The 144,179-nt window shown below is 43.5% G+C and overlaps 1 protein-coding gene across 7 annotated transcripts; it reads right to left on the bottom strand.

Annotated features, from left to right (window-relative positions):
• Positions 1-31,851: 31,851 nt before the first annotated feature.
• On the bottom strand, positions 31,852-143,750 carry CLIC5 (chloride intracellular channel 5). Of its 7 annotated transcripts, none has more exons than XR_005597138.1 (7): positions 143,196-143,750; positions 65,883-65,992; positions 65,437-65,562; positions 63,878-63,984; positions 39,312-39,493; positions 34,294-34,544; positions 31,852-32,333 (listed from the first exon to the last, which is right to left on the bottom strand). XR_005597138.1 is itself a non-coding variant. In XM_039532876.1 (7 exons), exons 1-7 carry the CDS (start codon positions 143,748-143,750, stop codon positions 34,377-34,379), a joined length of 1,188 nt encoding a protein of 395 aa, XP_039388810.1. In that variant the 3' UTR covers positions 31,852-34,376. The 7 variants fall into 7 exon arrangements, 6 of the variants coding, with proteins under 6 accessions (XP_039388810.1, XP_039388809.1, XP_039388813.1 ...); XM_039532876.1 differs by having other exon boundaries at positions 31,852-34,544; positions 143,196-143,612; positions 143,673-143,750; XM_039532875.1 differs by having other exon boundaries at positions 31,852-34,544.
• Positions 143,751-144,179: the final 429 nt, after the last annotated feature.

The raw sequence follows: 144,179 nt of genomic DNA, 5'->3' as shown, positions 1-144,179 counted from the left end.
GCACCAGATGCTTCAAATGAAGGTGCAAATACCTGAAGTGGACAACTGTGGTATAAAATACCCATAGGGGAAGGTTCTTCCTAACCCACTCAGTGCTGCTAAATGTTCTCCACAGAATATTGGATGGAGGAAGGGACCTCAACCTTTGTTATACATGAAGTCAGATGAAATGGTCTAATGGTCCTTCTGCCCTTAAAATCTATTAATCTCATCATCAACTAGCACTAAAGGGTAGGTTGGTGGGCCACTGGGTAACTTCAGATTTCAAAGTAAGAAATAAGCAGAGAGAAGAACTGAAGGAAAGCACTTGTAGGATAGGGAGAATGTCACTTGCTGTAGAATACAAGTAATCAAAGCTCTGTATATTTATACATACACCAAGTCCACATCATAGACTCATAGAAATGTGGGCTGAAAGGGACCTGAAGAGGTCAGTATATTTTATTCATATAACTTGTGCTATATGTGCCTGGACAGTTTTGTCTGCTTATGCACTAGATTATAGGTGCCTTTAGTAAGAAAAATATCTTTATCTTTGAGCCCATTGCTGGTTCTCAAAAACGTCACAATAATGATGCATGGTTTGTTTCACTGTTCACAAGTGGTAGATTTTTTTTTTTATAATTCACAAGTGACTCAGCCCTTCATTGGCTAGTATATATAAAACCAGCTCTTCTTTATTTTATTTATTTAATTAAAATAGTTCTGACTGGCAGAAGCTCTGTCTAGCCACAAAACTCTTACAACAGAGTCAACCTATCCTTATCCTGGCTTACCCATGTGCCTCAATTCTATCCTTTGGGCTAATAAGGTATATTCTCCCTATTCAATCCATAGCCTCTCTTCTAAGTCTGACAACTAATTTGTGGTGGTGATTTTATTCTGTAGAGCCATCTTGAAGGAAACAGTCTTGCATTAGGTACAAAGAGAGTCAATGTGCAACTACAGAACAACAGAACTTAAGGCACAGAAAGCAATGACCCAAAATGGCAGCAGAAGTCAGTTCCTAATTATCCAGGTAATTTTTCCCTATAGTAATTGGGCTAGGAATGAAAGAGGTGGGTAACTCCTTCCCTTTTATAAATTAGTATTATCCCCAAATTCTCTCTTACAAATTGCCTGGGCCTGATTCTCTATTGCCTTGCAGCTGGTGTAGTCATTTACTCCTGAGCTGAGTGGGTGGCACCATTCTGATTGGGTAGCATTCTTACACTCACTTTTCACAGGTGTAAGTGATCGAGCCTGGTGCAAGGGAGTGGAGAATCACTCTCCTTTGTGCCTATTTCCAGTGACTTCGCTTTCAAATCAGAACAACATAATTAGTCCCATCAACCCCCTCCCAGAACCTGGAAAAACAGACTTTCCCTTTAACTCAAGCCTCTCTAAGCACATTTCCCTCAGAGAGGCAGGAAGATGCCCTTGAAGGAACTGCTGACAGCAACTGGTGCTATGTTCAATTGAATGAGAGCTTCCAATGTGACACTGTGGCCAAAAGAGCTAGTGAGATCCTAGGATGCATAAACAGGGGAATCTTGAGTAAGAAGATAGATTATTTTACCTCTGTATTTGGCATTGGAATAACCACTCTGGAATACTGTGTCCTGTTCTGGTGCCCACGATTCAAGAAGGATGCTGATAAATTGGAGAGGGTTCAGCATGAGCCACAAGAATGATTAGAAAACATGCCTTGTCGTGGTAGACTCCAGGAGCTCAATCTATTTAGCTTAACAAAGAGAAGGTTAAGAGGTGACTTGATGACAGTCTGTGCGTAACTACTCGAGGAACAAATATTTCATAATGAGGTCTTCAATCTAGCAGACAAAGGTAGATTGTCTACACAATCCAGTGGCTGGAAGCTGAAGCTAGATAAATTCAGACTGAAATAAGGCATAAATTTGACAGTGAGGGTAATTAATCATTGGAACAATTTACCAAGGGTCATGGTAGATTTTCCATCACTGACAATTTTCAAATCAAGATTAGATGTTTTTCTAAAAGATCTGCTCTAGGAATTATTTTGGGGATGTTCTCAGGCCTGTATTGTACAGGATGTTGCACTAGATGATCATAATGATCCCTTCTGGCTTTGGAATCTATGATGACCATGCCAGACAGAGACTCCTTTACTTGTATAATAAACATGTTAAAGATTGGAAAGCACTTGAAATCATATATGGATGGAAGATTTTAAAGACACAAGTGAAATAGAGGAGTTTTAACACAGAAAATGTTTCTGCCTCCTCCCAAGCTAACAAGCTCCTAGCTTCCAAACAAGCTGGAAGAGTGGCTAACCCACCCCAGACAGACAGATAAGAAACAAGCTATTTCAAGGGTAATGGGCAAGGCTGCATCATCTCTACCTAGCACAGGCTGGATTTGAAAGGAAAGTCCTCTCTTAGTCATGTTATGAGTGGTACATTCAACAGAGGAGTGGAGACACTGAAAGCACTCAGACTTCCTTTGGAGGCTCCACTGTGTATTAGCTATTAACAGCAGTTTATTTCACATAGACTGAATGAATAACCAGTCTATAGTGAATGCCAGTCATTAGAGAGCTGGGTTAGAATTAGAACTATGATCCAGAAGAGAAAGGCTTTGAATGCCATTATGCACACCCGAGACATCCACTTCCATGCACCTCCCCTTCCTGTTACAGTGTTAGTACTCGGTTTGCACTAATACCCAAGGGGAAAGGCTTAATTTCCCTCCTTCAGGAAAGTGAATCTAGAATAATGTCAACATCAGAGCTGGTTAAAATGTTCTACATTTAGGGAGGCAGGAAGAGATCAATTTTTCACTAACATTTTTGCAAAAATTGTTCTTCCTTTTTTGACCACATCTAGTCAACATCCATAACTGGAACTGAAATGCAAATTCTAAGGTGACATGATACATTCCATTGAGCCAGGGCTATGCACAGTTATTCCAGTTGAAAGAAAGTCATGATGTTTAACCAATTTAATGAAACTGGTGCAACTTTAGGTATGGATACTCTGACATTGGTTTAGTTTGGCCTCAAGCTAAACCAATGTTAACTGGGGGTTTAAACTAATGTAAGACTGCCTGTCATAAACATACAGCTAAGGGTAGCATAAAATCCCTCTTTACCCTGTAAACGGTTAATTCCTCTTTTATCTGTAAAAGGTTAAGAAGCTCAGATAACCTGGGTGGCTCCTGACCAAAAGGACTAATAAGGGGAGAAGATACTTTCAAATCTGTGGGGGAAGGTTTTTTGTCTGTGTCTCCCAGAGTCAACAAGGAAACAGGGCAGGGAAAATACATCTCCCTAAGCCATATCTGAACTAAGCATCTAGTCTTGCAAAAATAGTAAGTAATAGCAAAGAAATGCGTTAGATTACCTTTTTTTTTAAGCTTATGAATTTTCCCTGTGCTAAGAGGGAGGTTTATCCCTGTTTTTGTAACTTTAAAGTTTTGCCTAGAGGGGAAATCCTCTGTGTTTTTGAGTCTTTTGTTATTCTGTAAAGTACTTACCATCCTGATTTTACAGAGGTGATTCTTTTACCTTTTCTTTAATTACAATTATTCTTTTAAGAACCCTATTGATTTTTCATTGTTGTTAAGATCCAAGGGTTTGGGTCTATGTTCACCTGTACCAATTGGTGAGGATATTATTCTCAAGCCATCCCCAGGAAAGGGGGGTGTAAGGCTTGGGGGATTAGAACTCCAAATGGTCCTTTCCCTGATTCTTTGTCTAAATCACTTGGTGGTGGCAGCAAACTGTTCAAGGCAAGGTGAAATTTGTGCCTTGGGAAAATTTTTAACCTAAGCTGGTAAAAATAAGCTTAGGGGGTCTTTCATGCGGGTACCCACATCTATACCCCAGAGTTCAGAGTGGGGAAGGAACCCTGACACTGCCCATGCACAAAGTTGCATCAGTTAAACTAAACAGGTGCAAATTACGTGTTTAGACAAGCTCTTAGCCAAGCTTGTCTAAAACATAACACATGAAGATCACACTACTGATGATTTTATATCTCTTTCCGTGCATACCGTGTGCCTCTTAATGATCTCAATGTATTAAGCAATTCAGCATTGTCCAGTGGCTAGGCATCATGGGTTCGATTCCTTGCCCTACTGTGTCACTTAACCTTTTTCTGTTCCTCAGTCTCCTTAGGTTTCAAACAGGGATACAGATACCTCCCTTTTGAAATGTTGAAGATGGATTAATGAAAAGTGTTACACAGGAACTAGATATTAATTATATACTGTGCCTAGAGATTTAAAAAAAAACATTATAAATAATATAGGTAAATATCTGTTTAGTTTTAGTGTAACTAAGAGAAAAGTAAGAGATAAGTTAAGTCCATGGCCCATTCACTGGTTGGACTCTGCTGGAACAGCTACCAAAGGAAACTACCTCCTCCCTTTCCCTTTGGATTTTGAATAATCTCTTCCCCTAGTTTTCATATTTTTCTGTTCAGTTTCCTGTGTTTCATTGTTGTTGTTTTTCCACTGGATAAAGTCCATGTGAGGTTTTTTTTCTGTCCTGTTAACACCTTTCGGTTGAATTGGCAGCTCGTCATGGAATCCTGGAATCAGAAATCTCAGGAGCTGACAATTCTCTATCCTTACTCTGATAAGAGACAGCTACAAAACTATTGCAAACAGGAATCTTATCTCCCCCTCTCTTTTCTTAGCATGTTGGAACAGAAAACAGTCTCTTAAAACAGCAAGGAGGTGCCCTCAGAACAGATATCCTGCAACATATTGTAAGTTGGCTTCTTAACGTGGGCTGGTTGGAGGCTGTCATAATGAATTAAATGTTCCCTGTGTTCAAAGGTTTTGAACATCCACTGCCAAATATTAGGAGTTACTATTAATAATAAACTTTTGTGCTGCTCCTTCTCTAATATGTGATGATGTTTCCAATACAAAAAGGGCTCATCCCAGCAGGAGCAACACATGTACATGATTTTCATGTTCATGAAATATGTATGCATTCCCCGTCAAAGCACAGAGCAGGAAACAGAAGAGAAGAGAGGAGATGGGAATATTTTATGGGAAGTGAAAGGAAAGAGAAAAGGAGATACACAAAAAGAGAATAAAATACAAAGAGAAAAAGTGTACCATTATAGGTCTTGATTCAGCAAAGTACTTAAGTACATGTCTAACTTTAAACATGTGAGTACTTCCATTGACCTCAGTGGGATTATTTATGAGCCAGATTCAAAGCCGATAGAAGTCAATGGAGACACTTTCCATTGACTTGACTGGGATTTTTAAAGGAACTTAGGTTCCTGAAGCTGCAGATAAGTGCCTAGTGGGGTTTTCAGAACAGTTTAGGTACCTAACTCCCATTGATTTAAATGCCTTCAAATATCTGCAGCTAGATACACAAAGATACTTAGGCATTGCAATGCTCTGTGTTGCAATACCTAATTCCGAGGCGCCTGGCTGCATAATGGAATTTTCAGCCCTGAGTTAGGTGCCCAGGCTCCCCGTTCGATGCATGGGGAGAGTTAAGCAGCACAGAAAGGGCTTTTGAGAATCCAGCAAAGCTAACTGAGAGTGAAATACAGGGGAAAGGGGTGGGACTTAGGCACCTAGCTTGCATTGACCTGGACCTCTAGATGTTTGAATGACAGGCTGGAGAAAGGAGTAGTCTCAGCTGTGAACCCTCTGCTGGAGCTATGTGCCTAAGCCAGATCCATCCTTTTTTACAAAGAGAGAGAGAGAGAGATGCTGTAGTCCAATGGCTAGCTCCCTCCCTGGGTATTCTAGGATGGGTGTCTCAATCTCTCCTGTTGAAGCTGTTCCACTCTGTATAAATAAGTAAATATTCAGTGGGTCAGAGAAAGATGAGGGATTGGCTCTATAGCATGGTGATGAAGGCACTCATCTGGGATTTGGGTTCAAGTCCCTGTTCCAAATCATGCTGAGCAAGGATTTGAATCTAGTTCTCCTACATCCCAGGTGAGTGCCCTAACCAATATGTTACGGGTTATGCAGTGGTGGGTGTCTCATCTCTCTCTGTTTTTTCATGAGCAAACTCTGGGTTTCATCTGGGAGGGCAAAGGCTGACCTGACTTAGATGCCTAACTCAGGAGAGGGCTCATGGCTGAGAATCTTGAGTGGAGATAGGCACTTTCTTCTGTCCTGTCAGTCAGGTGCCTAGAGGCCAAGACCAATGGGAATTAGGTACCCAAATACCTTTGTGGATCTGGCACCTAAGCCTTGCCACTATCCTCTGCATTTCACTCTTGGCTAACTTAGGCAGCTCCTTTCTCTGCTTGCTGGCTTCAGAGGATCCCTTCCTTAGGCACCTAAGTCTCCCTATGCATTGTACAGGGAGCCTGGGTGCCCCACTTGGGGATGTGGATTCCACTAAGTGGTAGGGTACCTAGGGGTTAGTCAGGGCAATGCTCAGCATTACAACACCTAAGTACCTTTGTGGAGTTAGCCCCTAGCACCTCTAGCGAAAAACCAAACATCAAACATAGTTCTACTGGAACAGTCCAAACCACTATAGTCTTCCCAAGACACTACTCTGCTCATTGACTTCTCTCTTCGGTGCTCACTCCTAATATGACACCCACAAGGAATGAGTCAGCCAAACATTTATTTATTTTTCTAAATGTATCCTTGGGTTGCGTCTTCTTTTTTTTTTAGCTTCTCCATTCTGTGCCCAAGTCTTTGCTGAGTAACTGGTCATTTCATTGCTTCTGTAACCTCCCTGTCCTTCCTCTTCCTCTACCCAGAGTTTTGCTATCCCTTTTTGTTGGGTCATGTCTGAAATTAGGACCCAATCCTATAAACACTTATGCACGTGATTACTCCCAAGTGTTGGCAGCATCTGGCCCTTACACTGTAGGTCTTCAAAGCAGGAGCCATGACTTCTTGCTTGTACTCTAAAGTGACTAGCATGGAGGTGGCGGAGCTGTAAAGCAATGAATACTAGTAGGGACCAAAATCCAGATGGACTCCACTAGTGCCAGTGAAAGCAGAGTTTTGTCTTGCGCCCTACAGCAGGGTTCCTGCTGAGTTCTGGCATATTAGGGCCAAGTCCCACCCAGTGCACCTTACTGACCTGCAAAATTCTTAGCCAAAGTCTGCTCTCACTTACAACTTGATCCAGAGCCCAGTGAAGTCAATGGGCGTTTTCCCATTGACTGGAATGGGCTATGGACCAGTCCCTCCAACAGGTGCAATTCCTACCGGGCACACTGTGCTATCAATTGGATGGGTGCATCTGGCACTCAAGGGCCAACCACTGCTCTCAGTTACACCGCTGCATTTGCTGACACACTCCACTTAGGGTGACCAGATGTCCCGATTTTATAAGGACAGTCCCGATATTTGGGGTTTTGTCTTATATAGGCGCCTATTACCCCCACCCCCTGTCTTGCTGTCTGGTCACCCTAACTCCACGGCAGTCAATGGAGTCATTTTGTGTTTATATCTGGGCAGAATTTGGCCCTCTGACTTCAGGGTGGTTCCCTGGATGTAATTGCAGGCAGCATTTGGAGCCTGGTACTGCAAGGTGCTGACTACTCTGGCCCCGCCCACAAAAAGCACGTAAGCCCATGCTTAACTTTAAATGTATATATAGTCCCACTGACTTCAGTGTGACTACACTGAAAGTTACATCCATGCTTGAGTGCTCTTTTGGGTCAAACCATGATCCTTGGCACCTTGCATGGTTGAGCCATTGTTCCTTAGTGTATAATACTGTAATAAATTGTGAAGACAGTAATAATGCATAGTCCACATAGACATCAATGTAAACAGGATTGAGCCTTTGGAGCAGATTTAAAAAAAAAAAAAAACACATAGTCCCAGCTTCCCTTAAGGCCTGAGACCAAGTGTCCAGATTTTCAAAAGGGTTCAACATGTTGAGAGCAGAGCTTTTTTGAAGAGCTGGCCATAAGTGACACAAGGGGAGCTGCTGGCTGCAAGGAACTTGTTAAAACATTTGGCTCTCATTTAGGTGCCTAATCGGGAGCTTAGCTCTTTTGGAAATCTGGCCCCAGTTGTGGGTGGTTAGCATTTGAAAATCCAACCCTGAGCTCTTTTGAAAATCATGTCCTATGTAATACAAGAAAGAGGAAGAAACAGAATTATGGAAGTGCAAAAGGAATGACAATGGGCCTGCTTCCCACAACAATTTAAAGCCACTCCTTTGCACTACCCTGAATGATACAAAGGAGCCTTAGTGCAGATCAGAAGCAGGCTATGTATTGTGTGTAAGGCAGCTAAAGTACTGAACAAATAAACAAAAATGAGGAGAAAATATCATCCCTGCCATTGCCCACAACTATGTTTGCACAAATATATCAGGGCTATCAAGAATTTTATAATGATACTCCATCACCCGTGGTTCTAGTTAAAACCACTGTAATAAACAAAACATACAGAGCACATCACTGGCATCAGAGTCTATAATTTTCTCTGAGCAGAAATAGTGGAGAAAAAAAGGGCAGGATTTCATCCAATCTAAAAAGAAACCTATGTAGATCTTTCCTTTCATTAAATCTTCTCAACCGTTATTAAAGGAAAGTCAGTAGCCAAAATTCTTTGATGATGACATTGAATAATTTGATTACATGAATGTTCTGTGTATTTTGAGAAAAGCTGTGAATGCAGCTCCTTGGTAAAAGCTTGAGGCCCAAGGAAGACTTAACTTTCACAAGTTGCAATCCTTTCCTTTTTTAAGGGGAAATTCCAAACTCCCTCCATGGAAAAATAAATGTACATTTCCCATTTAATGCTTCTTTTTTGCAGTCACAAAAGAAATGGTAAAAAATGTGCCATTGTTTACTAAACTTCTTGGTGATTTTGGATAAAAGCAAATAGAATCAAGGCAATGGGCCAGAAAATCTGGTGTCTCAGAATATAAAAACATGCAATGCACAGGCACACTGATAATTAAGGTATTTATTTTCCTGTCCCACTGCTTAGGCAAATACATTCAATGATGAGGACCCTGTAAGCACCCAGACAAATTATTAGTTGACAATACATTACAACACAGTAGTTAACCCAGTTAACCCATCCCCAAATCCCCAATGATCTGGCCACATTTTTCAAAAGTGACTTACGACTTGGGGTGCTTTGGTTTTTGGGTGTCTAGCTAGGGATGCCTTAAAGGGGCCTGCGACACTGGCAAACAAGGTTCCAGATCATGCCAAAGCCCTTTGGTCTCAACTAAACACTGACAAATTCATAGCTGAAACCAGGCTGGCTCACCTCTGGGTTACTACGGTAAAAAGATTTATAAGAATGTATTTAGACTTTATGAAATGCTTGTAAATTTCTGCATGCATTAATCTCACATATAATATCTGCATCCTCTGTTATAAGGAAATGGGCGGTGGAGCAGGTGCCCAGTTTTTGACTGGAAAGTCCATTCAAAAAGGGGACCTGACAATGTCCGGTCAGATCTACTGACCAGACACCAAAAGTCCAATTACTGCAGGCAGGGGAAGCAGGGAGGCACTGGATCAGCACCCATGCCAGCCCCTACTCAGCCAGGGCCACCTCCTACCTGTGTCGGGTGGCTGCAGCTTCCAGCCCCAGCTCTGCAGGCAAGTCCCTCCTGATCCGGGTGGGTGTGGGACAGGGGAAAGAAGGGAAGAACAGCAAGTGATGGTTGAAGGGGGAAAGACAAGCGAACAGGGGCAGGAACTCGGTGGGAAGGGATGGGGCAGGACCTCAGGGGAAGAGGTGGGGCCTCAGGGGACGTTCCTGCTGGAGTGTCCGTTTTTTAAATATTACAAAATTGGCAACCCTATAAGGTAATATTTAATTGTGTGCATTGTAATCCTCTAACTGTGCAAATCACCAGACAGGAAAGAGACATGAATTAGTGCAGGGGTAGACAACCTATGGCACGGGTGCCGAAGGCGGCATGCACGCTGATTTTCAGTGGCACTCACACTGCCCGGGTCCTGGCCACTGGTCCGGGGAGCTCTGCATTTTAATTTAATGTTAAATGAAACTTCTTAAACATTTTAAAAATCTTATTTACTTTACATACAACAATAGTTTAGTTATATATTATAGACTTGTAGAAAGACATTTTAACATTTTTAGAAGGTATGACTGGCACACGAAACCTTAAATTAGAGTGAATGAATGAAGACTTGGCACAGCACTTCTGAAAGGTTGCCGACCCCTGAATTAGTGTAAAATGCTGCCTTCCAACAGAAGGTGTTAGTTCCTGCCCATTGACACCAGACAAACTATTGCGGAACATCAGAGGACAAAAGATTTTGGTGATTACTCTTTCCACCCCCACCCCATGAAGAGGAGACATGCAAGTGAATTCATCCGAACAATGGAGCTCAGAGAAGGGGGAAAGGGAATAAAAATCTCTGACAAGGAGAATCTGTATCTCTATGCTGCTTGGACTCTGGGAGGGCATTTTTTTTAGGCATAAGCAAGAGATCCCCAGCATTTAGCCTGGGTTAGCACTAAGGGATATATAGAGTTTGCTTATTATAAAACTTCTATTACATTTTCAAATGCAAGTCTGTATCTCATTTGTGTTGTTTACCTGCTTTAACCATGTAAACAACTCATTTCCTTTTTCTAGATAATAAATCTTTAGATAGTTTATTATAACATTGGCTACAAGTCTTGTCTTTGGAATGAGATCTGAGGGGCAATTGACCTGGGTAAGTGACTAGTCATTTGGGACTGGGAGTAACCTGAATATTATTGTGATTTGTGGTGCAAGGAACCATCTATCACCAAGGCAAACTTACCTGGATGGCGAGATTTATTAGAGTACCCCAGGGGACTGTCTGTGACTCTGTGGTTTGGCTGTTCTAATGCTGAGGCATTTACACTTAACACACTATATATAGTTAAGGATGGGCCTAAGTGCGTTACAGAGTCAGGGCCTAAGACTGGCAAAAAAGGTGTCAATTAGTGCCACACACTGAAGCATCTGGATTTGATCACCTGTTGCTATTTTCTCTGAAGGCCCTGGCAGCTCTGATTACCGCATCAATGCTGCAATTTTCCCCTTCTGTGCTTTTTTCCCTTCTCCTCCTCCCTTTAGCTGGAATCATCTCGGTTGCTTTCTGATCACAGCCATTGATACACACTTGTTATAAATCATGTGCAGTTTTGTAAAGTTCAATGTTATTTCTATTACGTTATGACTGAAAGAGTCACCAAAAAAGAAAGAAATCCTGAAGTCCTTTCTCCTAAAGATTCTTGGGGAATTTATGCCCAGAACTTCCATTAATATTAGTAGGGATTCCATAGAGAAATCCTGTGTGCCTCAATGAAATAACAGACGCTTTGATCTCTACCGGTGGGAATACACTAATCCAATACAATATTTCACATTTGTACTTTTCATTATTTTACCTGTTTCCTGACAGTGACATGTAGGTGGAACCCATTCTTAATCTTTTTTTGCCCCTTTTAAAGTGCAATTGTACACTGAACAGTGACTATATGAACATGGCTTCTTTTTCTTCTTATTTGCATCGTGGTTGCATCAAGAGGCGCCAGTTAAGGACCAGTCTAGTGTTCTAAGTGTTTTACACAAACACACTGAAAAGATAGATTGTAAACACATCGGGGTAGGGACTAAGCATAAGAGGAGGACAGCAGATATCTAAAACCGACACACAGAGGAGCATAAGGTTACAGGGACAATTATGATTACTGCTGTTCGAAAAACAATTTTCATTTTGCAATTACTCTTCATTCCAAATTGAACCAGAAGTTAAAATATCCCTTTTTTTGGCCAAACAATATATTTCTAAAAATTTCAAATTGAAAATGTCAAAATGAAAAAAAGTCTACATTTTTAATCAAAACATTTCAACATGCCAAACTTTTCCTTTCAAATAAACATCTTTAATTCAAAGAATTGTTTCATTTCTGAATGTGGATTCAACGTAAAAATTTCCTTTCGATTCCCCTGATTGGCCTTTCCCTGTCACCACCACCCACCCACACCAATTTCCCATGGCAAATTTCAATTTCAATGAAACTTCATTTTCCAACAGGGAAATTTTGGGGTGATAAATTTGAACTAGCTGTAATTATAATTACTTGGAGTAGCCCACTGGTTAGTCATGCTCACCAGACCCCCTCAGTACTCAGCAACCTTACTCTCCTCAGAGTCACATCTACTGATTGCGGTGACAAAAATAAGTGTCTAGGACTTTGCATCCTGGTTAGCCCTGCAGAGCTAAAACAGCTGAACAAGAGGACATTGCATTCTATTCCTTCTTGTGCATCATTGACTGATCTGCTGACTAAGCTCCAGAGACAGGGCTTATCAGGGGCACCTGCACAAAGCCAGTGAGGGTAATGAGATCGCATTAGTGTTATATGGGGAATAATTTGAAGACAATGGATTTTTACAGGTATCACTGAAGGAAGAAATTGGTCAGCATAATCTTTATTATGCTGTCAGGACATGAGAAGCAAAGAGACCAGCTTGATTTTCAGAACTCAGGCTGCGTTTGCTGTGCTGGCAGTTCTGTGAAAAGAGCCTTTTGTTTATAACTATTAGAAACACTGTAGGGCCTAACAGTCCCAGTCAGGACCCCGTTGTGCTAAGCACTGTACATAGGATGAAAAGAGCGTTCCTGTTCCCAAGAGCTTGCAGTCTAAGAATGAGAGGAGACAGCAGGTGAATACAACAGACAGACGTAGCGAATAAGGGAATAGTGAGATAATTATGGTTAGCAAAATCTTAGTGCTCTCAGCACAGCAGCCAGTGTCAATTTTTCCCCTCAGATTATCTCAGTTATCCTCTGTAATCCTATAACTGACAAAAAGACGAGGCCTGAAGAGCTCAAAGAGTAATTTTTATGCAATATTCTTGCTGGTAATTTCTGACAAACCCACCAGATGGCAAAAGGGTCAAGAAGAAAGATTCATGTCGGTTCACTTTCCCTTTCTGTGTCTTGTTCCAGCATCCAGTGACACACAGCCCCTCCACTGAACCGGTGTCCCATGTCCCATCCGTCTAGCACTGTAAGCCATTTGGAGCAGGAAATGCGTCTTGCTCTATGTTTCTCAAGCACCGTGTCACGTTACTGTGCGATAAAAGTGGTTTTTGATGACGCTACAATGAATAGGAGGTTTGGCTGCCTGAGGAGTAGCAGAATCAGGCCTGTCCTCAAGTGAAGTGATTGTGTTGTTGCCCTGGAACAAACACACCAGCACCACAATAGTGTTTATCTGGTATTTCCATTCTCCTCTGATTAGCCTAGCTGAGCGAGGTCTTCATGTGGTAATTACAGCACAGCTCATTTGTGTGTGTTTTACAATGGTGTTGATATAATCCCACTAGAGCACCCCGAGCATATGCAAGGAGTTCCCACCAGAAATCTAAATAACGCCCCGGCCCTGCTGACAGCTTAATAACGTGACAAAGTTCAGTCTCGTTCAATGTCAGGGACAGGAATGCAGCTCAGGCTGCTCAGACCTAGGGCTTTCAAAACAGCGCACAGTTAAAACTGAGCATTTGACAAATAATCTTTTCTTTGCCTGCTCGAATCCATCAGACATAACCAGGTGCCACGGAGAGGCCAGATGCCACTGTTAAAATGTTAAATTGAGTGGCATGGCCATCGAAAGCTCTGGAGAGGGACATTTATCTTTATTATTGTTGTTATTAATAATGCAGATATTGCTTTGCGTTGCATTCCAAGGTATTTTTGCAGCACTAAATCACCCGGGTGCACATCAGCGGCCCTGATAAATCACGCAATAAACCAAAATTCAATGCAGCTGTCAGGCCAGACCCCAAGCGAATGTGCAGTGAGCTTAATTAAAGCTCAGCAAACTTGAAATAGAAAGAATAGCGGAGTGCCAGTGACATTTTAGGCCCCAGGCCCAGGCCAACAGCTTGAAAGTAGGCCAACCGAGTAGAATTAGCCCTCAATCTTGTTTCACCTCAGATGTGGTGTTACCATGAGCACCAAGGTAGAAATGACTGGTCATAGTAAAGCTCTGTTCTTCCCTACCTCTTCTTTCTCTCCATCTTTCTTCCTCCATTTCTCTTTTTGTATTTGCTATCCCTCTTTCTCTTCCCTCTGTCCCTCATCTCAGTCCTGCTTCTATTTTGGTCTTTTTTCCCCATTCTTTTTCCTCTCCCAGTCTCTCTTCCCCCTCCCCCCGCTTGTTCCTCTCTCATTCCTCTTTTCACTCTTTCTGCCCTCTTACTATCCCTCTCCCCCCCCCCCCTCACTTCCCCCCACCACGAAAGAAATCTTTCACCCAAAGGAAGAACAAGAATTGAATCAGAGCCAACTAACTGGGCCAAGAGGCTACATATGGAACCAGCAAATCATAGAGCCATGAAGGATGTTAGTGATTTAAAGTTATGTATGTTGAAGTCTGAATCTTAAAATGAATCCATAATGGTAAAGGTAACTAATGGAAAGACTTAACTGACAGCAAATGGTGTTTTTTTTCTTTAACATTATGTTCTCACATACTCCTTTTCTATGGTTCCCCACACTTTCCCAGCTCCCCTTTCTGATTAGTTCAATGTCCACGCTGACATTGAAAAGCACAAGCTGCTGGCCTTATGAACAAAGATTTAAACCCATATGCCATAAATACAAGTGCTACTCCACACAAACACACAGTAATACAGCCATTGCCTTGCCAGTGAAAAAAAATTATCTTGTAGTCTGATTCTTTTGTGGGACGAACCCCCGGGAATCATGTCCCCCTCAATAAGGGGTATTGAATTCTCCTGTCCATACAGGATCATGAGAACTGAACTTTCACCTCGGTACATTAAATAACATCTTGCTAGAAACGAAGGCTTCAGAAATCAGCTGAGAATGGAAAAGCTGATGTGTCCCCTGAGGACTCATCTACCAAATGCTCCAGTTCCTATGTGATCAACATGACTGTCCAGAAACATGATGCCACTCTAAATGAAGGGTGCGGAAGTTCTCCACCATTATACAGTGGAACCTCAGAGTTACGAACACCTTGGCTGTTCTTTCAAAAGTTTACAACTGAACATTGACTTAATATAGCTTTGAAACTTTACTATGCAGAAGAAAAATGCTGCTTTTCTTTTATCATAGTTTATGTTTAGCACAGTACTGTACTTTTTTTTTTTTTTTTTGTGTGGCTCTGCTGCTGCCTGACTTCGTACTTCCAGTTCCAAAATAGGTCTATGGTTCACTGGTCAGTTCCTAACTCTGGTGTTTGTAACTCTGAGGTTCTACTGTTTTTCTCTCTCTCTCTGACACACACAGTCACAGAGTCCCCGGGCTATGCTCTGGAACTGCTCCCCACAAAGCCAGTCAGGACTTTGGGGAGCCTCCTCTTCCTTGGAGCAGACTGTCTTCAGGGCAAGCAGCTCACACGGCTTCACCTTCCTGGGTCTGACCTTACAGCATTCAGCATATGCCCCTCCGTGCGCTTCCTACAGCAAGTCCACCCAGGCGGGGCCCTGGGGAAGCCACCGGGTCCTGCACCCCCACTTCGCAGTCAGACATGACTCTCAGCCAGCCAGTAAAACAGAGGTTTATTAGATGACAGGAACACAGTCTAAAACAGAGCTTGTAGGTACAGAGAACGGGACCCCTCAGCTGGGTCCATTCTGGGGCCCAGTGAGCCAGACAACCCCATCTGCACTAACCCCTCGTCCCCAGCTAGCTCCAAACTGAAACCCCCTCCAGCCCCTCCTTTCTGGCCTTTGTCTTTTTCCCAGGCCAGGAGGTCACTTGATCTCTTTGTTCACCTTTAGTTATTCCCTTGCAGGGGGAAGGGCCCCAGCCATTTGTTGCCAGGATACAGAGCGTCAGCCATTTAGGCACACCGGAGACTTAAAAAATGCATAGGGGAAACTGAGGCACCCACACAGTATTCAGAGGAAACATTAAGAACAGTCCCACTTCGTCACATACACACATTAAAAGACCATCATTAAGGTGCAAAGCCAAGCACTCAAAAATGAGGAAATACCAGAATTAAGGCTGCATGTGCAATCTTCAGTCAGCTCTCCTGTTCCTTGCATTTTTTGACACAGTGTTTAATTACACGATCACATTTTCCACAGGAGGAACTTGCTGTAGGGATGAATCAAGGATGTGTAGTAAAGGAGGCTGCTGTCTGTAAGACCCCTCACCTCATTTGTCACACAAGACATCTATAGGAGGAGAGGTTGAAAAAGTTGGGACTGCGTTGTTCACAGAAGAGGAATAAAAGGGGACATGATAGAGGCATAGGAAATAACGAATGGTACAGAGACGGTAAGTCAGCCTTTCTCTTAATTCAAGAATGAGAAGACATGCCAAACCAGCTTGATTTCCTTCTTTGACAGGTAACTGGTTTGGTGGGTAGGGGGAAAATCAGATATTTTATGTCTACCGTGATTTCAGCAAGGTTTTTGACACAGGTCCACGTGACATTCTTGTAGGTAAGCTGGAGAAATGTGGGCCTGGCAGAACTACCATTCAGTGGATACTCTTTGTGGTTGTTTAACCATTTATGTAACTATTAATGGAATGATGTCAGGTTAGAGAGAGGTCTCAAGTGGGGTTCCACAGGAATCTGTTCTGGGTCCAGTGTCGTTAAATGTCTTTATGAATGACTTGGATGTAGGAATAGAGAGAAGACTGATCAAATTTGCAGATGACACAAAGCAGGGGCGGGAGTGGGGGGGAAAGAGAGTGGCCAACACTGTGGAGGATAGAGCTAAAATTCAAAGGCATCTTGATAAATTGGAGAACTGGACTATTGACAATAAAATGAAATTCAACAAAGACAAATGTAAGGTGACAGGTTTCAGAGTGGTAGCCGTGTCAGTCTGTATCAGCAAAAACAACGAGGAGTCCCTGTGGCACCTTAGAGACTAACAAATTTATTTGGGCATAAGCTTTCGTGGGCTAGAGCCCACTTCATCAGATTCATGGAGTGGAAAATACAGGAGCAGGTATAAATACATGAAAGGATGAGAGTTGCCTTACCAAGTGTGCGGTCAGTCTAACGAGACAAATCAATTAACAGCAGGATACCAAGGGAGGAAAAATAACTTCTGAAGTGGTAATGAGAGTGGCCTATTTCAGACAGTTGACAAGAAGGTGTGAGTAACAGCAGGGGGAAATTAGTACTGGGGAAATTAGGTTTAGGTTTTCTTACACTTAGGGAAGAAAAACCAAATGCACAGATACAAAATGGGGGATAACTGGCTTGGCAGCTGCACTGCTGAGAAGAATCTGGGAGTTGTGGTGGATCACAACCTCAATATAAGTCCACAATGCAATGTTGTTCCAAAAAAAGCAAATGCAATTTTAGGTTGCATTAACAGAGGAATAGCATGCAAGTCATAGGAGGTGACAGTACCGCTCAACTCAGCACTGGTTAGGTCTCAGCTGGAGTACTGTGTACAGTTTTGGTCACCCTATATAGAAAGGACGTAGAAAAACTGGAAAGGATCCAGAGGCGAGTGACAAAAATGATCAAAGGGATGGAATGCAAGCCATGTGAGCAAAGGCTGCAGGAACTGGGTATGGTTAGTTTGGAAAGAGGAGATTAAGGGGCGACATGATAGGAGTCTTCAAATACTTGAAAGGCTGCCTTATAAAAAATAGAGAAAAATTGTTCTCTCTTGCCAGAGAGAGCAGGATAAGGGAGAGTGGGTTCAAACTACAGCAGAGCAGATTAAATCTCAGGAAAAATGTCCTAATTGTAAGAACAACACGACAATGGAGCAGGCTGCCCAGGGAGGCTATGGAAGCTCCTTCACCGAAGGTTTTCAAAAGAACATAAGAACGGCCCTACTGGGTCAGACCAAAGGTCCATCTAGCCCAGTATCCTGTCTACCGACAGTAGCCAGTGCCAGGTGCCCGAGAGGGAGCGAACAGTAAGGTAATCATCAAGTGATCCATCCCCTGTCGCTCATTCCCAGCTTCTGGCAAACAGAGGCTAGGGACACCATTCCTGCCATCCTGGCTAATAGCCATTGATATCCTCCATGAATCTATCTAGTTCTTTTTTGAACCTTGTTATGGTCTTGGCTTTCACAACATCCTCTGGCAAGGAATTCCACAGGTTGACTGTGCATTGTGTGAAGAAGAACTTCCTTTTATTTGTTTTAAACCTGCTGCCTATTAATTTCATTTGGTGACCCCTAGATCTTGTGTTATGAGAAGTAGTAAACAACACTTCCTTATCTACTTTCTCTACACCCGTCATGATTTTATAGACCTCAATCATATCTCCCCTTAGCCATCTCTTTTCCAAGCTGAAAAGTCTCACTCTTTTTAATCTATCCTCACATGGAAGCTGTTCAATACCCCTAATCATTTGTGTTGCCCTTTTCTGAATCTTTTCCAATTCCAATACATCTTTTTTGAGATGAGACGACCACATCTGGACACTGTATTCAAGATGTGGGCGTACCAGGGATTCATATAGAGGCAACATGATATTTTCTGTCCTATTTTCTATCCCTTTCTTAATTATTCCCAGCATTCTGTTCGCTTTTTTGACTGCCGCTGCACTTGAGTGGATGTTTTCAGAGAACTATCCACAATGACTCCAAGATCTCTTTCTTGAGTGGCAACAGCTAATTTAGACCCCATCATTTTATATGTATAGCTGGGATTATGCTTTCCAATGTGCATTACTTTGCATTTATCAACATTAAATTTCATCTGCCATTTTGTTGCCCAGTCACCCAGTTTTGAGAGATCCTTTTATAGCTCTTCACAGTCTGCCTAGGTCTTAACTATCTTTAGTTATTTTGTATCATCTGCAAATTTTGCAGCCTCACTGTTTACCCCTTTTTCCAGATCACTTACGAATATGTTGAATAGGACTGGTCCCAGAACAGACCCCTAGGGGACACCACTATTTACCTGCCTCCATTCTGGAAACTGACCATTTATACCTACTCTTTGTTTCCTGTCTTTTAACCAGTTACCAATCCATAAGAGCACCTTCCCTCTTATCCCGTGGCAGCTCACTCTGCATAAGAGCCTTTGCTGAGGGATCTTGTCAAAGGCTTCCTGAAAATCTAAGTACACTAGCTCCACTGAATCCCCTTGGCCCACATGCTTGTTGACCCCCTCAAAGAATTCTAGTAGATTGGTGAGGCATGATTTCCCTTTGCTAAAACCATGTTGACTCAACAAATTATGTTAATATATGTCTGACTATATGGTTTTTTATTATCGTTTCAACCACTTTGCCCCGTACTGAAGTCAGGCTTACAGTCCTGTAATTGCTGTGATCACCTCTGGAGCCCTTTTTAAAAATTGGCGTCACATTAGCTATCCTCCAGTCATCCATCCAGAACCTGATTTAAATGATAGGTTACAGACTACAGTTAGTAGTTCTGCAATTTCACATTTGAGTTCCTTCAGAACTCTTGGGTGAATACCATCAGGTCCTGTTGACTTATTGCTGTTTAATTTATCAGTTTGTTCCAAAACCTCCTCTAATGATACCTCAGTCTGGGGCAGTTCCTCAGATCTGTCACCTAAAAAGACTGGCTTAGGTTTGGGAATCTCCCTCACATCCTCAGCCGTGAAGACCGATGCAAAGAATTAATTTAATTTCTCCGTAATGGTCCTATCACCCTTGAGTGCTCCTTTAGCACCTCGATCGTCCAGTGACCCCACTGGTTGTTTAGCAGGCTTCCTGCTTCTCATGTACTTAAAAAAAATTGTTATTACTTTTTGAGTCTTTGACCAACTGTTCTTCAGATTCTTTTTTGGTCTTCCTAGTTGCATTTTTCCACTTCTTTTGTCAGTCTTTATGCTCCTTTCTATTTTCCTCACTAGGATTTAACTTCCACTTTTTAAAGGATGCCTCTTTGCCTTTCACGGCTTCTTTTACTTTGTTGTTTAGCCATGGTGGCTCTTTTCTTGGTTCTCTTACTATGTTTTTTTAATTTGGGGTATGCACTTAAGTTGAGACTCTATTATGGTCTCTTTAAAAAATTTCCATGCAGCTTGCAGAGATTTCACTTTTGGCACTGTACCCTTTAATTCCTGTTTAACTAGCCTCCTCATTTTTGTGTAGTTCCCCTTTCTAAAATTAAATGCTACAGTGTGGGGCCACTGTAGTGTTTTTCCTGCCACTGGGATATTAAATTTAACTATATTATGGTCACTATTACTAAGTGGTCCAGCTATATTCACCTCTTGGACCATATCCTGTACTCCACTTAGGACTAAATCAAGAATTCATAGAATCATAGACTTTAAGGTCAGAAGGGACCATTATGATCATCTAGTCTGACCTCCTGCACAATGCAGGCCACAGAACCTCACCCACCCACTCCTGTATCAAACCTGTGTCTGAGCCATTGCAGTCCTCAAATCATGGTTTAAATATTTCAAGGTGCAGAGAATCTTCCAACAAATGACCCGTGCCCCATACTGCAGAGGAAGGTGAAAAACCCCCAGGGCTTCTGCCAATCTGCCCTGGAGGAAAATTCCTTCTCAACCCCAAATATGGCAATCAGCTAAACCCTGAGCATGTGGGCACGACTCACCAGCCAGACACCCAGGAAAGAATTCTCTGTAGTAACTCAGATCCCACCCCATCTAACATCCCATCACAGGCCATGCTACCATGGAGGTCCTGGACTTCAATTTCTTACCTAGCAGCCTAACTTTGGCCTCCGGGACCTCTCTCCTATCCTTCCCTATGTCAAGGAGGCTGGATAGCCATCTGTCTTGGATGGTTTAGACACAACAAATCCTGCTTCTAACAAAATGAAGGGACAGTGTGGACCACGTGCCTAGCATAGCACAAAACTGTGCCTGTGGCTAAGACATAGGCTTTATGCTGCTATTTGACCTGGGGCAAAAAACATAGCTCAGTTTCATCTGTTAGTGTCTCAAATTAGGTGAATGTGGGATTTCCTTATTAGCCAACTTAACCAATGAGATTGATGTTGCATGGAGGATTTTGCTCCATGTCTTCAGCAACAGGGAGCAGCTCCCCACAGAAAGAAGTCCACTTCCTCTGCAGAAGAGAAGTGCATTGTGTTGGTTTAAGATTTGTTGCTGCACCATGGAAGTCAATGGGAACAGGAGCAGGCCCTTGGTGTGCAACATCAGGTATTTAAACAGACAAACAAACAAACAAACAAAAAAGGCCTAATCGTCAGAGAGGCTGGACACTGGAAGTTCTCATGGAGTCATCAGCAATTCTAGTGAAGCCTAAATAAAGATTGTGGTGTTTGCATTTAGGGAACCAAGTCAGGAAAATTAGGCCCAAGCCTTTAAACATTTATCTAGAGTAAATCAGCTGCAAGGGAACTATGGCATATATATAAATAAAACCCCTCTGCCAGCTGGTGTCAGCAGCTAAAAGGCCCAGGTTCAATTATCTAAGGGTTCCTCCTGAAAACCTAAATAATCCTGACTCAGGCCCACCCAGAAACCTGGGAAACAACATTAACCACCCTGGGAACCCCGCAGGGTCAGCCACTTCCAGAGCACCCTCTTGTGACCAGGGCTGTGGCACCCTCCCTCTATTTCCCCTCTTCAGAGCCCCTTAAGAACTGCACAGTCTCTCTCATGGGGCTGAAACCACTCCTGCCTGGGGCTGGTTTAATAATAGAAATAATTCAAAATGAAGTCCATCACCCCAGCACAACTTGCAGACAGACCGTTAGAGAACTGCTGCTCTAAACTATGGGGCAGGCCTCCCAAGGGAGACATGAGCTGTGGGTTTGTTCATTTTTTTTAAGAGCTCTGTCTGTCAGCCCTGGGTGGCTGAGGCTTGTGAAGAAAGGCTGGAAGGTGGGGATAAAGGGGACAGCCCGAGCCCTTCTGCCCTTCCCCCACCCCTCAATCCCTCACCGGGAGGCAGCCCAGCCTTGGGCTCTCCTGACCCCTGCCCCCCTAATCCGTAACCTGGAGGTAGTGGGGATCCGGCTGTCAGCCCCAGGGTGGCAGCAGCAGCAGCACAAAAGGGCAGCAAGAGGGTGCTAAGTCTGCTGTGGAAAGTGATACTGCTTGTCACATTGCCACCCTTACGTCTGTGTTGCTGCTAGCACGGCACTGTCTTCAGAGCTGGGTGCCCAGCCAGCAGCCGCTCTGCCTTCACCACTGGCTGGTAGTACAGATACTTGTGGGAAGGAGGGGGTATAAGTGACTACAGACACAAAGAAGCAAATAAGTTGGAGAACTACCGGTTTGGAGTAAGGCCATCTGCCTCTCCGTTTTAGGGAGCAATCTACTTTCTCTCACTCTCTGGCTTTTGGTTCTCGTGTGTGGTCTTGTTCTGAATTCTCAGAAGTAAAGCACTATTACATTGCAACCTTCCAGCAGGGGCATTTTACGTTTTTCAATCTAACTTCTCTGTGCACAGGCCATGAACATAACACTTCCCTCCTCCCCAGCTCCCCCACTCACAGTTTGTTGTCCAGGGTTGCTGGAGTCCAAGAACTCCGGCAGGCCACATTGCAGCCCATTAAGGAAGTGCTGCCTGAGTCACCCTGGAGTTTCTGTTAGCGGCACCGCTGCAGTGATTTTAGCTTTAATTCCTGTTGGGTTCCCGGAAGCTAGCTCTGGAGACCTTTAGGTTAGCTGCTGCTCTCTGTGGCTTTAGCCAAGCCACTTCTGTGCCATCAACTTCCTTCAGTGCTGCCTCAACTCAGCACCTTCAGCCATCTCAAAACAGCCTCAGCTCAGTTCACCATTCTGAAGTCATCTACCACTTTGCTTCTGTGCATAGTCTTCAGAGTGGAATCAGTAGCGTCTAGAACCCTTAAGAGAGTCCTTACTACCAAAGCAATACCTCTTGCAGAAGATAAGAACCCCTTTCATTACTTTCTCTTTAGGTCTGTCCACTTCCAGGTTCCCTTTACCAGCGGTGCCTCACTGTAGTCTTGGTCATGGTGACCCCTTCACCCCAGGCACGTTTGGTGTAGCTTTCTAGTCCCTTCATTTCCCAATAGGGTCAACAGCATTTAATTGCTCCGAAATTACAACTGTATTTTAACAATAATGTCCCAAACTGTCACGCACCTGAAATGCAAATGAGGCCTGGCCTGTAGAGTCACTTCCTGTTGCTCATCAACAGATGGCAGCAAAGAGTTCTATTTTATAGAGTCCCTGTCCATCTGGAGTTCTCAAGCAGTGGTGCGGTGTTTTTCTTATTCAACAACATGTGTCAATAATGAGCTCCCTACTCTACAGGGTTTCTGGCCACAGGATTTACATCTAATCTAGGAATATACCAGGGACCTGACCAAGAGAGTTAGGAGTGAAAATGGGTGTAATGACCATGTGGGAAGTAATGATGTGAAGTGTTTACTCATAGCCACTAGACATTTCTGTTTGCAGGTTGTGGTGCCTGGTATACGAAGGACACAAACTTGGAAGTGAATTTGCATGGAAGCATGTTTGGTATGGGCTCTAATCCCATGCAGGAGGGGTTTGTGGTCTTCTAGCAAGATGACCCTCTTAAAATGATTGTCTTAGGGGCAGCATAAGTGGCTCTCAGTTATACCAATTTAATGCCATTCCTACAAAGTTTGGCTGTTCAAACAAATAATTAACACTTTAAAGAAGAAGAAGAGGTGAGACTGATATTTATTTAATATGAGAAAATAAACCAATTTTATTAAAATAACTGCCTGCTGATCAAGATTGGGAAACAGTATTAGCAATGGTTCAGATGTCTTTCTTCATTCAACACATACAATTTTTAAAGCTATATAAGAAATTTCAACTCTTGTATCCAAAGGCCTAGAAAGAAACAATAAGGAGATTTTTCTTAGCTTTAAAATGTGAAAAAGTAAAAAGCCCAACTGCTTCTTCAGTAACAAACTATCCTGGCTATTATATAAATTAGGACATTAATTGTATTCACGGTTTGTAGCAGGTACAGTCACGGAATCATAACACTAAAGGGAAATGCCATTTCTTTACATTATTATTGTTATTTATTATGTGTATTGGAGCAGAAGTTATAAGCTCCACTCAGGGTCCGATTGTGGTAGAAGCTGTACACAAATAAAACAAAGAGACGGTTTCTGCTTCAAAAAGCTTACAGTCAAATCTAAAATTATACACGAACCAGAATACTTACGTCACCTGAAAATGACAAATATGCTAAGGGGCCAATCCCATCTTCTTTGCTTACTCATAGAGTCCATGAAGGCTGGAAGGTAAATGGTTACCTTTCGTTGTCAACCACCATAAATAGGTTTTAAAAGTAAATAGAAGCTTTTTTTATTAAGCTTGACCATATCTGAGTTCAAAGTCCTTTCTAGCATTTCTCCTGCAAGAGTTAGTGATCTGAGTAGCCCTTATAGCAGTGGAGGGACTGAACCTTAAACGTTTCTGATATCAATTACATGGCTGGAGAACCTCAGCCCCCTGAACTTGGATCCTGGCAGGTAAGTAAAAATTTTAATGTACTTTCAGATGAATGATTTTGTATTTGTACAGTGCTTTGAAGCAGTAAAGTGCTAGATAAGTGGTAAGCATGGTCATTATTCAATTAAATATTTTGTTTTAAAACATGTTTGTAATTTTTAAGAACAACTATGGGCCAGTTTAGGGCCAAACTGACCCATATCAGAGATTGGAATCTCTAAATTTGCACCCACAGCTTCCTCCACATTGCTGTAGGGGTTTGCCCTCATATGGAACCCCTGGATCCCCCAAATTCCACCTCTACACTGGCACCCATCATCCTCCCTCACCTACATGGCAGCAGTGTGTACGTGGGGAAGCATGCATAAAGGTAATATACCAATCTCCTAGAACTGGAAGGGACCTCAAAAGGTCATTGAGTCCAGCCCCCTGCCTTCACTAGCAGGACCAATTTTTGGCCCAGATCCCTAAGTGGCCCCCTCAATGATTGAACTCACAACCCTGGATTTAGCAGGCCAAGGCTCAAACCACTGAGCTATCACTATCTCTTCCCTATAGGTTAATGTGGACCCCATCCACCTGCTTCCACTTCAAACCCACCCTCAATGCCCCAGGGCTTTGTTCCCTTCATACACTGTTATCTAATGAGCCAGGATTCTAAGCTGTTTCATGTATTTACTTAGAGTTTAAAGGCATTTGTGTTCACCTTTCAGATTTCTTTATCAAATTTGGTTTGGAGCTGTGAAGTCATTAACTGAAGACACTGAAGGCAGAAAGTGTCTGTGGATTACTGGATACTAAATTCTCTAGGTAAGGCTACGGTTTTGTCACAGAGGCCGCAGAAGTCCGGGAATCCGTGACTTCCAAAGACCTCCCTGACTTCAGCCCCTGCGGCTGGGAGGTGCAGGATCCTGCCACTTCCCAGTGGCAGGGAGCTGTGAGGTACCCCACAGCTCCCGGCCTCTGCAGGGGGCAGGGGGACCCCCGCAGCTCCCCAACCCTCACAGCAGGTCAGGGGGACCCCACAGACCCTGGCCACCATGGGGGAAGACATTCCTGAAAGCTAATCATGGTGATGGTGGCAGGGGGATCCCCGCAGCTCTCCTGCCATCACAGCAGGGCAGGGGGACCCCACAGCCCCTGGCCACCATGGGGTAAGGTGATCCTGGAAGCTCATCACAGTGGCGGCGGCATGGAGATCCCCGCAGCTCTCCGCCAGCGCCGCAGGGCAGGGGGACCCCTGGAGCCCCTGGCTGCCATGGGGAGCAGGGGGATCTCTAGACCGCCCAGCTGCCAAGGAGGGCAGGGGGACCCCCCGCAGCTCCACACTGCAGTGGAGGCAGGGGGACCCTGGAGCTCTGAGCCCCCATGGGTGTTGGGAGTTCCTGAGCTCCCAGCCACCCATAGCTGCCCAGTTCTTTCCCGTTTTATCATGGATCTTTTTAGTAAAAGTCAGGGACAGTTCATGGGCTCCCGTGAATTTTTCTTTATTGCCCGTGGCCTGTCCATGACTTTTACAAAATCTTAGCCTTAACCATAGGGGAAGATCTGTAGCTGATCTAAACTGTCATCGCTCCATTGATGTTGATTGCGTGAGGAGTATTTACTCCAGCTGAGGATTTGCCACCGAAGCCACAGAGCCCCCTTTGTGAAGAGCTTCACGGTCTCTGAAAATTCATCACATGACAGCAGTTGATTTTTCACTGGGAAAGACTTTTCCCTTTCTTTTTATTGCCAGCAATGCCCAGCCGTTGCCAACATTAAACAATGCCATGAGCTCTCACTCGTTCGAAACCAAAGACTTAGATACAAAATGACATTGGCAAGAACAAGTTAGGGAGGGTGGCGACTCAGCACTTAGGGGAACATTTTAAATCCATTTAGCAGGAGGTTAGTGCTGGAGTGCAACGGGCTTTATGCATTCAGACACAACAGGGTGTGCATTGTTATGCCATAATTGCCCGCCTTGGGTGTGTGTGGTGTGAGGCAAGAGGCCAAAGGCTGAATGCTTTAATTCACCCGCACGAGAAATGAGATTGAGGCAGAACAATGCATGCGCCTGTTGTGCTTGATTGTGATTAGCAAGTGGATCTGTGTTGTTGTTGTTATAAATAGAAAACGACTGGTGACAAAGACGCTGGTTTGAATCGCTTCAGAGGCCGTACTCTTACGTTGTGGTTACTGATGTCAGACCAATTTAGTGGCTGTAGTTTAGGCCAATGGGTCTGATTCACTGCTAGACAGTCCACATCATGTGATTTCTGAACCCCATTTTATCATGTGATGCGGTGGCAGGGGTTTCACAGCAGTCTCCAATGAGGAGTGCTGGAAATTCACCCAGGAGCAGGTTAACATACCTGAAAGAGGTCAGGATGCAGCCCCATTCCTCTGTTGCCCCAAGAGATTACTAAATTATCTTGGCTACTGAAGTCCAGATCCTGTTCTCACTGAAGTAAATGGAAAAATCCCTATTTAAATCAATGGGAGCATGATCAGGACCTTAGCTGATATCCAGTACCATTGTCAGTGATTCACAGGAGCTTCACTTTATGACACTATCTTCCATCCAAGGATCTCACAGCACTTTGCAACATTAATCAATTAAACCTCACCACACTGCTTGAAGGTGGGGACAGATTATATCCACATTGCAGATGGGTAAATAGAAGTCCAGACTTTGATGCCCTTATTCACAATGAATAGAATTTGACTCCATAAATAGCCTCATTAAAGTTGATGGGACCATTTGTGGAGGAATGTGCTACTCAGTGTGAGTAAAGTATCTAGCCCAGGGAGCTGAAGTGTCTTGCTCAAGGACTCTCAGCAAGCATCAGAAGAGTTGGGAATGGAGCACACTTCTAGGAGCCCTTTTCCAACAACCAGACTATAATCCCGCCCAGAATATTTGTTAATTTAGCCCTAACTCTAATCCTTAACACAAATGGTAATCACAATATTTAGAATCACATAGCTCTCCGTTGTGTCATTGTAGCTTACTTATTAGCGTCTCAAAAAGCTGTGGAGAAACTCACATTTCCTAACAGACTATGAATGGTCTGGTTGTCTTTTTTTTTTATTATTAATCAATAAAAAAGGTAGAGAAATTGGCTATTTGTAAATGTCATTTAATTATTACTTGTTTCCAAACAACAGTGCAATATAGTGCAAAAAGAGATTAATTTGGTGCCAGAAGTCATTTCACAACTTCTTCACAGTCTGTGGTTCTACAGGGATGGTTCAGAAGCAACAAAAGCCATCCAGTAACAATGCAGTATCTACGCTGATATGACATTTCCAACTGAAATGGTTCTTTGGGAGTTGAAGGCTATTCACTGGTGCTAGTGTTCTACAGCATGACCAGCTTTTAGGAGGTCCCTGTAGTACCCTCTGCATGCAACACCCAAACTTTGCAACTTCCATGTTTTAACCTCAGGCAGTCTTCTACCACCAGCTTCCACCCTGAGGTGCTAATTGACAGAACCAATGCTGAGAACCATTAAAGCCTGGCTGGATTGCTTCTCCTCCACTAAAAACAACACCCTACCTAGTTTCCTTTTAAACACGCGGCTTCATAAAAAGAGAGACAGACACAATGTGGGTGTGGTTATACTGTTAGGTCCCACCAAAGAGCGTGTGGGTCTCTAGCCCATGCATCCCATCGAATCATAGGCAATGATATTAGACTATGGCAGCACAGCCTAGTCCAACATGCAGAATAATTTCTAATGGAGTCACTGAGTTTCTCCATTTACACCAAAAGCAGAATTTGGCCCCTTGTTGTGCTTATCACTTTACTGAAAACCATGTATCACTGCTCTTTCTGTTTTCTTCAAATATTCATTGTGCTCTAAAGACAAAGGCCCAGATGAGAGTTGGGCACCCAAATACCTCTGCTCCGAAGTCTCTGAAAAATTCTGCCCATTGGACGTCAAAGGAAACAGAATTTGTGCTCTTTATTTGTATAGATTCTGTGCTCTTTATCTGTATTGATTTCTCTAATGTGGGTGGTCCTCGTCCAGCCAAGCACTTGAACACACGAGTAGTCCTTACTCTCATGCTTAAAGCTAAAAATGTGTTTAAATGCTTTGCTGGACAGGGACTTTTGTGATATTCTAGTCCTAGGAGCAACGTGCACTAAAGTCTATTATACCGTGGCTAGGGAATTGGGCTCAAGAATAGTGGCATTGGACCCTCTGCCTGCTTCTCTCTCTCTCGCTCTCTTTGTATCTGGAGCATAGCCAATGGAGTGGCCTTTGAGTAGACACTTCATAGAAGAGCACAGCCACCCCGCCAGAGACATCACATAATAGAAGTGTCTATTTGGTGGCGGAGTTTGCTGAACTAATGATAGTGTCGTAGTTCGGAGGTGATGAGGTGCAGCTCAAAAAAATGCACTTTATTCCAAGTGTATTATTGTCTTCAATGTTTAAAATTTTTAAACCTCTGCAATAAGGGGACAGGGGGAATGATTTAGGTCCTGTCTTATTGCCAGAGAGGAATTCCTGGCTGCCCGAAATCCCAAGTCTTAGAAATGCCACTGAGTTCATACAATACTTGCTGCATAGTTAAAAAAATCTCCCACACATGCCTGCTTCTGATTTTCCCTGAGCTGGTGAGAGGCAGGGAATGAGCCGAGGACGGGCTCCAGCCTTTTCCATCCACATTGCGCTCCCGTCAATACCCGGCCTGGGCCGGGAAAGCTAATGAGCCAACCAGCAGACTAAATGTGGTAATGAATCCTAGTCACATGCCACATGCGGCGCATTGCACATATGCTATGAAGAAGAATTGGCCAGCCCAGCATGGGTGGGGTGTCATACTTTGCTGCTGGTATAGGCCAGTAGTAAATTACTATCCTACTGGAACAAAGACACAAAGGAATGACTGTGATTCAGAGGATGTCTCCGGGTCACAGTGACTCTTGGTGCTACTCCCAGGATGGACTAATTTATGCACCATTCCTTGCTCAGTGCTGTCACAGTCTAGCCCATTGAATAGAGTGTTCATGGTTACAATATCTCTAGGATACCACATTCAAAGAAATACATATGGATTTTAAAAAAATAAATAGGCTTTAATACTAAATTTCTCTAAAAATTAATTAGCTCCTTCAGCTACTCAACAAGTAGCTGCCTTTCCTGTCTCTTCCGGCATCGCTAGCTCATCACAGATGTGAGCATTAAGGAAGAGACAAAAGATGCAGCAAAGGGAGAAAACCTGCTAGAAAAAAAAAACCTTTCATCAAAACTATATCATGAAGGATGACGATGTGGAGAGGAATAATAAACAAATTCAAACTTCCCAATGCCTAAACAACAAAATCTATAAAGAGAATGGAGGAGTTCATTTCTTTTCTTAAAATGTTCAACTCGTTTTAAAAAGAGAAAGTTTCTATTAGCTGCTGGGGCTTAACCGGGCTGTAAAATCACTCTCTGGTAATGCTGGCTTTATGCTACCTAATTTTTCAGTAAGCCAATAAATCCACCCACCAAATATCTGCCCCAGCAGGAAGGAGGCTGACACCCATTTCTGGCTCTGGCTTCCACTGCAATGTTGGGATGCTGAGGGATGAGAGAAGCTCTGTTGCAATAACTGGCCTTTGGACCAATGAGTCCTATCAGTTTAAAAGATGACATGGCCTGTATCAGGAGACAGGAGATGGACAGAATGCGCTAAAACTAGGTTCTCAACTTTTTTCTTACCCCCTTTTCCATACTGTAACCCCCCGAACCTCTCTTCCATACAGCTGGGGTCTATCTGTGACCCCCTCTCATCTAGCAATATGGGAAAGGCAGAGAAGTCATGACCAAACTGAGGTTGAGAGGCCAGGTCTATTGTTTCTCTAGTCCCTGTAGTCCAGAACCTCAAAAGTATTTAGTCTCCTAACTTCCATTGATTTTAATACCTTTGGGGATCTGGGCTTATGTCCCTATTTCTCTCATGTTTTGTTATGCGGTATGGAAAATAAAGGAGGAAAGAAATGCCGGACCGGGGCTGAGACAGGGAGAGATGGGTAGCAAAAGGTGTGAAGGTTAACAAGTGGCTCATGGGAACTGTTACTAAACAAACTGCATGATCAGCCTCACGTTACGGAACAGAAAAGTGGCTGCTTTCCTTTCCTCAGTCCCTTTGGCTAACTTCCTTCTGATACGTGCATGCCATTTCTCCCTGCCAGTGAACCTGTAAGCTGATCCAAACATGCTATCCAGTAGCCATATATGCAGCAAAATATATCTTGGAGCTGCATTCCAATGGGAAAGCAACATCCTTTGAAGATTTCTTTCCTTGGAGAGGGCAGGTGTTTGTCATGATTCCTATTTTAAGTGTCATAGAAACAGATACTTCCTTAGTCTTCTCACCTTTACAGCTAAGGCGGCTTATCAGCATCTCAAATATCCTAACAGAAAATCAGAGTATTACTAATGTATGAGTTCTCCTAGCAGCCCCGAAATTAAAGCGGAATCGACATGGGTTCCAAATATGAATGGAGTGTTGGACTGAGTGAACTAATATCTTTGAAACAAATACCTAAGAAATGTTTGGATGAAATGGACATCTTTACAGACATTTGGTCTGCATTTCTGAAATGTAGATGATTAAATCCATATTGTTGGCTTCTTCCCCCTCTGCACTATGTCTCTCTTTACATCTTTCAAGAAATTTATGAACAAAGTTATTGTAAATCTGTTCTGTCTGTCTTGTCACTTAGATTCTTTTCAGAAAAGTTGCTTTGCCAATGTAGATAAACAATCTCCTGCAGGATTAACACATACTACTTAAAATTCTAAATACAATGGAAGGCCACAAAAATGCCTTGAGTAGAGGAGTTCTGGAGCTCTTTAAAATCTCACTGGTGATGGTAAAAAGAAGCTTATCTGAACCTTCTGGGTCTAGAGAAGGGGGCTGGAAATTTTAACAGCACAATTTTCTATATGGATTTCTGGTACTTCCTTTTACTGGTCATATTTTGAGCTGAGAAGCACAAAGATGTGTGCTTCTCAGCTCACAGACTTACACAGAATTACAGACTTGAGAACAAGGGTCTGAATTTCAAACTCACTCAAAGTTCAGGAGGGTTTGGATCCAGAGTTTTTGATCAGCCCATTACTGAGTTAGGGATGAGGTGCAAAATTAGGATCCAGATCCAGATTTGAATCTCCTACAAAATTTGACATAAAGCTACTCAGAAGGTGGGTGGTTTTTTTTTTAATTTCTGAGTGAAAAATTGTGATTGAAAAACATTTTTCCCATTTTAACTGATTTTGATTTTTCACATTAACATTGAAAAAACAAAACTAACTTACTAAATAAATGAAATTAAGTCTTTTAGTTGCTGAAACTGAAACAAATTGTGGTTTGGAGATTTTGAATTTTTATAACAAAATCTCAAAAATATTCAGAGACTATGGAAATTTTCTCATAAAGATGTCCATTGCATTGAAAAGCCATTTTCCACTAAAAAAACCCAAAAAACCAACAAAATTTTAGAAGGAAAATTTTAAAACCACCTCTACTTTGACGGTGTTCAGATCTAGCGATTTTGGTATGGAGCTGTTTTTAATTAAAATGAAAGCAAACTGTATTAGAACATTTCAGAACCTTAAGAGGTTTTGTTCAAATTTGGTTTAAGAAATGGATGAAAGTTCACACAGGAAAAGCAGAAATTGGTATATCTCTTGAACTAGTTCACCTAATCCTGCCTGAGACCCACTGTCTGTTTCTGTGAACTTCTTAAAGGAGCCAAGTAAAATATGCACAGAACAGCAAGCTGCATCCTCTTTCTTCTTTATTCACAGTTCACACATAACTCTGATTAGACAAAGCCTCTGATTAAAAAAAACCTGTTAAATGATGATTGAGAAAAGTGCAGTCTTGCTCAGCTGGAGTTCTGGTAGCCATAGTGAAAAAAAATCCAAAATGGCCATTAATCAGACACAGGAAACCACTGTTCATTACAAACTAAATTTTCAGAGCCTTGGTTATAACAGTCTTACAGAGTGAGTCAGCTCAACCAATATGCTGAGAAGAAAGAAAGAAAGAATTTAATCAATCAAAATAAATAATTAAATATCTTCATTTTTTTGAAAAATATACAAATAATTCCAATCTGGTTATGTTATGAAGTCACATTTTTAATGAGCCACATGTGCATGTGCAGATTCTTCTAATCTCATTGTATTTTGCTGGCTGTTACTCGTGCTCTCAGAGCCAGTTAATTTCTCAGCAACATTGTAAAGAGTGTGAGCCTTTGCTTGTTTAAATAGCCCATTCTGAGGTCTGAGGGAAGACTAGGGAGCTCATGGACTTTCTTCCAAGGTTTTGGAAAGTTCAGAACAAATTGACTGCTCTGTGCAATACTGCAGTCAGCCATAAATGTCATCATTCGATGGGCAAGATTCTGTTCTCAGCTGCACTGGTGTGGATGCAGAGTAACTCCGCCAAAGTCACTGGAATTACTCTAGATCTACATCTGTGTAACAGAGCAGATTCTGGCCTTATAAGTTGCCTCCAGTCCATTAGCTTTCTAATTGCAAACAAGGGCCTGATCCTGGGTCCCCCCATTTAAGGGTTTGCTAGTGTGGAGTCTCACTGAGGTCACTGTGGTTTCATACAGGAGCAGGGGTCTGATCAGGAGTGGAGCCAAGGAGTGCTAGAGTTCAATTTTATTTTATCTTTTCAAACAACTATACACCTCCAGATTTGATGAAGATTGGGAGCCTTCCTCTCCCTGATATATAGCTAGCTAAGTCAGCTCAATCTTTTATATTTCATACAAAAGAATTGTTGCTCTTAACTTCTTAAAGTAATTCACCAATAAAGCGATCAGTACTAAGCAGATCTGTTCATAAAATGGCTGCCCGTAGCACAAACTAATTGCTTCGGAAACCAACCCTAGTGCACAGTCAGAAGGGTCATTTAAACATCAGTGATATGAAACAGGAAACGACTGGGACAAAGCCATTGTGCGTTTGTGCTGGTATACTTGCCAACCTTCTGGCTAGGGTGGGAGTTTCTCTGCTTTGGGTCTCCCGTCTAGCTCATCCTCCTTAAAGTTTTCAGGCCAACCTGCTCTCTAGAATGGGAGATGAACTTTGAAAGGCGATCATTTTCAAAAGCTCAAAATTGGGTATTTCTCCCCAATCTGGTGTTCAAACGAGGCAACAGATTTCCACTCCCACACGGGCTCCCAATCTAAATAAGCTGGCAAATATACAGTTAAGGTGAGAATATCTAAAATGAGTCAGCCAGCTGTGAGGATTCTTTCTATGTAACGGGCTAATTATACAGCCCCTATCACTACAGCATCTGAGTACGTCCCCTCATAGAGCCAGTGGGCTTTTGGGTATCAGCACTGCTGTTCCAAGAACTGCCCAGTTCATCTCTCATTCTCTTTTCCTTTTATGATCTGGATGAAGTGGAAATATGCAAATCATATGCCAAGCAGCATCTGCAAGTTTGACATATTCACTGATGCTTTCCTCACTAGCGCCACATCAGTAATGCGCATCTTATAACCTCCTCCAGCCCCATTAAAACAGAGGTTTCTGAATATATACCTACTAAGAAAATTTCTCCCTTAGGGTCAAACTCTTTTTTGCTTTCATACACACCTCGTTCCTACTACCTCAAGGTTCCCGCTAGCAGTGTTATTTTGGATAGATCACATCAGAAAAAAGTGTCCTTGAAAAGGGCCAGAGAAGAACCAGTTCTGTACATTCCTAACCCAGCTACTTGAAATTTTCAGCTAAATATCCTATTTTTTAAAGTTCCCAATAAAATAGGTGGCTGATATTCAAAAAAAAAAAGATGAATAGTTTCAAATACTGATGATTGCCAATAATAATACTTGCTCCAGCTCTTGGGTTCAGATTCCAGAGGGTTTTTTACCCCCCTGCTGTTGCCTTATGTTTTCTCTAGGGAGAGGCAGATTTGGCCCTGACCAATACATTTTAACAGCTGAAGTCATGGGGATACCAACCAGAAACAGGATGAAGAATATATCCTAAGGCAACAAGGAGAGGGGTCTGTGAACTGGGGGTACTGAGCCCTTGCTGATGTCAGTTAGGATTTGCTGAGCCGCTTGGCCACATCTGCATAAGCTTGCTCAATTTCTTTGTCCGCAGCACAAGTGTTGGTGAATTCATCCCTGGCATAAGCATTCTTCAGGTATCGCCATAGCCCCGTCATCTCTGTTGGGAACTCATAGTTGCGGTATTTCTTAGCTACAATCTAGAGCAAAGACAAAAAAAGAAACTTGCTGGTTTTAGGCTTTTAAACTTAAAAACATAAGAACATAAGAATGGCCACACTGGGTCAGACCAAAGGTCCATCCAGCCCAGTATCCTGTCTACCAACAGTGGCCAATGCCAGGTGCCCCAGAGGGCGTGAACCTAACAGGTAATGATCAAGTGATCTCTATCCAGCCAGCCATCGCCACCCTCTGACAAAGAGGCTAGGAACACCATTCCTTACCCATCCTGTCTAATCGACATGAATTTATCTTAACCTCCATGAATTTATCTAGTTCTCTTTTAAACCCTTTTATAGTCCTTAATAGAACTTCATTCTTTTTGTTCCATCAAAAGTTCAACATTTCCTGACCATTACCATGAAAATACAGTACCTAGTCTCAGGGCTTGTCTACACAAACACTTAGTTTGCAGCAAGCTGGGAGCATGCTACCCCATGACAGCTTGCTGCACACTAAGTATCCATGTGGTCCGAGCTGCCATCCACTAAAAGTGTGCTTTGATCCAGGGCCGGCTCCAGGGTTTTTGCCACCCCAAGCAGGAAAAAAAAAAAAGCCGCGATCGCGATCAGCTCTACTGCCACCGCTTCAGTCTTCGGCGGCAATTTGGTGGCTGGTCCTTCCCTCCGACAGGGAGTGAGGGACCCGCCGCCAAAGAGCAGGACGTGCCTCCCCTCTCCATTGGCCACCCCAAGCACCTGCTTGCTGGGCTAGTGCCTGGAGCCGGCCCTGCTTTGATCTTCCCTGTTTTGGATCAGCCCATTATTGAGTTAGGGATGATCTTCCCTGCTTTGAAAGAGGGGAAAATGAAAGTGTACTAGGAACTTTTAGTGTGTGGCAGCAGCGTACATGAGGACTCTTAGTGCGCAGCAGACTAGTGTGGGGTACAGTTACACCACAGCTTGCTGCAAACTAAGTGTTTGTGTAGAAATTTAGTCTTTTAGTTGCTGAAACTGAAACAAATTATGGTTTGGAGATTTTGAATTTTTATAACAGAATCTCAAAAATATTCAGAGACTATGGAAATTGTCTTTTAAAGATGTCCATTGCATTGAAAGCAGTAAAAGAAGTCCAATACCACTGTGTGGTAACTGATGCCAAATCCTGACTTAGTACGAGCAAATACTATATCCAAAGACCCAACAGGCTCCACCATGTTTTTTTCCCTCATTCCTATGAACATCCCCTCTAACAGCTGTGCTCCCTGGAATGGCATTATCAGAGATGATGCCTGGTCGGATGACACTTTAAAAGGTAGATGGTTTAAAGGGTGTGAACTGAGAAAAGACTAAAAGAATGAAACATATTGCTTGGTCAAACAATCATGGCAGGGGATATAACCATCTACAAACATTGCAAAGATATACACGAGGAGGGGAAATATCTGTTCAGAATGGTACAGGGCACCAGACTTAGATACCAAGAACTAGGTGCATTAGTAATATCTCAGGCTGATTGAACTAGGAGTATTGGTGTGAACTGGGAAAATACATGTGTGTATCAGGAAGTTTCCTATCTCTGAGATTTATTAGACTGGAAATCTCTGTAGAAGCCCAACCATTAAAGACATTTAGACCTTGATTCAGCAAGTTACTTAAGCACATGCCTTACTTGTAATACGTATATAATCAATGGGACTAACTCATTGTTTAAGGTTAGATACATGCTTAAGTACCTTGCTAGACTGGGGCCTTCTGTCCTGGTTGGGCAATGAATTTAATAATACACTGTATGTAACAATCCTGCAGTGACAGAATGGACAAATTGATTGGGCGGGAAGGATTAGTTAATTTATTGGGTCTTTCCCATCTCTAGTTTTTATGACTGTAAAGTTACTCCTGAGTATAAAGGGAATTACATCCATATGTACTGTACAGCTCCCCTCTGTTTTCTAAAGTACTTATTAGCGTTTCCATCCATCTCAGGTTTTTCAGGACAGCTCTGTTCTTACAAGGGATTATGGTTTATTCTTATTACCAGGATCCCTTTGGCATACTCTAGGCAAAATCCATTTCTAAGTTGCATCTATGCAACCCCACTCCTTTCAGAAGTGTTTCGCAATGAACATAGAGGATAGAACCCACTCATCAATTTAGGCTGAGGTGCACACAATTTCCACTGGAAGTCTTTAATCAAATGAGAACGTCCTTATATGACCACCTTTTTTTGTGTCTGTAAAACAGACCTAGGACAAAAGTCTGCGGCTATGCACGTCGATAAGAGATTTATAATTCTACAAGGTCTGTTTACCAATCTTTCATTTTGCCTTAAGAAGATGGGAACTAGCAATAGGCCACACAATGAAAGCTTTAAGCATTCGCATTAAAATGTCTGGCTGTGCCTCCATGAGGGAAGATGAGCCAGAGAAAATGCCAAACCAGTGAGAATATTATCACATTACTGTGTAAGTGACTTAGGCATCGCATTCTGTGTTCTCTTTTTATATGTGTAAAGTCAGCGCTCACCATGGCTTAGCTTATGTTTTGACTCATGGAGCCAAGGTAGATGCATGACTTGGCTCCACTTTCTAGCTCCTGGCTTGCCAATGTCTACCAGGTGCTTGTTTTTTTCTGAAGAAACATGTAATCTGATCAATTGAATAAATACAGCACTTAGAAGAGAGAATGATGTATATCCTTTGCACTACACCAGTGACCATTCTGCATCTTAAACCCTGGATCGCAGAGCTACCTTTCATTGTTAACTTTGCTATGTGAAATATGAGCTGAACAGCTGGTACATCTGAACAGCTCTTCTTAGGTTATACATGGGTGGGAATGTTCATAGAATCATAGAATCTCAGGGTTGGAAGGGACCACAGGAGGTCATCTAGTCCAACCCCCTGCTCAAAGCAGGACCAATCCCCAACTTTTTTTTTTTGCCCCAGATCCCTAAATGGCCTCCTCAAGGATTGACCTCACAACCCTGGGTTTAGCAGGCCAATGCTCAAACCACTGAGGATGCATAGGGTAAAAACTCAGAGTGAGACCTGGGGTTCTAATCCTGGAACTGCCACTGACTCTCTGTGTGACATTGGACAAGTCACTTCAAGCTCTCTGTGTCTCAGTTTCCCCATCTATAAAAAATGGGGCAAATTATGCTTAGCCCCTATTGTACAGCGCTTTAAGATCTGTGGAGAAAAGCACTAAGAGTATGTCTACACTGCAGTTACACACCTGCAGCTGGCCAGTGCCAGTTGACTCGGGCTTGCAGGGCTCAGGCTGCGGGACTGTTTAATTCTGCTGTAGACATTCGGGCTCAGGCTGCAGCCTGAGCTCTGGGACCCTACCAGCTCACCCCGTTCTAGAACCCAGCTCTAGCCCAAGCCCGAATGTCTACAATGCAATTAAATAGCCCCACAAGCCCGAGCCCCGTGAGCCCGAGTCAGCTGGCACAGGCCAGCTGTGGGTTTTTAATCGTAGTGTAGACATATCCTAAGTGTTAAGCATTATTTTCTTACATATATAGTGCTACTTGATCATGCATATACACACAATAGTCAGAAAAAACAAAAAATAATTTATAAAATAGTCCAGTGGAAAGAAAGAATCTGGATGACGAGGGTTTGCAGCTGTCATGGTAGCTAGCTTTAAAAATACACTTCCTATCAAGGGACGCCAAAAGGTCACAAAGCGTATACAACCTTATTTTATAAAACCAGTGTGTGTGGGGCTGGGAGTGCAGAATGAGGGAGACAGGGGCACTGGCAAGATAATCAGTCCAAGGAGATGTGTGGTTTAGTTGATAGAGCCAGGTGTGATTTTATACCAACGTGAAGAAACAAAAAGGAAATACAGAGACAGAGTGCAACAAGTGTGAAAGATTAAAGACAAAATATTTTAAATAGTCCAAATCAAAAGCAAAACTAGCCTGTACGGTATTAGCTGTGAGATATGCTGGTGTGTTTCTAATAGCTCCAGCTAGCACAAGCTTCTGCTCTTTTCTCCCTGCAAACCCAGACACTAGGGAAAGAAGAAAGCTGTTATCTATATTGGCCTCAAGCCCTTCCTCTTTCCCCGGTCACTATGTGCCAGAGAGGTCCTTAGTCCCTAACCCTGGACCTTCCCTTACTATGTATATTCTTGAGGTTGGAGAATTGGATTCCACCAGCCCAACAGTATCTGGCAGAGAGGAGAACTTCAGCTTGCTCTGACCCCTTTGATATCTACCAGCAGTGGGGCAGATAATGCTGTGAGGGAGAGATCTAGTGAATGTAATCGACCACCTCCCTTTTACCTCAGAGGAAGGGATCTGGCTGCTCAGCAGGCCCCATATCCTGTTAAAGAACCTGCTAGATTTACGCTTGGCTGCCAGAGGCGGGAGTCCTGTTTGCTCTACCTAAGTTGTGACGTACATCCCATAGAACCCAAACACCATGTACTTGCTGACCCAGACTAGTGAATAGTGAGAGATGGAGTCTCTAGGGAGGTAGGAAGTACCATGCAATACCCCAGTGTATTTTGCCCACCTCACAGTGCACTGGAGATGAGCGGGAGCCTCACATTAATGCACATTCAATCCAGTGTTCCTTCCTCTTTACAATCAAAGAGTCTTTTTAGATCTTGTTTAATTTTCTTTGCACTTTAGGCCAAGATCGTAGGACCTTACAAACTATTTATAGACCAGGCTCTTTCCTATAGAAAAGAAGGGACTGGCAGATAGAGCTACAGCATTTCTAGGATAGTTCAGGTTTACAGACTTGAGCATTTTACTCCAGATTTGCTTATCCATCAGATGAAGCCTTTTACCTTAACAACATGAAGTTTGGGCAGAAGGTTGCAATCAGCAAGCGTCAGCTCACCCCCGTCCAGAAACTTGCGTTTAGACACTTTCTCCTCTTCAGTGCTGTCTGCATCGATTTCTTCAGGGAGAGGGGTGTTCAGATAGTCGTCCAGCTTCTTTAAAGCCTTTGTCAAACCTCTCTCAAGGCCTTTGTCAATAAATAAATAAATGGGTGAGTGGGAAGAAAGAAAGGCTTAGAAACACTCTCGTTAACACTGCCTGTGACCATACTTATGAAGCTAAGGCCAGATGCTCTGGTGTGGGGCTCTGTTTGTGCTGTATCTCCAGTGGAATATGACTGTAAAGCAGCTACATGAGGATTCCCCCGGACCTAGTTTTCCAGTGACACAGGTGGCTCTTAGGTACAGCCCCTCCCTCCTAACAGTATAGCAACAAAAAAGGGACCCTGGAAGGAGGAAAAGAGGTGTGGTCATGATGTTCCCACACTGCACTGATCCTAGGCTGTGTTTTTGGTGCACTGCAGCCATTGGATCTCAAGGTAGGTAGAACAGCTGTAGATAGTATGGGGCGAATGGCCATGTACACATGGACTGGGAGATGCCCTGGTACCTCCTCACACTGTTATTATTGAACATCCAGTGAATTGGGTCAATGAATTAGAGCTCCCTAATTCCAATATTCTAGCTCTACAGTATTGCCATTAATATCACACCTGGTTCAGTACTTCGTGCTCATTTCTTCTTTCATGTAAATTCATTTAAGGTGGCAGGAATGTCTCAGAAGATGCCAACCATAGTGCTATGGCGACATGTTCTCCCAGTCACTTAGAATCATAGAATATCAGGGTTGGAAGGGACCTCAGGAGGTCATCTAGTCTAAGCCCCTGCTCAAAGCAGGACAAATTCCCCAGAGAGATTTTTGTTTTTTAACCCCAGTTCCCTAAATGGCCCCCTCAAGGATTGACCTCACAACCCTGGGTTTAGTAGGCCAATGCTCAAACCACTGAGCTATCCCTCCCCCATAGAAGATACAGTGTGATTGAAATGAAAGCCGTTTGACAACAATGAAATGTGATGCCACACAAAACACTCATGATATCCAGCCAGTTTCAAACCTCTTCCCATTTCAGAATTGAATTTGGGTCAAATTTCCCTTTCAGTCGATTTCAAAGGGGTTGCACAGCAGAGAGGAGAATTTGGACCTTTCACTTTAAGACTTACTAAAGGCTAAATCCCGCAGTCCGTCCTTCCCCACACAATATATTTCTTTTGACTCCAGTGGGAGTTCTGCACTCAAAATGATGACAAGATACAGCATATAACAAAGGTGCCAAATTCTCCAGCAAAAACATCAGCCCAGGTGCAAGATCTCAGGGTCTACACTTCACCATCATCAGAATGAACCAATTACAGCTATTTTACTCATCCATCACAAACAGTGTATTTGCCCCAAGTGAGTGAGTAGAAGTTTGCAAGTTATTACGTGGTTTGAAAACTCTCTGGGACAGGGACCATCTTTTTGTTCTGGGTTTGTACAGCACCTAGCACAATGTGGGTCCTGGTCCACCACTAGGCGCTTTGGTAATACAAATAATTGATAATGTATAATGTGCAAAATAACAAGATGGCCCTAATGAGGATAAGGGCCAGAACCTCAGCTGATTTACATCAGCTGTGGCTCTGAAGCATTACCCTTTTAGGCCCGATTCTGCACAGTTTTACACCTGTGAGCTACTTTACTCAATTCTTACGTCTACATTTGTGCTGGGAGGTGTGATTCCCAGCTGGTGCAGACATACCAGCACTAGCTCTGCTCGAGCTAGCACACTAAAAATAGCAATGTAGCCTAGGTAGCACAGGGAGCAGCTTGGGGTAACCACCCAAGTATGTACCCAGGGTGTCTGGGTGGGTACGTATGCAGGCAGCTAGCCTGAACTACCTCCCATGCTACCCTGGCTATACTGCTAGTCTTAGCTAGTGGGAATGTCTATGCAAACTGGAAATCACACCTGCCAACTCAAATGCAGATGTAGCCAATGAATGAAGCTATGTATGTGCAGAAGTATTTTCAGAACCAGGTCTTTAAACCCATCTTATGTGGTGCAAAGGGTACTCCTGAGCACATTCTGCACCAAAAAATACAAAATTCTGTGCCAAAACATTAAAAATTCTGCACACAATATTTTAAAATTCTGCAAATTTTATTTCTCAAATAAATGTGGAGGCTCCAGCCTGGCACTGGGGAGCACAGGCCACTGGCTGCACAGAGGTTGGAGATGACTATACAACTCCCCCTCCTCCCCTCCCTCCCTCAGGACACAGACTCAGCGGTGAGGCTGCACCTAACCCTGACACAGTGCAAAGACCGGACCTGCCCCAGAAACACCCCAGGGCCCTGCCCCTCTGTGCCAGGTGCACCAGGTGTGGGCAGGCAGGCTCAGCAAGGCAGGATCCAAGTGTGGAGGGGCTTAGTGTGGGGGGATCCAGGTGTGGGGTGAGAGGGTTCTGTGTGGGGCAATCTGGATGCAGGAGGCTCAGTGGGGGATCCAGTGGGGAGGTGGATCTGGATGCACAGGGGCTTGTTGGAGGGTTCTGGGGGCAAAGGTAATGGGACTCTGCAGGGAGGTCCAGGTGAAGGTGGTTGGGGCTCAGTGGGGGTATCTCTGGGTGTGGGGAGGATAGAACTCAGCAGGGGGATCTGCGTGTGGTGGGGATCAGTGCGGAAGCTCTGGGTGTGGGGGGAGTGGGGCTCAGTGGGGTGGGGATCCAGGTGCAGCTGGTTGAGGCTCAGTAAGGTGGGGATCTGGGTGTGGGTGGCCTGTTGGGGTGGTCCAGGTGCAGGGGTTGAGGCTCGGCGGGAGGGTCTGGATGGGTATGAGGGGGTCTGGATGCACAGGGGTTGGTGGATGGGGGAGCAGCTCCCTGTACAGTGATCCCTCCCGCTGCAGCTAAGCGATGAGTGCAGGAAGCGTGCGGGGGTGGGGGGGCAGTGAGGGAGTTTGTAGCACTTCCTACAGCCGGGGGAAAAATCTGGGGGTGGGTCTGACACAGCCTTGGATCCCGTGCAGGGGAAGAGGAAGTCCCATCCTCCTCATCTCAGCTGAGACTAGCAGCTGAGTCTGGCGCAGGGTAGAAGCCACCAGCCGGGTCTTCCCCAGTCCCACCTCCTCCCCCACAGAGATTTACCTCTCTGCCAGCTGCCTTGGGCACCCCAAACATTCTGCTGGGGAGGGTCGAATGACCACTCTTGTGGCTTCCCTTTGTTTCCCCACCAGAAAGTAATTTTTCTGTGGGGAAATGAAGAAATCTGCAAGGGATATAAATTCTGCATATGCGCAATGGTGCAGAATTCCCCCAGGAGTAAAAGTGGCCTTAAAACAGCTGAAGAATTCACCTTGACATGGGGAACTCCACGAGCAGAATGCTGACACAAGTGACTCTATCACCTCTGGCATCAGCCACACCTCCATCCCTGGCATGAGGGCAGAGATGATGTGTTTCAAAGGCATTCAGGATGGAGGAGAGCATCACTATGCCTGATCTTCCACTGGCATAATATCCATTACAGACCTTATGCCAGTGGTGGAAGTTAAAGTAGGCTGCCTGTTGCTCTCACTTCCACCCGGGTCTGCTAGCCACGGATCAAGGAACCACACTAGCGCTTTGTTGCTGCCACGCTCAGACACAGTGAAGAATCATCATGACCTTATTGTTAGGACTGAGAAACTAGAATCCCAACTGAACCCTCCCGCCCCCAGCAAACATGTTAGAGAAGATTAGAATTTCATGTCTGAAAGCAAAGACTCTAAAATGACTGAAGTGTTGCCATCTATAAAACAAAAGTGTTGCCATCCCTTATTTAATCTCCCAAATTTAATTTTGACACTGACATTCTACTGTCAGATTCTGGCATTATTGTCTGTAATCGCCTGCAGCTGTGTTCTGCTACACAGCTCATATTGAAAGGTAATAAGGACATGCCGTTTAATATACCCTCATGTGGCAACAATGGAAATATTTTGCAATCTCTTTTTGTTTTGACCCATAACACCTGTTGAACAGAAAGTTTTCTTTCTCCCGGTCAGCACCAGATAATATTCTCTTATAGTGAACTCATTTGGAGACAATGGAATTGAATTATTCCGATTTAACTCAATTTAGCTCACTTGGATTTTTGAAAACTGGCTTAACAGCGAGCATTCTCTCGTATCCCCTGACAACCCAATAAAATCTTTGGTTTTGCTAGATCATCTGTTTTATATTTCCAATATGAGAAGAAGGTATTGCACAACACTGGGAAAATGCATTAAGTGCGTTGTATGCTAGACTACAGAGTCAGATAGGTGTGTTTATAAAGACAGGGCAAAGACAAGGTGTTTTTAATGTGGTTCTTTTCTGGAACGCATTCATTTCTCTTGCTGCTATCACTATATCAATGTGTCTTAGGGCTCTCTCAGAAACAATGGCTGGAGTGATGCCTGTTGGTGAGAGTAGAAAATAACATGTATGTGAATTCTCCAGGGCGTTTTAACCTCTTCATACTTAGAAGGCATTTGCCTAGTAGAATAACCACAGTAGTGGGCATCAGTAGATCTGTGTTCTAATTCAGGGGCTCTATTTGGTCCTTGCAGGATCCCAGTAAAATCAATGGGGGAGCAATACATATCCTAGTGTGCGAATTGTGACCATAACTTGTTGTGTGACCTTGGGCAAGTGAATTAGCCTCTCTAAGCCTTAGTTTCATGATAATTCAATTGTGGACCATCAAGCCAGATCTGTTATTCCAACAGGAGAGAACTGCCCCAATCTCAAAGTGACTGAGATAATGGTCAGTCCATGATAAAGACCTGGGTTAAATTTTTCAAAAGCTCCTAAGAGAATTAGGGGCCAAAGTTTTATTTTCAGAAGTAATGCACTTAGGACCAGATTTTAAAGGATTTAGGTGCCTAAAGATGCAAATGGCACCAGGTGAGATTTTCAAAACTGCCTATGTATCTAATTCTCTTGGTGCATATCTGCATCATGAAGTATCTAAATACCTTTGAAAATCTGCCCCTTAGAAGCCTGTCTCCTTGAAAGTCAATGGGATTGAGGGTTTTAAGTGCCTGAGTCCCTTTTGAAAATGGGACTTAGGCTCCAACATCACTTAGTTGCTTTTGAAAATGTTCCCCCCGATCACTGCCTCCCAGACATCCAGATCCAAATCCAGACACCAGATCCAGAGTGTGGACAGCTCTGTGAATGGAATTCATTCCCATGGTTATCGTGGCAAGTACAGAAACCTGGGTCAACTGAGATAAAGCATATGCATGGACAATGAAAACACCAAGCACAATCAGCATTGGGGATCACAGCGCCTACACAGTGAGTGACCTATTCAAGCTAACTACAGGTTCCAAGTTTACTTGCATCAGAAATCAGTTATAAAATACACGGTGACACCACCTCCTTTATTTCCCAGTGCCTCATGCTGGACAGCATACCCAGCTAGGAACATTTTACTCCACTTCTGGTCCTGCAGTGTCATCTATGGCATTAGGGACTATACCTTTAAAAGCTAAGCTTTCCAGACAGAGAGTCTGGGTGGGGTGCTGTGACGCTCTTGTTGGTATGCACAGCCAGTTGGAACCGGAGCACCAGACACAGAAGAAAGCAGAGCTTTTGCTAGTGTGTTAAGCGTTGATTGATCGCTGAACGCCACCTCATCCAGCCAATCATACAAAAAGAGATCGGCAAAAAATTTCACACTATTCTTTGCAGTTTTCCTGTTCCACCCCTTTACAGTTTTTCACAACTTTGTCTAACAGCACTTAGAAGCCAGAGAAATAACACTTTACGACCTCAGAGAAACCACAGAATATTTAATGCATGTATTACCATCTGCCAAATACACAGGGCGAGGTTCAGTTTAGCTGATGATACCAAATTTACAATGATATCCTGCATGCAGGATAAGGTTACTCGGTGTTGAACAATGAGATTAACAAATCCTGACATGCACAGAATTATAAAGATTGTAATAAAAGTTAACAGTAATTGGAAAAATTCTGCTGTGAGATACCCAGGCATAAATCTGGAGTAACTCCACAATATCAACAAATTTACTCCATATTTACACCAGTTTAACCGAGAAAAGATTGATAGAAAATAGTGATTTTTGCACACTTTGCACCTCCATCTCATGGAGCCCTTCCTATGGGAGGCTCCAGAGAGCTTCAGCTGCTATTTTTTCTATCTAAATTCAAGACTCCCTTTTTTTCCTTAATGAACTGCTGAAATTCAGTTTTCATGCTATTTTGTTTGTCACCTTCTCTAATCTCAGTTACACCAACATAAATCCGTAGCAGCTCCATTGATTTACTTCAGCTTTGCACCAGAAACAGGAAGAGGAAAATCTGGCTCTTTTTTATACTTGATAACAGGGACTTAAGAAATGAATAAATGATGATGATGGTTCTGCATTATTGATAGGAAGTTTTATAACATTGATAAGGGAGCACTCGAGGCTGGACCTAAGAGAAACAATCAGGAAGACAAAGAATTTAAGCGCCAATCTACAGGGCTCCAGAGATAATCCCGGCAATTACAGATCAGTAAGGCTGACTTCAGTACTCGCCAAACTGGTTGAAACTATAGTAAATAACAAAATTGTCAGACACATAGATGAACTTAATTTTTTGGGGAAAAGTCAACATGGTTTTTGTAAAGGGAAATCATGCCTCACCAATCTACTAGAATTCTTTGAGGGGGTCAACAGGCATGTGGACAAGAGGGATCCAGTGGATACAGTGTACTTAGATTTTCAGAAAGCCTTTAACAAGGTCCTGCACTTAGGGCTTTTAAGCAAAGTAAGCTGTCATGGGATTAGAGGGAAGGACCTCTCATGGATTGGTAACTGGTAAGAAGATAGGAAACAAAGGGTTGGAATAGATGGTCAGTTTTCAGAATGGAGAGAGGTAAATAGTGGTGTCCACCAGAATTCTGCACTGGAACCAGTCTTATTCAATATATTCATCAATCTTCAAAGGTGTAATCAGTGAGATGGCAAAATTTGCAGGTGATACAAAAGCTACTCAAGCTAGTTAACTCCCAGGAAGACTGCGAGGAGCTACAAAAGGATCCCTCAAAACTGGGTGATTGGGCAACAACATGGCAGATGAAATTCAGCGTTGATAAATGCAAAGTAATGCACATTGGAAAACATAATCCCAACTATACATATAAAATGATGGGGTCTAAATTAGCTGTTACCACTTAAGAAAGAGATCTTGGAGTCATTGTGGATAGTTCTCTGAAAACATCCACTCAATGTGCAGTGGCAGTCAAAAAGGTGATCAGAATGTTGGGAATCGTTAAGAAAGGGGTAGATAATAAGACAGAAAGTATCATATTGCCTCTGTATAAATCCATGGTAGGCCCACATCTTGAATACTGCATACAGATGAGGCCCCATCTCAAAAAAGATATATTGGAATAGGAAAAGGTTCAGAAAAGGGCAACAAAAATTATGAGAGGTATGGAATGGCTTCCATGTGAGGAGAGATTAATAAGACTGGGACTTTTCAGCTTGGAAAAGAGATGACTAAGGGGGGATATAATAGAGGTCTATAAAATCATGACTGGTGTGGAGAAAGTATATAAAGAAGTGTTATTTACTCCTTCTCACAACACGCAAACTAGGGGTCACCAAATGAAATTAATAGGCAGCAGGTTTAAAACAAACAAAATGAAGTATTTTTTCACATAACACACAGTCAACCTGTGGAACTACTTGCCAGAGGATGTTGAAGGCCAAATCTATAACAGGGTTTAAAAAAGAACTAGATAAGTTCATGGAGGATAGGTCCATCAATGGCTATTAGCCAGGATGGGCAGGGATGCTGTCCCTAGCCTCTGTTTGCCAGAAGCTGGGAATGGGTGAAGGGATGGATCACTTGATGATTACCTATTCTGTTCATTTCCTCTGGGGCACTTGGCACTGGTCACTGTCAGAAGACAGGATATTGGGCTAGATGGACCTTTGGTCTGACCCAGTAGGGCCATTTTCATGTTCTTAAGCTTTTGCGGATCTGACTGCAGGATCAGGACTTAAATTAGTATTTATTACAACGTGAGGTATCAAGGCCGAGGTATATGTGGCTCTTTCTATGAGAGAATATCATTGAAACCACAGAGACAACAACACTTCTAAGATGTCAAAACAAAACAATGTGAATTCCTTTGTATTTGTCATGTGAAACCACCCCAGAATGACCCTGGCAGAACTGCAGGTTCCTTAATTGTCAAGCCCAGGCGAGTTTAACAAACTATGATCTGTGTACAAAATGAGTTGTGCTTGCCACAGCTACCCTGGGTAACTGATTGATGCTTTTTCTTTTTATTGCTCTTTTCGACCCCCCTCCTTCCCATTAAGATTTATCCCACAACACACGCAAATTAACTCGATGAAATATGCAATGAGGGAAAAGCGGGAACAGCACATAAATATTCGCAGTCTCACACAAACAACCTGAGATTTATTTTTCCTTTAAGAAAATAAACCACCTTCCTTGATCACTTCCATATTCATGGTGTTTGATATTAGAAGAGATCCAATACTGTTTTCTGGCGGGAGAGGAAAAACAACTTAGAACCAGCAATTTAAGGTAAGAAAATAATATAATTCTACTAATCAAACAGCCTGATTAAAGACCAGGGATCCGTATTGTCAATTCCCTCTCTCCCACTCACTCTTCCAAACAGGCTTAAGCTCTGTATTATAACCTTTAACTGGCTAGATTAACCCTTTAACAAATGGATTCACTAAGACTGCAATGTGCCCTTTGCTGTAATACACAGAGGATAATTTTGCCTTCCACTTTTTTAAAAAAAGAGTTCCTTTTCTTTCTTCCTATTGTTTCTATATATCTTTAATTACAATGCATGTGATTTATGCCACTTGTGCTGATTCTGGGGTAGGCATCTTGCCCTGATTTGCTTTGCTTCTTAGGATATGTCTACACTGCAATCACAGGATGTGATTGCAACTTGTGTAGACATACCTGAGCTAGCTTTAATGTAGCTAGCGTGGGTACTGGAGCGGTGAAACCATGACAGCATGTGTTTCAGCATGTGCTGCACCAGCCCACCCAGAATGCTGGGTAATTACTTGGGTGGCTAGTGGGCGCTGGACCTCAGACTGTCGTGGCGTCATTGCTCAGGTACCCAAGTCAGCGAGAATAAAGCTGGCTCAGATATGTCTACATGAGCTGCAATCACAGTACAGGCATATCATCAGCTAAAGTCTCTTTTTCTCTTCTATGCTATCCCCTTTTCCTGAGCTCTCTCTTCTAGGCACTCTCTTTCTCTCTCCTGCATGTGCCTTAGTACCAGTCCCCACTTCCTGTCTCCAGTGCCTAATGAAGCCATTCATTATATTTAAGGTACAATTTTTGAAAAGCACCAACGTGATTTTGGAGCCGATGTCCCATTTTTCAAGTGATTTAGGTACTTACAAGGCTGCATTTCATTAGAAGTCAATGGGCCTAAGTCACTTCAGCACTTTTGAAAATGTTACCCTACATCCCTATGTTGCCGCTTGCTCCACAGTCACAGGCCAATGAGGATGATACGGCCAGACGTACTCTCCAAAGGCTTGGGGCCACTTTGGCAAAACTGTGTCAGTTTCCAAGCACTGCATAGCAGCCCTGCTGGTGGATAGTGTGGAAGGACGGGGCGGAAACTTCACCTCCCCTGACTGCCCAGAATGCCCTTAGTCAGAAGAAGGCTGGTCCAGGGGTGAGGAGCCTCTGAGTCTTGGGAGACCAATGTTCAATTCCCAGCTCTTCTACAGGCTTTTCTGCATGACCTTGGGCAAGTCACATAGTTTTTCTGTGCCTCTGTTGTCCATCTGTAAAATGAGGCTAATAGCACTGCCCTGCCTCCCAGGTGTGTTGTGAAACTAAATACATTATGGACTGTGAGATGCTCTGATAATGGGGGCAATATCGTATCTAAGATAGATGGCAGCCCCCTTTTTCAGCTGTGCTGAACCCCCATAGGTGACTTTGCAATCTCCTCTCCTTGGACTTTCAGCTCGGGGTCTCTACTACTGGGGTCTGTGTTGTCAGGAGCAGTGAGGAGCCAGCCATAAAAGGCTTGGGTCAGAGAAGGATTAAAAAGTTTGGCTGCTTCCTTGAAATTTATTTCAATGTATCTGAATCTGGAAATCTGGGAATATTAGACTCTTTTGTGAGATTTCCCACTTTCAGCCAGGCTGGATATCACAAAAACAGGCTTTATCACAGTATTTTGGGTTTATTCCTAGATAAAACCAGGTAGCACCGATGCATTTGAAATTCGTTTAAAAGAAAGATTGGTGAATTTTTTCAAGTCTCCATAAAGCTTTACATTTGATTCAGTTCCAGTTTTGGGCTGAAGATTCAAGTTTATCCCTAGCTCACTTGTCCTTACTCTGGATTACAATGGAGGAGTAAAACACACATAATCAAATGGTCCTACAGGACCTATATGAAGACAGCATCAGGAATATATACAGAGAGGGTTGTTTTGAACAGAGGAAACAGGACTTGGAAAGCAGTTAAAGAATGGATTAAAAAGGGTTCACTTCCAATGGTTTGGCACTTGTTTTAAGGCCAGGAGATGGCAAAAGGTAAAACCGCCGTTCTGTAGCTGCTCCAGGTAAAACAACTGCTAACTTGTATTTCACAAAACATCTACACTCTGCAGGGAAAAACAGATGCATCCCTTCCAGGACCACTTCCCCAAGAGCCTGATTCTGACCTCACTGGCACTAGTTTAATCCTGGTGTTACTACATTTATTTCAGTGGAGTGACTCCTGATTTGCCCCAGTGTAGTGAAAGAAGAATGCGGGCCTGAATGTAATAAAACCACAGAATTTATTCATAATGCAAGATTTTCACTCCAGCCTCCCTATTTAGGTTGCTATGTGTTTACTCAGACTATGCTGTGTTGTTTACTTATCAAACAACAAGAGATGCTACTGGAACCAACAAAGCAGCACTAAGTGCAGAAACATACTGGGGAAAACAGGAGAAAATGTGTAAGTGCACAGCCTAACTTTCAGTCACGGTGCTGTGGGGACCCCTTGTGTTCTAGTATTTAAGCAAAGAAAATTGCTCCTTGTATGTAAGTTTCTCTTTCTACTGTGCACACAATGGGCAAATTCTGCTCTCATTTACACCAGTGTAAATCCAGATGCACACCACTGATTTAAACCAAGTTACTCCACCCATACAGTGGTGCAGCTGACAGCAGAAATTGGCACAATAGGCAGAAATTGATTACTATATGATCATATTCAGAATAATATTACATCTACATAGACATAAAAGGGCCTGATTCGCCTCTTGCACCAATTGCTATGCTAATGTAACTCTATGGTGTTCAGATTTACTCCTGGCTTGCAGGGATGGGGGCAGCAGAAGATGAAAGGAAGAGAATCAGGCCTAGACATTGTACTGCTATTTAGGCTGCAAGCTGTCAAGGCAATCATCATTTTTTTAGACTGTCTGTAAAGGTGACTGGCACTATGTAACTATATGTAAGTAAAATACATCAATCTAGATGCCTTATCTCTGCTAGGAGAACTTTAGACTGAGATTTTAAAGCTGCCTAAGGCATTGGGAATATGGGAGCATAGAGCCAAATGCCACAGTAGCATTTAACTCCCGAAAGGGGAACTACAGAAAAATGAGGAAGTTAGTTAAACAGAAATTAAAAGGTACAGTCACAAAAATGAAATACCTGCAAGCTTCATGGAAACTTTTAAAAAACCACAATAATAGAGGCTGAAATTAAAGTATACCCCAAATTTTAGAAGATAGTAAGATGACCAAAAAGTGCCATCATGGCTAAACAACCAAGTAAAAGAAGCGGTTAGAGGCAAAAAGGCATCCTTTAAAAATTGCAACTTAAATCCTATGGAAGAAAATAGTAAGGAGCATAAACTGGCAAGTCAAGTGTAAAAGTATAATTAGGCAGGCCAAAAAAGAATTTGAAGAGCAACTAGCCAAAGACTCAAAAAGTAACAGCAATTGTTTTTAAGTACATCAGAAGCAGGAAGCCTGCCAAATAAACAGTGGGGTCACTGGAGGACTGAGGTGCTTAAGAATCACTCAAGGAAGATAATGCCATTGTGAAGAAACTAAATGAATTCTTTGCATCGGTCTTCACTGCAGAGGATATGAGGGAGATTCCCAAACCTGACCCATTCTTTTTGGGTGACAAATCTGAACAACTGTCCCAGACTGAGGTGTCAATAAAGGAGTTTTAGAACAAATTGAAAAATTAAACAGTAATAAGTCACCAGGACCAGATGGTATTCACCCAAGAGTTCCAAAGGAATGCAAATTTGAAATTGTGATATATGTGATAAATGATATAACCTGTCATTTAAATCAGTGCCAGATGACTGGAAGATAGCTAATGTCACACCAATATTTTAAAAAGGCTCCAGAAGCCATCCTAGCAATTACAGGCCAGTAAGCCTAACTTCAGTACCAGGCAAATTGGTTGAAACTATAAATAGAATTGTCAGACACATAGATGATCACGATTTTTTGAGGAAGAGTCACATGGCTTTTGTAAAGGGAAATTGTACCTCACCAATCTGCTAGAATTTGTTGAGGGTGTCAATAAACATGTGGACAAGGGTGATCCAGTGGATATTGTGTACTTGGACTTTTAGAAAGCCTTTAACAAGGTCCTGCTCCTAAAGCTCTTAAGTAAAATAAAGCAAAATCATGGAATAAAAGGGAAAGTCCTCTCATGGATCAGTAACTGGTTAAAAGATAGGAAACAAAGGGTAGAAATAAATGATCAGTTTTCAGACTGGAGAGAGGTAAATAGTGGAGTCCCTCTGGGGTTTGTACTGGGACTAGTGCTGTTCACATATTCAGAAATGATTTGGGAAAAGGAGTAAACAGTAAGATGGCAAAATTTGCAGACAATAAAAAATTACCCAAGATTGTTAAGTACAAGGCAGACTCTGAAGAGTTACAAAGAGATCTCAAAAACTGAGTGACTGGGCAACAAAATGGCAGATGAAACTGAATGTTGATAAGTGCAAAGTAATGTACATTGGAATACATAATCCCAACGGGAAAAGATAATAAGACAGAAACTATCATAATGCCACTATATAAATCCATCGTACGCCTACACCTTGAATACTGTGTGCCGTTCTCGTCACCCCATCTCAAAAAAAGATCCCCAAAATCTTACTTAAAAACCATGAGATCTTAAAATAATAAACTTTGTGTTCTTTTCCTTTGCCTCTTTGTTTTTGAGACTTTGCGGTTCTCATGCCAAGCTTTTCTCTGCAACCAGGAGGACTAAAAATTTACCGTTTAAAAAAAAAAAATCTGGGATTCTCATGTAATCACTTGCCTCCAGGAGTGCATTTTTAAGGAAAACACCAAATATTGCAAGACCAGATAAAATCATGGGAATGGCAACATTGTTTTCCAGTTATGTTTATTCATTTCCCCCCAGTTCTTCTACAAAGACAATTTGCATGAGGATAATAGCCAAAAATGTTTTTTGGGAAAAAAATATTATGGCCCATTCCTGCTCCCATTGAAGTCAATAGGAGTTTTTCACACTGACTTCTAAGAGAGCAGGATTAGGTCACAAAATTCTATGTCATTAGACATTCTGCCCTATAACAACATATTCAGGAAGGTATGAAGTATGTGGCTACATTTAAGGCTGTAAGTAATCCTCCTGGAGTCAACAGGGCTACTCATGTACTTAAATTTAGACATGTGCTTAAGCAAAATTTCCTGAATCGGGGCCATAATTTCCCACAAATCCATATCCATTACAACTATATAGAGGACTTGATTCTGACTGCATCAAAGTCAATGGAGTTACCCCAGTGTGAAAGTGGCGTTAATGAGATCAGAATCTGGCCCATGATACTGGTAACAATCTCACAATCCAGAGAGAAGGCCTCCGTGTATGTCTTACTGCTTATAGCAAGGGCCAGCAGGGAAGGGAAGGGGTCACTGAGGTAATGATGCTTAAAACTGAATTTTAAATAACAATGCAATTTAGGCCTTCCATTTCAGCAGCTAGGTGCATAATTTCTCCCAGGACTGCTGCCACCAGATTGATCTACTCCAGTTCCAGATGCTCTACCACGCCTGTGTGTGAGCAAGGGAGCTCAGCAGGGAAAGAGAATAAAGCATCCCGGTTCAACCAGCAGCAGGATCTGGAGGAATATTCAAGCTCACAGGGGAAACAATGCCTTTGTTAAAGAAAAGAAGTGTCTGCCAGCCAGGCGATCACCTTTTCAAAAGGTAAAAGCAGGACACATGGAGGAGCCCTGCCCGCTCTGTGGCCGCACCCTTGCCCCTCCTTTTCCACTGCGCCCCCACCCCCTGCTCCTCCTCTTCTCCGCTCAGCCAGAGCCACCCAGGAAACCTGGATCGCTGTGGGGGGTCCCGGACCCTCCACTTGCCCTGGACGTGGGGCTGGGGTGCCCAAGACCAGCCCCTGGCCCCATCCTCCAGGCCTTTACGCCCTGGTCCTGGCACCATTAAAGTCAGTAGGAGCTTTGCCATTGATTCCAGTGAGTGCAGGATCAAGCCCTTAGCGTGCAGAGCACAGGTGAGAGGGGTCAAAGGTGCATGACAAATTGTGCAACAATTTGCTGGGTTATATTTATCCCATGGTTCTGTGATTTATACTACTGCTGTCACCACTACCTATTGTTTGTGTATAAAACAATATCCGGGACCCAAGGTGTCTGAAGAGACTATATGGGGCCTATAGTTCTTCATCTTCTACGTATGGTCTGTATGTATGATACATACTGGAACTCTCCTCTGTTTATACATAGCTAGTCTGGGTAAAGGCATTTTTATAGACTCTAATGATTTCATGATATGTTTCATGAAGACATCCAGCATTAGGGCCAGATTTGCAATGACGATTCAGCTCCTTTGGGCTGCTCCTAAGCTGCAAAGAAGCCAGATTTTGGTAGTAAATAGCTGGTGGGGGGGAATGCTCAGTTGGAGCTGACTTGTGACCAGCTGCCCCTCACCCATGTGGAGGGGATGTTGCAGGGGAGAGAGTTCCACTTTGCTATGCTGATCCTCAGCTGTTGGAAGGTAGAGCAGGACATAGGCTGCTCTAACTCACGGTTGAGCTGGAGCCAGGGTTAATGCAGACTGGTCTGAAGAATCAGGGAGCTGTAATCATCTCGATAATGACCCCTATCCTCTCTGGCACCTGGCATCGCTTGGATTCAAGAGAGAATCTGCCTCACAGTCTCATCACTTCTGTAACCTTTCTGTGTGGCATAAATTCCTTTTGAAGTGAACTGATGTTTTTCTGTTTATTTACGGAGGTACGTGATGGCCTCTAGAAAGGATCAGAACACACAGACACAGTGTTCATACTGTGCATGTATATTCACTGTGGGGCTCACACTGCTCTCACCTGGAGTAACTCCATAGAAGGCAGTGGAATTAAACTAGCATAAAACCAATGTAGGTCAGAGGAGAGTCAGGCCCTGTGCATGTGTGCGCATATATATTATAGACATATATATATATAGCACATAAAGAGAGAGAGAGATGTTTCTCACCTCACATGCTTAACCGCAAAGTGTGATGTAGCTGCCGAAGGAGGTGAATGGCATTTAATCACATGTAAATTAATGATTTAATGCTCTTTTATTTTTGGGCCCTTGATCTAAATCCAAACCAGACCAGTGGAATCCTCTGGTCAGACGGCTGGAAATTCCACCGAATTAAATCACGTTGGTGGTCTCCCAGCTCAGATCCTAGTGAAGAGCAGTACAGTAAAACATCCTCTCGTTCCGCTAATGAATGCGCCCACCCACACAGGATCTAGTGCCCCCTAAGAACTCAATTCAAGAACAACTTTTTAAACTCATGAATGAAATCAAAGGGCTCATTCTATGAGCCAAAGAGCACACCATTTTAGGAAGAACTAACTGCAATTGGGTGGTTATTACACATCGTCCCTTTCATAAGCAATATAGACAAGCAAAAATAATAATCATAATGCTGAACATATGCACAGTGTTTCAGATAATTAATCCTCCTGATACTCCAATGAGTAGGTAAATAGCTACTGCTATCCTTGTTTTATAAAGCTTAAGTGATTTGCTCTACGTCACAGAAGGAGCCAATGTTAGAACTCATGAGATCCTGGCTTTCAGTCCTATGCTTAGACCAGGGCTTGTGGTACATATGTGGCAATTAAAAGAATCTGCTCTCAAGGGAGGCAGGAAACCTCAAGTAACTAAGGCTAAAGAGAAGAAGAGCTCTGTGTAAGTTTGAAAGCTTGTCTCTCTCATCAACAGAAGTTGGTCCAAAGAAGCTATTACCTCACCCAACTTGTCTCTCTGTGAAACTAATGTGAAGATCACACTCATTGCGCTCTTCCTAGGATTTCTGTCTCTGGCATCAGCTGTGCAGGGGATTAAATGTTCATGATTTTAACCACAGCAGTGGCGTCTCGTGAAAAAGGTCAGAGGACAGAACAATCTAGTCACACTATCCAAGCAGGAAGTGGGACTATTCCTGTGCTGTGAGGACCACTCCTTTAGGGAAGCCTGTTAGGAAATTATTGGGTGATGTGGGGGGTGGAAGGAATCAAGTCCCTTGTAACTGAACGGGCTTGAAATAATAAATACGCACACTTTCTTTAAACACAGCTTGCCACATCCTGAGAATCTGGAATCAATTCCTTTCCTTTCAAGATGCTTAAAAGTGGTGGAACTTTGATATGGCACAAGTATGTTTGCTTCTGGGCTTACCGCCCTAGCCAGCCTGTTCCAACCCTTTCAACATTTTTATATTAAAAGACAGCAAAGTTAGCAAAACAAAGAAGGGAAAAAAAGGGATCGGAAATTCAGAGAACTATTAAATCAGGGCAGCCTTGCTGCCAAATACATCTGGTAAGCAAATGAATCATGATCTATAACATCTTGCCACACAGAGCTACACCCGAAGGTTATCACCTGCTTCTGTGCCAGGCACAAAAGTCAATGGATGTGCTCAATGAACCACTGCATGGATCCAGTAAAAATTATGTTTTCTCTGTTAACATTAAAGCACTTTGTTTATAATTATTTCAAATGATCCTCGGACTCAAAGTGAATTGATACTAGAGCTGATTGGGAACTAAAACCTCCACTCTACAGAAAATTCCAACATTTAAAAAAAATAGTTCCAAATAGGAATGAAAAGGCAAAAATTTCCCACAAATTGAAAATTCTGAAAAACGTCAATTTGGTACCATTGAAACGTTTTGTTTCAACAGTGAGCTAGACCAGATGGATTAGATCTTTTATTGGACAAGCTTCTGTTGCTGGAGAGGACAAGCTTTCGAGCTCCACAGAGCTCTTCAGGCCTGGAGAAGGTAACCAGTGCCCAAACTAAATACAAAGTGGGACAAACTGTGAGGTATAAGAGGATCACACATGTTGTAGGAGACCACTTAAAATGAAATGGACAATTAACACTTCTGCAGTTGTACAACAATGGAGGGTTAGGGCTGGTCTACACTGGGAACCTACATTGGTATAGCTTTGTCTCTCAGGGAGGGTGAAATTTCCACACCCCTGAGAGATATAGGCCATGTCTACACTACAAAATTATGTCGATCTAATTTATGTTAGCACACAGCCACAGCAGTTATAAAATTGCTTGTGTGCATGCATATTTAGCTCCTTGTGTCAGTGGTGCATGGCCTCACCAGGAGCGCTTGTATCGATTGTATTGTCAGTGTGGGGCATTGTGGGATGTCTCCTGAAATCCAGTAACAGTCCACATAAGCAAAGCAGTGTCTACACTTAGGCCTGGTCTACGCTACGGGGGGTGTCGATGTAAGATACGCAACTTCAGCTATGGAAATACCGTAGCTGAAGTCGACGTATCTTATTCTGACTTACCTCCCATCCTCATGGCGCGGGATCGATGGCCGCGGCTCCCCCATCGACTCCGCTACCGCCGCTCGCTCTGGTGGAGTTCCAGAGTCGACGGGGAGTGCGTTCGGGGATCGATATATCGTGTCTCGAGACGCGATATATCGATCCCCGATAAATTGATCGCTACCCGCCGATACGCCAGGTAGTCTGGACGTACCCTTACACTGTGTCGACCTAATTACATCAACTGTGACTCTGTGCAGCTCAGGGAGGTGGTGTTACTAAAACCGCACAGAGAGGCAGTTATAACAGCAGAAGCCAAATTTAAGTGAAAACATTTCCACAGCTAGGTCAACACAAGGCAGTTTACATCGACCTAACCATGTAGTGTACCAGGCCATAGCTATGCCAGCCTAACTCCCGATGTAGACCTAGCTTTCAGGGAGGTGGATTACCTATGCTGAGAGAAGAACCCCGCCTGTTGGTGTAGGTAGTATCTACACAGAAGTGCTACAGCGGTGCAGCTGTGCTATAGTGTTTTAAGTGTAGGCAAGCCCTTAGTAGGCAGCAGGGAGTGTTACAAATTGTTGTAATGGGCCATCAAACCAGTGTCCTGTTAAGTCCATAGTTTTTAGTGCCCGGCAGAGTTATGAATTAAGGTTCCGATGCTTGTCTGAGAAGAACAAAACTACAACACTTGTTTTAATAGTATCATTTTGATACATTTCATTTAAACTTTTATATTATATTAAAATATTAAATATTAAATACATGTATATATTTCATACATAATAAATATAATATGTAATATTAAAATTAATATTTTAATGCAATATAAAAGCCAAAATGAAATTGAAATGACACCATAGAAACAAAACGTTTTGACACTGTCAACGTGAAACATTTCGACTTTTTTCCACTGAAAATGTCATTCCCATGTCCCTACAACATGCTCCAGTTTTTGACAAAATTGGATTTTTTGATTGAAAACAGTTCTAGATAAAATTTGCCCACCTCCTCTAATCAATAGTAAAGCTTGCTGCTTTATATATTCACCCATTTACCAGCAGAGTGCACCATAAACCTTAAACCAAACGGACAAATGTAAGCAATGACTGTGTTCATTTACTGCCAGAGACATTAGGGCAAGCAACTGCATCTCTTGGTTTCCATAGAAACTTCTCTGTACCAGTTAAACTCCAAGGGGGAAAAAAAATCAGCTGCCTCAGCTACTTCAAGCCAGCAGACTCTTTCACCACCAACTTCTTCTCATCTTACTTTTAGAAATATCACACATTACCAGGAGCTAGTTCCCCTGTAAATGACTGTTGAAGCTGTTGCGAGGCCCAATATGCAGACCCCTCTGCTTTGATTTATCTTGGGAACACAGTAGGATTCATTAATCCTCACTTCAAGAATCTTATACCCCATAAATCCCATTAGAAAAACCCAACCACTTCACCCCACTTCTCAAGAAAGATATAATAGTCACAGGCTGTAGTGTGAGCTCACTTTACTAATATCTTGTTACCTTTGCTAAACATACTACAGAACATTTACCAGCCTGCTAAGGAGAGTGATCATAAATAATTAAAATGAAACCACACTTGTCCCAATTAGAGAGAGGCTGCTGCTGCAAAACTTCAGTTCCTGAGTTCACATACATTAGTGAATTTATCCTCACACACTCCAGTTAGGGAAGTATTAATCCCCCCTACCCCCCAAAGTTTGGTGAGTTGGGGTTCTTAGTATTTGATTTGGACCTATCTTTGGCCAAACTGAACAAACAAGTCCTATTGTGTGATGTAATACCCTGGAGTTGTTTGAGTATATTTTTACTGCGTGTTCATCTACTCACAAATTGTGATCATCTGCACTGGATCTCCTAGTCATCAGTGTAGATAAGTGCCTGATCCATAGAATCATAGACTATCAGGGTTGGAAGGGACCTCAGGAGGTCATCTAGTCCAACCCCCTGCTCAAAGCAGGACCAATCCCCAGACAGATTTTTGCCCCAAATCCCTAAATGGCCCCCTCAAGGATTGAGCTCACAACCCTGGGTTTAGGGGGGCCAATGCTCCAACCACTGAACTATTCCTTCCCCCCCACCCCCTGAAGCCCACTGAAGCCAGTGGAAAGCCTCAATGGGCATAGATCAGGCCCATATTGAAGCTCTTCTGTAGATAGGGGACAGACGGAGTTATGACTACACCTTCACTAGCGTTGGACATTTTCCGAAGTTTGCGAATGTCTGATGGGTTCTATAATACTGATATCTTGGCTAATCTACCCAATCCTGGAAAGTACACATGATTAACTTGAGACAACGGCCATGCATTATAAATGCATAACAGACAAACTGTTTCTCTAGCAATTTCACCCACTAATGTGGAGGTAGGAGATGGGACAATTCTCCTGTTTGTAGTAATAATTCTTAGTACTTATGAAGCACTTTCCACTACGAAAGCACCTTGCAAAAGTCAACTAATTAATCTGTGCAGCAGTAAATGGTTACTGAGGAATGTGTTATTAGGTTTAAGGATTAAAATAGTGGCTGGAGCCTAAAACAAATTCAAATATCTCTCAGCATGGGAGTGCCTGCAGCCCATGGATCTCCTGACGTTTGGCTCTATGATCTTTGGGACTGGATCAGGCAGGAGGTAGATAATAGGCAAGGTAGGTGGGTCTGCTACCATGCTGACTGTTGGTGCTCCCAGTAGCTGGAGTCCAGTGCAGGTACAGGCTAAGAGGGCTAGCTCCAAGAGATAAAGGAGACCAGGACATGGGCAGCAGATGAAGCTTCCCCTGGGGGAACCTAGCTCCCGCCGCCTGCCGCTCCCTGCATCCCTCCTCTCCTCCAACCCCCTCCCCCGCGAGGCCCCACCGCCTGCCGCTCCCTGCATCCCTCCTCTCCTCCACCCCCATCTCCCGCAAGGCCCCCGCCGCTCCCTGCGTCCCTCCTCTCTTCCAAACCCCTCCCCTGCGAGGCCCCGCCACCTGCCATTCCCTGCGTCCCTCCACCACTCCACCCCCATCTCCCGCGAGGCCCCTGCCGCTCCCTGCATCCCTCCTCTCTTCCAACCCCCTCCCCCGGGAGGCCCCGCCGCCTGCCGCTCCCCGCATCCCTCCTCTCCTCCAACCCCCTCTCCCGCGAGACCCCTGCCGCTCCCTGCATCCCTCCTCTCTTCCAACCCCCTCCCCCGGGAGGCCCCCGCCACCTGCCGCTCCCTGCATCCCTCCACCGCTCCACCCCCATCTCCCGCGAGGCCCCTGCCGCTCTCTGCATCCCTCCTCTCCTCCACCCCCATCTCCCGCGAGACCCCTGCCGCTCCCTGCATCCCTCCTCTCCTCCAACCCCCTCCCTGCCAAGCCCCTGCCACCTGCTGCTCCCTGCATCCCTCCTCTCCTCCATCCCCGCCCCTGCCAAGCCCCCCCACCAGCCGCTCCCCACATCCCTCCTCTCCTCCACCCTCATCCCCTGTGAGGCCCCCGTCACTTGCAGCTCCTCACATCCCTCTTCTCCTTCCTGCCTCCCCCACGAGGCCTCCGCTGCCTGCCACTCCCTGCATCCCTCCTCTCTTCCAACCCCCTCCCCCGTGAGGCCCCCACTACCTGCAGAGATACAGTGGGTGGGGGGAGGGGAGGAGTGGGGAGAAGAGGAGGGATATGGTAAGCAGGGGCACCTTGCAGGGGAGGAGGGGGGAGAGGACAGATACGGTGGGCGGGGGCACCTTGCAGGAGAGGAGGGGGAGAGGAGGGATATGGCGGGCAGGGTGGGGGACCTTGCAAGAGAGGATGGGGGAGGAGACAAGGGATGGAGTGGGCAGGGGGGCACCTTGTGGGGGAGGGGGATGGAGGAGAGGAGGGATGTAGGGCAGTGGGGGCCTTGTAGGGGAAGGGGGGTGGAGAGGAGGGACTCAGCCAGGCAGCGGTGGACACTGGGGACATCAGGGAAGGGGCAGAGCAGGGACGGGAAGAGACGGAGAACAGGCGGGGCCACCATTGCTCAGGCATCCAGCGGCAGGTTGCAGTGGCTGCACTGGGGAGGCTCAGCGTCTCCTGGCCTAGTATACCTGCCACCTCTAGACCTGGGGTTTCGCTGGTGGACCTTGCGCTTACAGGGGGTGGGTGGGGCAGAGGTATGTGTGTGACAAAGAGAGGTTTCACAACTAAGCTGACTGTCAGGGGTAGGCAGAGGAGGGCATACCTCCCTGATTTCACTTTTTCCTAAGACAAGACTGAAATGATAAGAAATAAAACACGACTCATCAGGGATGTGCTGTGACCTTAAGGGCTCTAGCCTGGCTACTCAAAGGTATTTAGTCACCTAATGCCCACTGAAATCTGGGCCTCAATCCTCAGCCTCTAATCGAGCCGCTTTTGTGCTGTTCAGGGATCGCAAAGTGGCCCTAAAACGGGGATGTCCTGGATTTGCTGTCCCAGGGGAGCGCTCACATTGCACAGAGATGTTAATAGCCAGCTCTATACCACCCATCCCCACTTCCATGTGCCGGGCATGTTAGAGGTGTTAAATGGGAGCTGGAAACACAGCACTCTGTCCTTGTAGGATGCTGCAGCCACTGTAATTTAGAGAAGCCCCTGGGCTGCTCTGTGTGACTGCAGGGATGGTTTCAACTCATGGTGGCCTAAGGACCGGGGCCTAATGCTGATTTCACTTATACTGTTGTAAATAAGACTACATCCACTGGCTTCAGTGCAGTTACACTGGTTTAAATATAGCACAAATGAGATTAGGATCAGTCCCTATAACTTTTCCCCCTCCATTTTTGGCTTGTTTTGGGTGTTTTTTAAGAAGACATATCAACTGATAGGAAACAGAACCATCAGAAAGAGCCGATAACTTGATACTGTGGTGCTGTCATCATTTACTCTGCTTCCTGTCAGTAGCCTTCTACCATTAAAGGAATCTATACGATGCGCCTACCTTTAAATTCACATTCTTGACCTGCCATTAAGCTGCTGTTAATGCAGAGGCTCATTCAAATCAGCATTCATAATTCTGCAGTGTAGACGTATGTCATCGTCCGGCTCTCAGCCTGGGCTCGGCTGTTGTCTCTTTATGTCTTTTACCTCTGGGTACCCTCTGGAGCCCTCACTCCTGCGCAAGCTCACCATCTCCAGTCCCTAGCTCTGCTCCTCAGTCCAGTTACAGATCACTGACAGAGAGCAGACAGCCAGAGCTCTTCTCCGGGCTGCAGTGGTTGTCTGCCCTAAATAAGGGTGGGGGAGGGGAGGCTAGCCACTGTTTTGGGCTGGGCTAGGCTTCCATGGCTTCTGAGCTGTCTAGCAGCCTCTCTTCTTGGGCAAACTTCCTTCCCCACCTCCTCACTCTGTGGCCAGCTTCACCTTTCTAAGTTCCCCTTCTCCAGGTAGAGCATGGTTTGCAGGTGCACTTAATTGGCACTGCCTATAAGCAGGGACACTCGTTAGGCTTGTGGGGGGGGGAGGTGCCATCACAATGTACTCTCACTACAAGGTCACACAGGGAGTCTGTGGCAGAGCAGGGACCCGATCTTATCTCTCGAATCGAACCACAAGATTAACCTTCTCATCTGATCAGCAATACATGTATGTGGTGCTTAACACAAATAGAAAACACAGAACTTGCCCAGCAGACTTTACGTTCTCAGGTAAGGTGCAACCTGAAGAGTGATTGAAAACACTCTGACAGATCCTCAGCAGGTGTAAATTGGTATAGATCAGAGGTTCCCAAAGTGTGGGGTGTGCCCCCTCAGGGGGCACAGAGGAACGTTCAGGGGTGTGGCTGAGGCCTGGGCCAGCCCGCATGGGAGGCAGGGAGGAAGTGCCACCCAGCTCTGCTCCTGGCCCCCGCCCCGGCCCCGGCTGCTGGCCCCACGCTTGGGGCTCCACTCCTGGCCATGCGCCTGGGGCCCAGCTGCTGGCCTCGACCCCCGGCTGCGGGCCTCAGCCCCTGACTAGGTCTCCACTCCCAGCCCCGCCCCCACCTGCAGCTGTGGCCCCAGCCTCGGCGCCCTTACCCCTTTCCACATCCCCCTCCAAGCCATGACCCCAGTCCTGGCCCTGGCTCAGGGTAAGAGGTGCGAATAGGGGTAAGGGGGGTCGTGATCCTGAGACGTTTGGGGATAAGTGGTATAGACCAATTGACACCAGCTGAAAATCTGGCTCTCTGGTGGGAGAGGAGAAGTGTAGCTGCACTGAGCTGAGGGGACAGCTTTAGCTCTAACTGTGCATGTCATAGAGGTACTAAGAAGCATTTATTTATTTTTGACACTTCTGTATGAGTGCTTTAAAGGGGAGGACTGGAGCGTCTTGTCTGCAATAACACAGGCTAAGAAGCCAAATCAGATCACTCCCTTCTTCTAATTAATTTTTAAATAAGATGTCACTATTGTGCAGGCTACGACAGCAAACCAGCTGTGCCAACGAAACACAATCCTGAGACACTTGGGAGCAGCTCCTGATCTTCATTAGACTGGTGCAAATTTGGAGTAACTCCTTTAAATTCACTGGCCCAAACTGATTGGCAATAATACCTTACTCCACTTGGGCATATCTTAGAATATGCCAATGACATGAAATATATGAATGACAATGTGCTTCATTTTTTAAATGAAAGAGTTGGTAGTGTACCCTACTCACCGGCATTGTCCTGCTGCTTGGTGTTTTTTATGTACGCAGAGAATTTGGAGAAGATATCTATCCCTGCAGTGTTTGATTCACGATGTACAGCAGCCAACTTGGGGTACCTGAAAAGGAGAGGAGCCGTCTGGAAAATAATGTTCTATTGTTACAGCAATATATTGATAATCACAAATGCTGTTTAGAGAAAGAGGAGGGAAAATATCCCTGTTCCCAGAACTGTAATTAACGCTGTCATTTATCTCAGCATGACAGTTTGACAAAACCCTCTTAATAATACTGCTGTCCTGGGGAGCCCGGCATTTGGAAAGTTACACGGTGATGGTTTTATGACAAGCGCTTAATGTGACCAGCAGCTAAGGTACAGTGGCCTTAAATCAGAAAGAGGCGTAGATTTCTAGCAGGCTGTGAGGGAGTTTGGCAGTAAACTCCCTCTATTATCAATGGCAGACCTGTGCTTAATTCCCGGTGCTGAAAATATAGCCTAGAATGTAACAGCAAGGAGTGTTAGTATAACGAAGGTGGACGAGTGTGGAGGTTTGATTCTGTGTGGGGTTTTTTTAAAGAGACATCTGGGGCAAAGGAACATATTGATTTGAAAGATCAGAGCAGATTAAGGGCTTGATCCAAAGCCCACTGATGTCAACATAAGGACACTCATTGATTTCAGTGGGTCTTGGATAGGGCTCTAAAATGTTCTAGCATATCTTATCTCCTGCCTCCATCACTGGCCAACAGCTGATGATTCAATAGAAGGTGAAAACACCATATAATGCACCTAGACATTTTTCAGATTCGTAGAACTTGATGCCAGAAGGGATCATTAGATCATTAATATGACCTCCTGTATAGCACAGGCCAAAGAATTTCACCCAGTTACGCCTGTTTTGAGACCAATAATTTGGGTTTGGCTAAAGCAGATCTCCCAGAAAGGCATTCAGTCTTGATATGAAGACATTAAGAGATGGGGAATTTACCACTACTCTTGGTAGCGTGTTCCAATGATTAAACACCCTCACTGTTAAATATTTGTGCCTTATTTCTAACTTGAATTTGTCTGGCTTTAATTTCTTGTCTGCCTTTCACCCCTAGATTATAAATCCTTTTAGTACCTGGTATTTTCTTGCTATGAAGATATTTAGATATTGTAAACAAGTCACCTCTCAATCTTCTTTTTTGCTAAATTAAACATATTGAACTCCCTTAGTCTCTCACTATAAGGCATTTTCTCCAGCCTTTAAATCATTCTCTTCTCTACATCCAATCCAAATTTTCAACATTCTTTTTTAAAATGTGGACACCACAAACGGACACACTATTCCAGTTTGGGTCTCACCAAGGCTTTGTTCAGTGTTGTGCTCTGTGTGAGGAGAAAACATCTTGCAAGTATTAATCATACAAGCAGCCTTTACACATGCAAGCAGACCCACTGAAGTCAGCTGGACTGTTCTATGGGTAAAGACTACTCCAGTTGCAGGACTGGGAGCTTTTTATAAGCTCCAGATAGAACATCTTCCTCCATTCCTAACAAACCCTGACAATAAAGCACAATTTGTTACTTTGGAGGTGCAAGCATCTCCTCCAGGAACTCCTCGATTTTGTTGATGTCTGTCTTGACCTCTCCATTAAAAGTCAAGAATGGCGGGTGGGTCCCAGGGGCCAAATTGTGTAGATCAGCTGGCTTTCTGCAGAGAGAAAAGGAAAATTCACATTATCACCAGATATTTATTATCACAGCAATTCCAGCTCAGGAAACCAGTCACTTGCACCCACTTATTTCATTCAATATTCAAAGTATTTTGAAAGAGTCCTATTTAATACACAAAATATTTTTTCTACAAATAATCAAGAAACTGAATCTCAATTGCTCTGTCGTGTGTCTTTGGCACTATGTGCCTGATGCAAAGCCCACTGAAGCCAATGAGAGGGAGGGTGTGTTTCAAATAAAGAGCAAACTCTGGGCCATTGTGAAGGTTTTCAAATAAATTAACCAATAACTTGTTACCTTTTCAGGTCAACTGTGGTGACGTTAAACACAACCCCTTTGAGCCAGAGGATCATGAAGAGACGCTGTGAAAAAGGACAGTTCCCAATACTCTCTCCATCTATACCAGCCTAGGGGAAAGAAAGGGAAAATAATGAGTTTGCACCATGACTCCGCACACATCCTGTGAGAAGAAAAACTGGATTTTGACATAAAAATTACCAGACTGAAAATAAACAATATCAGGCAACAGCACTGTAGGTTATCACCAACAGAGTAATGGATTTACTCCAGGCTTAGCTTTGGCCAGTAGTTTGAGTGAATGTCCTAGCCTCTATCATGACACAAGGTCTGGCTAGGGAAAGTGGGTCCCTAGCCATTGTTTAGCTAGTTCTGGAACATTGTATAGACTCTTAATTTCCTTTTCCACATAAAAGCTGCTGTGTAACAGGGCTGTTAGAAAACTCAGGGGCAGGTCTTCAGCTGATGTAGATTGTCATCGTCCTGGGACTTCGATGGACCTATGACACTTTCACACCAGCGGAGGCTCTGCCCCTCAGTCCCTACCAAAAAAGGACCCAGGAGAAGACTTCCAGATCAGAATCCAAGCATTTCCACATCCAGGGATATTTGGATCTGGAGTTCTAGTTTACATCAATAGAAGAAATAGGGCTCAAACTAAGACATTTGGAGCCAGACCAAAATCTGAACTTTTGCAAAGTTCAAGGGAGATGTTTGCACCAGAGTTCCAGTCTGTGCCCATCCCTAGTAGCTATTGAGTTTCCTACAAACAGCTGAAAGACAATAAAAAACTGCTAGTCTTAGCATTGAGGAAATGGCCTGTTTTTTCCTTCAGAAGTTTATGGTCTTTAGCCATGTAAAGATACAAGTAACACTGGCTAAGCTGGGCAAAAGCTGTATCCAAGGTCAACATCCTTGCATAATAATTACCAGGGTGGCCAAAGCTTTCAGGATGATAATGGTTTTGATACACTCAATTTTAATTTGTGGTATCATAGTGTTTAAAAGATTCTTATGATCCTGGTGAAGCAACCAACCTTCTCTTGTTTACTTATCTGGGTTGAATAACTATGATTTATGCATACAGAGTAGGTCTGGGATATGGGTGATGAAATAATTTAGCAAATACATGTTCTTTTCTTTAGAAAAAATATTGCATTACAGTTTGCTCTCAGAAGTTTCGTCTCCTTGGTACTGAAACTGAGAGGTAGCATTAGTGTGTCCTAGAGCAGGGTCCTGACCCACTGATCATTACATACAGTTCAAAGCAAATACAATTTATTAAACAGCAATCAGTTTTTTAAAAAGATATGGAAAAAATGGGAAAGGTTAAAGGAAAACACATAACCCCACTCTGTGGTATGGGGACATCACAACCAGCGTCTTTGGAACATAAGGGAAATTCACAGTCTGTTCCTCACACGTCCCAGGCCTCCTTCTCAGGCCCTGGCTGTGCTGCAGGGATGCTGCAGGTTGGACACTTGCTCTATGCTCTGGCGGTGGCCACATGCCTTCAGGCTATAAGTGGCAGGACCCTTATTCCCAGCATCAGCCCCCTTTCCCCCCCATCAGGGTTGCAATCCCAGACTCCCTCCCCCCCAAGTCAGGCCTGCAAGGTGTCTTGGCTGGGGTGTCTCCCGACACTGGGCCCACTGCCCAGGGCCTCCCTCACTCTATCCAGCTGGCTGCTCACCACACCTGGTTCCAGAGGGCCCCAGCGCCAGCTCCAGCTCCACTCTGCCTCAGCGCTGATGTTGCTCTGCCTCCAGCCCCCTGGGCTGCTTTTCTGGATCCTCTGGTTCTGGTTGCTATAGCTCTGCTCCCAGCACAGGTCTGCTCCCTGGGCTGCTTCTGTGGCTCTGCTCCCAGCACTGACCTGCTTCCTGGGCTGCTTCTCTGGTTTTCTGGCTGGCATGGCTCCACACCCCAGCTCAGCTTGGGCCCCTGCTCTCTCCTTAGCTCAACCCCACGGAGGATGATTCCAGCTCAATCAGAGGGAGGACGGGACCCCCCTGGCCTCCAAGTCCTAACTCCCTCATTAGGCTGCCTGCCCTGTCAGTCAGGCTGACCTGGAGCTTTGGCCTCTCCCTATTGTTTCTGGGAACTGTCAGTCTCAGGGTTCTGATTTCCCATCGACCCTTCCCCTTCCTTTTGGTACTGGGAGTTAGCCAACCAAAAAAAAAACAAACCTCACTGAGTTTTAGTAAGGGGCCAACAGTCCCCTTACATTTGCAACACAACCATAAACCAGATAGAACTTGGCTGGTTTTACCATACTCAGGCTGTTTTGGTGAAAGATTTGCTGCTAAAGGTCATGAACCTTTCAGGTGACCTGGGCTCATTTTAAGGTGAGGCTCGGTTTGCAGAGACATTAGATTGACTCAATCTGCTAAATTCCAATCGAAATCCAGGATTTCAACTGCACCCAAAGTTTTGGTCCAGTCTGAAAGATAGGGGCCATTTGAAAAACTTTAATTTGGATATAGGTTCAGATTAAAACAGTCTCAGAGTTTGAGGACATTCAAATCTGAAGGTTTGGTTCGAATGCCTCTCTACTTGAAACCATGGATTTATCATGCACTTGATTTTGACACAGAAATAGCAGACAATGGGGTAAAGCTGAAGAAAATACATTTGCACAAATCCCTGGGAAGTGGAATAGCCCAATTTTGCACAGCACTGCAACATAACATAGTTATTTCTGTTCTGCAAATTGCATGGTAAGATCAGACACAGTTACCATGGAAAACAAGGCCTTTTCACATTGTTGGACCCAAGTAATTATTGTGAAATTACATCCATTAAACCAGCACCAGTGCCTGTTAACTTCTTACTTTTCCTGAAATGAGGCTAGTGCTGTAAGTGGATATGCTGGCCTGAAGCCAAATTCTCCTCTCCCTAATATCATGGCAGTTCCACTGAAGCTACAGACAACCTATTATATGGGTAAACATTTGGAGAACAATATATTGGCCACTGAGTCCAAGGAGAGATCAGTGTAGACAATGGGCCTTATACCTGTCTCATTTACACTGGTTTATTAATTCCACTGTGCCTGATTCACTGTTGCCCAGCACTTCGTGCAAAGTGGTTGTGAAATGTCACCACAGGTCACACAGCCAGTCAGTGGCAAAATGGACAATAGAACCCACCTAAGTTCCCTCTAAGCTGTGCGGCTGCACCGCTGCCTATTAAGTCCTGTGCAGCAGCTCAGGGCTGCGGTGGGGAGAGGCGCCCCTCCCTGCCAGCTTCAGTACAGACTTGCTTTGGTGGGGTGAGTCGCCCCGCCCTGCTGGGCCCACAGCCGTGGGAGAGGAGCCCCTCCCTCAGCCTGGCTCAGGCCCACCAATGCTGCCTGGGAGAGGAGCCTCTCCCTCGGCCCGGCCCAGCCCTGCTGGAGCTGCCACAGCCGGGGAGAGACGCCTTTTCCCTGGCCTGAGCTGCTGCGGCGAGAGAAGGCTGGGGGGAGTTCTCTCTCCCCACTGCAGCCCTGGGGCAGCCTGCACCCCAAATTCCTCCTCCCCGGCCCTACCCCAGAGCCCGTACCTCCCCCCCCACACCCCAACCATCTTCCCCAGCCCTGGGCCCCCTCACACACCGCAAATCCCTCATCCCAAGCCCCACCCCAGAGCCCACACCCCCAGCCAGAGCCCTCATCCCCCCAACACTCCAACCCTCTGCCCCAGCCCTGAGCCCAGTCCCACACTCCAAACCCCTCGGCCCCACCCCCACCACATGAATTTTGTTATGTGCACCAATATGAAAGTGATGTGTCACACAACAAAATTCATTCCACACATGGATGTAAAAAATTGGAGGGAACACTGGAACCCACTCTCCCCAGTAATGCAATGTATCCATTAGTCCATACTCTCTCTTTGCAGAAAATATAGGCACGGGTCTGTTAGTTCAGTGAGTCCTTCCTCTTTACTAATAATAGCAGCCAGTATTTTAATATGCAACAGTCGGAACAAGAGAAAAAACCTTATATAGGTAATAACTTCAAAGGGCAAGCAGAACACTCTTGGATCATTTGTGAAGTCTATTAATATGCCAGGAAGACAAGGGGAAGAAAAGGGAGCTTCCCAGGCTTACTCAGATTGAGCTTCCTAAGGAAAACATGTTTGCAGGATAGCACCTACATAGCAATTAAATAAAAGCGCATTATACACTTGTCTAGCACAGCGTAGAGAATAAATAACATCTTAGTCCAAATAAAAAGCCAATGCAGTGGACAAGAAAGAGAGAAGCTAATAACTGGCAAATTGAAGAAATTGAATTTGTTCTTGCTGCTATTCAAATGAATTTGGCCATTGAAGCCCAATTGCATACAGAATGTGGTCTCTGTTGCACAGTGAACTGGATCAGACATTCATCCATAAGACAGAAACTTGACGATATATATTTCCTCACCAGATTTAATGCGGAGACTTTTTGCCTGATGGTGAGTGGGGTTGGATTTGGGGATTGTAGGTAGGTAGTTCAGGAACGAAACTAAATTTTTCTGAAAACTTATATTTCTTAAAGTATCTGGAGTGTAATGAATATATCCACGGAGGGGTAACAAAGCTCTCATGACTGCTCAGTAATAATTTCTTGCCCTCAGAAACACTGATCAGCCAATGCCTATGTGTTCTAGTGAATAAGGGCTTGACCCTGCATACCATGACGCATATGAGTGATCCTTACTCATGTGAGTATGGAGTACTCTAAGGTTTGCAGGATCAGACTCTTACTGCTTATAGCTTGATAATGCTATAGAGTTTGTGAGGAGTGGGATTTCTCTAGAACTGTCTCACTCCATCTTTGAAACATCCCAGTTTGCTCAAAGGAATTTAACTGCTAGTAAAAAGTGTCTGTTATTTTTCTGATTAGCCTCCAGATTCTTAAATACTAAAAGTCCAATTACAAGAGGATCCTCCCCTGGAACTCAGTGTAAACATATTAGGACAACTCCACCATCTCACCAGCTGCTTGCCTCTAAGTAAGTAGGAGGAAGAATGAATAGGATGTTCTGTCTTATTACATATAGGAAACGCCTCCATAAATAGTTCAACTACTTTTAATGTATTAATTCTACAATGAGGGGTAGAGGAGAGCAGGGGGTTGATAATTCACTGAAGAAGAAAATCAGGTGGGTTTAAAAACAGGTCTCAGTAACTTTATGATCCTGTTTCAAATATTTATTAATAGTATCAATCAGAACCTAGAGGCCCCAACCGCTGTCCAATGTAGTTAATAACTGTGATCAATAGACTCTCTCTAAGTGAAAGCTATTATAATATAGTAAATGTAATAGGCTCTCTCACTCATTCCTGAAATAGTCCAGTTGGTGTGCCCACTCTGATATGCCATCTCACAGAGGGAAGTGAACATTATTTTAATTAACCTTATAAAAAACATGTAGCTTCACTTCCAATTATTCCCAGAATGCAACAACTTGAAACGCAAAACAATACTGTCATTAATTACAATAATAAAAATGACTAAGCATCCAGTTTAAGTATTGCAGCAGAATATTGGAAAGTGCTGGATTTCTGGGGGATCAGAATGTATTCAGAGCCATCTTGTCTCCTGGTGTTTTAATTTTTCACTGCACTGGGACCATTCTGCATAATGGGATGAAGTTTTTTTCAGGTCCCTTTGGACACTGCGGCTTGTATGCAGATGTTTTTGATGATGCTCATATACTTTTCTTTTTCAAAGGGATTTTAACAAGTTAGCAGAAGCAGGAACACTAATTGATCTACATATTTCCTGGTGAGGATTAACGAGAGATTCAATTTTATCGTTCTCACTATCAAATCTAATTTCATGCTACACAGTGTTACACCCTCTTTGTTTTATAATTGGGAAGGAATCTGCCTTTTGACACTTACTCTAAATCAGTGGTACCCAACCTTTTTCGTCTGGCGGGCGCCGGACAACGAGCCACCGAGGATCGTGGCCGGCAGACGAGCATCCGCCAAAATGCCACCGAGAAGCAGCGTCATCCAGAGGTGTCGCCGCCAAAATACCGCAGAAAATCAGCAACATTTCAGCGGCAACACCTCTGGATGATGCTGCTTCTCGGTGGCATTTCGGCGGATGCTCGTCCGCCGGACAGTACGCGGGAGCACATAGATGCCCTGGCAGGCACTATGGCACCCACAGGCACCGTGCTGGGGACCACTGCTCTAAATACTCTCAGAACCCAAGGGGGAAGTGAATCCCCTATCTGAAATGTAGAGCAAGCCAGGAAATATCCTATTTATTGTGCCATATTATATATTTACAAGATGAGATCAAGCGTGCCAATGCCTTGCTGTAGTGAAGAGTTTCTAGTTTCTTTTCCTTAAGATGTTCTTGTCCAAATATTAAAGCCAGTAAGCTGTTTGGAGTGCCATCAATGGAGAGACCAGCTAAGAAGGGTATATTCATAGTGTGGTCCTGGTAGGTCTCCGTTAAGAACTTAATCAGGTATCATAGGCATTGTGTAAGATAGAACTTTCTTGTTGACTGTAACCCCAGTTCTTGAAAGCATTTAACTATGAGCTGAAATACAGGGTAACTATATGCTAGTCTTCACGCATGTACTTAAGTCCTGTTAACTTCAATGGGAGTTAAGTATGTATTCATTACTTTCCTGAACAGGAGCCTATAACAGCAATACATACTCTATTTAATGTTTAAACTTTGTTGGACTTCTTCAAGACTTCAGCTCTTGTCAGAGGAAATTCTAAGCAACAATCTTAAAAAAAAACAACATATACTTGGAAATTGCACTATTGGTGCATGTGCCAAATAGGAATGGAATATTTGCTAGATTTCAAACATTTACTTTAATAAAATTTTTAAATCTGAAAAAAAAAAAGGAAGAGCTGAGGTTCTTCAGCCAGCTCCACAAAAGCCAGCCAACAGTGGTGTTCATATTTGGCCCCATAACCCTATATATTTTATATTCATTTAAGCCAAACTTGGTCAGCATTATTAGCCACTTGGCTGATTTGCATTCCTGAGGCATTTAGGATCTCGGGGGAGGGGGGGGAAGAGTGGAGTGGCGCTGCACACCTGTGGCCTTTAGAATCTTAAGGGGGGCAGAACTGTATTTTGGAGATCCCTCAGGTATTTATAGTGAGGAAGTGACAACTATTCTCTTCAGATCTGATTCATACACAAATAGTGCCATTTTCTAACCCTTGATGTTCAACTGAATGCTAGTCTGAACAGTCAGATGGCTTGATCCTTGGATCCTTCCCTGAGGAAGCAGCAAAGAATCCTGTGGCACCTTATAGACTAACAGACGTTTTGCAGCATGAGCTTTCGTGGGTGAATACCCACTTCGTCGGATGCAACTTCCCTGAGGAGTTACCACTGAATTTCATAATTAATAATCAAAGTGTTAGTTAAGTGGCATGTTGGAGAGAGCCAATGAACATGCATTTTTGTGGGAGATATCTCCTTCCCTCACAGATTCTGAATGGGTAAGCCACTGGAAGCTGAACCTGCTCTGGGAATTTTTCACCATATGTAAGGAAATGCCTTCAAAGGTTGAGTTCGCAATTGGCAAAGGCACAGTCTCTCATTATAACATGGCTTTGGGGGAAGTAGGAGGGCTGTATGGTTGGACACATGATCAAGAACCAGGGATAATTGGCTTCCTATGTGACTTTAAGCAAGTCATTCAGTCCCTCTGTGCCTGAGGGTCCTTATTTGTAAAAAGAGGGTAATAATATCCAGCTCCCAGGAATATTGTCAGGCTTTATTAATTACCATTTGTGAAGTGATTTGAGATCCTCAGATAAAAGTGTAAAGTATTATTATTACTTTTGTGAGTCCCGCGTGGTAAGAAAGGAACGCAGGCACAGCCATTCCAAGTAAGACTATTAGTACTTTTAGCTCTACTTATAATAGTGGCCAATTAAGCTATTAAACTTTTGCCTTGATAAATACATAGTAACCATTTATTTCTACTGTTTGCTTTTTGTCTCTTAGCCAGTTTCTCATTCATTACAATAATTTAACCCAGGGGTAAGCAACCTCTGGCACGCAAGCTGATTTTCAGTGGCACTCACACTGCCCGGGTGCCGGCCACTGGTCCGGGGGGTTCTGCATTTTAATTTAATTTTAAATGAAGCTTCTTAAACATTTTAAAAACCTTATTTACTTTACATACAACAATAGTTTAGTTATATATTATAGACTTATAGAAAGAGACCTTCTAAAAACATTAAAATGTATTACTGGCATGCAAAACCTTAAATTAGAGTGAATAAATGAAGACTTGGCACACCACTTCTGAAAGGTTGCTGACCCCTGATTTAACCTCTCACATCAAGGCAGTGGGTTTCATTGCCATAGAAGCTTCTCATGAAGGATGTTCTCCTTTTTGAAAATCAAAAAAAATGTGACCAAGATTTTCAAAAGTGACTAGTGGTTTGGGGTGCCTCAATGACTGGATGCCCAAACTGAGGCACCTTAAAGGGGCCTGGTTCTCAGAGGGTGGGTGCTCAACATTTCCTGAAAATCAGGCCCCTTTAAGATATCTCAAATTGGGTACCCCAAAACTGAAGCACTTAAAACCATTAGCAAATTTTGAAAATCTTGGCTTAGATCTACCAGTTCTCCTTTATCCACTATCTTGCTGACTCTCAAAGAATTCTAGTACATTAAAAAGGTACTAGAAGCCATGCTGCTTTGTTCCTATTATACTGCTAAGATTGTTCACATGAAGAACCTAGGCTCTGTTCCAGTGCACATGGCAGAGTCAGTGCAATGTAATGGAGATGTCAACCCCTTCTGATGTACAAGGGGTTAACTATGAACAGAATATTTGGTATTTAGTCTAATAGCAAAAATTACTGTTTGTTCCATCCCTAATTCAGAGACTGTGATGTGTTCTTTGCAGCCAGGATTCAGGAAGTATCATTCCAATCCCCAGTTATATTGATCATCTACTATTAAGAAAAGAAGAGAAACCCAAGTGGTCTGCAAATACAAATAAAAAAAGAACCATTTCTTGAGTCAATATATTGTTATGATCAATCTCTCCTTCTTTATCTTGATGACAGTCAACATGAAATACTCGCAGACTTGGTATCTGCTGCTTTAAAGAGGGTGGAGCAGACGATATGACATTGCAAATCACTTTCATATGATAACATCATTTACCCATGAATATTCTCTGCTTTTCCATATCAAAGTTATACAAATTATTGCTGTGAAGCCTGAAGGACTGCACGGTTCATTTCTAAACCAAAATATCACACAGGCAGAGACTGAGCGGTGACTCTTTATATGGCCTGTGTTTTATTGTATCACAGCGTACATTGGTACTGTGACACCCATAGGATAGTATTCCAAGTACTCACATAAGATAATACAAAATGGGATTTGGACATAACTACAGTGCTTCCATTGTGTCCTTCTCCCACAAGCACGTCTTTGCTTTATTATTTATATTAAAATAGCACCTAGCGACTCTGCTGAGATAAGAGTCCCATTGTGCTAGGGACTGTATGTTGGAATTCCCTCCAACATCTTCAGCTTTCGGTTCCCAAGAACTCTAATTGACTTCTAACTCATCACTCCAGTTTCTTTACTGGCATACAGCAGAACTACACTGAGCTGATCAGACTCACATGTAGGGGGTGGGTATGGAGTATACCACACATCCAAAGTATGCAATTATTAATTAGTTTATATACACATTCTAAAACAGACTGGAAGGTCATTGGCAGTGCCAGGAATAGGACATAGGCGTTCCGATCAATGGTGTAGCTAGGAATGGAAATTTGGGTGGGCCCCAACTTATGGTGGACAGGCAATGACCAGAGAGCTTGGCCTGGCCCCTTTTTGGCTCTGGCACCTTGGGTCCCATTTCCTATCCCACTCCCCAGCACCTCTCATGTAATGCAGCAGTCCCTGTTCCTCTCTGTACTGTTGCTGCAACTGCCTGGCTCTGAGTCTGGCTGCTTCTGGTTGCATGGCTCCCCATCCGTGGGGCTGGGAGGAGCCCATACAGGTCCCTGCAGTGCAGCGGTGTTCCCCCAGTAGTGAGTCCCCTCTGTCCTTGTTGGGTAGTCGGGGAGGGCGGGGGGACTAGCGGCAGCTACCAAGCAATCTGGAACAGCTGGAGGGAGATGCTCTTTTTGCTCAATGCCTGGAGCAATCCACTGCTGCTGCTATTGTTACAGGGAAGGGGGCGGGGGTACACAGATGCTCAGATTTGGGTGGGGCTTGGTGCTAACTGGGTGGGTTATGCCCCTGTCTCTAATACCCAGGCCAATGACCTAGACTTCCCTGGACTTCAAAAAAGCAGACTTTCACTCCCTCAGGGAACTGATGGGCAGGATCCTCTCAGAGGCTAATATGAGGGGGAAAGGAGTTCAGGAGAGCTGGCTGTATTTTAAAGAAGCCTTATTGAGGGTACAGGAACAAACCATCCCGATGTGCAGAAAGAATAGCAAGTAAGGCAGGTGATCAGCTTGGCTTAACATAGAAATCTTCTGTGAGCTTAAACACAAAAAGGAAGCTTACAAGAAGTGGAAATTTGGACAGATGACATGGGAGGCGTATAAAAATATTGCTTGAGCATGTGGAGGTGTAATCAGGAAGGCCAAAGCACAATTGGAGATGAGGCTAGTGAGGGATGTGAAGGGTAACAAAAAGGGTTTCTAAAGGTATGTTAGCAACAAGGAGGTGGTCAGGGAAAGTGTGGTACCCTTACTGAATGGGGGAGGCAACTTAGTGACCGATGATGTGGAAAAAGCTGAAGTACTCAATGCTTTTTTTGCCTCGGTCTTCACAGACAAGGTCAGCTCCCAGACTGCTGCACTGTGCAGCACAGTATGGGGAGGAGGTTAGCAACCCTCAGTGGTGAAACAACAGGTTAAGGACTATTTAGAATAGCTGGACATGCACTAGTCCATGGGGCCAGATGCAATGCATCCAAAGGTGCTGAGGGAGTTGACTGATGTGATTGCAGAGCCATTGGCCATTATCTTTGAAAACTCATGGTGATCGGGGGAGATCCCGGCCAAGTGGAAAAAGACAAATATAGTGTCCATCTTTAAAAAAGAGAAGAAGAAGAATCCGGGGAACTACAGACCTCACCTCAGTCCTGGAAAAATCATGGAGCAGGCCCTCAAGGAATCCATTCTGAAGCACTTGGAGGAGAGGAAGGTGATCAGGAACAGTCAACATGGATTCATCAAGGGCAAGTCATGCCTGACCAACCTGATTACCTTCTATGATGAGATAACTGGCTCTGTGGATGAGGGGAAAGCAGTGGATGTGCTATTTCTTGACTTTAGCAAAGCTTTTGATACAGTCTCCCACAGTATTCTTGCCAGCAAGTTAAAAAAGTATGCATTGGATGAATGGACTATAAGGTGGATAGAAAGTTGTCTACATTTTCAGGTTCAATGGGTAGTGATCAATGGCTCGATGTCTACTTGTCAGTCTATATGAAGTGGAGTGTCCCAGGGGCTGGTCCTGGGGCCGGTTTTGGAGGGCCACCCAGAGGATTCAGGGAGCCTGGGGCAAAGCAATTTCAGGGGCCCCTTCCATAAAAAAGTTGCAAATTGCCCCACTTGACCCCCAGGCGGCCCTGGGAAAAATAAACATTTAAAAACCTTCCACATCTCGGCACAAACCCTGTTTTGAGAAAACTTCTTTTCAAGTCACCTTTACAAGGTATCACTGCTTCTCAGCATCAGCTCGTGCTAAAAGTCACTAAAGCGCATTAAAAGGGTTCGAGAAATATTTTCCGTCAAAACTTTTTTTGGATTGAAAACTAGGGGTTTTTAAAAAGTAGAAAAAATCACGGACGATATCTGCTTTCCTTCAAAATTTGTTGTGGCTTTTTTAATTGAAAAGCTGAAATTAGTCTGCCAAAACCTGAATATGGTTTGGGGTTTCAGAAGTGTGTGGCCAAATATTTGCTGCTTGCTGTGTTTGATTGTTTAAAGAAACAATAAAAAAATTCTGCTTAAAAAAAATCCAAAACTTTTGAACCACCTCAGCTTGTGACCAAACGCCTGAGCCCATTCAGTCAGAGATTTTTCCAGGTTTCTGATACTCTGCTGGCTTCCTTGACTCATATCTGTGTCCATAACTTTAGGTTCATTTAGGTTAGAACATAAGAACGGCCATATTGGGTCAGACCAAAGGTCCATCCAGCCCAGTATCCTGTCTACCGACAGCGACCAATGCCAGGTGTCCCAGAGGGAGCGAACAGTAAGGTAATCATCAAGTGATCTCTCTCCTGCCATCCATCTCCACCCTCTGACAAACAGAGGCTAGGGACACCATTCCTTACCCATCCTGGCTAATAGCCATTAATAGACTTAACCTCCATGAATTTATCTAGCTCTCTTTTAAAACCTGTTATAGTCCTAGACCTCACAACCTCCTCAGGCCAGGAGTTCCACAGGTTGACAGTGCACTGTGTGAAGAAGAACTTCCTTTTATTTGTTTTTAACCTGCTGCCCATTAGTTTCATTTGGTGGTCCCTAGTTCTTATATTATAAGAACAAGTATATAATTTTTCCTTATTTACTTTCTCCACACCACTCATGATTTTATATACCTCTATCATATCCCCCCTTAGTCTCCTCTTTTCTAAGCTGAAAAGTCCTAGCCTCTTTAATCTCTCCTCACATGGGACCCGTTCCAAACCCCTAATCATTTTAGTTGCCCTTTTCTGAACCTTTTCTAGTGCCAGTATATCTTTTTTGAGATGAGGACACCCCCCAGATGGCCCTGAGTGGGAGGGCCTGGACTCCCCTACCAACAACCCTCCTGCAGGTCACAAGCCTAAGCCCTGACCTCTAGGCAGCGCTTCCCTACCAACCAACCCTGAGTGAAGGCCGTCACACTAGGAAATAGACACAAACTACTCATACCAATGTCATAAAGGTCAGCACTTTGACTCAAGCATCAGATTTCACTATGGCTGTGCTGTATTGTGGCTAAGATTTTTTTGCCCTGGAAGATGTAAGCACTTTGCATACAATCACGAGTTGTTTACTAAGAGCACTACCATCCCACCCTGCCCTGGCATACAGTAATATTGAATTGCTGCTCATTCTCTGCGCACCTGTAATGGAGCTTTCAGATTTTTGCAGGCTACACTCACCGGCCTGTATTCTTTCCTTGACCATTGTACACAGCTTCCACTGACTGAGTACAATATGGCACACTGGGCCTGTTGCTGCTCCCAGTAGAGTCAGTTGACACATCTTCCATCAACTTCAGTGGGAGCAGAATCAGGATTCAGTTCTAGGCAAAGGCTGGATTCAATTTTTTTTAAAACAAATCTCTCCAGTTTCTGACCATCAAATGTCCACAAAAGGACTCAAACTCTGAGAAAAAGATATGAGTGCCTGGTAGCCTTCAGTCAGTCTGTCTTAGGTATTTATAGAGCACCAGTTACAATAGGCTACGTCTACACTGCCATAAAACACCCGTGGCTGGTCTGTATCAGCTGACTTGGGCTAGCAGGGCTCAGGCTAAGGGGCTATAAAATTACTGTGTGGACATTCAGGTTCTATGGGCTCTGAGATCCCAGGCTCCAGCCCAAGTCTGAATGTCCAAACTGCAATTTAATAGCTCCTTAGCCTGAGCCCTGCCAGCCCAAGTCAGCTGACTCAGGCCAGCCACAGGTGTTTTATGGCAGTGTAGACATACCCATGGTTTCTACTGTAGAAATTTCTATAGGCTGAGAGTTGAATGAATTTAATTTTTTTTTTTATTAAAAAGCAGTAGAAAATGAGGATTAGAGATTTTATCTCCACTGTCAGGAGATAAAGCGACAGTGGTAATGCAAATTATAGTAAAATGATTATTGTTTCCAGGGGAGCTGAGGTAAAGATACAGGAGTAATTTCTGATGTTTCACACTAACGACGCAAAGAGCTTTTGTCCCCACTGCATAGTGCTGGAATTCTGCATGTAGGTTCCTTGTAAGAAGTAAATCTGTGCACATCTGGAATTCAAATGTCTTAAAAATCTCTGAGGCTGGGACAGAGATCTCATCATGCTGTACATTCTGCAAATGCTGATGAATGCCAGATTTCCATGCCTTTAAGCAGAGGCTCAGACTAACAAATAATAACAGCAGCCAGGTGCTGAAAGTTAACACTGTACCTGAAACTGGAGCTGTGGCTGAATTATTTATTGAAATTCCATGACTTTATTTGCACTGTTAAAAGCCAGGCAAACTTGCAGCTATTGTAATATATGGACTAAAGGAGTTTTGTTTATGATAATATGAGAGCATTTCCTACCTAATCAGTTGGCCTCAGTACGGGCCATAATCTACCTTCATTTAACACTTGATCCTGTAGGTTGCTGAGCACCCCAAGAGAAGTGCTGACCATCTGCAATGCCTATTGATTTCATTGGGATTACAAGGGAATTCAGCAACTCCTTGGAGATGCTCAGCACTTTGCAGAATTAGACATTTCTACACCATTCAGCCCCACTGAAGACAGTGGTGTTGCACAAGGTGTAAGTGAGTGAGTGCAGAGAGCTTTATCCTGAGCGGTGCTGAACATCTATAACTCCAACTGAAATTGGTTTGAGTTACAGATGCTCAGCACTCCTCAGTTTCAGATCCAGAATTTGGTTCAGTGTTTGCTTCTTGGTATCACTGTCTGTAGCACATGTCAAGACACTCAGCAGGCAAATGATTTACTTTGGGATTAATATTTCTGTATGGGAGTATCTGGATCAATCCTCCTAGCAAAGTGAATACAAATATAACAAACAAATTGGCTGTTCTCTTGCTATGCACCGAGTAAACATAATAGTGTTTAGCATTCATGAGGATGTATGTGCATCTTTAGTGCTTTCTACTAGGCAGATATACTCTATTTTGTTCAGCTGTCCATTTATACAGATGCAGGCTGAAATTCACCCATGTACCAACACAAAGTCTTTGCACATATAAAATGGGTTTACGTGAGACTTAAGTAGAGCATAGTGGTTTCCAATGGTCATCTACACAAGGGTGAATCATACCCTGGTTGGATATTACACCAATTCAGAAAGAAAATTATGAATTTGTAAATACAAGTATCTGAATACCAGACTCTAAGAGTTATGCTCATCCAATAAGTGAACAGAAACATACCATGTGACTTGTGTCCAAGACAGCTTGATTTTTCAGTATCAAATAACTGATAGAGGAGAAGTCACAGACACAGAGTTAGTTACATAAATTGGCCAATGAGTAATTTTGAATAAAGATTCAAAAACTGGACAGTCTCTAAGGAAAAGGATAAATGGACACAAATCAGACATTAGGAAAGGCAATATACAAAAACCTGTAGGAGAACTCTTCAACCTCCCTGGCCACACAATAGCAGATCTTAAGGTGGCCATCCTACAGCAAAAAAACTTTAGGACCAGACTTCAAAGAGAAACTGCTGAGCTCCAGTTCATCTGCAATTTTGACACCATCAGCTCAGGACTAAACAAAGACTGTGAATGGCTTGCCAATTACAGAACCAGTTTCTCCTCCCTTGGTTTTCACACTTCAACTGCTAGAACAGGGCCTCATCCTCCCTGATTGATCTAACCTCGTTATCTCTAGCTTGCTTCTTGCTTGCTTATATATACCTGCCCCAGGAAATTTCCACCACTTGCATCCAAAGAAGTGGGTATTCACCCACGAAAGCTCATGCTGCAAAACGTCTGTTAGTCTATAAGGTGCCACAGGATTCTTTGCTGCTTTTACAGAACCAGACTAACACGGCTACCCCTCTGATATTTGAATAAAGAATAAGTTTGAGAAAAGTGGGATCTTGTTAGGATATAGATATTCAGACCTGTCTGCAAAGGCCTATACTTTAAGAAATTAGGTGTATTCTCATCACTTAGCTAGTTACAGAGGTATAAAAGAAAGAATCAAAAATCACTATCTGTCTGTGCAATGGCCTTCTCTTACTGTGACAGTCTGAGACCTGGTTCTTCAGCTAAGCAGCCATAAACTGGGAAATGTATGGTCACATCCTCACATTCCAAACTAGTCATATTAAAATAAGGCAATCTGGGGCTGTTAGGAAGGTGATTCGATCTATGACCTCCAGAGAAAGGGAAGAGCCTAAAACATGTAAAAGGAAATTTAGTTTGATAGTTTTCTGTCTGGTAAGAACTCACTTATCAATAGACACAGCTGGAGAACCCTTATGTCTGTATAGATGTAGTTGTAAAACCCTTATGTCTGTATAGATGTACTTGTGAAATCCTCACTTCTGTATTGTTTTGTATGTTTATTTGCATGGTCTCTGTCTGGTTTGGTGATTGTTTCTGTCTGCTGTATAATTAATTTTTCTGGGTGTAAACTAATTAAGATGGTGGGATATAATTGGTTAGCTAATTATGTTACAATACGTTAGGATTGGTTAGGTAAATTTTAGTAGAATGATTAGTTAAGGTATAACTGAAAATATTAGTATATAAATTAGGGGCAAAGAGGAAGTAAGTTGGGATTCAAAAATAAGGAAAAGGAACTTGAATTGAAGCTTGCTTGAAGTTCACCCCAATAATCGTCGAATTGTTTGCACCTTCGGACTTCGGGTATTGTTGCTCTCTGTTCATGCGAAAAGGACCAGGGAAGTATGAGAATGAAGGAATAAGCTCTCTAATACATCTGTCTATGCACCAAAAAGGTGAAACTTTTATACACTATTATTAAATATTTTATTGTTTCATAAAATCATAAGAGTTAGAGATGGAAAAACTATTAGATCCATCAGTGGTCTTTGGAACAGACTTCTAGTATATTCTCCCTGGCAATAAAGGGTTGTTCCCTACAGTACTTTTTCTAATATATTGTCCAGTCCATTTTTAAATGCCCCAATGCAACTTCTGAAACTTCCCTTGAGAAACTTCTTCACAGTCTAATCAGAACTCACTCAGAGGACTGTTTCCTTGATGCTCAGCCTATTTTCTCTCTCTTTTCAATTCATCCCATTACTCCCAGTTATGTTCTTTGTACCTCCTTGAATAATTCTTCTTCCTTAGTGTTTACACCCTTCAAATATAGTCTTAGTCATGCCTTCAGCAAGCTACCCAATGGCCTCCACATCTCTCTCCTCTGACTTTGTCTGCAAGCCCCTTGAGCATGCTGTCTATTCCTGTTGCCTCTACTTTTTTTTTTACCTTTAACTCTCTCCTGGACCCCCATCACTGCTATCCATTAAGAACACTTAATGATCTCACCATGGTCATAACCAAAGGCCTGGTGTATCTCAGAACTCTACCCTTAATCCTCTCCTCCCCTCTCTCTACATCTGGGTGACCTAGTCTAGTCACATAGCTTCATCTACCAACTCTTTGTTGATGGCACCCAAATCTACCTCTCCACCTCCATCCTCTTCCCTCCTTTAGCTGTCACATCACTGACTCTTTTTTTGGACATCTCCACCTAGCTGTCCCACCAACAATTTAAATTCAATTAGGTGGAGAGAGTAGATCTACATACCGTCTCTGCTCCATCTCTGCTGCTATGTTCCCTCACCTGTCTGTCACTTACGATTGTACCTTCAGTGTCATAGTCAACTCCTCATTGGCCTGGTCTACAGTGGGGGGGGGGTTGATGTAAGATACACAACTTCAGCTACGGGAATAGCGTAGCTGAAGTCGACGTATCTTATTTCGACTTACCTCCCGTCCTCACAGCGCAGGATCGACAGCCGCGGCTCCCCCATCGACTCCACTTTCGCCTCTCGCCCTGGTGGAGTTCCGGAGTCAACAGGAGCGTGTTCGGGGATCGATTTATCGCGTCAAGATGAGACGCGATAAATCAATCCCCGATAGATCAATCGCTACCCGCTGATCTGGTGGGTAGTGTGGACGTACCCTTTGTGTTTTACCAAGCTCCACCCACATCCAGTACCAAATCCTGCTGATTCTTTCTATGTCATCTCTCTAGAATCCCTTATTATTAATTATGATTTGTATTACTATAATACCTAGGTCCACACTGGGCTAGAAGATGTGCAGATACAGAACAGAAAGATGGTCCCTGTCCCCAGGAGTTTACAATCCAAGTCTAATCTTTCCTCTCCATCCCGGAGTTCAGATGCCAGAGTGAATGGTGTGGGTACTAGGAACTAAATAGTGCAGAAAACCCTACTACAAAAACACTGGTGCGTGCTTTGGTCCTCTCTCAATGCAACTGCTGCAGCAATCTCCTTCTCACTTCACAGTCCTCCACTCCCCCCAAATGCTGCTGTCAAAATCATCTCTCTCCTACTGCTCTCAAGCCCCTTTGCAGTTTTTTGTGACCATCTATATCAAATCCAAGCTCCTCTTCCTCAAGTCATTCCATAGCTTTGCATCTCTGTTTCTCAGCTCCCATTTCCTCCTACTCCCATCTTTATAGATCCCAAGGGCAGAAGAGACCATTGTGATCATCTAGTTTGGCCTCTAGTATAACAGGCCATAGAACTTCCCCCAAAAAATTCCTAGAGGAGATCTTTTAGAAAACAATCTAATCTTGATTTTTAAATCGTCAGTGATGGAGAATCCACCACGAGCCTTGGTAAGTTGTTCCAGTGGTTAATTACTCTCACTGTTAAAAATTTATGCCTTATTTCCAGTCTGAATTTGTCAAGCTTCAACTTCCAGCCATTGGATCGTGTTACATCCTTCTCTGTTAGACTGATGAGCCCACTAGCAAATATTCCCCACGTAGGTACTTATAAACTGTAATCAAGTCACCCCTTAACCTTCTCTTTGTAAGGCTAAATAGATTGAGCTCTTGAGTCTGTCACTATATGGCATGTTCTTTAATCCTTTAATCATTCTCGTGGTTCTTCTCTGAACCCGCTCCAATTTTTTTTGTATTTTATGCTTTGCTCACTTAGCTTATCCTACTGCTCCCTTTGTTTACATCACACACTTGTGGCTTTGGATCTCTTCTCACAGCCCTAGCCCTGGAACAGCCTCCCTCTTCCTGTGTGCCAAGCTCTCTGTCCTCTTTCAAAGCCTTCCTCTAACTCAATTCTCAGCCAACATTCCAGCCACTAATCACTGCATTGGCACTAACCTCTGCCATGCCCTGAGCTAACAAACAAATACATCTTTAAAACAAACCCAAACTGTATTATGCAAGACAATTCAAAAGACTGCAACTCAAGACAATCATTTCGTCTTCCTCTGCTTCTGTTTCCCCCCAATCCCCGCTCACTGGTTATCTGTCAAATTTACTGTTGGCCCTTATATACACCACGCTACTAGGCACTGTAGATTATATTTTGTTGCTCTTCTCTGAGATTCCTTCCTCCTCATTTGCCAATATCTTGGTGCTGGAGATTGGTGCTGGCAAAAGCACTCTGAAAGTTTTGTGAAAACTATTTAAAACTGACAGTCCGCTGGAGAAGTTAATGCCTGATCTCCTGTTATCATTGAAGTACTCTAGGGAGCTGGGTGGGCTCAGTGGTTTATTAATGAGATACAAAGCATTCAGTGGTTCAAATAAAGGCAGGATGGTAGGGATACAAAGTTCTCTATCAGTTAATGGTTTTTTGGTGACCTACAAAAATAAGTTGACAAGTTCAGTCTAGCTCCCTGTGGACATTTGTCAGCACCACAAATTGGTATCTCTTTGAGGTAAGCTGCCCATTCAGCAGGTAAAAGCCAAAAGGAAAGTAGTAGCACAACGTGCCTGCTGACCACCATAAAGGGAATCAGAATCTAGAAAAGTACTCGCAACAATAGCACCACCTCTGTCATAGGCTTTCTCTCAGTTCCAGTTGTTTCAGACAATACACAGGTACCGAGAGCGGACCTGAAACAGCAACTGCTGTATGCATCAGACACCAGTGTTCAGAACATTTGATTATTTGAGTGCGGAAATATCATGGAGAGAAGTTGCTTAGAAATGAATCAAGAGGTCAGTCACATCTGCAAGAAGATGGCACATAATAAAAATATCTTCTGTAGTATTTGATCCATAGATCTTAGAATGTTTCACAAAGTTGGGTAAATGTCATTATAATCATTTCACAGGGGAGGAGACAGGCACCGAGACATGAGGGGACCTTGGTGAAGGTCACAGAGCAGGTCACAGCCAGAAGCACAACCCAGTCTCTTCATTCTGAATCAATATCTTAGCTACTCCCTTAGCTCAGCCAGAAGGCCCTTATCCTGCTCATTTTCCCCTTAAAGACCCATGCCATGCTTCCTATACAGAATAGAGTAGACCTGTATATACATATTTCCTATTGTTATTCTGCTTCCCCTTACCTATGTCTACTTGACTATTTCCCCATTAGATTGTTAGCTCCTTGAAGCAATGACTGGCCTTTTTTGAATGTTTGTAACATGGCTAGCACAACCATCATTGATGCTCTCATAAACAAACATTACCTAATAATAATAATAAATGATGACGGTTCCGAGTGAAGAGCCATGGTGAATGAGGTTTTCTGGTTAGTTATCGAAAAGGGATGGTACAGAAAATCTCCATGTCCCACCAAGATACCGCAACCCTAGTTTGGAAGAACCTCCTCTGGGTTTTAGGGTAATTAATTCTATAGGTTGGTTCAAATCTCAGTTTCACTGACTACCAAAATAAAAAAAAAAAAAAAGAGCCAGCAAAGTAAACTATGATGGTAGGCTTTGTGATACATCCATGTGGATATTGATATGGTGCCTCTCATCTTGGCATCCGGCACTTACGGTTAGATTTTCAAAGGATTTAGGTGCCTAAATGTGGAGACAGACACTTAGTGGGAATTTCAGAAGCACCTGAGGTGCTTTTGAAAATCCCAGTAGGTGTTTATCTGCATCCTTTGGTGCCTCAATACCCCTGAAAATCTGTCCCTCAGATACTATGATAAGGGTCATATAAATATTGAACTAGACAGTAACTGAACTGATACCATCTCGTCTTTACACACAAGACACTGAGGGAGATTTTAAAGAGACACACATGGGCTCTGAAAATCTCGATATCATCACATAACAACTTTGACCACTTCTATCCAGAGTTGGTGCACAACCAGTGATCTAGAAGTGAAAGGTTTCTAGTCCCATTAGCTGTCCTTTGAACCAGGCAGTTCCCCTTTTAACACTGTTTTAATATACTTCATTTTTGTGAACTCAGGTTTGCCAAGGCCTCCTTTAAACCACAAACTCAAACATAGAATCACAGAAATATAGGGCTGGAAGGGACCTTGACAGGTCATCAGATCCATGCCTGCCCTCAGGCAGAACCAAGTAAACCTCGGCCATCCCTGACAAGTATTTGTCCAATTTGTTCTTGATGGAGATTCCACAATTTCTCTTGGAAGCATATTCCAGAACTTAACTACCTTTTATAGTCCTAATGTCTTTCCTAGAAGGAGCATAGATTTTAAGACTAAAAAGACCATTAGATCCTCTAGTCCGACTTCCTGTATAAAACTGACCATAGAATTTCAGCTAGTGACTCCTGTATTGAGACCAGTAACTTGTGTCTGACTAAAGCAGTGGGTCTCAAACTTTTTTAATGGTGACCCCTTTCATACAGCAAGTCTCTGATTGCGACCCCCCTCATAAATTAAACACACTTTTTAATATATTTAACACCATTATAAATGCTGGAGGCAAAGCGGGGTTTGGGGTGGAGGTTGACAGCTCGCGACTCCCCATGCAATAACCTCATGACTCCCTGAAGGGTCCTGACCCCTAGTTTGAGAACCCCTCGACTAAAGCATGTCTTCTAGAAAAGCAACTAGTCTTCATATGAAGAGATCAAAAGATCGTTTGTTCCTATGGTTAATCACCCTCCCAGTTAAAAATGCGAGCCTTAGTTCTAATTTGAATTTATTTGGCTTCAGCTTCCAGTCATTGGGTCTTGTTATGCTATTCACTGCTAAAATAAAAATCCCATTAGCACTCAGAATTTCGGCCCCCATGGAAGTACTTACAACCATAATCAAGTCATCTTTTGATCTTCTTTTAGATACACAAAACAAATCAAGCTCCTTAAGTCTATCCCTATAAGGCATTTTTCTAGTCCCTGAAATCAGTTTTGTAACTCTTTTCTATACCGTCTGTAATTTTTTGACAAAATGGTGATGTGTGCACTGGAAATGGCTAGAAAGAGCACAAGCCATCCTAAATCTTGACCCCTGACTTTTAGCAAAGGCAGAAAGTACATGGCTTTTTTTTACTATTGTAGGTTTTAAAATGTATTATTATTTAATATTTAGACTAAAGAATCACCTAGATACCCCAATCAGGATCAAGGATCAGCTGTGGTAGGTACTGTACAAACACTACAGAAAATGCGCTTCCTACCCCTAAAAGTTTAGACAGTGTGACCTAATGGAGATAGCCCTGGACTGGAATTCAGGAGACCTGGGTGCTATTCCCAGCTCTGCCACTTGCCTGCTCAGTGGCCTTGGATAAGTCACTTTGCCTCTCTGTGGCTCAGTTTCCCTATCTGAAAAATGGGGGTAATGATACTGACCTCCTTTTGTAAAGTGCTTTGAGATATACTGATGAAAAGTGCTATATAAGAGCTAAGCCTTATTAACTATTATCATCTAAGGCTTCATTCCTGCAAAGAGAATCACATGCACAACCCCCTGCACATGTGCAGAGTCTTACCAAGTCAACGAGGTTCCACGCTGGTGCAGAAATATGCCTGTGTGGTTCTCTTTGCAGGATCAGGGCCTAAGAGGTATTTTCAGTAGATATCAGTGCATGAGGGAGGGTTACATGGCTTTTAATAGGCCCCAGAGTATTTACAACTAACTAAAAATAAAATCAAAGCAACTGCAGAACCTTTAAATGCCTCTGGCTTTCTAATCTATTTAAAATATTTTGCTTCTGAATTGAAAGCAGTTGTTGAAATTAATTGGTAAATGTCTTTAATGCTGAAGCTTGTATCTTGCTGGATTAGTTTATTATAAAATAAGCTCAGCTCCCAGCAGACTGCAGCCCAACTCAGCACTGCATTCTTTGGAGATGATCAGCTTTTTTCCATGTGGCAGAGCATAATGGTTGTATGATTTTATTATCAGCAGGTCTTAGAATAGGTCTACTAATTTTCATGGTCCACAGAGACTGTGAGGTGGGAGTGTCTCAACGCAAAGGTATTATTACCCAAATCAACCAAATTTCCCTTCACATGCAAACTGGATTCTCAATGTAGCAAGCAGGTGTAAAAGTTTCATGCAGCCAGAGCAAGAACTGCCAATAAGTGGGACCCTGAGTCATGACATTTTTCATCAGCTCTTTCATAAGCCTTGAGGAAACTTGATGAGTTCAAGAGAACTACCAAAAATAGCCTGGAAGTGGCTTCTTTATAGTTTGGCTCATGTAAGGAAATGAGGTATGATTTAGTGTTCCCATTTATTATACTATCTGCAAGGTCAAATTGCACTAAAATCAGCTTGGGCCTTGGCCCTTTTTGTGAACATTTATACTACTGGAAAAGTACAAAAGATTAAATAATAAGGATATTTATTTTCTGGCACGTTGTAGGATAATAATAGGGTAATAAATGTCAAGGCCTCTGCGCTATGCATCAGGCACATGCTGATCAAGGGCGTGAAATTCTGTCATCCACTCAGCACACAAAATTATGACTATTTATCATGAAAAGAAATTTAGCAAAGTGGATTAACACCTTTTGGGCCAGTTTCATCCTTAGTGTAATGCTATTTAAGTCAATGGAGTTACATCAGAGATGGTCTGACCCTTTTTGTTGTACGGAGGTGGAGTCAAATTAAGACATTGCCTCACAACTCTCCTAAATTACACCCCTTTACTGTTATTTTTGCCAAGTTTTATATAGTACATTTTGGAAGCCTCAAAGCACTTTACAGAACTGCACACAAAGCACAGATAGGCACGACTTCCCTTCACTCAGCCCTCAAATGCAACCTGTGTGGTGGAACGGAGTAATTTTATAACAGTGCGCAGCAACACTGCACCACAGCTGGATAATGTAAATTGGCAAATACCACATCCATTTCAGAATATAATTGTCCAAGCTGGATTTCAGCAGGGGGGTTCTATTAAAGGTGCCAGGAGATCTTGAAGAACCACATACTGTCAGAACCTTGGCTTGATATCTTGAAAACAGCACCCCTTAAATTAACCCAATGCAGTGCCACTTTGTCTATCTGTGGCTCCTACTTCCATAACATCTGAGCCCTTCACAGTCTTTAATACATTCATCCTCACAACACCTCTGTGACATAGGGTCATCCTTTTACAAATAGGGAACTGAGAGACGAAGAACCTAAAGAACTTGCCCAAGGTCACACAGAAAGTCTGTGGCAGAGCGGGCAATAGAACCCAGGACTTCTAAGTAGCAGGCTAGTTCCCTAACCACTCAGATGTCCTTCCTTGCTGTTAAACCAACCCACTGGTTTAGTATTGACTCAGAAGAAATCCATTTATGGACTCACTAGTCTCACTTCCTATAGCAAAAAGGTGTTCTTTATAGGTCTCCCAGCCACGTGTTGATCAAGCTCCATCCTGTTTTATTTGGGATTAAAAAACAGTGGAATGGCTGCTTATCCTGCCACAACTGAGACAGGAAGAACAGAAAACAATGTGTGATATTATAGTAACACTTGAATTTTCCCCTACAGTTTATTCACATTCAAAATACATTAAGACCCTGTGTGGATGCTCTCATTCAGAAGCAAAAAGTGGGCTTGCCAAAGGTTTGATCTACACTAGGAACTTATGTTGGTATAACTATGTTGTTCCAGGGTGTGGAAAATCCACATCTTGAGCAACGTATTTATACCAACCTAACCCCTGGTTGATGGAAGCCCTGGCTTCTCCCATCAACATAACCATCACCTCTCAGAATGGAGGAGTACCTACATCAATGGGAGAAGCTCTCCCATTGGCGTAGATAGTACAGCTGTGCCACTACAGTGCTGCACATGCAGGCAAGCCCTAAGCTACAACAACCTAAGGCCACTTTACTTCTGAGCAAAACTGTTCACACAGATGTTTAATGCACTTTAAATTAACGTGCTTTAAATTCACACTTTTAGTTAATGTGACTTAACTTTCCTGGGTGTCCTGTGTAGACATGCTTTTCAGAAAGTTAATTTCAACACCTTCATTGGGTACTGCATTCACACACCTATTGTTTTATAGCTGCTTAACTTCAGTTTTGGGGCTTATAAGGCAAAAAAGCTTTGTATTTAGCAACACCTGATAAAACAATAACATGAAGTGGAATTTAGGCATAGAATAACAAAAACTAGATTGTGGAGGTCACTGGAAGGGGACAAATACTGATTTGTATTCATCAGACAGAAATGTTACCATTGATCAAGTTACAAGATAATTTGCTTTCCTACTTATCTTGACTGGTAAAGGGCAAAACTGCATAATTCCATCCATTTCTGCTTTTCTGCTCACATCTCTTTTTGCATTAGGCCCCTTGTGCCTTCCCTAAATTCGGGCAGTGCTTCCATTCTCACTATCCTGTGAGCCTGCATCTCCTGCAAGTGTTTCTTTGCTCTTTTCCATGCTACAAATTCTGGCCTCAGTTTCACTTGGTGCAATCCCCACTGACTCAGTGAGCTAGATTCACTTGTGCTGAAATTCCATTGCAGCCAATAACTTGGCTCTATGGGATTGTACCCAGGCAACTGCAAACAGCAACTGGTCCAGGTGAACTCTTACCTCCGAGTCCATTCATATGAATGTTCCATTTAGAGTATGAAGCACCCAGATGAGGTGGAATGAGAACTGAACTCACTGTTTGGAATAAACATCTATGACTATAATTGCATGTGGCCACCATTAACAACGACCTAGGGCCCAGTCCTGCACACACTTATGCATATGAATAAGTTTGCTCATATGAGTGCTCGCACTCAGGTCAATGGAACTACTCATCTGAGTCAAGCTGCTTATGTGCATAAGCAATGACAGGATCAAATCGTTGGGGCAGCAAAATCACCCTAGTTTTAGTAAACAGCACTGCCAATATTTTCAGCAAATCCACTTTGAAGTTTCTACTGGGCTACTCCCCCTTTGTGATGTTGCATTGATTGTCATTGTTGAATGACTGCCCCTCGTGTGTCTGAAAACACAGACAGCAGTGCAAGGCAAACTTTACCCTTAGGAAAATGCATAAAGCACAGGACACCCACTCTGAGAGCCACCCTCTGGTGAAAAAAGATTTTCAAGGAAATCAGCAATAGTCCCCAGAAATATCAATACTAAGATAACATGATTTTACAAGCCTAGAAATATCACAGTGCTAGCACTTGTGCTTGATGAAGAGCTCAGATAGCAGGATCCCTCTAATATTTTGGCAACACTAAAAAAATATTGTAAAATGGAAAGTTCCAAATTTTTATTTGAAAATGTTGAAACATTTAGTTTTGGATGAGTTTGACATTGACTTGCTGGGCTGCATGGAAGTTGTAGTTCAGGTACTTCCCACCTCCATGGGTCAGGCTCTCTGTGTGAGCTACATCTCCCATGAGGCACCTTGGTCAAATGACACGCATGATGCACCATGGTGATTGAACCAAAGAGAAGACTGTAGTGCATCACAGGAGATGTGGTCCAGCCAGGAAGCGAAGCCAAAAGAGGAGAATGGGAGCATGAGGCATACAAACTACAACTCCTATTACGTGGACACAGATTCCAGTCCAACTACCCCAAAATGAAATGTTTTGATTTCTGTAGGCCCAACCGGAAACAATTTTTTTTTCAAATGGAAAAACTGAAAAATTTCAGCAACATAATTTCCCAAGGAAAATTTAAATTTTGAAGAAATTGCATTTTCTGTCAAAATAAAATTTTTAACAAAAGGAAAACTCCCAACCAGCTCTATTTTTCAACAACTTTTCTCCAATTCATGATTTTGTTTTGTTTCATGTACTGTCCAAAGATAACCATGTCCCTAAAGGACCAACACTCTGCAACACAAGTTATAAAATAATTATTGAAATGCTAGAATAGAACTTATTCCCAGAGAACCTCTTAATCGAATGCAGTCAGAGAAAACACTTACTAAAGACTCCTAAGGAGCTACTCTGCATTCATATTCAGGCATCGCTAACTAGTCTAGTGTAAAATGGCATTGACATATTGAAAGTCTGATCAGTTACAGGAAATTCTGCCCTAAGGTGATATTAGACAATATCATTCACCATGGCTTGGAATCTTGAAAAGCAGCTGAATGCTTCTAATTATTTTTCCTCCACTATAATGGCTTTTCATTCTTCATTTAAGTCTAGCATTTTAAAATTGAAGTAAGACATTCTAGGAGGATACTGTGATAATGTTTCACCTCAGCACAGCCAGAGAAGTTGAAGACAAATTTCATCCCCCGACCTCAAAAATGCATTTGTCTCAGTCATCACGCCCAGCTGAGTCTCACTGACTATTGGTAACAGAGATGAAGTGTTGTCTAGTGGCTGGAGCATGAGACTTGGCAATAAGGAGTACTGAGCACTATTCTAGATTGGCACTGATTTGCTGCGTGATGCTAGGCAAATCACTCAGCCTCTCAGTGCCTTTGTTTGCCTTTATTTAAAATGGGAATCAACATACTCACCTGCCTTCATGGGCTGTGAAGATTACAAACATTTATCAACTAAAGAACCATACACCAACTTCACCAGAGCTGCCAGATTTAGAGTGGGGAGCATATTGCATAATCCAAAGAGACAGAGCAGTATGCCTGCTCCTATTGTGTTTTGAGGCGCTTGGGAGGAATTGTGCTTCCTAAGGCACACAATCCTTTCCTGAGCTTTCCTCTTGGAATGGTGCAGCTTCACCCCAATAAGGGCCTGTGCCTAAATGCCACAGTCAGTCTTGTTTATTTTTGATTACTTTGTCAAGACTATAACAGGATTCAAAAAAGAACTAGATAAGTTCATGGAGGATAGGTCCCTCAATGGCTATTAGTTAGGATGTCCCTCGCCTCTGTTTCCCAGAAACTGGGAATGGGTGACAGGAGATGGACCACTTGATGATTACCTGTACTGTTCATTCCCTCTGGGGCACCTGGCATTGGCCACTGTCAGAAGACAGGATATTGGGCTTGATGGACCTTTTGTCTGACCCAGTATGGCCATTCTTATGTCAAGTATCATCATCTTCCTGTGGCTCATTGAAGGGATGCAATTTGACAAAGCTCATGCTAGCTGAGGCAAAGAAAGTGTGATGCACCTAAACTCAGGACTAGGTGAGTTTAGGTCCTGACTGCATTGAAGTCAGTGGAAATACTCCAGTTGACTTGAAAGGACTGTGCATCCAACCCAAAAGCCAGGCATACCCAGCTCTCACTGACTCCCTCTGTGCCTTCATTCAAGTCTTGGCTGAGTAAACAAGCTACATTTATATTTGAACTTCCTTTCATTCATGTACCAAACCAACACCGAGCACTTTATCCACTGTCTGTTTCTGCAACCGATGGCAAATAATTTGAAAAGCCTCTCAGGTGTAAAATGGGGATAATAATTCTAAGGGCTTGGGAGGATTAGCTCGCTGATGTCTCTACAGCCCTTTGAAGAATGAAGTGCTAGACAAGTGGTGCTAGACAAGGGTTAAGGATGATTGCTGTTGGAATGATCGAAAGTCTTTTTAGTAAAGCAGTCACTGCACAGCTTTTTGCCAAAAACGATTTCGCGGAGCCAGCCAAGCGAGCTGATAAGGACTTTTGATTTCTGAGCGTGAACTGGTGCACTTTCTGATGACTCCCTTGGAAAGGTTCCCTGTATATTTTTGGGATGCTATGTCAAATGATCCCTATGACATTTACTGTCACAGAGCTGTGAACTGCCAGTAAATGTTTCCCTAGGACAATTATTGGAACTTCACTGTCATCACTGAACTATGACACAAACTGATAAGAGGTATGACTGCCTGTGTAGGGATGGCACAGGAGCACTGGCTGCAGAAAACACTCAAGTGTACTGACTATCTCAGCTACAGCTTCCAGGCACTACTGCAGTATAAACAATAATAATCATGAATTCCCTCAGTTCTTTATTATCATTGTTATCAGGTTAAAAAAAGCATTATACGTACACAATTTATCTATAAGGATAATAATATTAGACTAGACTCGGGAAATAATTGGTAGACAGGACTTAAGAGATCTTGAATAGCCTTATGGTTCAGGCTATTATTTTGGTGTGGCGGTCATGGTGTCCACAGTAATTGTGAATCTGAGTAAAATCTGTGACCCACACAGTGGCAACTCTTGGCCGGTCGAGCTAGGCCCAGCTCCCGGCATTGCAACCTGGCCTACTTAGTCACTGCACCACTCCAGTTTGGTGCATCTGCCCCTCTATAGATGGAGATGGAGGGTCAGACACGCCAAACCTGAGTGGCATTGAAACGCCACTCAAATTTGACCTTCTGACCCTCCATCTCCATTTCTATTCGGGGAGATGCAACAAACCTGAGTGGTGTCGTGACCATGTGGACCAGGTTGCAATGCCCTGAGAAGGGAGCCAGAGCCAGGCCTGTGGGTCAGAAGCCACTGCTGCAGGATGTGTGGGGGGTAGGATCACCCTCCTACCAATCCCCCACTTGTCCCCCACCCCTCTTTCTAAGACATATGGTTGTTTTCCCACACCTCTGCTGTAAAATTTATTAAAAATGTGTGTGCTAAAATTGTAGGCCAAGTTAAGGTAGATGCTTGTTAAAATCCCACCCTTAACTTTTATGACCCTAATTCTGCAAGCATTAAGCCCATCCATATTCAGCAAAGCATTTAAGCATGTGCTTAACTTTAACCATTTATTCAGATCTCATTAAAATCTTCAGCACGTATTTGTAGTTAGTGACAAATGCTTTTTTTTCCATTTTTTGGGGGGGCTGAAAAGGGATGGACTGCTTAATTGGAACCTACACTGTTACCTTCAAAGCCAGCAATGACACAGCCATGCAGTCACATGGACTTGAGATTTCAGTAGTAGGAACAATCTTCCAAAGTGCTGAGTGTCTCTTGGAAGGTGACTTTAATGTGAATTGAAAGACCTCATATCTCTCAGGAGCTGTATTCAGCATCTCACAGCATTAGGCTCTTACGGAGAGAAGGGTGAAGTTCACCCTGTACATAGGGCCAGTAAAAACCCTCTGTACCACTTATGTCCAGTTTGCATCCTCAAAAGAGGACCTAAGCAGGTCTAAAAACATGACCTATGAGGAAAGATTGAGAAAATTGGGTTTGTTTAGTCTGGAGAGGACAAGACTGGGCAGGGACATGATAACACTCTTCAAGTACATAAATGTTTGTGATAAAGAGGACGGGGATAAATTGTTCTTCTTACCCACTGAGGACAGGATAAGAAGCAATGGGCTTAAATAGCAGCAAGGGTGATTTATGTTAGACATTAGGAACAACCTCCTAACTGTCAGGGTGGTTAAGCACTGGAACAGATTGTCTAGGGAGGTTGTGGAATCTCAGTCACTGGAGGTTTTTAAGAACAAGTTAGACAAACACCTGTCAGAGATGGTCTAGATAATATTTAGTCCTGACTCAGTGCATGGACCGGACTTGAGGACCTAGTGAGTCAGTTTTACATTTCTATGATTCTATAACTTTAAGGTTATGTCTACACTGCATCTGGGAGCAAACCTCTCAGTCCAGGTTCACAGAGTTGTTTTAGTGGGACTCATGCTAGTGCACTAAAAATAGCTGTGTAGATGCTGCTCTGATGTTGAGGTGTGGGCAGGAGCTCGGGTTCTCAAGCCCACACCATCCCCAGGCTTGAAAGCCCTTGCTCCATCCCCAGCTGCAATGGCGACACAGCTATTTTTAGCACGCAAGCAACAGCTACTTTTAGTGCACAAGCACCAGCCCCACTAATACACTCTGTGGATTTGAGCTGGGAAGCTCACTCCCAGATGCAATGTAGACATACCCTGAGTGCTGAATATTAGGCCTTGTGATGATCCCCTGCACAGGGGACAATTTCTTTCAAAAGGAAATGAACTCCAGCTCAGGCCCGCTACTTGTTTTAAAGGTCCCTAGGTGTGCCTGCAGGTTCCACAGTTCTCTGGCAGCTGTTGATATTAATGTCAAAATCCTGGCACAAGAACGTTAGTAACTTGAGACCCAGGCCTGCTCCTGTGAAGAGACGGCTGAGCTTCCATGAGGTGCCTTGTGCCTTCAGCTTCCAGCTAGTTCAAAAGTATGCCCTTTGCTACTATCATAAACTCACACATGGCCCTATTCTGTTCTCACTTAAATCAATAGGAAAATGTCTAGTGACTTGAACAGTGCAGGATCAGGCTGGTAACAGGTAAGCATTATGATGATGGATATTGGGGTAGGGCACAAAATGTCTTTCATGTTTTCCACATACAAAGGAAGCCTTGAAGAGAGTATGCGCTAAACCAGGGGTTCTCAAACTGGGGGTTGGGACCCCTGAGGGAGTCGGGAGATTATTACATGGGGGGTCGCGAGCTGTCAGCCTCCACCCCAAACCCTGCTTTGCCTCCAAAAGGTGTGTTTAATTTATTAGGAGGGTCGCACTCAGAGGCTTGCTGTGTGAAAGGGGTCACCAGGAAAAAAGTTTGAGACCCACTGCGCTAAACAGACTGTAACAGGGGGCTGGCGGGCCAAGGCTACTGAACTCTGATTACTAAAGAGCCACACCTGTGGTTTTCCCTTTGCTTTGTTTTGTTTAATGGTCAAGCAGACTTGACAGAATAGTCTAGGCCAGGGGTAGGCAACCTATGCCACGCATGCCAAAGGCAGCACGAGAGCTGATTTTCAGTGGCACTCACACTGCCCAGGTCCTGGCCACCGGCCGGGGAGCTCTGCATTTTAATTTAATTTTAAATGAAGCTTCTTAAACATTTTAAAAACCTTATTTACTTTTCATAAAACAATAGTTTAGTTATATATTATAGACTTATAGAAAGAGACCTTCTAAAATGTTAAAATGTATGACTGGCACGTGAAACCTTCAATCAGAGTGAATAAATGAAGACTTGGCACACCACTTCTGAAAGGTTGCCGACCCCTGGTCTATAGCCACCACCAACTAGAATGCCTAAATGCCTAACAGTTTACATTCTCTTTTTCTGCGGTGTCTTTCAGGTAATGAAACAATGCCTTTCTAATACCACCCCATTTCCCTATTTTTATTAAACAACATAATTTAATTTTGTTACCATAAGCCGTGCAAATTCCTCAAAAAGCTTTTCCCTTTCTTTATCAAAGCCCTTACAGACCCATAAAAGGTGATCAGTTGTTTCTTCTACCTCACAGCACACACATAGTCTATCTTTGTGTTTGTTTATTCAGAAAAGACTTTTGTATAAGCCAAAATGTCTAGTTAGTACTCTAAACAAAGTCACTTCATTTTTCCTTTCCAGACCCTGAAATATATCATTATCCTCAACTGGATAACTGCACAATTCAAAAACCTTCTTTTTTCGTTGCTCCAAACTTTTTGCCATTCCTCTTTTAAATTTTTCTGTACTAGGTTTTTGAATTTTTGTTTACTCAAGGATATTTCTACGTTGATCCTTTCATTTCTTATATCACATTTAGTTGCTTTGTCCACCATTTTGTTCCGTTATCCCAATATGTGCTGAGACTCAGACTATTGCTACCTGTATTCCCATCTGTACTCACTCTGTTATTAGAAATATATTTCATTGATTAAATCACTTCTACACATGGAGACACCTTTTTTATTGCCATAAGGCCTGATACTGAGAATGAAAAAATGACTGCTGCTGCTGGGCACAAAACCTAGATCCAGTTTAATGCTAGCATTATTGCTACTAGTTTGGCTGTCATGACAGTTACAAACATGATATTCTTTTAGATGTACTAACTCCTAATTTTGGTATACAGTTTGCCATCCCTGCTCTTCCTGTTTGTATATTTTTGGACCCATCTGCATATATTTGACAAAAATTACTTCACTTCTCATCTATATATTGTTACACTTCATTTTTATAGCTATTGTCTCCTTTTGACCCTTAAGTTTATAAAATAAATCTAAATCCATATTTGGACATGTGGCTTTCCAGCCACAACTAATTTTCCCATGACTAAAAGTTTGGACTTTGTCTAGCATTTCCTTGTCTTTCAACTCCTATATCCACATTTTAACTTAAACGGCATGTGGCGTTCTAACACTGTTCACTATAATTTGCCTATTGAATTCTCAGAAATCCTCATATATTTGTTTGGTACTTTCATCATTGCAATTCCCATTCACTTTGGCCCAGAAACTTAGGTCCAGTAGTTTCATTTGTAGCATAACTGGCATTTCACTAGCAGCTATCTGCAGCACATGTATAAGTATTGTAATAAATGCACTGCATGCCACTCATAGTGCCTGTGCTTCTAGTAAATCTAATATTTGAATTTTTGATTTTGATGCTGACCCAAAAGCTTGGCAATCATAGTCAGTAACTGGTCTAATTAAGACTCTGTATGCATTTCAGCCGTGTTTTCTTATCCACACCCTCACAATTAGTCCCCTCAATACTTTCAAGCAGGTAGATCCTTCCTTTGTATTTATCTATATATGATATTTCCAAAGTAATTTAGTATCAGATATTACCCATAGGAATATAAGCCTTTTAACTATACTTATTTGTTCTCCACACAGATACAGTTTACATTCCTTTGTAGCTTTCCTTTTTGTAAAGATCAATCCTTTGGTTTTAGCAATGGAGAATTTGAAACCCCATGCATTTCTCCCGTCTGAAGTCTCTCGTAATATTTGGTTGAGTCTCTTTTCTGCCACCTTATTATTCCTGCTCCTAATCCGCAGAGTGCAATCATCTGCAAACAGAATGACACCTACCCTGGCACTTAGTCATTTTGGAATATCATTTATCATAATATTAAATAAGGTGAAGTTGACAACACTTTCCTATGGTGTACCATTTTTAATATTTGACATAACTTTCCCAACTGATTTACGTGGTCTTTTTACTAAAAAATTATCTAATCCATCCATACATTCTTCCCCTTATCCTAGTGTACCTACTTTGTACAATAAGCCTTCCCTCCATAGCATGTCATACATTTTTTTTCAGTATCTAGAAAGACAGCTATCATGAAACCTTTGTTTCTTACATATTTGTGTATTTCAGTTTCCAATTTAACAATACAGACAATGGTGCACCTTCCCTTCCTAAAACTACTCTGCACCTTATCTATAATGCCATTATTTTCCAAATAGGCAACCAACCTTTCATTCACCATTCTCTCCATAAATTTTAGCCAGTACATAAAGGAAGTTGATCTACAGGCATCCACTTTTGTGACCAGTTTGCCTGTTTTTTTTATTTTAATTACTATTGCATGTTTCTACCCTACCCGTATCATGCTTTGTTCCCATACTAGTATCATATAATTCCAAAAGATCTTCCTGAAAGCAGATTGAAGGTTATCTAAACATTATGTTGCATGTATTATCTTTACTTGAGGATGTATTTTTGCTTACATCAATAGCTTTCTCAAGTTCCTACATATAAAACCATTCATTCAGTGTAGTATCTTCATGTTTTCCCCAACTATATAATCGTTCATGCCCCTCTTCAATGAATTGCCTTGTAACTTGGCACAAAACTGCACTTTGATTTCATTATTACTCACCCTTTGGAAAGTTTGCTCAGACTTCTGCTCACTCATTATTAGAGCTTCTATTTTATCAGTTCCAGTAAGACATGGGGTGTAACTATGCTTATTCTGAATTCCATTAATTCTTCTGATTTGCCTGTGTAATTCTGAGGTTTTGATATCTTTATCTAACCTCCCTCAATACTCCCTCCAACACCTTCTAATTTTTTTCTAATTCTTTGTGCTATTGCCTTACGACTTGTATTCTTTATTAGCTTTACAAGATTTTATGTATTTTTCGCTTTCTTGCGGGTTTTGTTCCTTTCTTTAATTGCCAATTTGCCCTTCTAATTTCACTGCGCACACCCAAGCTTAATCAGGGAATTCCTTATAAAGAGCTGCAGGATGTAGCTGATAGGAGAAGGAAGCCAGGGCTGCAGTCAGAAAGGGCTGACACTACTGGCTTTGGGTGGTGCAGACTGGGACAGAGGATGAGCTGTGTGGCAGAGGAACCAGGGCTGACTTTTTTGTGTTATGGTTAAGGACTTTGTTTTGGGGATTCTCTGAGGATTATTTGAACCAGCCCAGGGCGGGGGCTGTTGGCCACAAGAGAGACTGTGTGGCAATCTAAGTGGCCTGTAAGTGGGGGCTAACAAGGGCAATGGGAGTCCTGGCCATGAGATGGTGCTCAGTTAGCAGCTGCCATGCTGGAAGGAGGATAAGACAATTTAGAAGCAAAGAGATCAGGATGATGATTGGCATGAATCTTGTTAGCTACAGGTTTGTCTGATGGGCATTTTGTGTAAGTTAACACACAGACCCTGATTTTTTTTTATTGCCTTGCCTGTGATAGTGTAGTTACTTACATCAGTGCAAAAATGGTGCAAAATGCCTTCACCTGTGTGAGTAGGGAATTCTGCGATGCTAGCCTTTTACAACCATTTCGCATAGGTGTGAGTAACTTCACAATATGCAAGGCAGAAGAATCTGGATCCAGATTGATACACATCTTTAAAATACCACATGTATTAAATTCAACTCTAATCAAACCCAATCCTTTCCCCCCCAACCCACACACACTTTCCCTCTGACAATAAAATCTACCCATTTATGCTGGTAATGACTTGGAGTCGTAAACAGCTTTAAAACAAAGAAAATATAAGTTGTCCAGTTTATCTTTAAAGAATGGTTAACTTTTTGCTTTGCTTATACATATCTAGCCACCTAATACAGTTTTACAATGGAGGACATCATGTGACCTTATTACCCTATATATGTTACTGCCGGTGTCACCAGATGGTGCTGTTACACATTGTCTTAAAGTTTCTCTTTCTTAGCATGAGAGCAGTGTACAGATGCTGAAGAAATTCTGTATCATTGCTAACTCTGTGCTAGAGAACTCTTGGTGGAAGCTGTGAGGAACAGCAAGAATGTTTGCTCTTTGCCTTAATCTCACTAATTAGAGTTGATTCTTGCAGCAGAGCTGCTCCCTGAGGACTGGGCATTGGGGCCTGGATTGAGAGGCTGAAAGAGAGGATTCTCAGGCGTGCCTGCACATTTTCCATGATTACCTCTGTTCAATGACTACAGTATATAGTGTAAACAAACAAATTACACTAAGAAAACACCCGGACTCTGCATCACTGGTTTCTTCTCAAACGGGAAAGCAACCTGCAATGCCCCCACATCTGCAATCACTTGGAAAAGAGGCAACTAGACAGCAGGGGCGGCTCTAGGCACCAGCGGGCCAAGCGCCCGCTTGGGGCGGCGTCCTGGGGAGGGCGCCATTTGGCTCCGGTGGAGCTCCCGCCAGCATGCCTGCGGCAGGTCCACCGGAGCCCGGGACGAGCGGACCTGCCGCAGGCATGACTGCGGCGGGTCCCGTCTTCCCGCGGCTCCGGTTGAGCTCCCGCAGGCATGACTGCGGCAGGTCCGCTCGTCCCGGGCTCCGGTGGACCTGCCGCAGGCATGCCGGCGGGAGCTCCACCGGATCCAAATGCCGCCCTCCCCAGGAAGCCGGAGCCGCGGGAAGAGTGGACCCGCCGCGGGACTGGGGAAGGGCGGCGCAGCGCTCCGCGCTGCTTGGGGCAGCCTACTTTGTAGAGCCGCCCCTGCTAGACAGACAGATGCACTAATTATGTGCGTATTTTGCAAACATACAAACTACCTGAAAGTATACATTTTCTTTAGTATGAAAATAAATTACCTTTAATTTTATAACATGAAATTAAATACTAAGAAATATGTTTTATTAACAGCACAAGATCATAGCAGATTAATGAATGTCAAGATTGATATATTCTCCCTGCCTCATACACCTTAATTACTTTACTATAAATACTTAGCTCAAGGCTCAGGAACTAGCTGCAGACTTCCATTATCTTTAATGAAGGCTCTCAAGTTAATTTCTCATGCACTGGTGGATTGGTTTGTTTAAACAATGTGACTTTAAGGGCTTGTCTACACAGCCCCACTGTCTGGACTATAGGGGTGGGAATTGTAGAGCACTTTAATGCGCAATGCTCTAACTGCCCCATGTAGACCCTGCTAGTTGTAGCTAAAAGGTACCTAGCTGGTGTTAATATAATCTGGACTGCAGAGCCATGTAGACAAATCCAAATGTAGGATGCCTGATTCTCCTGTCACTCACACTATTTTACACTTGTGTAAACTCCATTGACTTTCATGGAGTTACTCTTGACTTGCGCTGGTGATCTGTATTGGGCCCAGAGTCCCAGGTTTCCTCACTTTGTCTCATTATTGTTTAAACAGAGTCTTGTAAAACTATTTTTATGGTATTTATGCTGCAGTCTGGGCTACAGGTAACCCTGCACAACTGACATAGTTACTGATGCAGCATTCAGACCTGCTGATTTTAGCGCCACCACTGTGACTAAACTACAAAATGTATAGACCCAATTGGGCCACTTAGACACTAACTTGCTCTGGGGATGGTGTATAACTGTCCCAACCCAAGGTGGAGTGCAGGGAAGAACTGTGCACCATGCAACCCCCATTGTCTTTAATGGCAGTCAAAAGCTTTGAGCATTTAGGGGATTATGTCCATGCATTTACAAGGAATTGCTAAACCCTTAATATTATCCCCACCCAAGCCAGCTTCCAGTGGCATCGTCCGAAAATGGTGTGGAGTTGCACGTGCTGTAATTTATTATTTGCATTACAGTGCCTAGGTGCCCTAGTTATGGACCAGCACCCCACCGTGCTAGGCACTGAACAAACCTGCTGTGAACCTGCTCTGCAAAACATTTATATCTTTCTCTTGAAAACCTGCAGGATTCTGCAAAATGCATGATGGGGGATCTAACGCAATTTAGCAGACAACACTGGAGAGGGTGAACCAATGTATATCCCCTAATTTATATGATTTGTTCTCATTATTCTCCTTCAGCTCTGTTCCTTTTTTGAGTTACAAAGTACCTCTATCTGGCGTTTCAAGAAGTGCCCAAAACCATAAAAACAAGTATGTACAGTAGCAAAAATCTGGGTTCATAATTGACTATAAAATATCCAGTACTTCTTAAAAGGCAGAAATAACTGTTGTAGTTTGTTTTTCCAGATCTGATTCTGATCTCTACTGTTAGCAGAATATTGTTTGATGGCAATCTACGTGTAAGCAGGGGAATGGTCCCACTGTTGTGGGGAACTTTGCTGGCTTCTGCACTACCCCGGTGAAATGGGCTAGCAGAAGGATCTGAGCCCTCGCTCCCACTTCCTTTACCCAGAGGCCTCCCTGCCCTCGAGGATTCCCCTTGCACTCTCTTGTCTGGCAGAGTCCTCGTAACCCCAACAAGGCTGGGCCCAGGATTCCTGGAGGGCTCGACCCCCAACCTTGCTGTGGTCACCTAGGTCGGGGCTAGGGTGTCCCCACTCCAGGGTACTCTCTCTGCACTGGATGCTTTCCTGACCCACTGATCATTACATATGATTTAAAGCAATACAGTTTATGTAATCAACAAATAGTTTAAAAAGGAATAAAGAAAAATGAGAAAGGTTAAAGGAAACACATCACCCCGCTTTGTGGCAGGGAACATTACAGTGTCTCTGGACATCAGGGCAGTTCACAGTCTGTTCCTTGTAGGTCCCAGGCCTCCTTCTCAGGCTCTGGCTGGGCTGCAGGGATGCTGTGGGTTGGACACTTGCTCTGGCGATGGCCACACGCTCTCAGGCTCTAGGTGGCAGGACCCTTCTTTCCAGCGTCGCCCCCGCCCTGTCAGGGTTACGATCCCCCCCAAGTCTGGCCTGCAGAGCCTCTTAGCTGAGGCACCTCCCTGTGTTAGGCCCACTGCCCAGGGTCCCCCTCGCTCTCCCCAGCTGCTCACCATACTCGGCTCCAGACTGCTCCACTCTGCCTCAGCACGGCTGCTGCTGTGCTCTGCCTCCAGCTCCCTGGGCTGCATCTCTGGCCCCTCTGGCTCGGTTGCTACAGCTCTGCTCCCAGGGCAGGTCTGCTCTGCAGCTGCTTCTGTGACTCTGCTCCCAGCTCTGACCTGCTTCCTGGGCTGCTTCTCTGGCCCCTCTGGCTCTGGTTGCTGCAGGTCTGCTCTCTCTGGGCTGTACTCTGGCTTTAGGGCTGCAGCTCTGCTCCCCATCTCAGCTTGGGCCCCTGCTCTCTCCTTAGTTTGGCCCCACTCTGTCTGACCCAGGCAATCCAGCTCACGGAGGATGGGACCCCTCTCCCCTTCCCTCCTGACTCCTTGATTAGCCTGCCTGTCCTGTCAATAAGGCTGACCTGGAGCACTGGCCTCTCCCCATTCCCCTGGGGACTGTCAGTCTTAGGGTCCTGATTTCCCATCGACCCTTCCCCTTTTGGTACTGGGAGCTAGCGAACCAAAACACCCCCACTGAAAGTTAGTAAGGGGATAACAGGCCCCTTACATATGAACCCAACCTGTTATGGAACAACAGTTGTCACAAAAGGTGTTAAAAGGATATTGCCAAGTTGTTTCCCCCAGTTTGTAAAATCGTAATTTTCTCACTCTTTTTAGTAACCTCCTGGAACTAAAATCAGTTCTTTTCTCATAGTGACTTCATCTCTAACCCCAGGAACATGGAAGGCTTGATGGTGGAGAGGGATTGTTGATATCAAGAGCATCTCTCTTCATTCATGTCTCCCCTTAGGCCTAGATTGTGGCATTTAGCCAGAGCCAGGCGGCAGGGACAGTTTGAAGTGATAGTTCTCTAAGCTATGCCTGAGAAAGCACTATCCCTCCAGCGCTTAATGAGAATGCACCACCCTGCTCCTCCCTGCCCCCCTTTGGGGTGATTTCTGTCCACAGGGCTATGTGGTGCACTGTATGTATGTAATTGCATGCTCCCCTGAGTGCAGAGACCACAGCTGTTCCTGGGCCTTTAGCAGGGTGGGCAAGAAGGAGGGAAGACACCTTGTGCCCTTTCCATCCTGTAGACCCATGAAAGTGCCAGTCTGGCCCTTTCTGGACAGTTCATTCAGGGATAACATGGTCATCGTCACAGCATCTTGAACGCTTGCCTGTGTTCATGTAACGGGTCGGACTCACCCCTGCAGCGCCTCCTGCTGGTGACTCCGGGGAATTAGCTCGGTTTCCAGCACGGAGCACCCTCTGCAGGCCAGTGAGCCGCCTGTTCTCTGGCCCCTGAGTCCCTCTCTGGACCCCGGTGCCCTTTTACATGGGGGTACTGACCCCCCCAGCAGTAACCCCTTTCTCTCAGGGTCTCCCCTCTCAGGGAACCCCCACCCTTTATCCCCACCTTGCCTCAGTGTATGGCTACTGCCAGTCATTGTCTAGCCCCACGCCCTGGGGCAGACTGCAGTATCAGCCTACTCATCACTGGCAAGGAGGGTTTGGACCTGCTGCCTTGGTCTACCCCTGGGCTGCCTCTGCAACCCCCAGTACCTGTTAGCCCTCTGCTAGGCAGCAGCCTGGGGCTTTCCAGGCTCGAGCTCCCCAGCTCCTCTGCCTTTCCCCAGGCCTGCTTCACTCAGGTACTGGGTCTAGCTCCCTGCAGCCAGGCCCTTCTCCCTCTGAATGCAGAGAGAGACTGTCTTGGCTTCTGGCTTCCCTGGCCTTCTTATAGGGGCCAGCTGGGCCTGATTGGGGTGTGGCCCAGCTGCAGCCACTTCCCAATCAGCCCAGCTTAAAAGCTGCTTTCTCCAGCCACAGCCCCCTCCCAAGGCTGTTTTTAACCCTTCAGGGCAGGAGCAGGGGACACCCTGCTACAGTTCACAACGATTTCTTAAATTATTAAAGCAGGAAGAATTTTTTAAATAAAATGCACTTTGGGCCATTTGTGCTATTTATTTCATTTCTGAAGTGCATTCCACTTGAGCAATGCAACTAGACGACTTAGTTGCATTTTTTATTCTAGTTTGTTTCGATGTAGTTTGCTTTGGGTTGTAGTTTTACATTTTATTTCTAGCCAGTTTCATTTTCTGTTTTTCCATGCACTAGTCCCATTGTGCAAAGGGAGAAATGTCTGAATCCAAACAAACATCCATCTGTACTGTGATTAAAAGGAAATCATGGAAATATTTTTATTGATCTTCTATCCACATCAGATTTTTACAAAATCTACATTTTAGACCTACTTTTTGAGTAACAGGAGTTTGCTTTGGATGCTGTATTAAACGAAACAGGCAAGGCTCACAGGAAAAGCTAAATATACTCTCCATCAGGGTATCATTTATGTAAAATTACTTTGTTTCTCCACCACACAAAGAACTCAAATTAAAGTGAGTCACAGCACGCCCGGCTAAGTAAGTTCTACCTGCTGCTGTTGACTTTCTTAAAGCTAGCAGCACCAGCCTCTCTCCCTGCCGCATAGCTAGCCTCTCCTCTGGCAGACTTCTTGAATACCTTTCCAGACAAGTTTCTAGGGATTGCTGCTGGAAAGCATCAAGACCATTTATCTATACGTCTATCTACTTTCCTTTCCACTACTTCCAGCGCTTTCATCACAGTTTATTAACAGAAAAAAAGTTCAGCAAACATGCAGCTTTCTCCGTAGCCAAAAGTTTGATATGTATTATGGCAGGGGTTCTCAAATTGGGGGTCAGGACCCCCCAGGGGGTCACGAGGTTATTACATGGGAGGTCACGAGCTGTCAACCTCCACCCCAAACCCCGCTTTGCCTCCAGCATTTATAATGGTGTTAAATATATAAAATGTGTTTTTAATTTATTTGGGGCGGGGGTCGCACTCTGAGGCTTGCTATGTGAAAGGGGTCACCAGTACAAAAGTTTGAGAGCCATTGTATTATGGACTGCGTGGTAGATGCAATATAACTCCCTTGTATTCGTTTCTGTTTAAAGACTTTTCCCTTCTTTAAATGTACCCCAGACGCCTTCCCACGCATACCCCACCACTCCCCATCTTCACACAACACCTCTGGCTCCATGTGCATTCCAGGATCCAGGTGAAAATTCCCTAATGGCATATTGGCTCCATCAAAAGCTCCACTGCAGTTTTCAACAGCAAGGATTTCACCCCTTGTTTTTAAAGCGCTCCGCAAGCTTGCTCCAGTATACCTAGATTCTCTCCCCTCTGTGCCTTTTGCTCATCTAGAACCTGCCACCTTTCCATCCCTCTACAGAGCCTTGCCATGGTTAGCAAGAGGCTTCTCCCCTGCAGCTTGTGCCACCAGGATCAGCCTTCCTGGCTCTCTGCTCCTCCTGAGATCTCTGTCCCTTTAATTGCACCTGCAAACATCTCTTAATTTGACATTCTCTTAGTCATTTTTTAACTGTGTAGCTGTTATACTGAACTCTAAAGCACAATTATTTTGTTTTAGGTTTTTTTATTTCATTTATTTGGACTTTTATAAAATAAAAATCATCTTTCCAAAACCTGAACGCCCCTTCCACATCCATTAAAAATTCCAATTAAAAATGCCAGCTATTTCTCATCCCAAATGGAAGGGGCTATAGGAAGGTATTAAATGTGAGGAATCTTAGATACACACAATGCTTTTGCTCTAGTTCAATCACATGTAACGGCAGGGGCGACTCTACAAAGTAGGCTGCCCCAAGCAGCGCGGAGCGCTGCGCCGCCCTTCCCCAGTCCCGCGGCGGGTCCCCTCTTCCCGCGGCTCCGGCATCCTGGGGAGGGCGGCATTTGGCCCCGGTGGAGCTCCCGCCGGCATGCCCGCGGCAGGTCCACCGGAGCCCGGGACGAGCGGACCTGCCGCAGTCATGCCTGCGGGAGCTCAACCGGAGCCGCGGGAAGACGGGACCCGCCGCAGGCATGACTGTGGCAGGTCCGCTCGTCCCGGGCTCCGGTGGACCTGCCGCAGGCATGCCGGCGGGAGCTCCACCGGGGCCAAATGCCGCCCTCCCCAGGATGCCGCCCCAAGCGGGCGCTTGGCCCGCTGGTGCCTAGAGCCGCCCCTGTGTAACGGGCTTCCTGCAGGACTCACTGGGTTAAATTCTCTGCCCTGTGTTATGCAGGAGGTCTGACTAAATTACCATAATGGTTCTTTCTGGACTTAAAAATAATCTATGGGCGACATCCTAGCCACCGTGAAGTCAGTGGGAGTTTTGTCATTCACTTCAATGGAGTCAGGATTTTAGGCTATGAATCTGTTAAACTAAAAGGAGAAAAAGTTCCCCATCCAACAACTGATCCCAGCCAGAAGATACACCTCAAATCCACTCCCAGCCGCAGCACAACATTCTAGGCACAGTGAACAATCAATGACACATTCCAGAATACATGGAGGGTGACACAGTGCCAACAAAAGCACTAACACATTTCCCAACCTGCAACCATCTCCACCAATCTACCCTCCCCACCCCGAAAAAGCCTGGGGATGAAATATACCAGGGAGCAAAGGCCACTGCAAGGCCCATTGGCACCTCCTAAGCCCTGAATTGGGGGCTTTGCCGGATGAATGACCAGGCGCGCTCTACCTGCCTTGGAAGAACTCTCCACCTTGGCTCTGCATGAGAGGCCACACTTGAGACAGGGCAAAGGCAGACAAGAGAAGGGGTTGCAGATCATGCATTGTGGATGTGGCTGCTATTCCAGCTTATAGGTGGGAATGGCAGTCATAGAATGCACCGCAGTTCTGTACCCTAGCCCTGGGCTGGTGGGGGTGGATTTCACTTCCCCCATTGCTCCACACAAGGCTAGATCCAACTCCTATTAAAATCAATGGCAATCTTTGACTTTAAAAGGGAACTGGTTCAGCTTCCTGGAGCCCAAATACTTGGGCTTTACATGGGCACAGTGTCTTTCCCCTAGGTGAACAGACAGACTTTGCAGCATGCCTTGAATGTCAACAAATCTGAGTTCTGCACTGGAATACATTTTGCATGAAGTTTGCTATTAATGAAGTTGTATGCACTATGGGCTTGAACCAGTGTCCATTCAGATCGATGGCAAAACGCCCATTGATCTCAGTGGTGCAGGATCAGGATCCATACCCTTCCCAATTACATTAAATATTTTGAAACCCTATTATACTGTACGTACATGCATTTCCTTATGCGCCATTGGGCCAGATACACTGATATAAATCCAGAGTGATTAAATTAACGGGACTACTCTGGAATGACATCTATGTAAATGAGAGCAGAATCTAACCATTTGTTTTTCACTTTTGTGTTGCCAAAGGGCAGCTGGCCAGCAAAGTTGTAGACAAAAATTGGGAGTATCAGTTTAACTGACCCCAATCCTCACCCCCACCCTTGTTTTAGGAGACATCTTTGAGGACTCCAGACTTGTCAGACCCTTGTTTGGTGCAGCATCAGGCCACTCCTGAGGTCTTCATTCTTCTCCCCCTACCTGCCACACAAATGGGCAAGGAAAGCACGTTCTTAGTGGCAAACCTGGCACCCAAAAGGCGAGGGATTGGCATGATGTAGGCAGCGGGCTTACAAACTGCAGCCTCTACAAGGAGAAAGCAAACAATGAAATAAAAGGAATGCAGATTGTCACCACACAATGCTGCTCCTAATGTTAGGGGAGAGAAAGAGCAGCCCTCTGAAACCGCATGCAGGAAAACAGAGGGCTGTCAAAGTGTCATTTCTGCTCTGTGCCCCAGAAAGTTTGGTGTATTAAATAAAAGCCCAGCTGGTACGAGAGTAAGACAGGTGTACAGCTCCGGCTGTGACTTACCTTCACGAAGAGTTCAATGTCAGGGTCTTTTCCTTCCCCATTAGCAGGAACAGTGTCTGTCATTTTTCACACACACACACCCCCCAAAGCCAGTGGCTGTTCTCTTTCTACTACAAGGCAAGAGAAGGTTTCGGTTAACAGCAGCTAGGTTTCCTCCCAGGAACAGCTCCCACAAAGCTTTTAAAACATCTCTTTTCTATGGCTGGAACGTCCGCCAGGTGAAGAAAACAAGTTTCTGCATTAAAAACTAAATAAAGCTGGCAGAGAGAGAGCCACTGTTATAACAGTTCTTTGGAGCAACAAGTGCTGCTGTGCTGTGTTGTGGTGTAGTATCCTCATCTGTCAGAGCTGCAGCTCACGCTGCCAGCCAAAAATAGCCCAGAGCAGGAGAAAGGGTGGGGCTAACTCACAGGGGAGGAGACAGCTGCTGGTACCTAGACCCTTGTCTGAGCCTTGGAGCAAAGTGTTTCATTCTTCTCTTAAGCATCTCTCTTTTTGTGTCTCAGTTTCTCTCTCTCTCATCCCCTAGCTGAGAGCATCAGTGAAAGGAGGAGAACAGGAAAGCTTCACAGCAGACTGATTTCATTGTCTTACAATGAAAAAGTGAGAGTCTTTTGCTCCTCATCCGAATCGAGCTTCTGACCTCTTTGAAATTCCTAGTATTTTCAGTGCGGAAAAGGGTAAGAGAAAATGGCCTGATTCTGTACTGCTTTATGCCTTGTGTAGCCATTGTTACAACGGCTCAGAGTGAGCATACACTGCTATGCAATCAGAGTAGTAGTGTTTTACACTCGCTTTGTACAACTGTAAATGACTGTGTAAAGTGCCGAGTGGTGGAGAATCAGACACTAAAGAGTGTGGCTGGGGGAGTGAGACACCCATAGTGCTGCAGCACTTGCTAGGCATGAAAAGCAGAATAGAGGGAACATGGTTAAGTGGAATAGTGAGCCCTGCTGAGCACGTCTATTCAGCCAACAAGTAACAAACACTGACTTCAGTGGGAGTTCCTTCTGCCAGGGCTGAATCAGGCATTTGGAATGAACAGTTGTCTTTCCTTGCTTCTTTCTTCCTTCCAAGTTTTATTCCTTTGAACATCTCTATCATGCTTCCAGTTCTTGCATCCATTTATTCCCTTTGATTTTTTTTAACGCACAGCATAGGATGCATTACAACATGGAAATCAAACAGAAAGTTTAAAATACTGCCCTCAGGCCCAATGTCTCAAACAATTCAAGCCTGCAGGGTTCACATCCTCAAAAGAGAAGGCCTCTGTCCCACTGCAGTCCTCTCTGTCTTTGCTGCTGTGATGCTAAGATAGCAGCAGAGCTCTTGCATTCAGTTAACTATTGGCAATTCACTAACAGCAAGCCTAGCCATCTCAGAGCATTCACATCAACAGACTGACAAAAAACAATTTCACTTTCCATTTCTAATATGTATCTGCCCTTTCAGCTGCTCTTCTGACATGATCAAACGCTAATCTTTTATGAAGGTGTTCCTGGTGATGTGGGTTCATGATAATTTTTAACTCCTTCCAGTGACCTCTGGGTGTTAACTCTAACAGAATTACACATTATTGCCCCAGTGCATTCAAATTTATACTGTTTGGGTGGGTAGGGGGATCCACATGCATTAGCTACATAACTTTTACATTGCAATTATTTTCAGACATGCCATCAAATTTTCAGCTACATGAACTAATTGTAATTACATGCATCAAAAAGCATAATCACAGCATAATTATACTATAATTGCAGTATGACAACAATATAATTATAGATTAAAATTACTGTTTTGTAAAGTGCATCTATAAATAATATATTCTCATATACACAATTATAAACTGTTACTTCTGCTGCAAAGTTTGTCTCCCTAAGTACTTCAAATATTGATTTAATTTTCCCCTTAAAGAAATGGCTATTGAAAACAGGAGATGGTGACTGTGATGCTGGCAGACCAGGTGCCAGCTCATGCCAAGGCTCCAGGCCTCACTGAACACTGACAAATACATAGCTGAAAACCAGTCTGCCTTGCCCGTATGGTAGTATTGTCAAGATAGATATTAAAGATGTAAGAATGAGTTTGGTGTTTAGATATTGTGAATAGCTTGTAGGATGCAGTATGTATTAGTCTAACTTATCTGTACCCCATGTTATAAAGCATAAATTCATTAGTCTCTAAGGCGCCTCATTCTTTTTTCTCTGTAACTATATAACTCATCAAACAGGAAAGAAACCTTCTCTAAGTAGGTCCTCCCCAACGAGAAGGCCTTTGAAACCAAATGAGCCACTGTGAGACATCAAAAGAACAAAGACTTTGTGAATTGAACTCCCTGCCCACGAACTCATCCCATCAGCTTGGGCTCTGGGGAAAAGGGAATAAAAATCCCTGAGAAGGAGAAACTTGGTTCTGTTTGCTGCTTGAACTCTAAAGGGGCGAGAATAATTAAGCATAAGCAGCGTGACAGTGGCCACTTTTGAAAGAAGGGAATCTTAACCGTGGGCACTTTTAGCTTCACTGTTATTGACAACGATAGGAAATGCTAGCCATTTTGGAAGAGGGTGGGTCTTTGTGCAATTCTCTGTAATAGAATATTATTCCTCAGCCCCTGAGGAGGAAACACTTTCAGTTGTGAATAATAAGGGGGAAGAATGACAATCAATCCTAAAAAGAAAAAGGAAAAAAATCTTCGAATGTAGCCAATACACAAGATTCCAATGCATTTTAACTAATATCGGAAGTTTGATGGAGCTGCACTATTAAGATAACTTGGAACAAAAATAACGTGTTAAATTTCTTATAAAAGGTCTCTTTTAAGTCATAAACTAATTAGCAGATTTACTTACAAATTCCTAGAAAATTCATTCGGTATTCAGTGAGTAAATTATGTAATTTTGGGAAGGATGTGCTGTATTCTTCCTCCATAACGAAGTGCAAAACTCAATTTTAACTTTCCAAGTGTATGGGGAACTTTCGTAGTAATATAGCACCTTTCATCCAGAGATCTGAAAGCACTTTGTGACTGACAATAAATGAAGCCTAAGAGCTCTCTTCTGGATTTGGAAAATATTATTTTACCCATTTTCAGATGATAAAACAGGCACAGAGAGACTAAGGCCAACATTTATTAACTTTTTGTTGACTCAATTGGACACCCACAAATGGAGCCAACCAAAGTCAGTGAACACTTCTGAAATCTTTGGCTTTGGAGCCTGATTTGCAAAGATGCTGAGCATCAGTCGGCTCCCATTTGCTTCAGTGGACGTTGCAGGTGCTCAGCACCTCTGAAAATCAGGTTATGTGTAATGACTTGCCCAAGGTCACACAATCAGTCAGCAGCAGAGCTAGAACAAGGACCCATCAACCCTGGTCAAATCAGTAGAATGTGCTCCCCAATTCCATCTGACTGCAGTGGCATATATACAATCAGTTTGCAATCTGTATTGCATTTTACTCCAACCTCACCCTCTAATGGAACAATTTCATACTGAGCCTCTAAGAGATGGACACAACTTGCATCCTGGAGAGAGGGGGCTAAAGTGCCTTAAAAACCCACCTTTGAACCTGAAAGCTACTTAAGTTATGGCAGCCTGTTCACAGCTGCCACCCAGAATACCACAGTCACACCCCATTCCTATCGCAATGCACCTACTTGCCCCTACCCACTATAACAGGGCTTGGGGGGGGGCTTTATAAGGCAACATAAGCTGCCTTGTGCAAAACCTATGCCAGCGAGAATTCTCCCCCTGGATGCTCTGAGGCTCTAATGGCTCTTTGATACTGCCACAGCAAGAGAAAATCCATCCCCAAATATCTGACAATCAGAAACGCATCTCACAATAAAATCACTACAAAGAAATGCCTTGTGGCAGTTCAAATCTATCACTGCTAATCATCTTTTCAGGTACACGTGGAAAACCATGTGTTACTCAAAAGCCAACCTCGTTTGGATATGAGAGACATTTAATTAAATGGCAAAATAAAATATAAACACACCAAGCAGCAGAATTATCTAAACTCAGTAATAAAGTGCCTATTGTTGACCAGTTTCTCTCTCCCTAGCGGCTTGATTCTGTGAGATGCTGAGTACCTTCCGTGAGGTGCTGAATGCCCTCATCTCTCATTAGAGTTAGGGGGGATGGACACTCAGTTCCCTACAAGTGGTGCTCAGCCCCATGGAGGATTGAGCCCTCATTCATGTAAACACTATGTTATCTTTCAAAATGGGCATGAAAGCTTGAACTCAGATAAACATTACAGGAAGTACTGAGTAGGAGGGAAGATATAAAAAGATACCGTATAGTCTATTTGTGCCATTTTTACTGGTTTGTTGTTGTATAAAACTGATGTATCACTTATACCCTGTTGGAACCTTTTCTCATGTGATGCTATTATTCCACACAAAGGTTGGTTTTTGTGGTGTAAAATCAATTTTTCCCTCTGTAGATGTATTAAAGATAATCTAATAACTTAAATAATTAGCACGCTCTCATTTTACTGCAAAGAAAGAAGTTTTTTTAATTTGGCCTTTTGCTTTCTCTCGAGTCAGAAGTAACAAAGGCTTTGAGTTACACACAAGACCAAGATTAGATACAGATCTATGAAGTCTTCATAAGCCAGGTCATTATAGTTTGAGGCTTATGAAGTATGCAATCATGTGACCCCATTAATAAAACAGGACAACTCCAGAAAGAGAATTGTCACTTATTGTGCTCTGTGCCTGAGCTTTAACATGCTATCAGCTTTCATAGGCCTGATCTAAGCCCCATTTTCCAGTAAAGATGCATTTTGAGAAGGTGAATGGGAGGCCAAGTATAAAGAACAAAACTCTCTATAAAGAGTGACACTCTCTCCTAGAATGACAATTACCTAGAGTGAACTCGGCGAAGAAGGCATTTTGCTATGCTGACCTGGGCTTTGTACCCAGCTAAATATCATTTTGCCCTGTGAGGGTGGGTGACTACAAGATTCATAACCTGGTTACATCTCCTGAAATTCAGTACAGAATAGCATCACTATTTTTCAAATTGGATCTCATTTCCATTAGAGTCTGATACAAAAGGATGAAATCTTGCCTCCCACTGAAGGCAATGTGGGTTTTGCTACTGACTTCATCGGGCCCAGAATTTCATCCAAGAGTTGTCAAAGCTGTCTAGCTACCCAGAAGTGATTGAGCTAACCAGCAACTACCTTATTAGCTAGTGAACACCATGTATGCTCAGGGCATGAAGAAATAAAGAACTGCCGGAAAAGAAAAGACACCCCCCCAAGGCCAGTTCTCAATCATCTGTAGCTATTTCTAATACCCCTGTGTGTTATTTGCTTTGCTGTGCTATTTACTTAGCAACTTAAAGCATATGGAATGAAGTCCTGAGTAAAAAGGGAATTCAAGCAAAATGGTTTAATCCAGGGGAAATACACAAAGTCAAATCCTGGGGTCCTTGCTCAGGTTTCATGGAAGTCAAAGGGAGTTTGCCTCACTAAATACTGACTACAAAATGGGGCCAGATTCAAACTGATCCTTACACAAAGCTTTCCCCATCAGCTTGTGCCACAGGAGGGCCAGATAAAATTACAGCACATATGCAAAGGGGAGGGGCTCCTTCCCAATTCCCCTACTGATTCATGGTGCCCCAATGTGGGGGAGGGCAGGATGGGGAGAAGAAAAGACAGGACTCTGGCTCTGCCCCCACCCCCACACTCTAGCCAGTGCGCAGTGAGGAATAAGATGCATCACTCCAATGAGTGTAGTACCAGCTGTACAGCCTGTGTGACTCCGGGAGGCATTTTCCATCCCTGAGGCATGATGCTGTCCAATACCCCCACTGTGGCAAGCCTCTGTACTGCCACTCACTACACAAACTACCCCTGTGGAAGTCTATAAACCCCTAGTCACCGTGTTACGTGTTCTCCTCTTTTTCCAAATCAGAAAGGATGAGATTCTGTTACAGCCACCAACTACAGAGTCTGACTCTTGATATCAAGCTGTCAAAACATATGGTTTTAGCTCTGGAGGTCTCAGAGTCAAACCCAGCTATTGGCCACGATGGTGGGCATCACATAAGGACTTCAGGATTTGGCCCCATAAGAGTTTTGCCCAGAGTTAGTTTGTCTTATAGGAGAATAGAGTTTATATTAGATGTAGTAGAGTTTGCTTTCACATGAGTGCAGCTTAGGACTTTGCTATAAAATACCTTAAACAAGGAAACCTTTAGCAAAAATTCACACTGTTGCTTCTTGTACAGTGGAATTCCATTAAGGATCAATTTGGACAAACCTCATGTTCAGATTGTTATGTCTGGATGATCACAGCCCTGTGGCACTCAGAAAATGTGAAATTGTTTGCTAATATTGAAAACATTAAAGAAAATCAACAGAACTGTTCTTCATCTTATCCTTACATTGATCACCATAGCTGAAGGACAAACCCATCAACAGAATTTTACAAGCTAAACAATTTAAACCAAAATTCATTTTTTTCAAATAAATGCTTTTAAAATATATATATATATTTAGATTAGGATCCTTGAAAACTTTTGGAGTTTTGTTGTTTGTTTTTTTATCAGGAGTATTTAGTCAAACTGGTTTTCTACAGTTAAGAACTGAAAAAGTGATGTTCTTTTAGGGAAAAGCTGCAAATACCTGCATTTTACTTCCACGGCAGCAGGAACAAGTAATATTCACTCACTAAACTGCTCTCTCTCTTGCTTGTGTTCACCAGAGTAGCTTCTAGAGGGCAGTGTTTTCCTCCTTTTATTATCATTACAAAGCTGGCATCTCAATTAAAAACCAAGTTGCAACTAAGAACACTTTCCAAAAGGAGAAAGGAAATCTTAAGTGTCAAACTCTATGAATGTTTTAAAAAGTGCTATTGTATCAGTGAAAATATAACATTAAATATATAACATAAATTCAGCAGCTGAAGGGAGGAAACCAGGGACATATTTTAGTAAGTCAAGTGAACAATTTTATTTCAGCATTAGGCATGAGAAGATGAAAAAATCCATTCACCTTCCTCTGCTAAATAAATAATCTACAATCAGAATGCTAAGGAGGAACACAATACCAGCCTCGATGTGGTCTTATTCTTAGCCACTTTCATGTAGAATTATCATATACTTCTCTATAGTACAGAGCAGTCAGTTTTCCTCTTGCTGTCACAAAACTAAAACTAAATTATTTAACTTAGTCACATTCAGGGCCAAATTGTCCATTGATGTAACTCGACTGATTGAGAATTTGGGATATAAAATTGTAAGGTCTTGCCTACTCACAGGATGTACCACTTAACTATACCAGTATAGTTAAATCAATACAATTCCATTCCCCTCCAGTGTGGACACGGTTATACTAATATAAAAGGTGCTTTATACTGGAATAGCTTATTAATGTTTAGGGAGAGGAATGAGCTATAGTGGTATAAGGCACTTTTATACTAGTACAACTGCATTCACACGTGGCATTTAGACTAACTATAATCAGTTAAAAAAAAAACACACACAAAAAACAAAAATCACCTCCCAATCAACATATTTTGCCAGCCCCAAACCTTTCTATAGTCATCATAGTATTATTATTTCTTAAATATCTGTATTATCATCATCATGTCCAGAGGCCCTTGGCCATGACTTTCTCTATGCAGACATACATCAGCTCCAGGGGCCATAACCTGCCAATTCCCATAGATTTGAGATTCTGACACTAAATAGCTGTGTTAAAATAAACTTGTGAAACAAACACCTTGAATTCTCCCCTTATGCTAATAAAGTTTCACCTCTTCATAACTTGTGGTCTCTGGCTGGCATCATGCTGGCAATGTCATATATCTTGTATCAATGAATAACATGCAACCTGCTGACCCCAAGCCTTTCCGAGAGCTATCACTCTTCGGAACTCCATAGAGATCTACTCTCATTCATATTTAATCCTACTCCTTGATACGTTTGTGCTAATGTTTCCATAAAGTTTGCCAGTGTAATTAGCTTCTTTTTCTTAGCTGATCATCTCAATCTATTATCAAACAAATGATATGATTGTCTGCAATTCAAAGGTTCTGCATCTTGAAGCATTTCAAGCTGATTAGGCTGTACTTCCTCTGAATTCTTTCTTGCTTGGTGCGTCTTCACTGCAGAGTTAACCTGGGTGATCAGCACCTGGGGCCGAACACCCAGGTTAGCCTAGTCTTGGTGTCTGCCACCACACAGCAAGCCATACCTGAGTTACTGTGTCCTCACACTGGTGCTGAACTCACCCATGTGTGTCACTGGGACTTCTGAGGGCAAAGCCCATGGTTCTTTGTGCTGCAGTAAGGTGAATTGTTCTGTGATTCTTTCCCAGTGAATTATAGGAGAACTTGTCTGTCCTGGGTACACAGGGGAATCAAGGGAAGGAATTGGAGGACTATCAATATTCAAATGATTTAGCCTGCGTCTTAACTGAATAGTGAGTAAGTTACCAGGCTGAATGAAAGCAGATGCTTATAGCCCCAGACAAGCAAGCTAGCTCAGATTGAAAGAGCCACTTAACTCAGCTGAGACAGTTTGGTTAGAAATGGGAGTCAGGTTAGGGGCAACACCCAAGTAAAAGCCTGGGTCAACTCTGCAGTGAAGACTTACCCTAAAGGTGAAATTTACCCTTGTGCAAAGAGCCCAGCACAAGTACGATGCCCCACTTAAAATAAGGGAAAACTTTTGTGCCAGTTGTCACATATAATTTTTCCCTTTTTAACTTGAAAATCTTCCACCCCTTCCTCAGAAAGATAGTCTGACGTGCATGCAGGAGATCACTTGAACAAGGAAGAACACAGGCCACTGGATACTGACCAATGCCTGGCAGCAATTTCATATATTACTGATGAGCAAGACTTCATCAGAACAGACAGGCATCTTTCCAATCTCACAATCATTACACAGATGTCAATGATTGACAGAACTCTGTGTAGAATTGACTAAGGTCTGTCAGGAGGGCCACGTGATGATGGGGAATGCTAATAGGATACAGAGGGACAAGGTGGGTGAGGTAATATCTTTTACTGGACCAACATCTGGTGGTGAGAGAGACAAGCTTTCAAGCCACACAGTCTGGAGAAGAGTTCTGTGTGGCTTGAAAGCTTGTCTCTCTTACCAACAGACATTGGTCCAATAAAAGATATTACCTCAACCACCTTGTCTCTCTAATATCCTGGGACCAACATGGCTACAACTACACTGCATACAATAATAGGATACAGAGTCCTTTACCTTGAAGTTACCAGTTCAAATCCAGCCCAGGCTATGTAGTAACTGACAGCTGATACTAGATGAGTTCATTAATGTTTGTAAAGTTGTTTCACTATGTTAATAACGATTAATATTATCTGACAGCTATTTAGGGGGCTATGTGGAATAAGTTGATGGCATCTCACATCCAAGGTATCCATATCATACCAACAAAACCTGACATTCACAGAAGAAAGGCTAATGATTGATTAGACCATGATGACTTAGCCTCTTATACCTATTTCCAGAACTGGGTGTAGTCACAGAGGATCTGTCTATACTGCAGCTGGGAGTCAGCCTCCCAGCCCAGGCAAGCAGAGTTGTGCTAGTGGGGCTTTAGCTAGGCTGCTAAAAACAGCAGTGTGAATGTTGCAGCGCCAGGCGAGACTCATGCTAGCCTGAGAGGTGGGCTTGAGAGCCTGAGCTGCTGCCCAAGCCACAACTTTCATGCTGCTTTTTTTAGCTCACTAGCTTGAGCCCTGCTAGTATGAGTCCATCTACCTGGGCTGGGAGACTTGCTCCTAGCTGCAGTGTAGACATGCCCATTGTTTGAGGCACAGTATGGGAGCTTCCATTACTGCTGCTCATGCAGTGCCTCTTCTGCATCTAAAAAGATAAAAAGAGGTCTTCGATCCCCAGGATGATCAACGCAGCATCTTTCACAATAATTAAATTTGATTTAAAAGATCTCTACATTAAAAAATAATGTTTAAAAGATTAAGCAGTTCTTTTATGAAGGAGAAACGGACAACGCAGTTATAAATGATCTTTCCAGAGAATTAAACATATCAAATAAAAAAAAACAATTACCTACCTTCTCATAACTGTTGTTCTTCCAGATGTGTTGCTCATGTCCATTCAAAGAAGGTGTGTGTGTGCCACATGTATGGTCCTCGGAAGGTTTTTCCCCTAGTGATACCCATCGGGTTGGCTGGGGAGCCCCCTGGAGTTGTGCCTTCATGGCGGTGTATATAAGTGCCTGCCAACCTGCCGCCTCTTCAGTTCCTTCTTGCCGGCTACTCCGACAGAGAGGAAGGCAAGTGGGTCTAGGAATGGACATGAGCAACACATCTCGAAGAATAACAGTTACGAGGGGTAGGTAACCATTTTTTCTTCGAGTGCTTGCTCATGTTGATTCCAAGTAGGTGACTCCCAAGCCTTACCTACAAGGTGGGGGTGGAGTTCCTGGAATCGATGATTGATGCACCGCTCTGCCGAATGCTGCATCATCTCTAGCATGTTGGGTAATGGCATAATACAAAGCAAAAATGTGAACTGACAACCACGTCACCGCCCTGCAGATCTCCTGAATCTGGACCTGTGACAGAGATGCTGCTGAAGAGGCCTGCACCCTTATAGAATGTGCCATCAGTGCAGGGGCAAGTATTTCTGCCAAATCATAACATGCCTGGATACAGGACATGATCCACAAAGAGATTCTTTGAGAAGACACTAGGAGGTCCTTCATTCTGTCTGCTACTGCGATGAGCAGCTAGTTCGACTTATGAAACAGCTTTGTACATTCAATATAAAAGGCCAATCCTCGCCAAACTTCCAAGGAGTGGAGTCTTTGGTGCCGGCTGTTGGCGTGTGGCTTAGGGTAGAAAACTGGGAGAAAAATGTCCTGATTGGCATGAGAAGGGAGAAAGGCCAGGTGAGGTCTAAGCTGTGCTTTGTCCTTATAAAAAATGATGCAAGGAGGGTCGAAGGTTAGGGCCCGGAGCTCTGACACCCTTCTAGCTGACATTATTGCAACCAGGGATGCCACCTTTCATGACAGATAGAGTAATGAGCAAGTTGCTAGGGGCTCAAAGTGGGTCCCCATTAGTCTTGAAAGAACCAGATTAAGGTCCCAATCCGGGATCAGATGCCTCATTCTCGAGTACAATCTTTCAAGGCCTTTAAGAAAACAACCAACCATCAGGTTGGCAAAGACTGACCAGCCTGCCACTGCTGGGTGGAAAGCCAAAATGGCTGCTAAGTCAACCTGTATTGATGAGACCGACAGGTCCTGTTGCTTTAAGTGTAGCAGATAGTCTAAGATGAGAGGTTCCAGTGACTAACCTGTGAACACTAGATCAAGAATCGTTCCACTTTCCAGGTAGGTGGCCCTGTTGGAGAGCTTCCTACTACCAAGGAGAACCTCCCTAATGGGTAAAGGAACACATTAGCTCTACTGGGTTTAACCACGAAGCTTCCAAGCTGTGAGGTGGAGAGACTAGAGGCTGGGATGCTGGAGATGGCCGTGGTCTTGAGAGATCAGGTCCAAAAGCAAGAGCAATGAGATTGGGGTGTTCACCGATAGCTCTAGGAGCATGATATACCAGTGCTGGCGAGGCCAGGCTGGAGCTATCAATATGACTGCAGCCCTCTCCCTATGGATCTTGAGCAGAACCTTATGGACGAACGGGAAAGGTGGGAATGTGTACAACAGGTGGTCCATCCAAGGGAGGAGAAACATGTCCACAAGCGAGCCTGGACTGTGATTCAGGAAGGAACAGAACTGCAGGCATTTCCTGTTGCTTTTTGTGGTGAAGAGGTCAAATTGGGGAACTCCCCACTTTTGGAAAATGCTGTTCACTATATCCAGGTGAATGGACCACTTGTGGTTGTGCAAGGATCTGCTGAGATAGTTCGCCAACTCGTTCTGAGAACCCAGGAGGTAGGATGCTTCCAAGTGAATTGAGTGCAGAAGTCCCATAGTTTGAGAACTTCCTGACATAGGGGAGAGGAGTGAGCTCCACCCTATTTGTTTATATAAAACATTGTGGTCATGTTGTCCATCATCAGCAACACACATTTCCCTGGCAAGTGGGCCTGGAAGGTCTGGTATGCCAGGAGGACTGCTCTCAGCATCTTGATGTTGATGTGAAGCGAGAGCTCATCTTGTGACCAAAGTCCCTGGGTCCTGAATTCTCCCAGTTGAGCTCCCCACTCCAACGCTGATGCATCTGTAACTAGGAACAGCGAGGGATGAGGTCTGGCGAAGGGGACCCCCACGCACACTGCTTGTGGGTTGAGCCACCATTAGAGAGACACGAGAGCTTGCAGTGGGTATGTGACCACCTTGTCCAGGATGTTACATGCTGTACCATGTATGTAAAAACTGTCATATGTCTGAGGAGCTTCAAACAATTCCTTGCTGTGGTGATAGGGTATTGCTTGAAGCTGTTTATGATGTCATGCATTGTCTGAAAACGAGACTCTGGCAGGAAGGCTCTGGCCTGTCCCAAGTCCAATACCGCCCCAATGAACTCTATTCTCTGAGTAGGGGATTGAGTTGATTTATATACATTCAGGAGAAGACCCAGCCTGTCGAAGGTAGATCTTATCATAATGATGTATTGCTCCACTTGCACCTTGAAGCGGCCCTTGACCAACCAGTCGTTGAGGTACGGAAATACCTGCACCTGGCTTTTTCTCAGGAAGGCAGCTATGACTGCCATGTACTTGGTAAAAACTCGAGGGGCTGCTGACAGGCCAAAGGGGAGGACTGTAAACTGGTAATGGTTGTGGTTCACTACAAACCTGAGAAAGCGTCTATGGGCTGGGACTATCGATATGTGGAAGTACGCGTCCCTTAGGTTGAGGGCGGAGTACTGGTCTCCCGGATCCAGGGATGTGATGATGGCAGCCAAAGAGACCATGCAGGACCTCAGCTTCTCCATGAATCTGTTGAGTCCTCGCAGGTCGAGGATGGGTCTGGGACCCCCTTTGGTTTTAGGGATTAGGAAATATCAGGAGTAAAATCCCTTGCCCCTTAGCTCGTGAGGAACCTCCTCCACTGCTCCCATGGCGAGAAGCATTTGAACCTCCTGCGTGAGGATTTGCTTGTGAGAAGGATCCCTGAAGGGGGATGGGGAAGGGGAATGGGAGGGAGGGAGAAGCAGAATTGGAGAGAATATCCCACTTCTATGGTGTGAAGAACCCAGCGATCTGAGGTTATCTGGGCCCAAGCACAATAGAAGTGGGACAGATGGTTCAGAAAACAGGGTGAAGGATCCATGACTGGACTGGTGCATCACCCCTGGGCGCACCTTCAAATGGCTTGCTTAAAGCCTGAGGATTGCCTCTCCAAGTCTTGGCCTTGATTGGGTGGTGCATGGGGAGGCTTACGCCTACCATTCTTGCCCCCCTGGAGAAGTCCTGCCTAGGCTGGGGAGGGTAGAAGCGTGGAGGGAGTTGGGGCTTAAAATATTTCCTCTCAGTGGCGAGAGTTTGTAGACTCACCGACTTCAATGTTGCCCATGAATTTTTTAGGCTATGGAGCTTGGAGTCAGTATGCTCTGAAAACAACCCCATGCTGTCAAAGGGCAAGTCCTGAAATGTTTGTTGGACCTCTGGGGAAAGGCCTGACCTGGAGCCATGAGAACCTCCTCATGCCTATGGCAGAGGACATGGTTCCATGGCTGAGTCTGCCACTTCCAGTGAGGCCTGTAAAGTGGTCTGTGCCACTGCCTTGCCCTCCTCCACAATGGCTGCAAACTCCACTATAGAGTCTGACAGGATCAACTCCTTAAAATTCCCATGAATTAAAATTGTATCTACTCAGAATTGCTTGCTGGTTAGCAATCCGAAGCTGGAGCCCTCCAGTGGAGTACACCTTCCTACCGAAGAGGTCCATCTTCTTTGAGTCTTTCGATTTTGGAGTTGGGCCTGCTTCCCTTATTTTCTCCCTCATTCACCTTCACTATGACCAGCAAACCAGGCTACAGATAGAATCACAGAATATTAGGGTTGGAAGAGACCTCAGGAGGTCATCTAGCCAATCCCCTGCTCAAAGCAGGACCATCCTCAACTAAATCATCCCAGCCAGATTGAATAAGTATTTGTACCCCTTAGAGGAGACAAAATACTTTCTCTCTATCCCCTTAACTGTAGGGGAATGGAGGCAGGAGTTTGCCACAAGGTCTTCGTAGTGGCTTGGACAGTTTTAATGAGTGGTAATGCCACCCTGGAGTGCCCCTCAGGCGTTAAGATGTCAACCTGGGATCTACAGATTCAACCACCTCCTTGGCCTGTAGCACCATGTTATGAGACACCCTGCGCAACAGCTCCTGGTGTGCTCTATTATCAATGGGGGGGGCGGCCCAGAGGACAAAGACCCCACCATTGTCTCATCAGGCGAGGATGATGCCGACACCCTAGGTGGTACCGGGCCCCCCCTGTCCCTCTGGCTCCCTGGAAGCATCCTGTTCGGTGCCGTGCTGCTCAGCACCAGTAGCGGCCTCAACATCAGTGGTGGAGCTGGGACCCGGACGGGGCTCTGAACCAGGGTCTGAAGTCGTCTCAGTGCCTCACAGCGGGGGACGGTCCCAGGGTAGTAAAGGGACATGCCCTTTTGAGATTATGAACTGAGAGCCCCTGAAGTAAGTGCCCTGGGCCTGGTGGTATTCCCATGGGGTCCAAAAAGGCTATTGTGTGGGTCCTTGCCACTGCACCAGCCACAGCACCATCCCTGCCTCTTGTCTATAGCGGCACCACTCCAAACAGTGCCGATTGAGCCTGGAGTAATAGGACTCTGCCTCCAAGTCTGATGACCAGGACTCCGAGTGTGGAGCCCATGGTGGTGCCGAGTGGGACAGTGCCGGAGAGTGGTGCCATGGGGAAGGCAAGTGGTGCCTCATAATTGCGGGCTTTCTTCTGGATGGCACTGCGCCTTGCGGTGCTGGAGGTCTATCCTGCCTGGCAGGGGACTGCAGTGCAATCAAGTCCCTGGCCACCTCAAATGTGTCCAGGGTGGAAGGGAGCTCCAAATCCTCTTCTAGCAGGAAAGTCCAACAGCATCGGACTCGACGGACCTCTCTATGGGCCCAAAGTCAACAGTGCTGACTCCTGCAAGAACGGCGCCGGGTGCTCCTGTGCGGGAGGCACACCGCTGGAGCGGTCAGACCTAGTCTCACTGGGGGCGAGCGCCCTCTATCAATCTTCTTGTGCCACTTATGCGGCACCGATGAGTCTGAGCGGTGCTATGTTGCCGCTGCAGGCTTTGATGCCGGGAAATGACGGTGCCAAGGTCTCTATGCATAGAGTCCTTTCTTGATGCTGTAGCTTCTCTAACGGAGGGCAGAATGCTCCACACGGAGGTGCTTGGTGCTGATTCCTGCTGGCCTGGAGCCAGCTGAGGACGGAGGGTTGCCTCCATAAGGAGTTGCTTGAGCCTGAAGTCCCTTTCTTTCTTTGTTCTCAGGCAGAACTCTTTGCAGATCTTGCAGTGATCTGTTTGATGTGCCTCCCCAGGCAAGTTGTGGGGGTCACCTGTTGGCATGGGCTTGTGGCAGGTCCCACACAGCTTAAAACCTTGGGATCGAGGCATGCCCCAAACCCCAAGAAGGGAAGGAATTGGGGTGGGGAGAAAACCCCCAACTTCTATCTAACTATTCACTACTAAAAACTAACACTATTTAACTATTTACAGGTTATCAGAAAAGTCAGATCGCTGGGAGAAACACTTGCCGAGGCAAGAGACACACGCAGCTCCAATGACTATCACTGGTAGTTAGAAGGAACTGAAGAGGTAGCGGGTCAGCAGAGAACTATATACACTGACATGAAGGTGCAACTCCAAGGGGCTCCACAACCGACCTGACTGGTACCACTAGAGGAAAAACTTTCTGACATCTGTGCCCGCAGTGTGCACACATCTACTTGGAATCAACATGAACGAGCACTCGAAGAAGAACGGAAGATGACTTAACAACAACAAGGTCAGTTGTCAGCCATGCAGGATTTTACTGCTTTTATAAATAATAAAATGCAATTACAATGTAATAGCTTTATTGAAAGGCATTCTGTCCATGCAAATACCTTTCAGAGTGCTCTAAAAATCACTGACACAGGAGGAAGATTAAGAATGCCTAGTATCAGTTTGTAAGGTAATAATTTATGATAGGTGGCACTGGTAGCAACACTTACTATTAAGGTTGCTGACACTCCCTATCAGAATCTGTTTTCAGTTGCTTAAACCTTAGTGAAACATTAACTGCTTAGGCTGAAATTTTCTATGCTGGGCATGTGCCTTAGGCTGAATTTTTTGGGAAAATTTCAGCCAGAATGGTTCAGCTGTTTCCAAGAATGAGGCTGGGGGGGAAATAAGTTGTTTTGCCCAAGCTGAACAAATGTGGTGATCTTTTCTTTGAAAAACTCTAGTGCCCCTATGATTTGGAGCAGGGACTTAAGATTTGGCAGAGTTGAGGCCTTTGTGTCGGGGATGTGCCTTTTGCTGTCCCTGTGAAAATCTGCCCAAATTTGGCCAAGTTCTGAGCCTTTCAAAAAAAAATCACAGTTTGCAATTGTTCAATAGAGACATCTTTGATTTTAAGTATCAGAGGGGTAGCCATGTTGGTCTGGATCTGTAAAAGCAGCAAAGAGTCTTGTGGCACCTTATAGACTAAGAGACGTTTGGGAGCATGAGCTTTCGTGGGTGAATACCCACTTCGTCGGATGCACGTCCACAAAAGCTCATGCTCCCAAATGTCTGTTAGTCTATAAGGTGCCACAAGACTCTTTGCTGCATCTTTGATTTTAGCAGCTAAAATCTCCAAAGATTCTTTCTTCACTGAGCATGCTCCATCCCCTCACAGTTCCTCCACAGTGACCAGCCTGTGCATGCACTATCCCCACAGAGTGACTGCATATGCTCCAACCCGTGGCTACAGGGACGAAGCTGGACTTTCACTGTAATTGCTGCTCTCAGCTGCCTGGGCCAGGGTGGGGCTGGGCACTGGAGCTGAGAGCAGGCAGCATGTCTTTCCTGCTAGCACTCAGGCCACGTGGAGGAGGAAGCAGTCTGATTCAAAGGCCGAAGAGCCAGAGAGGGTGAGTTGAGGCTGGGACTGGGAAGCAGAGAGTGGTTGGGCAAGAGACTGGAAGCCACTGAAGGAAGAGGGGATGGACTGAGAGCCTGTTGGCTGGATGAAGAACACTGAGATTGGATGAGGAGCTGAGATGGGAGAAGACTGGGACTGGCTGGACAAAGAGCCTGGGTCTAGGAACCAATGTGGGGGAAACGGGATAGAGGAAGAGAAGATAAATCTGATAAAGAGCTTGGGTGGGGGGGAGATCTGGGATTGGCCGGGAACAGAGACTGGGACTAGGAGCCAAGGAGGGAGGACTAGAACAAGAAGCTGATGAAGGGGTAGGGGGAAGAATGAGGTTGGAAGAGGAGCCAAGGAGGAAGACAAGGACTCTGAGCCAGTGGCAGGGGGAGAGGAGGACAACTTAGATGAGGATCTGAGATGGGGGGGAAGTGGGACTGGCTGAGCAAGGAGACTGGGACCAGGTACGGTGGGGGAGAAAGAGAGATTGGGAGAGCAGGGGGAGATTGAGACTCGGACAGCAAACCCAGAGAGGGAGACTAAGACTGGGATGAGAAGGATTCAGTTGCTTTAACAATGAGACCATTCTTTCTGTTTCTGCAATCAACTGCCTAATTCACTACACACTTTCCCCAACTTCAGTAACAAATGAGAAAGGGGGTCCTACAGCCAGAACCTCACTTCACTACACAACCCTGGTTTAGACCCAAAGCAGGTCCACCCTGTGCATTAAATGAGACAGGGGTCCTGTGGAAAAAAATAGTAAGTGATGATGTAATTGAAGACTATCATAATGAATATGCACAAGGGGGATGAAATAAGCTTATACTTCTTATTTGGCATCTCCTTTGCTGGAGGTGTGCAACAATGGTGTCCTGTTCCATATGATCCTCTGCTAATCTCTTTTTGGATGAATAATCCTTTTGATCTACCCAGGACACCACATCGTCCATCTTTTTCTGTCTCATGTTCTTATGCTATCAACTTTCCCTTCTAGTGCCCGTAAACATGCATCACACACTGAACCTCTTAAAAATGCACCCTGAAAATAAAATCTTTCTTTTCATAAGATCTCTGACTAGTTCCACTCATCTCCAATAATTTATCATTGATTATGCAGCCTAGCCACGATATTTTCAGAATTCTTCTATAAAAATTGGAATGATTGTGCTTTCTTTATTATCTATTGTTTGAATGTCCATGTTTCACAGTTGTAATTTAATAGTTTTTAAGTCAGTATTTAGTCCTCAGTTTTATGTCTCTTCTAATCAGATGTTTATTCTTCCAAAATGTCTCTGCATTGGTGCAGTTCTGGTGCTGACTTCAATATGCTTACATAGGCAACCTTAATTCTTGCATGTCTTAAAATTTGAGTGCTTGACTTTGCAACCTTAATAGTGTTCTTTAAATGTAGTTTTTTATGTGTGATTATTATGTATATTGTGGTAGTGCCTACAGGCCCAATATCTAGCCTTGTTGTGCTAGGTACTATACAAAGCACACAGATAAACTTTCTGCCCTCAAAGAGTTTACAGTCTAAAGAGACAGAGAAAGGCTGGAAGGAGACAGAGAAACATATAGAGGAAAAATAACTCTGCCCAGGGTCAGTGGCACAGGCAAGAATAGAAACCAAGTCTCCTGAATCCCAGTCCAATGCCTGATCCAAAAGACCATACTCCCTGCTCTGTAAATAGAGAAAGCACTTAGGGTATGTCTACATTGCAACTGGGACTGGGAGTGTGCTTTCCAGCTTGAGGAGACAGACACACACTAACTCTGCTTGAACTAGCAGGCTAAAAATAGCCATGTAATCAGGGATAGCATGGGCATCAGCTCAGGCTAGCTGCCTGAAGATAAACCCACCTACGCCCAATGAGTACATATTCAGGTGGCTAGTCCAAACCGTCACCTGTGTTACCCCCAGCTACACTGCTATTTTTAGCACGCTAGCTCATCAAGAGCTAGGATGCGTTTGTCTATCCACGCTGGGAAGCTGCAGTGTAGAGACACCCTGAGGTACACTCATGCACCTTCTGTGAAGGTTTTGTGGCCTCTCAGTTTGCATATGACTGGTTCATGCAAACACCACCTTGCAAATGAAAATGCAGACATTTTGCAGGCAGTTTCACAGAAATGCTCACAAGTCAACTTGTCACCAACTGCTTTGAAAATCTGGTCATGTTTCCCTAAACTTATTTTGAAAAATATATAATAGGGTCATTCCTCTCATGAGTCAGCCAGTCCAGTGAATACATACATTTATCTAAAGAGTAAATATTAACTGAAATTAACCAGCATAATGTGTTCAGTCGTGTATGTGAAACGTGTTAAACTCTTCATACCCTTCCTTGTTGGCAGCCCAGAAAGGAATGCTTTCTCAGTTCTGCTGTTCTCTGAGGTTTTATACTCTGACTATTTTTAGTTGTTACCAGCTGCAGTACCCAGGACCAATCAGCTCTCAAAGCTTGAAAGGAATTTTGCTCTGGTCCAAACTTCATTCTCTGTAATTTTATAGAGAGGAGCCAAATGATCAAGTGTTTACTGCTTCAACCTTTGGTAATTAGTGACAGATTTCATTAATGCAAGATGAGACAACCACCCAGCATAGTAAAGGGGTCAGTCAGGACTGGTCCAAAGTTAATCTGAGTCAATGGATCAGCACTCTTGATAAAATTACATTTATTCAACTTAGAAAAAAAATTACATGTCTGATGAAGTTAAATACACTCTGCTAGACTACAGCAGTATGGGGGAGAAAAACAATCTGTATGATTTTCATAAAGGAGCTCTTAGTTGTGTGGAGCTGAGACAATATTTATTTTGGATTATTTGTTGTACTCCATGCACCTGACTCCATTCACAGAAGAAAGGCAGCCTCTTAACCACTGGCCACATAATGTACTGTACATCGGTGAGAATAAAACCTATGCATTAAGGTATCTGGTGTGAAATCTTACCCCTACTGAAGTTAATGGCAAAATGTGCATTGACTTGAATGGGGTAGGAATTTCATCCCTGTACATAGAATTTGTTCAGAAAGGCAATCCCTTCAATTTCAGTGAGACCCACGGAGCAGCCAATATATTGTTAGTGACACAGGCTTCATCTCTTAAATAATAATGCTAGACAAAAAGCTCTTTACACATTTGCTCTGGCAAGTTTCATTTGCTTTAATCTCAGAGATCATAAATGTAGAGGTATTTGAACAACAGCTAATGAAATCGTAATGCAATAATTAGCTCAATCTAGTTTCCCATTTTATGACATCAAAATTCTTCCATGATCCTCTCCCTATGATAATATTCTGATGCAACTAAACCACTTTGTAAAGTGAGAGGTGACACCGCACAATTCTCTCATTGAGCATCTCCCTACACGAACATTGTGGTCTGTTTCAAACATACTTATAGGATCCTTAGGGCTCGATCTTGCAAAGTGCTGAAAATTCTGGCCTGATTCAGTAGAGCACTTTAGCACACACCTAAATTTAAGAATATGAAGTCACTCTCAAGAGTATGAAAGACTATTCATGGGCTTAAAATTAAGCATATACTCAAAAGCTTTGCTGGTTCAGGCCAGAGTTCTAAACACCTTACAGAATGGAGCCATTAGAGAACATTTTTGAAAAATATTGGAAGGGTGTAATCTTCATACATAAAAATATTCTCTGGATCTCTCTTCAAGGACTACTTCTATCATGATGCATATAAGAAAGGGTATGCTGAGGGGCCCTGTTTCTAATGGTATTTGAAATTAACCTGGCCTTCCTGCTTCAATCACAATATAGGGAACGTGAAAAGCCCTCTTTCGTCATCTAGGCCACACCATGCCAATGTAGGATTGTGCCATGAAGTATATTCTCCAGTACTTTGTCTAGTGCAGTTTCAAATGATGAGGATTTCATAACATAAGAATGGCCATACTGGGTCAGATCAAAGGTCCATCTAGCCCACTATCCTGTTCTCTGACAGTGGCCAATGGCAGGTGCCCCAAAGGGAACGAATAGACACGTTATGATCAAGTGATCCATGCCCTGTCACCCAATCCCAGCTTCTGGCAAACAGAGACTAGGGACACCATTCCTGCCCATCCTGGCTAATAGTCATTGATGGACCTATCTTCCAAGAATCTATCTAGCTCCCTTTTGAACCCCATTATAGTATTCGCCTTCACAACACCCTCTGGCAAGGAGTTCCAGAGGTTGACAGTGCGTTGCATGAAAAAATACTTTCTTGTGTTTGTTTTAAACCTGCTACCTATTAATTCCATTTGGTGGTCCCTTGTTCTTGTATTATGAGAAGGAGTAAATAAACACTTCCTTATTTACTTTATACCACCCATGATTTTATAGACCTCTATCATATCCCCCCTTAGTCACCTCTTTTCCAAGCTGAAAAGTCCCAGTCTTATTCATCTCTGCTCATACGGAAGCTGTTCTATACCCCTAATCATTTTTGTTACCCTTTTCTGAACCTTTTCCAATTCTAATATATCTCTTTTGAGATGGGGCAACCACATCTGCACACAGTATTCAAGGTGCAGGCGTACCATGGATTTATAAAGAGGCAATATGAAATTTTCTATCTATCCCTTTCTTGATGATTCCCAACATTCTGTTTGCTTTTTTGACTGCCGCTGCACATTGAGTGGATAATTTCAGAGAACTATCCACAATGACTCCAAGATCATTATTTCCCTTGGGAAAACCTAATAGATGTAAAAATTAGGAACAATCTCCTCAAATTCAGGCTACATTTTCTTTTTGTTCCCAGTTGACTTAATTTTATCCCATTACTCCTAGTTAATTAGACATCATTGATGATTCTTCGAGACCACTCTGGCCCATGATATGCTGCCTCTGAATAGTGCAGGATCACGGTAATGCCAGGCCAACAAGGTGTCAGCATTACAATTAAAAGATGCAAATATCAAAATTATATCAAGTAGACATTAAGTTGTAACACAAGAGTATATGCAAAACTAGTTTGTGCAGTTAAGTATAAAAGTACTATTGCATGTCACTGTTTGAACTGAATATACCTTAAGGAAAGGTTCAACAAGATGCAAGTGCATTTGGCTGGAGATCAGAACAAAGACCAAATTAATTTATGTTTAAACACAAAGCTCCTGCAGCTTATCTTTGCCTCTCACATCTCAAATAATCTGTGTTGATATAGTACTAAACTTCTATTTACAGATGCCAAGAGTATACAAACACATAGTGATAGTGTACACTGGAGAGCAACCTCTCTCCAAAACTCACCTAAGAACCTGGAGAGAAGTCTTTGAAACATGGAGTTAGTGAACTTCACATTCAGGACTGAACTGCGAGACACTGAGCATTGTCAACCCTCAGGGAAGTTAAGGGGAGTTGTGGGCCTTTGGCACTTTGCAGAAGGTGTGGAGCATTAGGAAAAGCAATTGCTGTTGACAAGAAAATGTCCCAGAGTAAATCGAATTTCAAATTTAGAAATAAACTGTTAAATGCATGCAAGATTAAATAAAGCCTTATGGATGTTATTAATGTGTGATTTGCTCATCACATTCTATCCCACTTGCAATGATGTGTTTATTAGTAATTTAGGTAAATAAAGAGAGTGTGGATTGTCAAACACTTATTGCAGTATCAGTTAGTCATATTTTGAAAGTAGAGGTCATCTGAACTTCTCCACTTCTCCCAGATTCTATGTTATCCAGATAACTGTGGGCCAGAATCTTAGTGTTTTGTTCCTGACTTTGCTATAGTTTTTCTGTGTGACCCTGGGAAAGACATTTAACCTCTCTGTGCCTCCATTTTTACATCTGTAAAGTAGGGATGACAACATATCCCAACCTCACTAGATGTGTTGTGAAACTTACTTCATTAAGGTTTGTGAAATGCTTGGAGATGCTTGGATGAAGGTTGCTATAGAAATGCAAAGTATCCTATTATATTTAGAATTGGGCTGGACACAAAACACTGGGCTCAAAGACCCCTGAACTCTGGGGAACTGGATCGATGCCCAATCCAATTTACATTTCTGGCCCATCTCTATTGTGTTATTACATCTTCACTAAGGTCAAAAAGGTATGTCAACATTGCGAGTGATGCAGCAACCTTTAATAAGGTCACACACAAATATATCCAAGGTGGTATAAAAAGAAACAGTCGCTGCAGTCTAAACATAAATATCCTGCTTTCAGATACAAACCAAAGGTTCATTCAGGATCCAAGAATCTCCTGCTGTGTTCTTTAAAGCAGGAGCAGCTGCATGAGGAGTCATAATCTATGTCATTAAATAGGCGCATATAAGCACGGTTATTAAGTACTCTTGATGGTAGTTGTTTACATCCTGATAGAAAAGCTAATAAACAAAGGTGCTGAACAGCTATCATATCATATGCCCTTCCTAAACCACTCAGGCATGGTGTTAATGAGGGACAAAAATGTGGGTAATGAGATATTTTTAAACCGATCAACAAATACGTAATAGAATGGTGAAAAAGGTCCCTCAATGAGGGGCAAGGCCTAAAATAACAACATAGCGTTCATGTTAAAATCCTTCACAAACCAGCTCTAGAACTGGTGTCAGTAAGAATAATTCCAGTGACGTCGAGCCTTTGGTCAAGCTTTATCCAGTCTTCAAAATCAAACAAAAAATGTTCATGGGAAAAGGGGTTAAGGTGGGAGTTGATTCTTATTTGAACTAAACAGGTTGCCCAACTAGTGGCACATCAAATCAGCATTAGGATGTTGGGCCATTATGGCCCAATCATCACAGCACACTGAAAGCACAGAAGAAGAGGATCTCCTGGGGAATGTAGTCTAGATTTTAAATGGCTATTTTAAAAATATTCTTTTTCTGACACCTTTCATACTGCAGGATCCCCTGGTACTATACACATAAATAACCCATATATAGTGGGCACCATTAGAAAATAAACATTTGCCTCAACCACAGTGATTGTTGTATGTCACCTATTCTAAATGGAGGATGATACCATGATTAATGCAGCTGGGGTGGCAAATGTTAAGGTTATAATGGTGCTCAACGTACAAACTATGCTTAGCAATTAATTCGCCTGCCACTGAAATGCAACCACCTCTGGGGGGAGGGACACAGTAACTGTTTAGCAGTGCACAGTATTACTACACAGATGTCATCCTCAGCGATATTGTCAATAAGAAAGTAACCAAAACACAAATAAAAGCTCCATTAAATCTTCATGGAAACAACCAAGGTGTTTACATGGAAAAGAACACAGTTGGTTGGGAGGGAAATGGTATTTTTAAATGTCAAGGAGAGAATTAAAAAAATAAAAGTAAAAATAAGGGAAGGGAAATGCTGAGTTCCTTCAACCAAGCGACTCTCATTTCAGTTTCCCTTGACTATGACCCACATACTTGCACTTCATTTGTTGTCACTGAAATCTCAGTGCAGTAATAGCTTCCTAAACAATACGGCTCCATATTTTAAGCTGTTGCTATGCTACTGTACTATGCCAAGCCGCTGTGGAACCAACAGCTGAAGTGGCACAGTGATGTCGGCTTCACATTGATTCATGGACCTTTCCAGAGGGAGAAATGGCCCATCTGCACAGTGCATGAACAGGGCATGCATTCAGCGGAGGTGAGGAGTAAAGCTTTTTACCCTTTGTACCCGAAAGATTAAGCAAGGTGCTGCGCCTTGGTACTAAAGCACACATTCTGTTCATAACAGATAACGTCCCATTCATAATTACCAGACTATCTGGGACAGAATCGGCAGCTTGCTAATCTTCTCATGCACAGAAAACAATTTACATAAACATAAATCAAGCTGCAAAAGAGAACCACAGCACAATTCTCTTCTCAGAGGGTTACTGTCGCAGATGAGAAACATGGATGAGAAAGTCAGTTTTTCTCTTGGGTGAGGCATTAAGACTTAAAAGGTAACCATCCTACTGTCTGATAAAGTGGCCATGCAGCCATGCTGTGGACAAACCCAAATCCTCCTGTTCTCAAGGCTACTAGAGACTGGGGGCGGATAGTGATAATCTTTACACTGGATTTACAGTATAATACTCTGACTTCAAAAAAGTTACTCCTACTTTCAGCAGTGTGAAATCAGAATCAGGCCCCAAGACTATGAGTGACACAATGCTCCTGAAGCCTGAAGGCAGATGCTAACTCTGCAGCTATAATATTGCATTATGGCTGTTGTTAATGGAGAGGTAATGGTGGAGTCTCAGAGGATGGTCATGGTCATTCAGCTACAGTTAGAAATGTTTTTGGGAAGGTACTGGACTGGGAAGGTGAGCTTTGTCTAGGTTCTGTAATCCGAGCAAAAGAAGATTTTAAAGGGACAAAACATGAAAGACAAAGATATACTGGATAAAGTCTACCAAACAAAGGGAAAGTTCTGATGCCCTTACTCATGCCACATAGTGCTTTACTGCACCAGTAGACCCACTGAAATCAACCAGACTACTGGTGGGGTAAGGCAGTAGTCAACAGCCCAGATTTTAAAAGATATTTAGGCATTGCTGTGCTCAGCGACACAATGCCGCACTGATTTAGGAGCCTAGACTCCTAAATCCCCGTTGAACATGAGATTTAGGCTCCTAAATCAGTTAGGTGTTGCACCACTGAGCACAGCAATGCCAAAATGCTTTTAAAAATCTGGGCCAACATGAGTAAGTTTATACAAATCTGTTACAATGTTAGGACATTGACTTTCCCATCAGTCATTTCCACCACCTTCATTGTTTTAGTTAACTTGAGTTTCTATCACAACTTGGTCTTAGAATTACCATAATTGGAGCACTCTGAAAAAAAGCTTTTCAATTATTCCCTTGCTCGAGCTGTTCAATTAACTTAAAAGACCCCAAGGAGCTGGTTACGCATCATTCAATCTCTCTGTTTCTCAGTTGGCTCATATGTGAAAGGAAAACAACATTTGTTTATTTACTTCAAAGAGGTGTTACAGAGAATATTTATAAAGCATTTTTCTTAAATTAAAATGTCATATAAATCCAAATTATTTCATCCTCATATATAAGGACACATTTTCAGTCTGGTTTTAACCAGACCTTGATTTTTGTGTGTGCAAAATTTGCTGGAGGGAATAACAGCAGATACAGTTTTGCACCAGCATTCATTACTATGCACTGAAAATTACACCTGCAGTTATTTGTGGTTGCACGCGATGGCCACAGAAACAAACCAGTATTTGAAAATCTGTCCCAACCTGAAAAAGATACTCACATTTGTGTAAATTTCCCTAGTCTTAATAGAAGCTGCCCACAAAAAATTCCCAATGAAAATTACAAATGTTCATCTTGATTCAGTGGTCCAACAACTCTACATGATTTTTATGAGTGCTCAACTAGCCATGCTCCTATAGGCACCAAAATTACCACCTGTTTAAGATGAGTTAAGGACATCCAGTTCAGTGCATCATTGTTCTTGAGCTAATTTTCTAGCACTAAAGGTTTACAGCATGTGATTTATTAACTCAAACATCAATAAATATTTAAAAATGAAACTTTCTCAGTACAATCTACATTTGTTTCATAGGCCATGGAGAAACTAATAAATGGAAAAGTATGTGGTTTCAATAAGTGTAATCTCACAAATAAACTTTCACTTTGCAACAATTAAAGTGCCCGTCCGTATAATCATCTACTGAGAACAGACAAAGTCTCTGACCATTGCTCCATTAATCTCTAACAGACCAATCCTGGAAATAATGAGTGAGGTACTGGGTGCCCTCAACTCCCAGTGACTTCTGAAGGGAGCTGAAGGAGTTCAGCACCTCCAGGAATCACACTGCAGGATCAGTCCCTACAGACAGTAAATGTGCTTTCCTTCATGGCTGATAAACTCCTGAGAAAATTAATGAACAGATCTAATCATCACACTGGAAAGAATTAAAAGATAAGAATTTAAATGATAATCTACAAAGCAGTTAGGGCCATTTTCTGCCCTCAAATTCACACATGCAATTCCTAGTGAAGTTTGGGGGATTCCTGCGTAGGGAAACATTTAGTTCTCAGAATGTCCCTGCTAACCACCACAATGATCAGTAATGCTCATACTAATGGAGTGTTGAATCTGTTTCATGCTTCCAGCTATTCAGTTCTCCTTCTGATGGTTTTATTTTTTTTTAAAGTAAGATGTAATATATTGAAAATTGTATTGTACTCTGCAGGGTATTTTCCTTTTACACATCATAAGATAATGATCACAGATTATAACACGGCATTCATCCTTGTCTCAAAACTTCTAAACAGTTTCCATCATTTTCTTGACCAGAATTTATTTTAAAAGACTTTGTCCTTGTGAAATTCCTGTCTTCTGTACATCCAAATTCATGCCCTTTATCCTTTTTCAGAGGCTGCCTTTCCCCTCTCCTGTGAATTCTTTATTCCTTCTTCCCATTTGTGTAACAATTGCATGGGCTGCTGTTAAATTTATACTATAAAACTGTCCATTGTCCTTTACTGGATGTAATCTATACTGCTTACCTGTGTGTAACAGGCAAAATAGTTTCTCTTTTGACTCAAATGATAGGGAACCGTGATTCTGGTGTGCAAAATGTGCCTTTTAAAGACATATTTCTGAGTGGAGAGGATATGAAGCCTAGCTCCTTTCTCAAAGAACTGTTAAAAACAGATAAAATATTATTCAAAATTTAATACAAAAATGTAGATTGAAATTACATCAAGGCTGCAAAGTAAAGCACTCATACCTTAGGAAAAGACAAAGTTAAGGTTGCCTGGGCCCTGTGCATTAACAGCAAGTGAATTCAGCAAGCACAAGTGCGCAGTGCTGAATAGGGAACCACACTATGGGTAAAAGATGCTCAGAATTTGCATGTATTGTGGGTTTGAAGAGGCTATATTTCTATATAAAATTGCATCTAAGTCAAACTGCCCCATGTGACTAGTATCCCAAGTTGTATATCAATCATATCTCAGTTTTCAAGGGCTTTTGTTTGAAGAAACCATAGGCTTATTAAATAGGTGCTGAGTGGATTTGACAAGTCCAGACGTGTTGGACTGACACAAATGTCTCCATGGTTAATGCTTGTTGTACTCTTTATTGTTAGAAGTACAGTGAGATTCTTGATAAAGATCACATACTGAATTCTGCTGCAAGTTAAACTAGTGTAAATCCAGAACAATCCATTGAGTATTAAGACTCTTTGAAAGATGAATTAAGAGGAAGACTGGCTTAATGTTTTTTAACATTTTCTGGATACATTCAATAATAAAAGGGTGAGAATTAATTCCATAAAATATCATGAAATTTGATTGAGACTGTTTGATACTGCGGTAAAGGTCAGCATGCACCAGCATTTACAGCTATTTGAGATACTGCAATTATTCTCCTATCTAAAATGAGTTTGGACTGAGCTACTTCCAGATTATACAGTGAGCTGGCTGTCATTTTGTTTTCCGGTTCCTTCTCCCCAGCTCTGTCAGCAGCCATCTTTGTCTGAGGTTGACATCTCTGACCAGTCCCAAAGGTCTACTGCTGCCTGGAAGGAGGGAGGGACGGAGAGAGGGATCTGTGTGTGTGCGTGCATGTGCGCTACTCCTGCCAAAGGAAAGGGATCCTTCCAGATTGCTACCAAGTGTATGGGAAGGCAAACCCAGAAGAGGATGACAACAGTTTGAAAACAACCATCCAGCAAACCTGACTAAGATGCGTAAGAGACAGCACGCCATCCAGCCCAGAGGAGCAATCACAGGCTCCACAGCCAGAGCGGGAAGCTGAAGAGCCAGCTGAGCAGAGCCCAGCTGTGGGGAGAACCCAAAGGATGAAGAGTTCAGCCACTGGGGGAGTCATAAAGGAAGCAAAGCACAGCCAGGGGACGCAGACCCTATCAGGAGAGAAGCTGGGTTCTGAGCAGAGTCCACTGGGGGGAAATTAGAAAAGGAGGTGAGCATAGTCTCAGGGGCACCAAAAGGAAAAAGAGCCGAGCCTTGGGAGGAGTCAGAGAGGTAGCAGAGCCCAACTGCAGGGAACGAGGGTGAACCAGATAGAGAGCAAAGCTCAGATGGTGAAAAAACAGGAATAGCAGAGTCCAGATGGGACATCAGGGCAAGTCAGAGGGAACAGAATACAGATAAAATAGGCCACTTCTATTTTGATTTTATCATGCTTTATCATTTCTTAAATAGTTCATTTGTTCTAAAATATAGAACTGGTGCACAGAAAACTTGGGATTTGGTGGGCTGTATTAGAAACACATGGTCCATTATTAATTATCTGTTGTTGTTTGTCCAAGGGCTCAGTTCCTAAATGTAATGGAGATGATAGAAGGGGAAGTCTATTTTGCAGTCCTTGTTCTAAATTAGCAACAATCACAGGTGGTAGAAGAGAGAAAGATGCGTTCCCAATCTTTAGGTGGAGACCCCTTTTAAGTTGCCATTCTCCTCACCCACAGAGGAGTGAAAAACACCAGGGAAGCTCCCTGAATGAATCACACAGAAATCCAAATCATTCCCCTCCCAACCACCCATGATGGTTCTGTGTGCAGATCGCTTTTCTCCTGCATGGAAAGGTAGGAAACAACCACCACCTCTGAAACCTGTGCACATGCTCTGCGGGACTCTGCTCCACTTTGGGGATAGAGGTGGAACCTGAGTCAGTTGCAGGCTAGTGTGGGAGGGCTGGGGCCAGAGCTGGTGGCAATGCACATTATCTCCTCTGTGGCTCCATCTTTCTTAGGTAGACAAGATAATACAGACTGGGGACCCCTCTCACAGGAGAGGTTGCGGATGAGGGGTGGGAGGGGGAGGAAGTGCCAGCTAGCACAGCTCTATTGGAGCAACATTGCCAGCGAGCTGAGGAGCCACTAGGGGCCAAAGCCAGTTCACATGAACAGGGCAACTGTGAGCAGGGCCGGCTCCAGACCCCAGCGCGCCAAGCGCGCGCTTGGGGCGGCGTCCTGCGGGAGGGCGGCAGGCGGCTCCGGCGTACCTCCCGCAGGCACGCCTGCGGAAGGTCCGCTGGTCCCGCGGCTCAGGTGGAGCATCCGCAGGCACGTCTGCGAGAGGTCCACTGGCGCCGTGGGACCGGCGACCGGCAGAGCGCCCTCCACGGCGTGCCGCCCTGCTTGGGGCGGCGGAAATTCTAGAGCCGCCCCTGACTGTGAGGATGGACCTGGTCCTCTGCAGATACCCCTGATTCCTGCACTGATTCCCAATACAACTGCCCACCCCACAAGATGATGTGGAGGGATTTCCAGCAGGGGATCCTTGCAGAGATTTTCTCCCCTAAAGCCTTCTTCTAGAAGTTTTACCATGGGAAGGAATGATCTGGGTCAGAGTTTCCAGTCCCCGATGCAGATCATTTCCATATAAGAGATGATCTGGTTCATGGGGCTGGGGTTTTTTGACTTTTTTAGTTCAGGTTCGTTAGTCCTGATTCTCTTCTCACTTATAACTGTTTTTATACTAATTGACGTCAATGAAGTTACTCCTGATTTACACAGAAACAAGTGAGAAGAGAATCAGCCCCTTTGTTCTTCTGAATGAATCCCACTCACTCCTGGCATCAGCTTGATCAGTCTTGCTAATCATTAGCTGAATTTCACATGTATAAAGCTGAATTACAGTAGGGTTTTTTAGCATCTTCCATGCAACTTGTATACCAAAATGTTCTACAGAGTACCTGTAAGTTTCATATAAGGAAGTGAGTAAAGTATAGATAAGGAAGGAAAGATTTGTTTTCAGCTTGAGATTTGAAATGAGATGGAGAGTTGAACAAGTGGAGAGAAAAAGGGCTATTGCAGATGGTACAAGCTGCAGAGGAGAAGGCTGTTGGAACAATGGGGGTAAGAATAAATTAAGGGACAAATAGTAGTAATTCCAAAATCCAAAAATGTTTAAAAACCCTGTTAAAGTTCCTAAGGAAACAAAATATACTTAACTATTACATTGTTTACAAAACCCAAGCACTTATAAACATGGAAATGAATGGGAAAGGGCATCATAAATCTTACAGCGCCCACATAATAAACACCTCCTTATCAAATACCATGAGCCAGTTGCCACTTGAGGTAAAGGAAGATATTTGTTATCTGTCAAGTATAGACAGGATTCTTATGTTCTTTCTAAACAGTAACCAAACAACAGAAGGCAACTTGCTCTCACACATCGTGCCCTAGCCTGCTCCCATTGCTATCAGTGGCAAAAGCCTCTCACTTGCATCAATGGGAACAAAAAGTGGACCCAAAGCTATCCACAAGGAAAATGCTGGATTCTTCCAATGAAGACTGGATGCCTTCCTAGAAGATGTGCTTTAGTCAAACACAAATTATTGGACTCAATACAGGGGTAACTGGGTGACATTCGGTAGCCTTGTGTTATATGAGATTTCAGATCAGATAATCTAATGGTCCCTTCTGGTCTTAAAATCTATGACTAAAAATCATTAATAACAGTGCATGAATTTTCAAGGGGATTTAACTGTATAACTAGGATAACTGGAGGGACTGTAACAAGACATTTTTTACCTAAAGGGAGAGACAGGAACATTAAACAAAAGAAAAAAAATGTTCAAATCATAGTATTTTAATGCCTTGTATTTAGAAAATAGTTTGATTAATCCATTTATATCGTCCAGAAGTGTTCTCCTTTATCCTCTAAGAAAATATGGCAATTTCCCAGCGAAACTAATTTTCCAAACCAAAGGCGTAGGGACTTTGTAATGGAAGCTGATTGCAACCTTAGCTAAGGAGAGGCCACAATATCATATTATCTGAGAGGGCTTGTAAAAGACAATCCTTCCTCTCTCACTATCTCACGTCAACACAAAGGTCATTATATGCTTAATATGCTCATTATATGCTTAATATGCTCAATATCAAATGTTAAAATTGCTGAGAGCATTAGTGGTAACACAAACTCATATTCAACTTTCAAAATATTCAGGTCACTTAGGGCCAGATCCTGATACGAGCTATTCAACATGAATAAGGGTAACTCCCCAAGTCATCCCATTCAAGTCACTGGGATTAATCAATATTGAGAAAGGAGGTGTAAAGAGAGAGGTTTTCTGAAGGAAAATACAACATTTATTTAAGAGCTTAGGCGAATGTGATTTAGAAACTCAACAAGGGAAAGAGTGAAACTGACTCCCTAGTGATTCAGACCTGACTTGAATTTCACTAATAGGCACTTAAAATCTGCATCACAGAAATAACAATCCAATTTGTTGTAATAAATAAGCTGGATCTGTTCCAAAGATGAACATGGGAAAGACTTTCCCTGTCACTCTTCATTTTGCAGATCTGTTTTCCTTTATAATATTAATATGTATAGCACTTGATCCATAGCCCACTGAATAGGAGTCTTTTTAATGATTCAATAGGCCTCTCTAGCACTTTTCATCCAAAGATCTCAAAACCAGTATACATGGGTGGTTAAGCAGTATTATCCCCATTTTACATGGAAAAAGGGAGTCACAGAGAGGGTAAGTGACTTGCCCAATTTCACGCAGAATGTCAGTGGCACAGCTGGGGGCAGAACTTAGCGCACACTTCAGTGAGGCTGAGGATACTTGGATTGATTCTGGTTCTAATGCTACTGTACATGTCTAGGAGCACAAGCCCTTACCTTAACAAAGAGGAAAATTTCACACTCCTTCTGAAAGTTGTCAGTTTCTCCCAAGTTGTTGTTAGCTGGAAATCTGGTGGAAGTTGGGAAGGTGGGGGAAGTACCCGGGCTCTTACGAAGACTGAATCCAGTAGGAGATGGGATTTGATTTCCAAACACCATCCTCTCTACACGTTCATCACTGGGCCTTGGGCTCATCATCTCCATCTCTTCCTGGTGATGCTGGTCCTCTTCAGCCCCTTGCTGAGAGGAAGCTGAACCATCCTCCCCATCAGCTCCTTGCTGAGATGACACAGAATTACTGCGGCTGTGTTCTGGGCTCTCCTGACAGCTGATGTCCATGCTTTCTGGAGTGGTTGTGGAAGAAGGAGATGCTGGGTCTTCATGGACTTGCTCATAAAGATGATCCTCTTTTGCCTCCTCTGAATCAGGAATCTCCTCTTTTGCCTCCTCTGAATCAGGATTCTCCTCTTTTGCCTCCTCTGAATCAGGAATCTCATAGAGGCCAGTGTTCTCTACATTTTCATAGATGTTGGTAAAGCCCCCATTTTCCATGCTGGTTGGTTGGATTTTGCCTCTCTTTTGGTATCTTGAGGGGCAGGAGATGGCAACAGATAAACACTGTTTAAAAGGAAGCAGTGTTTGTGGCGTGCTTTTTGAATGCACTGGTACACATGACAGGTTTCCAACAATCATTTACGGAGAGCTTTAAATCAACAAACTATACTCCACCAAAGTCAAAGATAAGACTAGCTCACTTTTAACCCCTTCCTGGCTCAGAGCACTTGCAACTATATTTAATCACCATTTGCTCTTCCCAATATATCTTAGACATTAGTACATATACAATGAATCCAACTCAGACAATTACCAGAGAACAATAGAAGTCAGTGGTCCTTATCTGAAGGTCTAATATACCTTGGGGATACTTTGCTTAAAGCCTGGAGGAGATAGATCTCACTGAACTGATTTTCTGAGCATCAG

This window comes from Mauremys reevesii, linkage group 3 (genome assembly GCF_016161935.1).
Source record: "Mauremys reevesii isolate NIE-2019 linkage group 3, ASM1616193v1, whole genome shotgun sequence".
Lineage (NCBI taxonomy): Eukaryota > Metazoa > Chordata > Testudines > Geoemydidae > Mauremys > Mauremys reevesii.
The sequence above is the reverse complement of the archived record's forward strand: the minus strand, read 5'-3'. Positions and strand labels throughout refer to the sequence as shown.

What these genes read in the sequence shown, in the direction of transcription:
- CLIC5 (XM_039532875.1), bottom strand. Translation starts at nt 143,750, where the DNA reads ATGGAAAATGGGGGCTTTACCAACATCTATGAAAATGTAGAGAACACT. An exon ending in AAATTTTCCTCTTTGTTAAG is followed by an intron (nt 65,993 to 143,195) that starts GTAAGGGCTTGT and finishes TCTTTCCCCTAG; the next exon opens with GCTGGTATAGATGGAGAGAG. An exon ending in ACCACAGTTGACCTGAAAAG is followed by an intron (nt 65,563 to 65,882) that starts GTAACAAGTTAT and finishes TTCTCTCTGCAG; the next exon opens with AAAGCCAGCTGATCTACACA.